General features: G+C 44.1%; 1 protein-coding gene across 1 annotated transcript; it reads right to left on the bottom strand.

Moving 5' to 3' along the window:
• Positions 1 to 31,801: 31,801 nt before the first annotated feature.
• Positions 31,802 to 107,492, bottom strand: LOC311220774 (microtubule-associated protein 1B-like; the record flags this gene model as incomplete). Its single annotated transcript, XM_084304358.1, has 7 exons — positions 31,802 to 31,957; positions 32,672 to 32,910; positions 37,217 to 43,481; positions 44,095 to 44,235; positions 54,834 to 54,916; positions 99,425 to 99,526; positions 107,321 to 107,492. The coding sequence occupies 7 exons, from the start codon at positions 107,490 to 107,492 to the stop codon at positions 31,802 to 31,804; spliced, it is 7,158 nt and encodes a 2,385-aa protein (XP_084160484.1).
• Positions 107,493 to 144,179: the final 36,687 nt, after the last annotated feature.

Below are 144,179 nucleotides of genomic sequence, written 5' to 3'. Positions count from 1 at the left end.
ATTGCAATCGCGAATAAATTACTACTTCACTGAGATCCTCGCCTGAGCCTAAGTTATTGGCTACGGAGTGTTTCTCACAATTTGGGGGCTCGTCCGGGATCCAGTCACCTACTGGGGAGCCCCACCGCCGCAGCAGCAGGAAGGCATGCCCCGCTGATTTCAGCGGTCCTGTGCATCGACGGTGGCGGTTCTGCGGAAAGCTGACAGAGGGCCCGAGACTGGTTAAAGAGGCAGGATCCGTGAAGTAGTGGGGAAAGGAAGAAGGTAGGCACTCCGGGTTTTTAAGAATCGATCCTGTAACTCTGTGCACAGACCAAGGTAAGAAATATTAAGTATTGCCTTGGGGGTCGGGTGATCTGGTGTATGGTAAGCCCTTGCACAGGGAAGTGCTGGCACTACACCAGGGGAATCTGGTGTACGGTAATCCTTGCATGGGGAAGTGCTTGGAAGTACACCAGGGAATCTGGTAAACTCAGGTGTGCGGTAACGCTGGCACGGGGAAGTGCTTGGCGGTACACCCCCATCTTTCAGTACGTTGGTGTGTGGTACACTGCAGAAGGGAAAATTCTGTAGCACATACTGGCGAGGGTTAGGAAAAATGGGAAAATATGAGTTCCAGGGGACAGGGAGATATCCCTGGGGGAGTGCCTACCAATAGTTCTTCCTGAAGAATGATAAGAAATTGGAAACATAATCCCAAAATTAGAGGGATTGTAAAAGAAAAATAATTAAAAAAAAAAAAAAAAAAGGTTAAATATTGTGTATCAGTCTGGACAAAAGAACCAATTAAGGAAACAGCAGTATTTTGGCCAAAATACGGGTCTGATGAAAATTCAGGCTTTAAATTTATGTGTAAACAATAAGATTCCTTTTTCAGAGAAGGAGCCAAGTTATGCTCCCTATAATCTTAATATTGAACTGGTGGCAGCAGCAGTCACTCCAGGAAGGGAGACAGGGACTGTAATTAACACTGTCCCTAAAGAAGGATCGTACTCTAGGCTCTGGCAAGAATTAGAACAAGGTAGAAGATATATTGAGAATTTTGCCTTCCCTGATACTAACAGTACTAACACTAACTGTGTATCCTCTTAGGTGAACTACCCCCTCCTCCTTACCAGCAGAGAGGTTAGGACTTTTAAGAAGGAGAGAAATTCTTTATTCGAGGACCCCAACAGCCTAGTTGAACAATTAGACCAGTTCCTACGACCTGATTTATACTCTTGGGGGAGGGAATTATGTCTATAAGTATGTTGTTTACAGGGAAAGAAATGTGAATGATCAGGAGGAGAGCTGCTATACAAAAATGGGAAAGAGCTCATCCTCCAGGACCAGGGGTAATACCGGCAGGGCAGAAATACCCACTTGCCAATCCCGGCTGGAATAATAATAGTGTGCAACACAGAAATCATATGAGAGACTTGGGGTCAGAATGAGAAAGTACTTGGGGATGAGACCTGATGACCCAGTATCCCAAGGGCTCTTGAAAGTTCATTGTGTGATTAAAGCCTTGCAAAATACGCAGAAAATGCTTCAGAAGGTGGGGGAATGTAGTGAACAGTCACTGGGGGACCCTCCTGCGGGAGGCCCTGGAGGTGTGTGTCTGGAGGGGAGATAAGAAGGAAAAAAAAAGAAAAAAAAAAGAGAGATCGAAACTAATGGTATTGACAGTACAGCGGGTAGTGAGGCAGAGGGTTGGAGAAAGATGAAGAAAATCTTCAGGGGGAGTCAGGGCCAGGATGGAAAGGAGAGGAAGAGAGATGAAGGAATGGCAGGCAAAGAAGGCTGCCTGTGTTGTGGCCCGAGTCCTAGCAGAGACAGGCTTTGATAAGATGTTTTAAGTGTGGCCAGGCTGGCCACTTCGAATAGGAATATCTGGAGTGGAAGGAGGAGGAAAGAAGGAAAATGGGATGAAATATGCTATATTGATATGTTGTTTCAGTATCTTGGAGGGAAAAGGTATGGAATTAAGTTGGACTCTGACTGAGCCTTTGGTGCTGGTATTAGAAAAGTACAGTCTGGAGAAAGATGAAGGAAGTGTTAAAAGGGTTGCTGAAGGTGTTAAAGGTGTGGCACGTAGTATTTAACAGAGCTGTTTGAAGTTGAATGAGCAGGGAAAGAGGATGTAGGCATTATCTAAGTAACAGTCTAGAAGTTTTGGTATATTTGCATATTTGCTGTTGTGTTTGGTCAGTTTCCCAAGCATCGGGGAGGGGGGAACAGCCTGCTCCACCAGCGGCCTCTCCAGCGGCCGCAGGGAGGCTTCGGCTCCAGCGCCTGGAGCGCCTCCTCCCCCTCCTTCTGCACTGACTTTGGTGTCTGCGGGGGGGTTTCTCGCTCTCCCAACTGCTGTTGAGCAGCAGGTTTTTGTTTGTTTCTTTGTTTGTTTGTTTTCGTGGATGTGCTCTCACAGAGGCACGGACTGTGTTGCTCATGGCTTGGCTCTGGGCAGCAGTGGGCCCCTTAGGGCCAGATGAAATTGTCCCTTATCTGCCACGGGGAGGCTTCCGGGTTTTTTTTCTCACGGGGGCTGCCACTGCAGTTTCCCACCCCCCTACTCACAGCCCCCGAACCTTGCCATCAAACCCAATACACTGGGGAACAGCTAGGTCATTACTGACCTGTAAAGTATCAGGGATTAAATTAACTAATGAAACCCTAAAAAGTGATGGGGCTGGGATAACAGTGCCACTTTGGGGGGGATACCAAGCTGAGACTAGGGGATAAAATGATCACTGGGTAATTATTGTATGTACCCAAGGCAAGGACTAATTTGTTGGGAAGGGATTTGATGATTAAATTGGGCATTCAAATAGTAAATTGTTAGACTGGAATAACAGTGTTATTAATGGAGTGCTCTCTGGCCCTGAGAGCAAACATACATGTATATTCACCTCTGACTGGAAAGACCCTGAAATGGGGGCGGAAGCAACAATATAGGTGGACAATTTTACCTCAGGGGTTTACAGGGCCACCTATCTATTTGGGTAAGTTCTAAAAAAAGATTTTGGAGCAATTACAACCTCCCAAGGAGGTATTAATGTTAACAAATATGTGGATCGTTTTCTATTGTCAGGACAGGAGAAAAGAGTTGTGAAGAAAGCTACTAACAAGCTATTCAACTTTCTGGGAAAGCAGGGCTTGGGAGTATTAAAAAAAAATAAATAAATAAATTACAATATGGAGAAAGAGAAGTCAGGTATTTAAGGCATCTAATGTCTGAAGGAAAACAGAATAAATGCAGAGAGGATTCAGGGAATTGTTGAAAATTAAGAAAGAACTAAAAAGTTTTAAAAGAAAGATTTTTTTAAGGAATCAGGAGCCATGAAGTCTGAAGGAAAATCGATACTCCCTGATGGGAGAGAAATGTTGAATAAAGTGATAATGAGGCAAATATTAACTGTTTTACATCAGAAGAGTCATTGGGAGGTGCAAGCAATGTGTGATGTTGTGCTAAGAAAGTATGTCTGTGTAGGAATATACACTTTAGGGAAGCACATATGTAGAGGATGTACCATATGTCAAAAGGTAAATAAAAAGGTGTTCTGTAACCCATCTAGAGGGGGACGGGAGCCAGGGGTTTGACCTTTCCAAAGTATACAGGTAAACTTTACTGAGTTACTTGTTTGTCCTAATTGACCACGTGACTAGATGGGTGTAAGCTTTACTGCAAGGGTTAAAGCAGGCCTTAGAGATTGAGTGGGATTTTCACAGCCCCTGGCACCCCTCCTCTTCTGGGAAGGTGGAGCGAATGAATCAGACATTAAAGAAGCAATTAACTAAACTAGTGTTAGAAACCCAACTTCCTTGGGTAAAATGCTTACTCCTACAGGTTTAAACAGCACCAAGAAAGGATATAGGAATTTCACTATATGAGATGCTGTTCAGATTGCCCTATCTGGGCAGAAGGGATGAGATACCACAATTCAAAATAAGAGAGTTTCCTTAAGAACTGTATTCTGGGGTTGTCTTCTTCTTTGTCATCTCTCAGGACCTGTGGGTTGTTGGCTCAAACCCCACCTTTGGAATTCCCCATTCACCACCATCACCCAGGAAACCGGGTCCTGATTCGGACCTGGAAAGAGTCAACTCCGGCCTGAATGAGAAGGACAATTACTGACCACTGAAACAGCCGTAAGAACTGCAGGAAAAGGTTGGACTCACTATACTCGAGTGAAGGCATCCATCGACGCTAAGTACCTGGGAAGCTGTTCCTACAAAAGACTTGTTGGAAGTTGAAATTGAAGAGAAAAATCTCATAGTGGACTCTGAGCAGGATAAGAGCTTACAATTGTAAACTAACCTTTTATTTTCACAGGTAACTAACGAGTGTGACTTGTGATTGAGAGAAAGGACAGACCTATAGCGAATTGCAGTGCTCCCAAGGGGGGGTTGTTATAGTAGTAGTGTACATCTTATTTTTTTTTTTGTATCGATAATTATTTGGAAACCTAAGGTTTAAAAATAATGACAGGGAAAAATTGATTACTAATTTTGTTTTTAGTGATTCTAGGCCTCAGAGAAGGCCTCGGTCAATTGGTAACTTGGAAAAGGCATGACCAGATAATAGCAAAAACGGGATACCCCATCAAAATATGGGTGACTGTGATGGAGGGTTATGTACCACAAGCCGTCACGTTTGATGCTTGTGAGGTGTTAGCTTGTGGAGATTTAAATGCCCAATGACAATTCAGCAGAGAGAACAAATAACTGGGAGAGACACAACAGCCAGATTGAGAATAGCTGTATGGAAACAATCCTCTATTGCCATCAGAGAAAGGGAGAAACTCAAGGAGAAAACAGGAGAGTAAACAGGAGGCCCTCTGAAATGTGGCAGTTCAAACATTTGAGATTCAAACAGGGTATGGGGATGTGAATGCCTGGATAGAATGGGTCAAATATACTGTCCAGAGTCTCAACCGTAGCTACTGCTATGCTTGTGCCTTGGGATGACCGATTGCCCAGATAGTGCCCTTCCCATGGGGGTGGACCAAAGACTCCCAAGGGATGCGATGTATGATTGTATTGTACCAAGAAAAGACTGCCTGGGGAAATGAGGCCTGTAAGTCTCTCTTTGCTGTTTCTTGCATGATAGCAATATCACGGTTCCCCCTGCATTCTCTACAGCTATAGGTAACCATACAGCTTGCCTCTCACGGCAGGGTGTGAGTGCTACCTGGCATCTGGGAGAATTTGCCTTGTGCTACCAAGGACTTGATGGGAAACTGCTCAAGACTAGAGATCCCCAGGGCAGATCTCTGGTGGTACAGTGGAGGGAAGATCTTACGGTCCACCCTACCATCTAATTGGGAAGGCACTTGTGCACTTGTTCAATCAGCTATACCCTTCACCCTGGCATTTGAAAGAGAAACATCACAAATACCCAGAAGAAGTAAAGGAGGCTTAGGAATATCATTTGATGATAGAGTATACATAGATTCTATTGGGGTACCTAGAGGAGTTCCGGATGAACATAAAGCCAGAAATTAAATTGCTGCAGGGTTTGAGTTACTGTTCTGGTGGGTAACAATCAATAAAAATGTGGATTGGATTAATTATTTCTATTATAATCAGCAGAGATTCATCAATTATACCAAGGATGCGATGAGAGGAATCGCTGAACAACTAGATGCCATCAGCAAAATGGCTTGGGAAAACAGGATAGCATTAGATATGATGCTCGTGGAGAAGGGTGGTGTATGCGTGATGCTGGGCAACCGTTGTACTTTTATCCGTAACAATACTGCCCCGGATGGCACAGTAACAAGAGCATTGCAAGGGCTTACCACCCTTGCCAATGAATTGGCAGAAAATTCGGGAGCAGACACTTCCATCACAGGATGGTTGAAATCTTGGTTTGGTAAATGGAAAGGGATGGTAATGTCCATATTTACATCCTTGATTGTAGTAGCAGGAGTTTCGATAGCTATTGGCTGTTGCATTATCCCCTGTGTAAGGGGACTTGTCCAGCGGTTAATTGAAACCACATTATTGAAACAAATGACCATAGATCCACCACCCTACTCAGATAAAATGATATTAGAGGAAATGGAGAGCAAAGAAAGTGAAGAAAAGGAAGATATTTACCAAATTACACTTAAAATAAATAAATAAATAAAAATAAAAAGAGTTTTTGCAAAAATCAACAGTTTATAAAAAAAGAAAAGGGGGGAATTGTGGGAATAGAAATGTTGTTTTTGCAGAGTTACATTGTTTAGAAGGAGGGAATGTGGTACTGAGATATGCTTACAGTGATAAGAAAGCTTAGCAGGCGACCTTGTAAAATGCAGACAATCAGACTCCTTAGGACAATTAGGTGAAAATCATGGTGTCAAGTCAAGTCAGATAAGTGAAGAAACATTACCACTTCAAGCAGTAAAAATGTCAAAAGAAATTTGAAATTTAACAGGCCGGCGACTGAAGGCCATGCATTGTTTGTGAAGCATCAGATAGATTGTGAATCTGGATTACCCACTCAGTGGGGAAACAGGGGAGGGTCCTGCCATCAAAAGGTATATAAACTGTGTTTTGGAACTAGTAGATGCGCTCTCTCCTGCTTGTGGGGCGCCCGCCATTGCAATCGCGAATAAATTACTACTTCACTGAGATCCTCGCCTGAGCCTAAGTTATTGGCTACGGAGTGTTTCTCACATGGGGAAGGCACTCTAGGCTACTCCTGTCTCAGGCAAAGGCAAACCTTGGGATTGCTTTTGCTTAGGGACCTGGATACACTTGGTGGGTAATGCAGAAGAATGGGGAAATCGGATATGTACCTGAAGAGGATTTGACTTGGGAAGAGAATAGTATATGATTTGAACTGTATGATGTTAATTGCTATATAATACTGTATGTCATCACTACTATGATGGCTATATGTCCTATTAATGGTATCACACTAACAGTCATGTAGATAACAATGAATGAATGTTAATAGAATTGGACAAGCATAGCTGTGTGATGTAGCCAGAACAGGCTTCAGCATGCGACGATCCAACATCACACACCATCTGATCTGCCCTGTGTAGTGGGTTTACGTGGCAAGGTTTTGGTAGCAGGGAGCCATAGGGGTGGTTTCTGTGAGAAAGATCTAGAAGCTGCCCCATGTTTGGGAAGGGCCCCATTGTTTTCCAGATCCGAGCCAATAAGCGATGTTGTTTTGCGCCTCTGTGAGAGCATATTTAAGACAGGGAAAAAACGCTGCGCCACACAGCAGCCGGGAGAATCAAGGGAGTGAGAGAACAGCCTTGCACCAAGGTCAGTGTAGAAGGAGGGGGAGAGGTGCTCCAGGCGCCGGAGCAGAAGTCCCCTGCGGCCTGTGGTGAGGACCATGGTGAAGCAGGATGTCCCCCTGCAGCCCATGGAGTACCACGGTGGAGCAGGGTTCCACGCTGCAGCCCGTGGAGGAGACCACGGTGGAGCAGGTGGCCCTGCACTGACGGAGGCTGCCGCCTGTGGAAGACCCCTGCCGGAGCAGATTCCGGGCCGGACCTGTAGCCCGTGGAGAAGAGCCCACGCAGGAGCAGGTGACCCGGCAGGAGCTGCTGCCCGTAGGGGAGCCAGGTTGGAGCAGTTTTCTCCTGAGGGATGGACCCCGTGGTACGGACCCATATCTGGAGCAGTTCTGGAAGAGCTGCTGCCTGTGGGAAGCCCACGCCGGATCAGTTCATCAAGGACTGCATCCCGTGGGTGGGACCCCACAGCACAGGGGACGAGAGTGACCGAGAAGGAGCGGCAGAGAAGAAGTGCTGTAGACTGACCATAACCCCCCTTCCCCCGTTCCCCTGCGCCGCTCGGGGGGAGGAGGTGGAAAAGGGTGGATGGGGGGGGAAGGTGTTTTTGTTTTTTTTTCCTTTGTTTTCTCACTTCTCTCGCTTGTTAGTTGTAGGCAATAAATCTTACTATCTCCTTATGCCGAGTCTGTTTTGCCCGTTACAATAATTATTGCGTGATTTTCTCGTCCTTATCTCAATCCTTGAGCCCTTTTCACATATTTTCTCCCCATTCCTCTTTGAGGAGGGGGAGTGAGAGAGCGGCTGTGGTGGAGCTCGGCTGCCCACTCGAGCGGAACCACGACACCCTGAAAGATTGTTGAGACATATGGAGCCCAAAGTCAGTCATGGACTACACAAACTCAGTGGGCATTTTATATACATATATGAAAATTGGTGATTAATTATCATAATATTATAATGGAAACTGTGGGACCCGAGCATGGCATAAATGGTATGGAATAAGGGGTGGATATTGTTCTGGTTTCAGCTAGGATAGAGTTAATTTTCCTCCTAGTAGCTGGGAGGGTGCTGTGTTTGGGATTTAGGATGAGAATAATGCTGATAACACACTGATGTTTTCGTTGTTGCAGAGCAGTGCTTACACTAAGCCAAGGACTTTTCAGCTTCTTGCTCTGTCCTGCCAGTGGGCAGGCTGGGGGTGCATGCTGCCCTGGTGATGTTTCCTCCCCACCTCTTGCCCACCCCCAGCCTGCTGGCTCTTGGGGGGGTTAGAGGGAGTCCTGATGCTGTGCCAGTATTGCTCAGCAGTATACACAACACTGGTGTGATACCAATGCTGTTCTAGCTACAGGTGAAGAGCACAGCACTGTATGAGCTGATACAGGGAAAGTTAACTCCATCCCAGCCAGATCCTGTACACCTGGAGACACAGCAGAAGTTCCCTGTTCAACCATGTGGGTCTTCTTCCCTGCCAGCTCATCTTACGGCACACTGGGACAGACTGCCTCTGGGCCTTTAAGACTTCCTTCTTGAGGAGCGTCCAGCTTTCCTTGACCCCTCTGCCCTTCAGGACTATTCCAAAGGGACCCCCCCCCACCAGTGTCCTGAACAATCAAAGTCTGCCCTCCAGAAGTCCAAGGTAGCAGTTTTACTGACCCCCCTTCCTGACTTCCCCAAGAATAGAGAACTCTACCATTTTGTGGTCACTCTGCCCAAGACAGCTCCCGACCACCACATCTCCCACCAGTCCTTCTCTGTTCGTGAACAGTAAGTCTAGCAGGGCACCCCCTCCAGTAGACTCACTAACCAGCTGCGTCAGGAAGCTATCTTCCATACTCTCCAGGAACCTCCTAGACTGCTTCCTCTGGGCTGTATTGTATTTCCAGCATACGTCCGGGAAGATAAAGTCCCTGTCCTGGTTTTGGCTAGGATAGAGTTAATTTTCCTCCTAGTAGCTGAGAGGGTGCTGTGTTTGGGATTTAGGATGAGAATAATGTTGATATCACACTGATGTTTTCATTGTTGCAGAGCAGTGCTTACACTAAGCCAAGGACTTTTCAGCTTCTCACACTGTCCTGCAAGCAGGCAGGCTGGGGGTGCAGCAGGAGCTGGGAGGGGACAGACCCAGGACAGCTGACTCAAACTGGACAAAGGGGTATTCCATACCATCTGACGTCATGCTGAACAATTAATATGGGCGGACTGGCCAGGGTGGGGGGGACCGGCTGCTCGGGGATAGGCTGGGCATCGGTCAGTGGGAGGGTGCGCGAACGGCTGTGTGCTGCTTAGCTGCCGGCCGGGTTAAACCACAACAGTCCCCCATGAGAACAAGCACCGGCAATTGTATGACTTCTGCCAGCTGCTTATAGAACGCCTCATCCTTCTCTTCATCCTGGTTTGGTGGTCTATAAAAGATCCCCACCAGAATGTCTGCCTTGTTGGCCTTCCCCCTGATCCTTATCCATAGGGACTTGACCTTATCATTCCCAGCCCCGAGCTCAACAACATCAAAACACTCTCTAATATAGAGAGCCACGCTACCGCCCCTTCTTTGTTGCCTGTCCCTTCTGGAGTGCTTGTAGCCATCCATTGCAGCACTCCAGTTGTGGGAGTGGTCACATTTCAGTGAAGGCAACTAAGTTGTAGTTTGCCTGCCGCGCAATGGCTTCCAGCTCCTCCTGTTTGTTGTCCATGCTGAGTGCATTAGCGTAGATACACTTCAACTGAGCCATTGCCTTCACCCCCAACCCTGGCATTGCTCCCCCAGGCTCATCTCTATCAAGCCTCATTTCATCCCTGTCCCCCTTCATACCTAGTTGTAACTTTTAGCCCTCTTTAGCTTTTAAGCCCTCTCAACGAGCCCCAGCAGCTCCTGGGCTGGGATCCCTTTCCCCCTTTGAGATAGGGGGGACCCTTCTGCAGCCATCAGGCCAGGTGTCAAGTAAACCACCCCATGGTCAAAAAAAAAACACAACAAAATTCCTGCAGTGGCACCAGCCTCTCAGCCATGTGTTGATCAGCTGGTTTTTCTGGGTCCTCTCAGTATCCCTCTCTGCCATTGAAGGGATAGAGGAAAACACCACCTGTGCTCCCACTCCATCCAGTAACCACCCCAATGCCCTGAAGTCCCTTTTGATAGCCTTCAGGCTTCTCTCAGTGATTTCATTGCTGCCAGCCTGAATTATCTCTAAGGGGTAATAATGGGAGGAGCGAACCAGGCCAGGAAGTTTCCTGGTAATGTCCCTGACCCAGGCCCCAGGGAGGCAGCAGACTTCCCTATGGATAGGGTCAGGCCGACATATGGGGCCCCCTGTTCCCCTCAGAAGGGAGTTGCCTACAACAGCTACCCTTCTTTCCTTCTTGGTGGAGGCAGTCTTGAGGCATGGAGTAAAATTCCTTGCCCTAGACAACCTCATGGGTGGTCCTTCCACCACATCCTCACCTACCCATTCCTCAAGCTCCAGAGCCTCAAACCTATTGTGTAAGGATACCTGTCATCTTAAGAGAAGGTTCAGTGGTGAAGAAATTTCCAGGGTGAAATATGACAGTTAGGCATTGAATCTGTTCCCTGATAGTCTCCTTGGCAACATAGCCTGCAACTTTAGGTATTGGTAGCCCTCGGTCTAACTGATAACCGAGTCATGTCCTCTGGGTGAACTTTGCTCATTACAATCTCATTATAATGCCAAAACACATTTCCATCCCAAAAGCTACTCACCTCCAAGGTGCGACCACCCCTCACTGAGCATGGGCTCTGAATTTCTCTGAGCCTATACCTTTAAACAAATGCGAGAAAAATTTATACCAATCAACAAAGACACGTATGACTGAAGTCACTCAAGCTCCACACAAAAGTAAGAAAATAGTATAAAAATGGCTCAAGAGAAGGAAAATGTAGGGGAAGACACCATCACAGATAAGTTGTAAGGACATCGCTGACTTCGGGGATCAGTTGATGGGCTGAACCTCTCTTCCCCCCCCCACAGGGACTCCTATTGGGTAAGATTTGAACTCTCGGTTATACCGAGTGCTTCCTCGGGAAACCTAACATTCTCTATAGAGTTGTTTCATAAGTTAGTACATGTGTAGTTGGTTGTGTTTTTCATATTCTGGGTATTTGTGTGAGAAACAAAGTTGTGTTTTTGCAGTAGAGAATTACTTTTCTGTATTCCAAGGTAGTTGTGTAGTCATAATAACGAGAAATGCTAAGTAGATAAGTGGACAGTAGAAGGCCTCACTGTTCCAAAATAAGGTAGAAGCTTGAGAGAAACAGGATGAGCATTATGAGAACAGCAAAACAAAGATCACGAGTTCTCAAAACATGAGAAAGGCAAAATTAAAGGGTTGAAAAAAAGAAAAATTGTACATATATGGTAAAGAGGAGCATCGAGTAGCTTGTGAACCTGTAGTACTCAGACAATGAGGAAACAGGGGAGGTGATCAGGCATCGGGTAATAGGGAATAAAAGGTTATGATTTGTTTACTAAAATGTGCTCCTGATTGACAGGACGCCCGCCATTGCAATCACGAATAAAATAGCTTCACAGAAGATCCTGTCTGAAGAAAATTATTAGAGATTTTTCTCACAATTTGGGGGCTCGTCTGGAATCTTGTCGCCTGCCGAAGATCTCTTGCCACCACAGACAGGAAGGTGCACCCCGCTGATTTCAGTGGTGCCATCGGGGGTGGTGGGTCATCTCGGTATGGCCGGCAAAGGACTGAGACTGTTAATCTGAAGACAGACTCTGCGAAGCACTGGGGAGAAGGGAGGTCAGCACAGACATACAGAGACACAGCCCAGATATAGTTCAGCCCAGATCGGGAACAGGCACGGGGATTACTGCTGATAACCCAGACTGGGAAGCCATGCACGGACCGAGGTAAGGGAAACTTTACCATATCTTGCCTCGGGTTGGGTTTCGGGAGACTTGTGTGGAGTGTGAATGAGATGCACTTTTAGTGCGAAGCGAGTGTGGAGTCCCGATCCGTGAGGTTCTGTAGTCCCATGAGGGGACGAACAAAGTCCCCTCGGCTGGAGAGAGACAAAGCGAAAGAGAGACAAGTGAAAGAGAGTCTCGGGGGGGTTGGGCCCTTAGGTGTACGGTACCCCGAGCACGGTGAATTGAGGTGCTCAGCAGTACACCCCACCTCTGTCCTAATCCTAGGTGAAGGCGTGTGGTACCCTGTGGGTGGTAAAGTCCACAGCAGCACGTCTGGAAGAGATGGGGATTAAGGGTTCCAAGAGTCAGCAGTGTGGGGTTAGAGACCCCGGCATTGTGCCTAAAGATAGCCCTTTGGAGAGAATGATAAGGTTTTGGAAAAACAAGCCAAAAGCTAGGGAAAAGGATTAAAAAATATGAAAAAATATTTAAAAATGGTTTGACGTTGTGTAATTGTCTGGGGGGGAAATGTCAATCTTGGGTATGTTATTCACTGGAGAAGAATGTTTAGGAGGGGAATGATTTGCCAGGCAGCTATGCAAGAATGGGAAAGAACTAACCCCCCCCCTCCCCCGACTGAGAGTAATTCCGATAGAGCAGAAATATCTGCTTATCCATCTGAAATAGTAACATCCCACAACATAGAAATCCTATGAGAGACTCGGGGTCAGAATTAGAAAGTACTCGGGGATGAATCCTGAGGACTCGGTAGCCTAAAGGCTCTTTAAAGTTCATTTTGTGATTAAAGTCTGGCCAGATATACAGAAAAAGTTCCAGAAGGTGAGAGGATGGAGTGAACAGTGCAGGTAGTATGAAGGTGTATGCCAGGAGGGGAGATGAGAAGGAGAAGCAGAGAGCAAAATAAATGGTATTCACAGCATACTGGGTAGTGAGGCAAAGGGGGAGATCCTGGAGGGCCCAGGATGGAAAGGAGAGGAAGAGAGATGGAGGAATAGCAGACAAGGAAAACTACCTGTGTTGCAGCCTAAATCCTAGCAGGGACAGGCTTTGAGAAGATGTTTTAAGTGTGGCCAGGCCGGCCACTTCAAATAGGAATATCCAGAGCGGAAGAAGGAGAGACTGCTGTTATAAATTCAGAATAAGGGAGTTGGGGCTTCTCAGAAAGCTAGTTCCCTGATAAATGAAAAAGTGTACCTCAAGGGTTCCTCAAGTGTACCTCAGTGGGGATTATATGACAATTACTGTTGCGGGCAAAACAGACTTAGCATAGGAAGATTAATAAAATTGATTACCTATTGCTGACGGTCTGGAGCGGTGAGAAACAAAGAAACAAGCTGGGGGCACCTTCCCCCATCCACTGACTTCCACCTCGTCCCTGCTCTGAGTGGCACGGGGGGGGAGTGGGGGCTGCAGTGGAAAGGTAGTGGGTTTACGTGGCAAGGTTTCGGTAGCAGGGGGCCATAGGGGTGGTTTCTGTGAGAAGGATCTAGAAGCTGCCCCATGTTTGGTAAGGGCCCCACTGCTGAACAGAGCCGAGCCAATAAGTGATGTTGTTTTGCACCTCTGTGAGAGCATATTTAAGACAGGGGAGGGGAAAAAAACAAAAAACAAAAAAACAATGCTGCCACACAGCACCTGGGAGAGTGAGAGGAGTGAGGAACAGCCTTGCAGGCGCCAAGGTCAGTGAAGAAGGAGGGGGAGAGGTGCTCCAGGCGCTGGAGCAGAAGTCCCCTGCAGCCTGCGGTGAGGACCATGGCGAAGCAGGATGTCCCCCTGCAGCCCATGGAGTACCACGGTGGAGCAGGGTTCCACGCTGCAGCCCGTGGAGGAGACCACGGTGGAGCAGGTGGCCCTGCACTGACGGAGGCTGCCGCCTGTGGAAGACCCCTGCCGGAGCAGATTCTGGGCCAGACCTGTAGCCCGTGGAGAGGAGACCACGCAGGAGCAGGTGACCTGGCAGGAGCTGCTGCCCGTGGGGGATCCAGGTTGGAGCAGTTTGCTCCTGAGGGATGGACCCCATGGTACGGACCCATATCTGGAGCAGCTCTGGAAGAGCTGCTGCCTGTGGGAGGCCCATGCCAGATCAGTTCATCAAGGACTGTATCCCGTGGGAGGGACCCCACAGCACAGGGGACGAGAGTGATCGAGAAGAAGCGGCAGAGAAGAAGCTCTGTAGACTGACCATAACCCCCCTTCCCCCGTTCCCCTGCGCTGCTCGGGGGGAGGAGGTGGAAGAGGGTGGATGGGGGGAAAGGTGCTTTTGGTTTCTTTCCTTTGTTTCTCACTTCTCTAGCTTGTTAGTAATAAGCAATAAATCTTACTATCTCCCTATGCCGAGTCTGTTTTGCCCGTTACAATAATTACTGCGTGATCTTCTCGTCCTTATCTCAACCCTTGAGCCCTTTTCATCATATTTTCTCCCCATTCCTCTTTGAGGAGGGGGAGTGAGAGAGCGGCTGTGGTGAAGCTCGGCTGCCCACTCGAGCGGAACCACGACACACCTCCAAAGGAGGTTTTACTGTTACAATATGTGGATGATCTTTTATTGTCAGGACAGGAGAAAACAGTTGTGAAGGAAGCCACCAACAAGCTATTTGACTTTCTGGGAAAACAGGGCTTGAAAGTATTGGAAAATAAATTAAAATTAGTAGAAAGAGTAGTCAAATAGTTATGGCATCTAGTGTCTGAGAGGGAATGAAGAATAAATCCAGAGAGGATTCAGGGAATTGTTGAGCTACCCCTACCCAAAACTAAAAAGAACTAAAAAGTTTTAAGAGAAAGAGGTTTTTAAGGAATTAGGAGTCACAAAGTCCAAAGGAAAACAGATACTCCCTGAGGGGAGAGAAATGCTGAATAAAGTGCTAATGAGGCAAATATTAACTGTTTTACATCAAGAGGGTCATTGGGGAATTCAAGCAACATGTGATGCTGTGCTATGGAAATATGTATGTGTAGGAATATATATATTCTGGCTGAACAAGTACGCAAGAGTTGTGTAGTATGTCAAAAGGTAAATAGGAAAGTTATCTGCAGTCAGCCCAAAGGGGGGTGAGAACCAGGAATTCAACCCTTCCAAAATGTACAGGTAGATTTTACAGAACTCCTTCAAGTAGGTAGATTTAAATACTTATTAGTCTTGGTAGATCATTTATCAGGGTGAGTGGAAGCTTTCCCTTCAGTATATGCTACTGCGAACACAGTAACTAAAGTAATTTTAGAACAAATAACTCCCAGGTATGGAATTGTTGAAAATATTGACTCTGATCAAAGAAATCACTTTATGTCAGAAATATTGCAAGGGCTAATGTGGACTCTAGGAATCAAGTGGAAATTTCACACTCCTTGGCATCCTTCCTCTTCTGGAAGGGTGGAGAGGATCAGACAGTAAGGAAGCAATTAACTAAGTTCTGGAAACTCAGCTTCCCCAAACGAAGTGCTTACCTTTGGCACTTCTCCGAATTCAAACTGCACCAAGAAAAGATGTGGGAGTTTCACCATATGAAATATTATTTGGATTGCTGTACATGGACAAAGGGAATTAATTACCTCAATTTGAGACAAAAGATGCTTTTCTTAAGAACTATATACTCAGGCTGTCGTCTTCTTTCTCATCTCTCAGGACCCGTGGACTGTTAGCTCAAACCCCACTCCTGGAAGCCCTGATCCATCCATTCCAAGCAGGAGATTGGGATCTGATGCGAACGTGGAGAGAATTGAAACTGCAACCTGAGTGGGAAGGACTGTTCCAAGTGCTCCTGACTACTGAGACGACAGGAAGAACGGCTGAGAAAGGGTGGACTCATACCTGGGTAAAAGCATCACTTAACCCTGATACCAGAGAGACTACATTAGCAAAGACTTTTAAGGGTAAAACTGTTAAAACTATCTACTGTAAACCTTTAACTTCTCCTTAGAATTCTTAATGAATTAATGAGTAAAAGGGATTGAATCACGGAATTGGAGTGTTTCCAGGGAACACTTCCTGGAAGTGGGAGAAGGGGAGGTGTTTAATCCCCACCAGAAGAATCCTTATTAGTTTGTGATTTTTATTGTTTATCTTAAATATTATTTCTTAATTATTATAGGGGTGTATACATACATAGAAATGATGTATTTTAAGTTTATCTTAGTAATACCTATTCTCAGTGGATTAGTGATCCTCAGATGGGATCCACCCGAGGATACTGAGAGAACTGGCAGAGGAGATGGCCAAGCCGCTTTCCATCATTTATCAACAGTCCTGGCTATCGGGGGAGGTCCCAGTCGACTGGTGGCTAGCAAATGTGACGCCCATCTACAAGAAGAGCCGGAGGGCAGACCCGGGAAACTATAGGCCTGTCAGTTTGACCTCAGTGCCAGGGAAACTCATGGAGCAGATTATCTTGAGTGTCATCACGCGGCACTTACAGGGCAAGCAGGCGATCAGGCCCAGTCAGCATGGGTTTATGAAAGGCAGGTCCTGCTTGACGAACCTGATCTCCTTCTATGACAAAGTGATGCGCTTGGTGGATGAGGGAAAGGCTGTGGATGTGGTCTACCTTGACTTCAGCAAGGCTTTTGACACCGTTTCCCACAGCATTCTCCTCAAGAAACTGGCTGCTCGTGGCTTGGACTGGCGTATGCTTTGTTTGGTTAAAAACTGTCTGGATAGCAGGGCCCAAAGAGTCGTGGTGAATGGAGTCAAATCCAGTTGGAGGCCGGTCACTAGTGGCATTCCCCAGAGCTCGGTACTGGGGCCAGTCCTCCTTAATATCTTTATTGATGATCTGGATGAGGGGATCGAGTTCACCCTCAGTAAGTTTGCAGATGACACCAAGTTAGGTGCATGTGTCGATCTGCTCGAGGGTAGGAAGGTTCTGCAGGAGGATCTGGATAGGCTGGACCGATGGGCTGAGGCCAGCTGTATGAAGTCAAAAAGGCCGAGTGCCGCGTCCTGCACCTGGGGCGCAATAACCCCAAGCAGAGCTACAGGCTGGGGGAAGAGTGGTTAGAAAGCTGCCTGGCGGAGAAGGACCTGGGAGTATTGGTGGATAGCCAGCTGAATATGAACCAGCAGTGTGCTCAGGTGGCCAAGAAGGCCAACAGCATCCTGGCTTGTATCAGAAGCAGTGTGGCCAGCAGGGCTAGGGCTAGGTGCTCGAGCGAGTCTAGAGAAGGGCGACAAAGCTGGTGAGGGGTCTGGAGAACAAGTCCTGCGAGGAGCGGCTGAGGGAGCTGGGATTGTTCAGCCTGGAGAAGAGGAGGCTCAGGGGCGACCTTATTGCTCTTTATAAGTACATTAAAGGAGGCTGTAGTGAGGTGGGGGTTGGTCTATTCTCCCACGTGCCTGGTGACAGGACAAGGGGGAACGGGCTAAAGTTGCACCTGGGGTGTTTTAGGTTGGATATTAGGAAGAACTTCTTTACTGAGAGGGTTGTTAGGCATTGGAACGGGCTGCCCAGGGAAGTGGTGGAGTCACCATCCCTGGAGGTCTTTAAAAGACGTTTAGATGTTGAACTTAGTGATATGGTTTAGTGGAGGACTTGTTAGTGTTAGGTCAGAGGTTGGACTCATTGATCTTGAGATCTCTTCCAACCTAGACAATTCTGTCATTCTGTGATTCTGTGATAGGATGGAGGGAAAAGTCAGCATTTCCAATTAATCCAGAACATCTCTTGAATTCGATCTCAAAATAATTGTTGGATTTGCACCCAGATGCCTAGAAAGACTGAAGAGGCCTTGTCCCTGATTGCTATTTCCAGCAGCAACTGTGTCTGGATTCTCTAGATTTCTAAAAACGACAGATCATACTCAATCCCGGGAAGGAATCGATTTTGAAGTTGGGCTGACTTTAGTAAAAGTCAGAGGAAAATTAGTAGTAAAATCAGAGCCAAAGAGAACAAGAATATATCTCCTGTTCATATACTGCACTTGCAACGGTAGTGGAATCCAGTGCTCCTGATAAATGGGTTCCCTCTTGGCTTTGCTTAAGGAAAAATATATCCAGTAGTCAGTCAACAGCATCGATCTGTTCGATTAATTCAGCTGCAAGTTATTGTTATCTAGCATTAAAATTTTCTACCAATAGGCAAGAAGACAAGCCTTGTCTTGAAGAAAGCAGCCTTTTTGTCACTTTTTTAAACAGTTTTTGCAAAGAACATTGAAGTATTTTGAGGAGCAATTGGAGACAAAGAGTTTGCTCAGTGAGTGAGTGACTGTCTTTAATTATTGGAATCCTTCTTTGAGTAGGAGACCAAACATTCCTTATCCATCCTAAGATAACCTAATATTCCCAATATCTAAGATTTCTCTCATTTCTGAGAGAACTACCTAGTACCCCAACCGGTTGCTGCAGAGCTATCAGGTTCCTGGCAGCAGTCTTTGCTTTCTCATTTGATGCCTAATTGTTGCTGTAGGCAGACACATTTGTTTCTGTTCTCTGCCACTTCTATTCTTTCATTGACCTGGGTCATTTATAATCCCCATGGTGCATAAAGCTAAAATCCTAGAAGCTTTGTCCACCACTATTTGGCAGCATTGTAAATTCAGTGAGATGATGGCAAGCAAAGGTGGTAAATCTGAACTGGCACATCTGGAATTATGCTTTGCAGACAGGTAAATGTATCTTTATGACCCTCCTGCAAGTAAAGATGTCCTGTAATTACAGAAAGGAAAAAAAAAAAAAGAGTGTTTAGAGAGCAGGGCAATTTCATATCTGGGTGGGAAGAAAGGGAAGAGTAATGGCTGTTAACCAGAGGGCCCTGCACTGTCTGTAGTCAGGAGAACTGCCTTGTTCAATAGCATTGCTGCAGTCATACATAATTTTCAGTAACAATTCATATACCTGAAGTCACCATCTCCCACAAGAATCACCCTTTCAGCCTTGAAATGAGAGGTATCAGAGACAGCTAGAAGATGGCAGCACTCATCAACATAGAAATCTTCATATGCCTCTTTATGTCTTAAATTGTTTTGCCCTTAAAGCCTTTTAATATAAATTAAATTGTGTTTTCCATTATTTTCAAGGTAAGCACTTGTAGTTTCAAGGTAGCACTTATTAATGCTCCATATAAACAAAACTTGGGATCTTCCTCCAAAATGCTCACACTTCAGATTGGCTTCCTGAAATGCATATTTTAGTCTTGTTTAGAAATATTTCCATATATTGGTTTTGTAGATTAGAAATCTAAATACACTGATCTCTGAACAACTACTTGCACAATTAATTTTATCTTTAGAGCCCATCTTGTAGGTGTTAAAGGATTTTAACCCCATAAAATAGAGATAAGGAAACAATTTCCAAGGTCATACAGAAACCTGAAGGTTTAGAAGCCAAGTAGAGTGCTTTAGTTATCATAGAATCATAGAATCATAGAATATCCTGAGTTGGAAGGGACCCTTAAGGATCATCAAGTCCAACTCTTGACACCGCACAGGTCTACCCAAAAGTTCAGACCATGTGCCTAAGTTCACAGTCCAATCTCTTCTTAAATTCAGACAGGCTCGGTGCAGTGACCACTTCCCTGGGGAGCCTGTTCCAGTGTGCAACCACCCTCTCTGTGAAGAACCCCCTCCTGACGTCCAGCCTAAATTTCCCCTGCCTCAGCTTAACCCCGTTCCCGCGGGTCCTGTCACTAGTGTTAATGGAGAAAAGGTCTCCTGCCTCTCGACACCCCCTTACGAGGAAGTTGTAGACTGTGATGAGGTCTCCCCTCAGCCTCCTCTTCTCCAGGCTGAACAGACCCAGTTACATAATCCTTTTTTTTTCTGCTGGGTACATCACAATATTGTACATTATAAAATACCAAATACTTAAAAAGCTATATATAATGGATTATTTTTTAGGACTCCCTAAGTCACCTTTAACTACTTTCCACAGCTGAAGTTCTTCTATAAACCATGTGCATGGCTAATAAGATATCTATATCATTCAACAAATAATAATTTTATCAATCCAGACATTGAAACTCTAGGTACAAAGGGCAATAGAAAACAGAAAACAGCACCCACTGAAGTTAGTGAGAAATTTGGCCAGGACTATCTAACAAAAGCAAATCAGTTTTGTCTTTTCCTTTCTTATTTTTTATACTTCATAAACTTGATACAGACAGGTGGGACAATGTAAGATTCTCTGTAAGCAGTTGTCTTGAGTTACACATTTCAATTATAAGTAAATCTTAAAAACCCGTTAACAGCAAATTAGGAAGTTAATGATTCATATGCTATGGTCAGCCCCATATCTTTAGGCTGTAATCCTCTCATTGTCTCATCATAACCTCTCTCCTGCCCTTAAATCTTAAATGCATAGTAAATAGCAAGGGAAGCTCTAGGTTATGCTACAGAACTGTTCCACTGATTTGGAGTTTTGGTTTTAAGCTGCACAGCACATAAACGTACTGCATATAAGTTAGCAGCCAACACGCACCATGATGGGAGGCTGCAGTGATGCAGAGTTGACTCATCAGTCCTGAAGATCACTGAAAGTCCTTGTCCGAACCTGCATTTGGAAGCATTAATAACCAGGGAAAAGAAAAGAGAACTGCACAACATCAGACCTCTTCCAGAAACAATCTTCTCTGCCTAGAAAGAAATTTCTTCTCTTACCACCAGAAAATATCTCAGACCCAGAAACTAAAATAATCATGAGCAGAGCAGTCCATTTCCCAGTGTAATTTCTTCTGCAATAGTTACAGCAGTGTGATATTTTAACTTGGCTGAGTTATTCAGAAAAGGAATCTCACTTTTACATCCCAAATTGGTATAACTGTCAAATAGCCAAAAAAAATCTTATTTGGAAAAAAAAAAAAAAAAAAAACCAAAAAACAAACCTGTGTGGCTCATTACCTCACACACCAGTGTTTATCAAGCAGTACCTTATATCATAATTCACAGGAATGGTTAGAAGTATAATTGTTCTTTTGTTATACTGAATGCCTGATATATTCACAACATTATAAGCCAAACCAGTTACTAGGCTGTTAAAGATGCTAAGCAAATTTGTGCATCAAAGGAAAAATGCTTGGGACTTTTTCCAGGGGCAGCTTTTTTTTTTGCTTTTTTTTTTTTTTTTTCTGTTTTAAAAGAAGCATCGGATTTATTGCAATGATTTTGTATAACAGCACGGTTGTGCCAATCTGTATTAAACAACATAGTGCCTAACTCAATTTCAAGTGAACTACATAGGAAAACTGCCACTGAGCTCAATGAGGACTGGAGGAGTTTCTCTGATTATAAATATCTGATACTGAAAACAAGACAAAAAACATCAGCATTATGTTTCTCCTTAATGGAATTTAAGTAAGTAGCCAAGATCCTTCCTGTATTTAAAATAAAATAAAATAAAATAAAATAAAATAAAATAAAATAAAATAAAATAAAATAAAATAAAATAAAATAAAATAAAATAAATAAAATACCTTTTAAATGTACTTTATCTCCCTTCTAATATTGTCATTGCTAAAACTTCCTTTTAACATCGTTTCATCTTGCATCTCTAACTAGATAAATGTTCAACAAACTCACAGGAATTCCACTGAAATACTCAGTACACATAAAGCTAGTTACCTTAAAATGAAGGAAAGAAAAGGCTCACCCAATCATGGAAAGGAAAAACATTTATGAGCTCAAATATGAGCTCCGTCTTGGGTTCTGTCTCTTTAAGCTAAATCTTATTGATTTCTCCTAAACTGTTATTTAGGAACCTCTAATCACCCTTTATGCCTCAAAGATATGAATCAGAAAACACTTAATATTTTCACCCCATGGGAAGAGTTGTACAACTTTGGTCTGGTCCTTTGTGAAATTGTTAGAAAGCTTTAGCATACCATGATTACTTAAACTTTAAGGTCTATTCTTCCCTTTATGTACATGCCTAACACCTATTAATGCCAATGAGAGTTGTATCCATACAACAATGAAAGATAAAATTTGTCATTGTTTAAGATGCAGTGATCGCCCCTGTGCTGCTTTAGGAAAAATCTCAAGGATATTGCAAGTACTATAGAGAGTTAATCTTATTACACACTACTAATAGCATTTGTGGCAGTGTTTGCTTCTTATTCATCTGATGCCCTGTAACTGGAAAGCTGCTTCCATAACATGCACAGACCAGTCTCTGCTTAGGGGATTAATCCATAAGCTGCTATGATTCTATTCTCCTAACACTTTCTCCCCCACTGAGAACATATGTTTTTGTTTACAGTTTGGATATTTGTAATTGAACAATAATGCTTTTTAAATTATTTTAAATACACGTACTTTAAACATTATTTATTTAGAAGAATCATGGATTCAAATACAGATATGTTTATTTAGGAATGAATATATTGCAATGCTTTTCAACAGCTAGTCTTCTTAAGTTACCATATGGTCAGCTTTACCTAATACTTTCCAAAAGTAAAATTGCTGCAGGGCTGATTAAGTACTCTTTAAGATAGCAATCAGAGAAAATAAAGACATCTATAAAAGAGAAATGAGTGCACTGAATACCATATGAGAGTCTCCTTTACTGGTCATCGTTGTCTTGTCTACAGAGGCTATCTATACTATTTAATATATATGGAGATATTTTTAACTAAGTTAACTTAGTGCACACTGATTAAATCAACAGAATCATGCTGACTTACATCAGCTAGTGTCCTAGCCCACAAATCACAGGTTTCCCATAGACTTGAACAGAAAGGCCACCAATCATTAAGGAATCATTTGCAGGCACCAACTGAGTAATTAAAGCAGGTTTCATTATACAAATTTCATCATGCTGTGAAAAAAAAAAAAAAAAATCTATTGGCAACCCCTGTCCCAGACAGACCCAGTACAGTTTTAAAAGTTGTGTTGTATATATATTCCATCTGGGGATTTCATGATTCGCACTGATAATTTATCTGAAGTGGTAGCTCTTATACAGTCCTTGATAGATCCCAGAGATGCAAAGGTTCTGTTTAAACTAGGGGACTTAGAACAGTCTGGATTTTTAAAGAGAGGCAGTCCACATTCTCATTTATAGAGATGGTCCCTTCATGCCTCTGTCTCTCCTAGGCAGGCTACAGGCCTTGATATTATCTCTGTGCACTGACTGCCCCTGAAAACATACATGCTCCAAGAATCCTCACCTCTGGAGGATCTTAGCTGTAGCCCCAAAAGTCATATTGTTGAAAGTATCTTCATGATGAGTTTCCCCAAATAAAACAATTGGGGAATACAAGAGCCAGAATGAAAAATAAATAAATAAATAAATAAATAAATAAATAAATAAATAAATAAAAGGGGGAAAAAATAAGAAAGAAAAAAAAAAAAAACAGACCTTGTGAGTTTTTTAAAATGCGATATGCTTCAGATATCCAGAATATCCAGAAAAGAGAGGAAAAATATTTCAGCTCTCATGTGAATGAGAACAAGGGAGAAAGGTAAATACAGTAGACAGTATATATATAAGTATAAATCACTTATCAAAACCCAACAGCTTAATTTTGATCTAGCAAGCCTCAAAACTTTCTGCAAGTTTTACTTGCCCTAAATTTTGCAGAATCTAGAGCAAAAATGGGATTTTTTTATTGCATTTGGAAGAGGATATTCATAAGCTTTAATAGTGTGCCCTTGGACAGGCACACACAAAAGGAGGCCCATTCCAAGATACCTTGAAGAAGCCCACTGGAACAATCAAGAGAAAAAACATTTTCCTGATTCAGATAAGATGGTGTAATGCTAGAACAGTATTGATATCGCACCAATGTTTTGTCTATTGCTGAGCAATGCTGGCATAGCATCAAGACTCTGTCTCCAACCACCCCACTCCCCAAAGCCAGTAAGCTGGGGATGGCCAAGAGCTGGGGAAGGGACGTCACCAGTGCAGCTGACCTAAACTGACCAAAGGAATATTCCATACCATATGATGTCACACTCAGCAATAAAAGCTGAGGAAGGGGAATGAGAAGGGGGAGGGAGGGCTCTCATTATGAAAACATCTGTCTTCCTGAGCAACTGCTATACATATTGAGGTCCTGCTACCCAAGACATGTCCAAACAGTGCTTGCTGATGGGAAGTAGAGAATCTTTTCTCCCTTTGCTTCCATGTGGCCTTTGCTTGGTTTTTGTTTGTTTGTTTGATTTTTATTTTTTATTTTCCTTTAATTAAAGTGTGCATATATCAACCTGTGAGCCCTTTTTTCATCATATTTTTTCCTCCTGTCCTTTTGTGGAGGGGGAGTGAGACAGCAGTGTGGTGGAGTTTAGCTAGCCATCAGTGTGAAACCACCACAATGGGTCAGAGACGGACTTTCCAATGCTTTAAGTAATGACCAACAGTGTAGAAATAAAACAGATTTAGATTTCAAAACAGTCTCTTCCACCCTCACTTGCATCCCTTATTTTCCAGTTTGAAGGCCTCAGCAAGTTTTCGGGATTTCCAACAATTCTTCCTTGCCCTGTTTTCCCTTATATTATGAGACAGTACGTGCATTTTTGTTTTTTACTTAAAAGACAACAAAGCATGGGCTTAAATCCAATCAGATTCTAAGCACAGATATTGTCAGGTATAAATATTAGACCCCAAGAATAATATATGTTCAACAGTAAAACCCTCATAATGATAATTACAATTGAAGGAAATATTTTCTCTTTCATATGCAAAAGAATAAAAATAAATAAATTAAAGAATCCCAAGAAAATTGGCACATTTATTACAAACTGTCCTTGACTTGCTTACTATAAAATAAAAATAGACATTCTTTGGCACATCTCTCACTGCATATAAATTTAATCAATTTGCTGTTAGCAAATATTAAATCACAGAATCACAGAATTTCTAGGTTGGAAGAGACCTCAAGATCATCGAGTCCAACCTCTGACCTAACGCTAACAGTCCCCACTAAACCATATCCCTAAGCTCTACATCTAAACATCTTTTAAAGACTTCCAGGGATGGTGACTCCACCACTTCCCTGGGCAGCCTGTTCCAATGTCTAACAACCCTTTCGGTAAAGAAGTTCTTCCTAACATCCAACCTAAAATCTAGATATGCAGCTGTAAACATCTCTCCTGTTCCCTCGGGTGGCATGTGGACTTATATTTTATATTATATATATTATCTATAGTATATATTTAATATATATTAATATATATTTTACATATATATTTTATTTTATATTTTATAGATGTACCATCAAGCCACAGCATGTTTGCTGTTATTTGAGACTGATTGAGAGAGCTTTAAACCAGGATCAATGGGGGAGGGGAATACCATTGGGAACACTGAGGTTAAAGCAAGGGATGTGTATGGCACTGTCTGAGGGTGGCAATATACACTGCTCCAGGGAGCACTGCGGATTCAGGAGTACATCTGAAATGCCTGTATATCAATGCACACAGTATAGGGAACAAACGGGATGAACTGGAAGCTTTGGACCTTTCCCAGAGGTAGATCATTGGTATTAGTGAGACTTGCTGGGACAAGTCTCTTCAGTTTACATGGCAAGGACTTGGTAGCAGAGGGGCTGCAGGGGCAGCCTCTGTGAGAAGAGTCCAGAAGCTGCCCATGTAAGACAAGATGTTACATAAGATCCAGTTTCATGGATACAAAAGGGACATGCCACTCAAAAGAGGAGTGGCCAGCAGGTCGAGGGGCCTCTACTCTGCCCTTGTGAGGCCCCACCTAGGGTACTGCATCCAGGTCTGGAGCCCCCAGCACAAGAAGGATGTTGATCTGTTAGAACAGGTACAGAGGAGGGCCACAAAGATGATCAGAGGGCTGGATCACCTCTCCTATGAAGAAAGGCTGAGAGAGCTGAGGCTGTTCAGCCTGGAGAAGGCTCTGGGGTGATCTCATTACAGCTTTTCAGTACTTAATGGAGGCTTATAAAAAAGATGAAGAGTGACTCTTTGCTCAACCAGACAAGGACAGGACAAGGGGGAATGGTTTTAAATTAAAAGAGAGGAGATTTAGATTAGAAGTTAGGAGGAAATTCTTCACTCGGAGGGTGGTGAGGCACTGGAACAGGTTGCCCAGAAAGGTTGTGGATGCCCCGTCCCTGGAGGTGTTCAAGACCAGGTTAGATGAGGCCCTGAGCAACCTGATCTAGTGGGTGGCATCCCTGCCTATGGCAGGGGGGTTGGGACCAGATGATCTTTAAGGTCCCTTACAACCCAAGTCGTTCTGATTCTATGCCACTGTCCAGAGCCGAGAAAATAAACAACACTGGTTGCGTCTTTGTGAGAGCATATTTAAGAAAGGGAAAAATTGAGCAACAGAATCTGGGAGAGAGAGGAGTAAGAAACAACCTTGCAGACATCAAGGTCAGTGAAGAAGGAGGGGGAGGAGGTGCTCCAGGCTCCAGAGCAGATTTCCATGCTGCAGCCCATAGAGGAGCCTGTGGTGAAGCATGTGGATCTGACCTGAAGGAGGCTGTGGCCCATGGAGAGCCCCCGCCAGAGCAGACTCCGGGCCAGACCGGCAGCCCGTGGAGAGAAGCCCACACAGGAGTAGATGATCTGGCAGGAGCTGCCATCCCTGGGGGACCCAGGTTGGAGCAGTTTGCTCCTAAAGGATGGACCCCATTGTGCAGATCCGTCTTTGGAGTAGTTCTTGAAGTGCTGCTGTCTGTGGGAAGCCCACGCAGGATCAGTTCAGGAAGGACTGAATCCTGTGTGAGGGACCCCACATTGTAGCAATGGAAGAGAGTGACCATGAAGCAGGAGCGGAGACAAAGTGTTATGGACTGACCGCAACCCCCATTCCCCTGTGCAGCTCGGGGGTTGGACGTAGAAGGGGCTGGATGAGGGAGAAGGTGTTTTTAGTTTGTTTTTAGTTTCTCACTGTTCTAGTTTGTTAGTAATAGGCAATAAATTATATTAATCTCCCTGGTGCTGAGTTCATTTGCCCATGACAATAACTGTTGAGTGATCTCCCTGTCCTTATCTCAACCCTTGAGCCTTTTTCTTCTGAGCATGAAAGTACAGTTTTGTCTTGTCTCCCTGCTTCTCCCAGATACTCCATGCTAGCTGACCCCATCTCCTCTCACCAGGATTACAGGGCAACAGTGGTTGTGAAGGGTCCATGTTCTCTGGAGACAAGCAATGCACTCTTGTTAACTTGCAACTCCCTGGTGTGGAACAGATCTCTTTTCAAACCAGGATGGGCTCAGTTTAATGTAGCTTTATTGGGTATCATCTCTGACACAGCCACTTGAATGCATACTTACTGAAAAGTAGGTGTTTTCTCATGCTAGTGAGGAATACAGAAATGAGAACATCAAAAAGAAGACACATCATGGTACATCATAGTAATGTTTTACACCATAAGAAATAAAAGTAATCTTCATTTATTTTCTATTTTCTAAATAGAGTTTGGTTCTTATCTAGTGTTTAAATAGTCACTGACCTTTTGAGAAAAGTTCTGTATAGTAGGTAGTCATTACTGAAGGAAAGGGAAAACTTACAAATACATGCATACACAAGGACAAGAAACAGGTCAACACCACTTTACCACTTTTGTATTTTATTGTGGAACTGAGTTTGTTTCCTTTACATCAAATATCCTCAGTGGAAGAGCAGATATTGCACACAAATATAATAAAAGCACTACATATTACTTTCACTGGAAACTACTTTTCTATGGTAGATATGACTGGATAGAATATAAGTGATTCAGGATTATAAGACATAATACCATACACAGCTGCAGACCTACACAAACACCGTTCAGAACAAGAGAGAGGAAGTGTGTGAAGTGCTTCTCAGACAGCAACAAGACTCTTCCTTTCCATAGCTTAGAAAATAATGGCCACATGCAAATGCATGAAAACATATTTCAGATTTTTTCTTTTTCATTTGTGATTACAGCTCGGTCTTGAACAGATAGCTCCCACCATCTAGTGCAGAGAAGCTTTTTATTTTTTTCCTTCCTTTTTTCTCCTTTCAGTATTTTTTGTTGGTTTATTTATTTATTTATTTATTTTAGTCACAATAAACAGACTTTTTTTTTTTAATTTTTAAACAGCAAACATTTTTAAACCAGGTGAACAATATAACCGCATTCTAAGAAATGCTTACCCCAGTTGCTTTTAGTGTTTTGTTCAATTATGTGAAGATGAAAGCTTACAGTTTCTTTCAAGTGCAAACATTATACTTTTTCCTTTTCTAATAAGCCCAGACCAGCAAAATTACTATTTGTCTCAAAACATCATTATTGAACAAGAACCTCTGGCAACAGATGAACAAAGTGAAGCATATGACAAAAATGTCCCAAATGCACATTAAGTGCTCTGTGGAGCTGACTTGCTTGCAGTGGGAGGGATTAGTAAATGAGTACCAGAACTGTCCTAAAATGCATAAGCTATTGTAGACAATTAAAAATAATTATATACACAGTTACCTCCATTCACCACAGTATGTAAGATAATTTTAAAAAATCAAAAATGAATTCTATAAAAGATGGGGTGAAAAGTTGAGGTCAATGAAGTTAGGCCCACCACAGGACTTGGAAAAGGCATGCAAGAGAGACCCTGTCCAAGTTTAGGAGTGGAAGGTGATCTCTAAAGTTAATTCTTCATTTAATTTTATGAAAGAGTATAGTAATAGCATAAAGATCATGACTGGGCATGCTATTATGTATAATACCATGATTTAAATTGAGCGTCCTTTGCACTCAAATACTGATTTTTTATAATTAATCAATAACAAACCATGCTCCTAGAAATCTATGCTGATCAACAGCACTCATCGTTAATGTACACAGTACATTTTGATGACTGCTACTAAGTTAATCGTGTAGTATTATAACTAGCACAGTTAGATTAGTTCCACAGGCAGGAAAGACATTAAGGGTAAAAGAAGCTAATGGAGGAGTTCATCACTGTGTTACACCCAGACACAGTTGCCATTTAAAAGGGAATAGATGGAATAGGCATTACAATACCTCAGAAGAGCCAGACTGTTTTTTTAATATTATTGTAGTAGCAAAAAACGAATGTACATTTTAAGATCGGTTTTAACTACTTTTTTTTTTTTTTAAAGTAAAACAAATGCTTGAGTCATCACAAACTTACTTGGGGAGATTTAAGGCTTGATTCTAATTTAATTTACAGTAGGACCAAATGACTGTAACTTCTCTGATTGCAGTGAAATTTTTCCTGATTCACATTGGCATAAATTAGATTAGTCTCTGAACCACTGCTGTACTTAAAACAGATTTTCTATCAAAGCAGAGGTATAAAACATTTCAGATATTGTCAGAAAATCTGTTCCTACCCCCTCAAAAAGTTTGAAATCTTACCTATGTAAGAAAGTAGACAAAACAGAAAGAATTGCAGAAATATAGCTTTGAAGTCTACGTATTACAAAGGCAATTTTAAGTTAATGATTATGAGCCCAGAAAAAATGCTTAATTTCACAATACATTTCCATCTGTCTTCTGTGCCATAGTCATTCTGAGTTATTCTTTACAACTTAAAAGCTTAATAAAGCAGTATTGCTAGAGACAACAAAAAAAAAGATAATGTTAAAAATAAATTGAAAATCCCAACACCTGATAAACAGTAATTTACAGTATTAAATAGGCCTCAAGAGCCCACATTTAAAGGGTTGTAAAGCAGTATATATTAAAAAAAAAAAAATTAGGAGTGCAAACATATGCCTATTAAATAAAAATATCCTAAAGAATGTAAATTTGAAATAAATTATAAGTAAATAAAATAAAATGAGGTCATAGTCCACTACACTGTGAAACTTAATACCAGCCATAAGGGTGAATCATACAGGCCAGCACATATCTCCATTTTGGAGGCTTTTGTACATTCTTCAAATTCCAGTTCACAAACCTTCTACGATGTAACAATATGTTTTTATTGGGGTAAAACTTCTGAGATTAAAAAAATCCAGACTATTTTAAATCATGGAACTGTTCTATATGCTGTTTCCTCTGCAAGCAGTCTTAAGAAGGTAAGGAAGGGGGGAAAGGAAAGGAAAGGAAAGGAAAGGAAAGGAAAGGAAAGGAAAGGAAAGGAAAGGAAAGGAAAGGAAAGGAAAGGAAAGGAAAGGAAAGGAAAGGAAAGGAAAGGAAAGGAAAGACTTGTTTTAGTTTATTGTATCTTTTTTCAAGATCTTGTGAGGGTTGAGAATGTAGGCTACACCCTTGTAAATATTAGGCAATCAACATTTCAAATCCCATTTTCTGTTATCATCAATAGGTTAATTTTACCACCAGGGTGCCCCCCACTGCAAGGTATTGGTAGTTGACTATTTTCAATAAATTTTACCTCAATATCCATTCTTACTAGAACCTTAAACAAATTATTCATTTATCTTACAAAACTACTAAGAAAAATTTGCCTTTACCTGATTTTTTTCTTTGCATTTTCCTGTAAATTAAGACTTTTGTTAAAAGTTCATCTATTAAAAGTTCATGCAGCACTAAAAGAAAGGTTTCTGTACATTTATTCAGATAAACCCAACACATCCATTCACTCTTAAATTAAACAAATAAAACAAGGTAAAACCAAGGAAGGTTTAATACTGTACAGACTTGCAGGTAACCTTTTTCATCATCCTGAATGTTTTGCTAAGTTTTGCAACTCTCATAGTGGACACCACTTCAATCTTGCTTCCACAATACAAAAGAAACTTTGTAAAAAATGCTTGTCTTGCCTTGTTGAGCTGTCCAGGTGCATCAATGAAGTGCACACATAACTAACATATGTAATTCATAGCACCAAGCTGTTTGACTAGTCAGATAGGTTTCTAGTACCATACATGCACAATCACACTTTACTGGTGTAACTATGATCCTACACAGATGTTTTATAAATTTGATGTCTCAACAGTAAAAAAATAAGTGCAAGTTTCTTTATACATTGAAGTCACGTTCTAAGGCAAATTGTATACTGTATGTACTTCTAACTGCTTTGGTATTTTACTTCAGTCAATCAACAGTTGACATGACTGTTTAAGCATATGGACTGGTCAGTTCTGAGTGGCGTAAGTGTATTTTCACTGGGAGCATGCCTTAGACATGTTCTGCATGTTGAAAGGAAGGTTTTAAATTTCTGAATGGGGTTCAGACTATGTGTATATTTGGCCTGTGATTGTTATGGTATGTCAGTATGCAGAGTTCAAATTAAAGTGGAAAACTGCTAATGAGAGTTTAGGTTGTACATCACTTCCCAACCACATTCTGCCGCTTCTTATTTTCCAGCTAACAATTCTGTAAAGTAAGGACTTCCTTTGCTATAGCTCAGAATGATACAAATTTAAAACTGTCTTTTCATGTGAGAGCATAAGCAAACTGCAGCAAGCGATACATCTGTTGCCATGAGACTAACGCAGATCTAATTTTTTATTACTTTCTCCTCCTAACCCTCTCTCTTTTTCTCTCTCTTTGTGTTTCTTTAGAAGGCAAATGCCTCTACCTGACGGAAGTCAGTTGGAGTTGCTAGTGCATGCTTTCCAAACATTCAGAGGAGATGAAACTGGATCTGTATTGTCACAGTACTATGAATCCTACTGTGGGAATACTGTCATTTCCCTTAGTAATTATCAAAGACTGAAAAATATTAGTGACTTACATCATTGTGACACAGTAAAGCATTTGGCAGGTATATAGTTCAGCAGCTAAAATAGGTGGGTTGAATTTTTATAAAAGGTGTTTTCAAACTGAAGAATTTCTGGAAACAAAGTTTAATGTTGTGGTACGTGGTCTCATTCTTACAGTTCAATTTTGCATGCGGGAAAAGATTCATCTTGCATGACAACAGTGCTGCTGCTTGCCAAAACCATGATGTTGAGGTCCTGCTGTTTCTCATGGGTCTCTTGGTACCATTCCCTCATCACTTCTGAGTCATGGGTTGGGATTAAGGTCACCTGCAACACAAAACAGGATAACTCCTCAGGAATTGGCAACAGAAACAACTGATAAGAAAAATGTCTGTTAGAAGTCCTGGCCAACAAACATTTTTCCCTTTTGGAAAGAGTGGCTCTTTATGCAATAAATACTTAGGTAAATGAATGGATAAAAGGAAATAAGTAAATATGTAAATAAGATGAAATGACTGTAAAGAAGCAGTTTTGGTTCTATAAGCTGCTGAGATGCAGCTTTCCAGAGAAGTAGCAGGTTGTTGTCTGTACTGATAGCTCTTCAGATTATGGCCAAATATTTTGTTTATTTATTTACCATATTGGAAAGGTACAAGAAGTTTCCAAGTGTATGTGATTACTATACAAAGCATGAAATATTCACTTTTCTTTCCTACTTACAAACTGCAAGTTTCCAAACTTGGATCATATATGGTATAGCAATAGTGTGAAACAGCTAAATGGCCCTGTAAACCATGAGTTCCAAATTGTTTTATTCTCGAGGGACAGGTCAGATGGTCCAGAAATGGGGGAGTGGCTGAGTATGGTGCATCTCTGTGCTTGACTTGGGTGTCCTCTCACATTATTGGCAAAATGAGGTGCCCTGGCTGGAAATCCCATGTCCCGAGCAGTCACCATCCACTCCAACAATGCTTTGGCTTCCCATAGTTGCTTCCCGGAGAAGTTTAAAGTTCCAGGTAGAAACACTAGTGAAGAGCTTACCTGCATGTTACTCTCCCACTGGGCTTTGCCCTCCAGCAGGGAGTCCAGAACAGTCCTGCTTGGTTCCTCGGCTGTAGAATCATTCCCGCTCACCACATAGTAGGATGACCGCACCCTCTTGAAAAACTCAATGTCGACATTCTTGCTATTGCTGTGGTTGGGAATATACACCAGATCCAAATACACTGGAGGTCCTGGAGGCACCACCGTAGATTTTGCCAACTTAGTATTCCCAGATCCTTTGGAAATAAAACAACAAAAGAATATATTACAGGCTGGTTAAAAACATGCATTTACTAATTATGTTATAATTGCTGAGGTGATATTCCTTAAAACAGCTGCTGTTTGTTAAGCATTACATAGCTACAGCTGTACTTCTGTGTCCTTTGAAACAGTTATGGCGTTACCCTCCTAATGACACTTTCCAGATCTGTTGTATCCCAGTTACAACTGTACTAAGAGGAAAAAATAATAAATGTAACTAACTATATAATACAATAAAAGCTCACTACCACATAAACAACAATTGACTAAACCTTTCCCAGTAATATGCTATTATTATCCAACAATTACAATTGCAGGCCCGTGAATACTGAATTACCATTCAGTAAATTAAGGTAAAGTAAGTAAAATTTATGGACACCCTTCTGAGAGTGCAAGAGCTCTCCATCCCCCAGCAAAAGAAATCAAGCAGAGGAGGCAGGCAACTGGCATGGCTGAGCACGGACCTTCAGCTTAAACTGAGGGAAAAGAGGGAAATGTACAGGAAATGGAAGCAGGGTTGCGTAGCCTGGGAGGAATACAGGGGTGTTGTCTGGATGTGTAGAGATGGGATCAGGAAAGCCAAAGCACAGATGGAGCTGAACTCAGCAAGGGGTGTGAAGAACAACAAGAAGGGGTTCTACAGATACATAGGCAGGAGGAGACAGGCCAAGGAGAGTGTTCCCCCTCTGATAAACGAGATGGGAGAACTGGCTTTCTTAGACATGGAAAAAGCTGAGGTACTCAGTAAGTGCTTTGCCTCAGTCTTCACTGGTGGTCAAGTTTCCTATGTCTGTCAGGACCCTGAACCTCGAGGAGAGGGTGAGAGGAGCGGATTCCGTCCCACTGTGACAGTGGAACAAGTCCGGCCTAATGAAATTGGATGTGTCCATGGGGCCAGATGTTATACATCCCAGGGTGCTGAGAGAGATGGATGGTGTGGTTGCCAAGCCGCTCTCCATCATATTTGAAAAATCATGTCTGTCGGGTGAAGTCTCTGGTGACTGGAAAAAGGGAAACGTTACTCCCGTTTTTAAAAAAGGGAGAAAGGAAGACCCAGGGAACTACAGGCAGGTGGGCCTCACCTCTGTGCCTGGGAAGATCATGGAGCAGATCCTCCTGGAAGACATGTTAAGGCATGCACAAGATAAAGAGGTGATTCGAGACAGCCAGCACGGCTTCACCAAAGGCAGATCTTGCCTAACCAATCTGGTGGCCTTCTATGATGGAGTGATGGCATCGGTAGACAAAGGAAGGGTGATGGATATCATCTACCTGGACTTGAGCAAAGCCTTTGATATGGTCCCTCACCATTCTTCTCTCTAAATTGGAGAGGTATGGATTTGAAGAATGGACTGTTAGGTGGATAAAGAATTGGTTGGTTGGTCGCAGCCAAAGGGTTGTGGTCAACGGTTCTATGTCTGGGTGGAGGCCAGTCACAAGTGGTGTCCCTCAGGGGTTGGTCTTGGGACTGGTACTCTTCAGCATCTTTATCAACGACATAGATGACAGAATCAAGTGCACTCTCAGCAAGTTTGCAGATGACACCAAGCTGAGCGGTGCAGTCGATACAATAGAGGGAAGGGATGCCATCCAGAGGGACCTAGACAGGCTGGAGAAGTGGGCCCATGAGAACCTAATGAGGTTCAACAAGGCCAAGTGCAAGGTTTTGCACTTGGGCTGGGGCAATCCCAGGTATTTATATAGACCGGGCAAAGAAGAACTTGAGAGTAGTCTGCAGAGAAGGACTTGATGGACTTCCTTCTGGACGAGAAGTTGGACATGAGCTAGCAGTGCATGCTTGCAGCCCGGAAGGACATCTGTGTCCTGAGCTGCATTAAAAAAGGGGTGGCCAGCAGGAAGAGGGAGGTGATTGTCCCCCTCTACTCTGCCCTTGTGAAACCCCACCTGGAACACTGCGTGCAGGCCTGGGGCCCCCAGCACAAGAAGGATGTGGAGCTCTTGGAACGGGTCCAGAGGAGGGCCACTAAGATGATCAGAGGGCTGGAGCACCTCCCCTATGAAGAAAGGTTGAGGAAACTGGGCTTGTTCAGCTTGGAGAAGAGAAGGCTCCAGGAAGACCTCATTGCAGCCTTCCAGTACTTGAAGGGAGTGTATAATCAGGAGGGGGAATGCCTGTTTACATCTGTTGATAGTGATAGGACAAGGGGGAATGGTTTTAAACTAAGATAGGGGACATTTAGGTTAGATATTAGGAAAAAGTTTTTCACTCTGAGGGCGGTGAGGCACTGGAACAGGTTGCCCAGGGAGGCTGTGGATGCCCCATCCCTGGAGGCATTCAAGGCCAGGCTGGATGCGGCTCTGGGCAGCCTGCTCTAGTGGCTGGCAACCCTGCCCAGAGCAGGGGGGTTGAAACTAGATGATCTTTAAGGTCCTTTTCAACCCAGGCCGTTCTATGATTCTATTTTTCAAGTTAAGAATCACAGCTTTCCAAAGTCTTGGGTATGCATGATTATAAAACTTAGGATCACACAGGAAGTCATGCAGATTTTAAACAGTCTTGAGATTTGGGGTATCAGCACAACAGCTTTGATATTTTCAGGCTGTCTTACAGCATCAGGAAGCTACTAAATGAGAGCAGAAAGAGGGGCAAAAAGGAACTTGGGAGGACAGTGAAATTTCCTAATTCAATTACTTCAGGGAACTAAGAACAAGTATTTGTTTGCCTGCTAGTTCCTTATTTGCATACACAAATTAGCCACATCACAAAAAGTAAGGGGAAGAGTGTTTTTGCTGTTATACATAGTGTAGTACCTGTTCTAAGAGCTTCAGTCAAAAGGAAGTTCAAAGTTTAAACACTAGCACTAAAAATATTTCATAAAAGTTGCTTTTGTCACACATTGAATCACAGGGTGACCTGACAATCAAGATTCAATCAGTAATTGTATTTAGATGATCACCATTTATGTTTTATTAGCCTCTCCATGAAGTTACAGAGTATGAAGTTTGGTAAACTAAATTATCTGAGCAATACACTTTATTAAGGGTTACATATTGAAAGGCCAGGAAAGTCCATTACAATTGTCTAACATGACCTGATGATATTCATCAGAGAGCAATATGCCAAATAAGCATCATAATATGATAAGTTTTCCTGAATTAGATCATTTTAACTAATGCATATTTTACAAAATCTTTGATCATCTGTGATAAAAAGTCTGTAATAGACCTTTTGAACTGTGAATACCAACACTGGATAAAGTATTAGACATTATATTTTACACCTAAATGTCAATATCAAATAAAGCCTTGTCTTCAGCTCTAGTGTATGTCTGAGAAGTATGCTTCAAGGAAGAAGAATCTAATATAGAGATAAAGTGTTGGAGAAATGTACAGCATGAGGAACTATACCACTACTTTGAAAAGCATCTATTAACAGAGACCTGCAAATGATGGTATATGAAAGGAACAGAAGACCACAGAAAATGGGGAAGCTACAGACAGATGAATGCTGGTTTGCTTGTACTGAATCCTAGACTTGCGTCTTGTAAAAAGCTTTCAATAGAATATCAGTCCTGATGACAACAGCAAAATCAAAGTATCCTCAAAATGCTCTGTAACAAGATCTGCCAGAAACAACATATTAGCACAATGCCTCCTTCAGTGATATAATTCATATTTTATTACTACTTATAGACTACACAACAGTCATTCAAAATAACATTAACTTTCCATATATTTAGCCATCACTGACAGCATAAGACTTTAACCAGATTATGTGATGTACATGCTTAGCTCACTGAAAGTTCTCATACTGCTGTTATTTTTAAAATACTCTTTAAAAAGAATCCAGCAAAGTAATAAACACATCCAATGTCCTATATCACCTTTGCCTCTCACAAAATTAAAATGAATTGGTTTGAATGGTTTATGTTAGGAGCATTATGCCTACATGATTCTTACAATGAATAAAGTGGGTCACTTTACTACTAATTTCACTTCACCTACAAAAGCAATACTTTTAATTCTATTAGTTGGCTAACTAATTTAGACAGCTAGTATTAATCTTTTTATACTTGATGTACTCACTCTAATTCTTTACATCTGAGCAAACTGATGCATCTAGTTTCCCAGATCGCAAAAGTTAATTCAGCATATTTCATTCATTTAAATGCAGCCTTTACACTCTGGATTTATTTTTAAAGCATGGACTTTCTTTGGGTGTTTGCTGTAAATTGCATTCTCAACTGATATAAGGACAACCTAACTTCACGTAAACAACTAAGAAAATCTTAACACTAGGGAGATCCTATCTGCCTTTACCTGTGGTTGCAGTCTTTGTTGACTTGGATGCTGTTGTATTTGTTGCATTCTTGGTATCCTTATCTTTCTCTTCCACTTGGGACTTTACATCTGGATTAGAGATATTTTTGGTTCTCTTCTCCACGAACTCCTTTTTTGGAGAATCTGTTTGGGAATTTTTGTCTAAAGAATCTCTTACATCTGGTTTTGGTGAAGCCGCTTGCTTTGATTTACCATCACTTTTTTTAACAGAAGAAGACAACTTGGTCTTAGTGCCCTGCTTTTTTGTTTTTGTCTTTTCTTTGAGGTCCTTCTTCAAAGTTTTACCCAAATTCTGATCGACTGGCAAAGCCTCTGGATCAACCATGGAGACATCAGGGTGCCTAGGGGAAGGGCTGTGATCCTGAATTGGGACAGGTGGTGGGTCAATGTGTTTGTATGCAATTGTCTTGTCTGTTGGAATGGTTTCTGATTCATCTTCTGAGTCAATGTTAGCATCTGCAGTGATGGAAGGACATTCCTCAGTCTCAGGGGGAACATCTGAATCAGTCTGAGATGGGGCAGAATCGCTCACTGATGTGGGAGGGGTTTCATCACACTGACGCTCTTGCTGCTTTCCCCCAGAAGGTGGATGGGCTCCCCCAGACTGAGTTAATGGCTTTTCTTGATCTTGAAACTGTTCCATTGCAAACCACTCAAGGGGATTTGGGTTGATAAATGAAGGTGAAAGTTCAGTTTTAGGATGTTTATATTCACAGGAGGACACAAGACATAAATCAACATCCTGACAAGATTCTGCTAATGATTTTCCTGGAGTAAGATGTGCACTTGCTTCATAGCAATAGCTACTAACTTCAGGTGAGCTGGTGGCTTTCCCAGTTATTTCATAGGAGTAAGCCATGGTCTCTGGTGACTTGGTGGTTCTCCCAGTTGTCTCATAGCAGTAGCTAATGGCTTCTGGTGACTTAGTGGTTTTCCCTGTTGTCTCATAGGAAGAATCCATAGCATCAAGTGATCTGTTAGCTTTCCTAATTCTCTCATAGGAAATATCTATGGCCCCAGGTGATCTGGTGGTTTTCCCTGTTGTCTCATAGGAATAATCTGTGGCCTGAGATGATCTAGTAGATTTTCCAACTGCCTCATAGGAGTAGCTAATATCCTCTGGTGACCTAGTAGTTTTCTCTGTGGCCTCATAAGAATAACTAAGCTCTTCTGGTGACCTACTGCTTATCGGTGAATCTATTATTTCTGGGTTGAATAAAAGTTCTGGGCTGTGCTTTGTTAGAGGTTCCCGTAATATGACAGCCTGTTTACCAAATGCTTTGTCAGAGGACACTTGCAGTGACAATGAAGATGTGTAACTATCTGAAACTACTTCTGTGATTACAGGATGTGAATCTGGAAAACTAGGAGAGTATAGAGAAGAAGATTCCCTTGGAGTTAGTGGAGATGGGTCAGACTTTGGAAACAGCCTTTCTCCTAGGCTCAATACCTTTTCTGAGGTAAAAGAAGAATGTAGTGACATATCTCTGGGTGAAACAGCACCTGAAAAAGTTTCCTCTAGCAGTGGTGAAGTTACCTGGGAAGGTGTATGAGCTGATGAAGTTGAAGATGAAGCTTCAGTTTGAGAAACTGAAATAATTTCTGAAATATCCTTCTCCTGAGAGTAAGATGTCTGCTCCACAGGGGAAATCTGTGCAAAAGTTGCCTCCTGTATATCTGAAGGGCTATAATCTACTTCTGTTGGTCCATTTACAGATATATGGTGTATACTTATGCCTACAGTAGGATATTCTGGAGATTGCCTACTAAAGTCCATTTCTAAAGACTGCTCAGGGGACTCCTGACCAAATTCTACTGACTGATCAGGAGATCTGTGATCATGCATAAGGGTTTTTGATTTTGCGGTTTTAGGTGAGAAATCTGGTGGAGAAATCGACATAGGCCTTGGGCACTCCTCCTTAGATGGAGACATTTCTGTTTCCTGAAACGTTGTTGGTGTTTGTACAACTGACACTGAAAAGGAATCGTCAACTTCTGTAGAGTGGGGGGATCCAACCTCAGCATGCAAAGAAGGAGATACATCATCAGTAGTTGGTTCTGGAAATGAACTAGTAGCAACAGATGCTGTAGAGACAGAAGCTACTCCTTCTATATGGGAATAGGTGTCTTCTGCTATGACCTCATCAACAGGAGTTGCAGATTTGTCAGAAACAGTGCCTTCAGAAATTGACATTTTGGTGTCTTCTTTTAAAGAACTGAACTGACTGATATCTATTTGAGTAGGTGAGAGATCACCTGTTAACTTCTGGTCATCCAAGACCAATGAGGACTGAGAGTTGCTGGGTTCTGTATCCTCCACTTTCCTTTCTAGGCTGAAGCTTTCCTTAATTACCATAAACTCCATGCTTTTTTCATCTTTCTTTTCTTGGCAAAGGCCCACAGAGCTGCCTTCAGAAGCTGGGCTCATCTGAACAGGTGTTTTTTCTTTTTCAGGTATTCCCTTAGAGGGACTTCCATAATCTCTGGTGGGACACTTTACATCATCACTCAAAAATGTATCGTAAGTGGTCTCTGAACCTATCAGTGGTGGACTCCGTAGAGGCGAGAGAACCTTTTCAATAGGAGATTCTGAATCTGGCACAGGTTCATCCATAGGGCTTATTATGGGTTTTGAAGACTCGTCTATGACTTTACTGAATTCAAAGCTAACTGGAGCTTCTGTTGACTTTTCACTGGTTTCAGAGGGAAGCTGACTGGATTTTTCATCAGTGGGAGACTGATAATAAGGTGTGTGGCCAGCACTACCAGCAGCAGACTGTGAGGGAGATACTACTTCTAATGTTATATCTTCAAGGCTTGCACAGTGCTCTTTGGCAACTTCTTGATGTACATCAGGCAATATAGCAATGGGGACATTCTCAGCCAAGACCTTGATCTCATTGGGAGTAAGTGAAAAGTTCACACTACGTTCACTCAGTGGTGTTTTGACAACTGGTGATAGAGGAGACAAATTCTCAGATGGACTCTTGGCTGGACTACATTTTCCACCAACATTTTCTGAACAGGTTTCTTTGATTTCTAATTTAGTAGTGCCTTGGGTTTCATTTTCTTTTTGCCAGTATACATCCTGGAATGCAGATTTGCAGAATTTGTCTTCCTCTAATGAAGAAGGTGGCAAGATGGTAGAAGCTGAGGCATTATAGTCTCTACCTTCTGTGGCCTCTGTTTTGGTTCCTTCAGATATTCCATTAAAAGCATCCGGAAGTGTAGAAAGCTTAAGTCTACCAAAGTCTTGAGAGTACAGTGATGTCTCATACTTGGTGATGTTCGCATACTCCTGATAAGTTGAGTCACTTTCCTCATTATTAGTTTCATTACTCATGACATCCCGGGGTGTAGACATTTCATCCATTGAAGTTGGTTTACTGGGTATTTCGGTAGTAGACTGTGTATAATCCAAAATAGCAGTGAATTCCTCAGGTTGATCTCTATTTTCTTCATCAGAAACAATAGCTTCACTTTCTGAATTACCTGGTAATGTCTCATCATGGATTGGTGAGGCCAGTTCAACTGCTGGAGACTGAGGCTCTGAGCATTTTGTTGGTGTAATTATGAGTAGGCCATATTTATCTTCAACTTCACCAGCTTCTGCAGCTTTGTCTACAACAGCCATCACATAATCTTCTTTAGCTTCTATTTTTTCAGTATCCTCTTTATCTTCTGTTTTGTCTTCCTCCTCTTCCTCAGTTTCTTTAGTTTCTGCCTTTTCTACTGTTTCTTCATATTGTTCACCTGATGCCTCATAATCTGCCTTTTCAATATATTTTTCATCTTTAATGCTAGCATCTGCTTTGACCATTATTTCTTCTGAACTCTCTTCCATTATTCTTGCTTCTTCCATGTATAGTTTTGTGGTGTCCAATGATGTCTTTTCTTCCTCATCTTCACCTTGTTCTTCAGCATCTTCTGTCTCTGCCTTTTCCTCATAATTTTCCACTTCAGATGATTCTGCCAAGCCAGTTCCCTCATCTTTAAATTTTTCATTGTCATCAACCCTGTGCTTTTCCACTGGTTCCAATTCTTCAGGTGTCTGTTCACACTCACCCTCAGCCTCTGTGGTTGTTATACCTTCATCAGAGGACTCTGAAGGTCCTTCATTTTCTAATTTTTCTTTTTGGGAATCAAAGGCCTCTTTTTGTTCTTTGCCAGTGAGTTTCAGTTCATCCTCTATGAATGCAACCTGAGGTTTTGTTTCTTTTATTGTTTCTACTTCTTCAGCTTTTAATTCTTCAAAATCCTTTGTTAAATCCTCTGGTGAAGACATAAGGGATCTTTCCACTTCAAGTTCTTTTCCACTACCTGTAATTTCTGCAGCTGCTACAGCTGTTACAGTTGTGGCAGCAGTTCCAACTGCTACAAGGGCAACTTGTGCTCCACTGAATTTGATCTCCTTCTTCACAGTCTTAATTTTTCCTTTTTCCTTTGGCTTTCCAGCAGGTACTGCTTCCTTTTTAACAGGGTCCTCCTTCTTTTGTGATTTAGGCTTTGCTGCTAGCTTTTTGGCTTCAGTTGAAGGACCAGTTGTCTTCTTTGCTTCTTTAGAAACCTTTTTGATATCCTTTTTGGCTTCTTTTTCTTCCTTGTTAAGTTCCTTCTTCGCTTCTTTTTTAGCTTCCTTTGGTGGAGCATCTTTCTTTACTTCCTTCTTACTTTCCTTCTCTTCCTTTTTCACATCTTTTTTAACTTCTTTCTTGATCTCTTCTTTTTTGTGTTTTTCCTCTTTTTTGATAAGTATTTTCTCCTCTTTTTTAGAAATCTCTTTCTTTGTTTTTTCCTTTTCCTCTTTCTTTTCTTCAGGTTTTTTTTTGACTTCCTTTTTCACTGTCTTCTCCTTTGCCACTTTTGATTTTACATCTGTAACTTGTTTTTCAGGAGTTTCAGATTTCACTATTTGCTCTTCTTTGCTTGTTCCATCTTTTTCTGTCACTATAGGTTTGGTCTCTGTTTTGGCTGGTTTCTCTTTTTTAACTGGAACTTTTTCTTTGCTTTCTAATTTCTGAGTATTTTCCAGTGCTGGACTAGGCTTTGCAGGCTCCCGTGTTTCTTCTTTAGATTCTTTTCTGACTATCTTGATTGGTGGTGTCTTTGCAGCAGGCTTGAGATTCTCTTTGCTGTCTGTTCGTTGTTTCACCTTTTCTTGTTTCACAGCCAGACTAGCAATGTTTACAGTTCGGTCTTTTTGTGTAACTATTGGTTGTTTAAGGAAATCTAAGTGTTTGAGTTTTTCTAATCCTTCTAGAATATTATATTGGGTGCTGTTTCCAGGAAATAGAACTCGGATTATTTTTTCTGTAGGATTAGCTGGATGCCACACAATCAGGGATGAGACAGAGGTGAAATAGGATAATGGAATGTCTAGTTCTTGGCCATTTGGTAGCAGAAATTCAGCTTTATCTTTGCTAGTACCACTCCACCGTTGCATAAAATATTGCATCTCTTTGCTATTTTTGACAGGATTGAGCACATACATCTCAAGTTTGCCAACCCCCATTTTCTGAAATAAAATGATGGGGTCAATGGTATTTCCTACATTTCTGAAAAGAGGTTCTGGTTTCATAGACAGTTTATTTAAATACCGGAGAGTAAAACAAGCTTCTTCTATACTACTTTTTATTCTAAAGTTAGGATTCAGGTTCTTCAGGTTCTCAGGTACATTAAGAAATAAAACTCCTAAATCAGGTGAGATCAGATTTTTCATCCAGTCACTGTTGGTAGTAGACCCTTGGGACTGTTCCTCTTCTAATTCGGCTATCTTTCGCTGAAGCATGCTATTGATTCCTGGCAAGTTATCATCTCCGATGTGAGTGAGCAGAATGGAATCTACCCGGTCCAAATGTCGGATAAGTTTCCAAAAGCAAGATTTTCTTTCAGATCCTCCATTGATAAGCATGTTGAATCCATTCACTGAAAACAATGCAGAGTCCCCTCTTCCACCTGGGAAAATATAACAGCAGGGTTTGGAGAGTTTCAAAAAGCCTCCTGAGGTTGGGGGTTCCAAAATGTCAAAGGGTGATGGTACTTCTACAGATTCTGACAGATACTCTGTGAATTCAGAGAGTCCTTCCATTTCAGGCAATATGGAAGCTGAGTTGAGTTTAATATTAATAAAGTCTTGAAGGTTGTGTCGGTCAAGGTTAGAATTTTTCCAGTCCCCTTCCTCAGGACAGAAAAGAGTTAAGCTGGCTTTATTAGCAGGGTGGGTGGTGCTCAATAATTCACCAATCTAGGGTTTTAAAACAAAAACACAAGAAGATGCATGTAGATTCATTTTTAATAATTAATACCATAACACAGCATTTTCCAAGGTTCCCCCTTCCCTCTTTCACTCTTTATAGGAGGATAGTACAAGTTTGTATATTCAGAGGGGATGAGGGCTATGAAGCTAATGCTGCCAGAGCTGCCACTATCTCTGCCATAGGCTCAAGAGTCTCTGTGCTGCCTCAGTCCATCCAGAAGAGCTGTCCAAATATCTAAGGGAAACAGCACATCTTCTTAACAGGCACAGAGTATCTGCAGCCTGGAGGAGGTCAGCATCCTCCCAGGGGCAGTTGCCTTCCCCACCCCTCCTCACATGGGCTTCAGTTCTTTCTGTTTTCTGTTTCTCAAAGTCATAATCTTAATTCCCCAAATTAAAATGTATTTTTTTTTTGTTAAGCATTTTATATCAAAGCTAAAGTAAATTAAATACGTTTTGAAAGAAACCCTCTATTAAAGAGTAAAGAGCATCAGCGTAAAGCTATCAGTGCTAATTCTAACTTAACAGAAGGCCATTTTTAGTCTTCTAGAAACTTGTGCCATCACATAACAATGTATGGAAGACACTTTTCTGAACACACCTCTTGATCCGTGAATATCTCAATGAAGTTTTGGAAGGAAAAGGACCCTGACTGAAGAATGAGTTCTCCTGTGTTTTCAAAGCACTGTCCACTTAGTACAAGGAGTTTGTGTCTTGCAGCATCTGTGATCATTAAACGCACCTAGAATGAAGGAGATAAGTACATCAATAATGGGAGTTAGCATGCGGTTCTATATTTCTCTGAGAACATGCAGTTTACCTTGCCTAATTTAAAACATATTTTGCACCAGTCTCCCAGGACTGTTGAAATATTATCAAGTTACAAGGAGCAAAAGGGAAAAAAGGAGGCACAAGAAGAGTTTAGAGAGAAGACCTAATGAATAAAAAACACATGGATAAAAGAACAAGGAGCAGAAGAGAATAAAATTTGAATGAAAAAATAATATTTTCATGAACAAATGCATTTCTTATGTAACTTGGTGAATTTTAATAGTACTGTATCAGGACAGTCTTGGCCAACTGTTTCACACATGATAATGAGGAACAACTACATGTGTCAGACAGTTTTTGGAAGGTCGTTCTTTATTTTCCAATATACAGCATGACTTTCCATTCAGTTGCAAAAGCATCACTGGAAATTAACAGCCACAAATCACAATTCTGCTTCACCATAAACATAAACTTGAACTTCAGGCACTCAGATACAGTCACATGAATCATTTACATTTCATGATATCACTAAGTATGGGCACTATAACTTCTTAAAGTGTAGCAGCCAAAGACCTTTTCAAAAAACATTAGAAAATTATGTGGATGCCTAATGCCTCAAAGTAGTTTGCTACCGAGAAATAACCTTCTTCTGCATTTTAAAATCTCAACTATTTTAAAGTAGATTCTTGTTACTTGATCGTCACTGCAGCTAGTAATAATTCCTGTTTCCACCCAGGGGGAGACTTACTTGTACGCTAAGAAAAATCCATATATTCAGTATACTTCTATTGGCTAAATTCAACTTAAATTGAAGAACAAAACTAAACAAAACTTTTGTAAGACTATGCACAGTTGAGTAAACACTCTGAAAATATTTCAAAAGCCTTGTCCAACATTGAAAAATCAATTTTCATAGAATCACAGAATCACAGAATTGTTGGAAGAGACCTCAAGATCATTGAGTCCAACCTCTGACCTAACACTAACAAGTCCTCCACTAAACCATATCGTTAAGTTCAACATATAAACGTCTTTTAAAGACCTCCAGGGATGGTGATCACACCACTTCCCTGGGCAGCCCATTCCAATGCCTAACAACTCTTTCAGTACAGAAGTTCTTCCTAATAACCAACCTAAACCTCCCCTAGCGCAACTTTAGACTGTTCCCCCTCGTCCTGTCACCAGGCACGTGGGAGAATAGACCAACCCCCACCTCCCTATAGCCTCCTTTAAGGTACCTGTACAGTGCGATAAGGTTGCCCCTGAGCCTCCTCTTCTCAGGCAGAACTAACCCAGCTTCCTCAGCCGCTCCTCGCAGGACTTGTTCTCCAGACCCCTCACCAGCTTCATTGCCCTTCTCTGGACTCGCTCGAGCACCTCCATGTCCTTCTTGTAGTGAGGGGCCCAAAACTGAACACAGTACTTGAGGTGCGGCGTCACCAGAGCCGAGTACAGGGGGACAATCACTTCCCTAGCCCTGCTGGCCACACTGCTTCTGATACAAGCCAGGATGCTGTTGGCCTTCTTGGCCACCTGAGCACACTGCTGGCTCATATTCAGCCGACTATCCACCAATACTCCCAGGTCCTTCTCTGCCAGGCAGCTTTCCAACCACTCATCCCCCAGCCTGTAGCTCTGCTTGGGGTTATTGCGCCCCAGGTGCAGGACCCGGCACTTGGCCTTGTTGAACTTCATACAGGTGGCCTCAGCCCAATGGTCCAGCCTATCCAGATACTCCTGCAGAGCCTTCCTACCCTCGAGCAGATCGACACATGCACCTAACTTGGTGTCATCTGCAAACTTACTGAGGGTGAACTCGATCCCCTCATCCAGATCATCAATAAAGATATTAAGGAGGACTGGCCCCAGTACCGAGCCCTGGGGAATGCCACTAGTGACCGGCCTCCAACTGGATTTGACTGCATTCACCACGACTCTTTGGGCCCGGCTATCCAGACAGTTTTTAACCAAACAAAGCATACGCCAGTCCAAGCCACGAGCAGCCAGTTTCTTGAGGAGAATGCTGTGGGAAACGGTGTCAAAAGCCTTGCTGAAGTCAAGGTAGACCACATCCACAGCCTTTCCCTCATCCACCAAGCGCGTCACTTTGTCATAGAAGGAGATCAGGTTCGTCAAGCAGGACCTGCCTTTCATAAACCCTCCCCCAATAGCCAGGATTGTTGATAAATGATGGAAAGTGGCTTGGCCAGCTCCTCTGCCAGTTCTCTCAATATCCTCGGGTGGATCCCATCTGGCCCCATCGACTTGCACAAATCCAAGTGCCGTAGCAGGTCACCAACTATTTCCTCATGGATAGTAAGGGCCACATTCTGCTCCCCATCCCCTTCCACCAGCTCAGGGTACTGGGTATCCAGAGAGCAACTGGTTTTGCCGCTAAAGACTGAGGCAAAGAAGGCATTAAGCACCTCAGCCTTTTCCTCATCTCGTCACTAAGTTTCCCCCCGCATCCAGTAAAGGATGGAGATTCTCCTTAGTCCTCCGTTTTACGTTGATGTATTTGTAAAAACACTTTTTGTTATCCTTAACAGCAGTAGCCAGACTGAGCTCCAGATGAGCTTTGGCCTTTCTAATTTTGTCCCTGCACAGCCTCGCAACATCCTTATAGTCCTCCTCAGTGGCCCGCCCTCTTTTCCAAAGATTATAAACCCTCTTTTTTCTCCTAAGCTCAAGCCACAGCTCTCTGTTCAGCCAGGCCAGTCTTCTTCCCTGCCAGCTCGTCTTTGGGCACATGGGGACGATCTGCTCCTGAGCCTTTCAAATTTCCTTCTTGAAGAGTGCCCGGCCTTCCTGGACTCTGCCCTTCAGAACCGCCTCCCAAGGGACTCTGCCAACCAGTGTCCTGAACAGTTCAAAGTCAGCCCTCCAGAAGTCCAATACAGCGGTTTTACTGGTCCCCTTCCTGGCTTCTCCTAGAATGAAGAACTCTGCCATTTCATGGTCACTCTGCCCAAGACAGCTTCTAACCACCACATCTCCCACCAGTCCTTCTCTGTTTGTGAAGAGAAGGTCTATTGGGGCACCCCCTCCAGTAGGCTCACTAACCAGCTGCGTCAGGAAGCTATCTTCCGTACTCTCCAGGAACCTCCTAGACTGCTTTCTCTGGGCTGTGTTGTGCTTCCAGGATATGTCAGGGAAGTTGAAGTCCCCCACGAGAACAAGCGCTGAAGATTTCGCAGTTTCTGTCAGCTGCCTGTAGAACTCATCTGTCTCCTCATCCTGGTTCGGCGGTCTATAACAGACCCCCACCAGGATGCTTCCCTTGTTGGCCTTCCCGCCGATACTAATCCATAGGGACTCAACCTTACAATTCCCAGCCTCGAGTTCCACAACATCAAAACACTCTCTAATATAGAGAGCCACACCACCACCCCTTCTGTGCTGCCTGTCCCTTCTGAAGAGCCTATAGCCAGACTTTGCAGCACTGCAGTCATGAGAGTGGTCCCACCATGTCTCCGTGATGGCAACCAAGTTGTAGCCTGCCTGCCGCATGATGGCTTCCAGCTCCTCCTGTTTGTTACCCATGCTGCGTGCATTAGTGTAGATGCACTTCAGCCAGGCCATTGCCTTCTCCCCTGGCCTTGCCATTGTTACTCCTGGCACAGCTCCAACAAGCCTTGTTTCAGCCCCGTCCCCCTTCTTACCTAGTTTAAAGCCCTCTCAATGAGCCCCCCCAGCTCCTGGGCTAGGATCCGTTTTCCCCTTAGAGATAGGGACCCATCTGCGGCCATCAGGCCGGGTGCCGAGTAAAGCGCCCCATGGTCCAAAAAAACAAATTTTCTGTGCTGGCACCAGCCTCTGAGCCACGTGTTTATCAGGTGGGCTTTCCGTGCTCTCTCTGTACCCCTCCCTGCCACCGTAGGGATAGACGAAAACACCACCTGTACTCCCGCTCCTTCCACTAACCGTCCCAGTCCCCTAAAGTCCCGTTTGATAGTCTTCAGGCTTCTCTCTTCAGTGTCATCACTGCCAGACTGGACTATCAAAAGAGGATAATAGTCAGAGGGGCGAACCAGGTTGGGAAGCTTTCTGGCAATGTCCCTGACCCTGGCCTCAGGGAGGCAGCAGACTTCCCTATGGGTAGGGTCAGGCCGACAAATAGGGACCTCTGTTCCCCTGAGAAGGGAGTCGCCTACAACAATCACCCTTCTTTCTGTCTTGGTGGAGGCAGTCCTGAGGCATGGAGCAGACTTCCTCGCCCTAGGCATGCTCCTGGGTAGACTTTCTACCTCATCCTCACCTACCTGTCTCTCAAGCTCCAGGGCCTCAAATCTGTTGTGTAAGGGCACCTGGGAAGGTGGGGCCGGTAGGGGGGGCATCGCCTTCGATGTCAAGCAGGGACCTGTCTCCATTCCTCCTCAACTCCTAGGTCCCCTCCCTCTGCCTGACAGCAACAGGGAAGGGGGTCCACCCCCATTTGGGGTGTCTCGCATCCATTGTGAAATGGCAGTGGCGCCCGATTTAAATGGCCCGCTGCTGATGCTGCTGGCTCTGCCTATGCCTCGTCAGCCTCCCTCGGGAGGGCTGCCGGGTCCTGGCGGCTCCCTCAAGTGGGCTTGATGCCAGAAAAAAAGCCCTGCCTGTCCCCCACTCTGCTGCAGAACGCGTCTGCCCCTCGGCTGATCACCTTGGCAAGTGGCGATTTTGATTATTTTGATTTGATAATTTTGATTAAGGTAAGGTACAAATCTCAAGTGTAGCATTCCTCTGTTCAAGAAGAATTAAGTTAAACCAGAATGGTGATTTCAGAATAAGGCTATCCATGTATTAACTCAATGAGAAGAGTCCATCCGGAACAACTCCACGTGTAGATATTGCATTCAAGATCCATCTCCATGAAGGTGACATAATCACCTCATCTCTCCTAACAATCCATCATTTCAAATTTATATATTTATTGTTAAGCAATCAGTTGTTCTAAATAATTCCTTCTCATACCAGGGAGGCTACACGAGGAAGATTTGACTTAAATCTCTGCTGAAAAAATAATTTTTTCAGTACAAGTAGAAAACAGCCTCTGAAGAGTACGTATCTGAAAGAAGATCCCAACTCTACCACATCTTCATTGTTATTTTATTTAAAAAGTTATCTTCACTTTCAGCAGCTTAAAGTTAAGCTCGGCACCTGGCGAGCAGTCTCTTAGGCCTTAAAGAGCCATGTGGGACCACAGTCAGAAACATGTGGTTTGCCAGATAGTGAGGGAGCTGTGGGCTCGTTTACTGATCCGACTGCTTCACCATCAGCCCCCCTGCCGCTACTGCCATCGCAGGCCTTTGCTGTTACGCCCCCTGTTGACCTGGATGTGCCTTTTGACCCAGGCCCTATTGGCCTTGAAAAGGAGACTGATATGTTTTTCTTGGATCCGGGAAGGTTAGGATACATAAGGCCCGAAGACTGAGTTGCTTGACAACTTAAAGCAAGATATATTGTTCATGAGGAATGGAAAATGGAGACTGTTGTTTTTAATCAAGAAAAGGAATGGAAAATGGAGACTGTTAAGTCATGGAACATAAAGGATTTTTTGTTATCTTTTCTGATTGTACATATGTATAGGCGTACTCGAGTTTAGTATTTAAAAGCAATGTTCTGTATATTTAGAATGTTTGCTGTTCGTATGTGCGTGTTGGTGGAGCGTAGACTCCACCAGGTTCAGGTGATGCAGAGCTCATTCTGTGGCCTAAGGTTTCACTAAATTTACTCTACTAATGTGAAACAATAGCTACCTGAATTCTTTACATACTAGCAGCTTGTTTCCCTTTCTAGTTTTTGTAAGTAGGAGAAAGATTAATCAGTACAGCAGGGCGGTGGGGTAAGTATCCAACCATCCTGATAGGGAATTTCTCACAATGTCCTGGTATTAAATAATATTAGGGAAAGGCTGAAAGGGGAGTTTTAACACCATAGTTTTAATTAACCTGGTTCATTTGGTATGTCTGGGCACGTGGGATTTACATAGGATGCTACCTGGCTTGAGAGTGCTCCCATGATGCATGATGGGGAGCACGTGTGTGCCATGCAGGACAGTGCTGCTGCTGGTGGGGAGTGGGGGACAACCCCTGTTATTTGCTAATTTCACAAATTGTGTTTGACAGTGTGGGAATAGAAATGTTGTTTTTGCAGAGTTACATTGTTTAGAAGGAAGGAATGTGGTACTGAGATATGCTTACAGTGATAAGAAAGCTTAGCAGGCGACCTTGTAAAATGCAGACAACCAGTCTCCTTAGGACAATTAGGTGAAAATCGCGGTGTTAAGTCAAGTCAGATAAGTGAAGAAACATTACCACTTCAAGCAGTAAAAATGTCAAAAGAAATTTGAAATTTAACAGGCTGGCTACTGAAGGCCATGCATTGTTTGTGAAGCATCAGATAGATTGTGAACCTGGATTACCCACTCAGTGGGGAAACAGGGGAGGGTCCTGCCATCAAAAAGTATATAAACTGTGTTTTGGAACTAGTAGATGCACTCTCTGCTGCTTGTGGGGCGCCCGCCATTGCAATCGCGAATAAATTACTACTTCACTGAGGTCCTCGCCTGAGCCTAAGTTATTGGCTACGGAGTGTTTCTCACAATTTGGGGGCTCGTCCGGGATCCAGTCACCTACTGGGGAGCTCCACCGCCGCAGCAGCAGGAAGGCATGCCTTGCTGATTTCAGAGGTCCTGTGCATCGACAGTGGCGGTTCTGCGGAAAGCTGACAGAGGGCCCGAGACTGGTTAAAGAGGCAGGATCCGTGAAGTAGTGGGGAAGGGAAGAAGGTAGGCACTCTGGGTTTTTAAGAATCGATCCTGTAACTCTGTGCACAGACCAAGGTAAGAAATATTAAGTATTGCCTTGGGGGTCGGGTGAGACTCTGTGTGATGTGCGAGTGAGACATACTTCTGTATGACGCAAGTGTGGAGTCCTGATCCGCGGTTCTGTGGCTCCGTGATGGGCGTGGCCGGAGACGGACGAAGCGTGAGATAAAGGAGAGAAAGGAAGAGTCTCGGGAAATTTGGTGTATGGTAAGCCCTCGCACAGGGAAGTGCTGGCACTACACCAGGGAAATTTGGTGTACGGTAACCCTTGTGTGATAAATTAGTAGAGGGTTTGTTCATTGTCCTTGAGAATTCAAAGAATCTACTGAGGAGATAAGGTTTCACAACTCACGGCATTGTGACATGGGGACAAATGGGGAAGGGGGGTTGGGTAAACATCCTTGTTAACACAAAGATTCTGTAAGATACCACCCACCCACCGCAAGACATCCTGTTTTGCCCCCACCTGAACACAAGCACAACACGTGATCACCGGAGGAAGAATAACGACCCCCAAACAACAGACTGCGCAGCCTCAGAACAAGTCTCGACAAGTCGACAAGTCGACAGGTCTCGACAAGCTGGAACTTGAATGCTATAAAACAGCAACACTGGAAAGGGAAGTTGCGTGTCGTGGTGGAGCGGAGACTCCCCAGCCGCCCAGGACTGTTTTGATTGTGTCTGCTTACTTGATTAATAAAATAATTTCAATTGACCAGTAAATTGTGTGGTCTAATTTATAACACTTGCATGGGGGAGTGCTTGGAAGTACACCAGGGAATTTTGTAAACTCATAGGTGTGCGGTAACCCTTGCACAGGGAAGTGCTTGGCAGTACACCCCCATTTTTCAGAATCGGAATGTTAGTGTGTGGTACACTGCAGAAGGGAAAATTCTGTAGCACATACTGGCGAGGGTTAGGAAAAATGGGAAAATATGAGTTCCAGGGGACAGGGAGATATCCCTGGGGGAGTGCCTACCAATAGTTCTTCCTGAAGAATGATAAGAAATTGGAAACATAATCCCAAAATTAGAGGGATTGTAAAAGAAAAATAATTAAAAAAAAAAAAAAAAAAAGGTTAAATATTGTGTATCAGTCTGGACAAAAGAACCAATTAAGGAAACAGCAGTATTTTGGCCAAAATACGGGTCTGATGAAAATTCAGGCTTTAAATTTATGTGTAAACAATAAGATTCCTTTTTCAGAGAAGGAGCCAAGTTATGCTCCCTATAATCTTAATATTGAACTGGTGGCAGCAGCAGTCACTCCAGGAAGGGAGACAGGGACTGTAATTAACACTGTCCCTAAAGAAGGATCGTACTCTAGGCTCTGGCAAGAATTAGAACAAGGTAGAAGATATATTGAGAATTTTGCCTTCCCTGATACTAACAGTACTAACACTAACTGTGTATCCTCTTAGGTGAACTAACCCCCTCCTTACCATCGGAGAGGTTAGGACTTTTAAGAAGGAGAGGAAGTCTTTATTCGAGGACCCCAACAGCCTAGCTGAACAATTAGACCAATTCCTACAACCTTATTTATACTCTTGGGGAAGGGAATTATGTCTATAAGTATGTTGTTTACAGGGAAAGAAATGGGAATGATCAGGAGGAGAGCTGCTATACAAGAATGGTGTTATAAATGAGACTTCATTTATAACATTATAGTTTGGGGCAAGCAACTAGAACAAATCAATAAGAACATTTTAGGCTCTAGACCTTTTATTAGCCTCCCAAGGGGAAGTATGCACTTTAATAAATATTAGTTGCTGTATGTATATAAATGAGGCAGGATGAATTGAGACTGATCTCAGAAAATATCTGGAAAAGATCAAGATCTTACATAATGTAGTTCAAGGTGACACCTCGTGGGGTTTTCGAGATTTATGGAAGAAAATGACTTCTTGGTTACTGAACCTTTCTTAGCTTAAGCAGTTACTTGTAGGAATATTGATCTTGCTTTTATTAGTATTCTTAACCTGTGTATTGGTACAGTATGTATTTTGGTGCTGTATAAAAGGCCTAGATGATTATGAAACCTGGAAGTGTAACCAAATCAAGCACCAAGTAAAAACTGGTAAGAATTTTATGAAAACTTTGAATCAAGGAGTGCTATAAGCAAAAGAATTTGCTTAAGATAAAGAATAGGGGGGACTTGAGACAGGGAACAAGGTAAAGGATGTTGATTCCATAGGTCTTAGCTAAGGCAATTATATGTTAACGACCCCTAAGTTAAGGGAGTAAAAGAGTGTATGCATAGATAATGGCACCAGCAAGAACTGGCTTGGACTGCTGAAGTCTGTCAAAGAAAGGAAAGGTCAGAAGTTTAGCAGCGAGGAAGACTTCTGGCCTTCATCAGAAGACCACCAGAGTATCTCGGATGACCACCCAAGGACTCTAGTACACATGCGAACAGGGGCAGGAACCCATGTTAATGATTCTTCAGAGACCTGATGAATATGCAAGACACTTACGGGAAATTAAATGAATATGTATTTATCCCACTAATAAGCACACTGCACATCCTTGGTGTGTGTATTTGGCGGAGCGATCCCCACACACACACGGTGCCATAATAAAGAATACCTGCTTAATAACTTTGGTTATTGAGTTTTCACTGCATCACTAGTGAATTAATGAGGATTTGACAATTCTCTTCTGGGGCACTCTCCAAAGTCTATTGATCGTTTCACGTACATTTTGAAGGACACATCACATAGATGTAATTCTTCTCAAAGATCTCAATTTGACTCAGGGCAACCAGTTTTTTTTCAAGCTCTTTTTCATGTGCAAAATAGGCATTCAGAGCTACCAGGCAATGGATGAGCAGAAGAAAAGCAGAAGAAAAGCAGATGCAGTTTCAGCACAGATGCCTCCACTTCAGCAAAAGGAAATTTGGTGCATTATGAGGAAAGGAGCACTGAGATCAGAGGTGTGTTTCTATCCTACACCGCTGACATTTTACCAGGAGTCTGGGAAACCAGGAAGAAAAAAATCAAGGGATGGCTGATGATTTTGATGATATTTGCTCCTAACGTGCCTTTTCATCCATAGTTAGGCCCTGCTCTCATCCTGTCCACTTAATGCAGCTCCTGTTGATATTGAGTCAGAAGGACATATGGTTTTCTCCCTGGTAGAGTAATAGAACCAAATCTGAAATATTTTATGAACAGATGAGCCAAACCTTTACTATGTTTAGTTAGATAGAAGGAAGTCTAGAAACTCTGTATCTCTAGCGTCACCTTACCCACTAGTCAGCCTTATCTATAAGACCATACAGAACTCTGTCCCAGGATGGGGGAGGAGGTCAAGATAACCCAGGCCTGGAGGATGTGTCTGAAAAAGAATAGGTGAGGAACTCATGGTATGCATAGGTCCTTTGATATGTAAATGACTTATCTTAGTATGCATGCCTAAATTGACTATCGATGACCACCAGAAGACCCAGAAAGACCACCAGTAGAAACAAATGCACATGCATCCGGTACATTTACATATTTTAATGAGTAGGGAAACGGTATGAATATGTTAATTCTTTCTTGGAAATCTAATGAATATGTGTATTCTGTTTGTATATAACCCCCGTAGCTTGAACAATTCAGCACGCACACTAGGTGGAGCGATCCCCTGTGTGTCTGGCGCAGCAATTAAAGAATGCCTGCTTTCTAAAACTCCAAATTGAGTCTTAAGAGAACTTCTTTGATCGACTTTTACAGTAACAGTATGGTCCATGCAATGAAATATTTCTGACTGACTTACCTCAGTACTAACTGCTTCATCTGAGGGATTGATCAGGACTACAGTTTCTAAGACATTACTTGTATGGTGAAGAATTTTCTGACCTGCAAGCACAGAGAGAAAAAAAATAAAAGAAAATTTAAATTAAACCAGCCATCCAGCATGGTTTAAAACAGCACTTTCCATGAGCTAGCTATATGTCCCACCATTCAGTAGCTCTCTGGTAACCAAGAGCATCACACACTGGCCACAGCAGCTGAACTGGCTCATGTCTTCAGAAATATGTTATCATGTTGTCCTGTAATGGAACAAACTCTCCCTTGGAAAAGAAGAGGTATTGTCTATGTTTAAATAAACGTCCCTATAATCAAGTATCATTTATGTAGTACAGGACCAAAAAGAATGTTTATCATTTAACCTAAGCTCCCTTTGATCTGGGACAAAATACTCCTTCTGTAAGAAACAATAGAAAGTTGGCAAGAGAAAGTAGCCTTAAATTGTCCTTAGGTGACATGTGACCATATATGGATTAAAAAGGGTTAGGGTACTTCATCAGAAAAGACCACCAAAGACCACCAAGGACCCCCAAAGAAAGGAAGACATGCACAGAAGGTCCTGAAAAGGAGCCAAGAAGTATGACGATACATTTAATCAAGAAACTGGCATTAGGTGTGTGAAATGTGTTCATCTGATTCGTGTCAATATGGAACAATGCTAGGGCCGCATGATATGATGAAATGTGACCTTCGGTCTTACATATCCTTGTGTAACCACAAGTCTAAGAAAAACAGAGTGGTTAATATATATAGTTCTTGTATCTTGCAAAGGAATGGTCTAGCAATTCATGTCAATAGGGGATTTGAAGGGTTAACATTGATGCCCAGGCCTGAGACTAGGAATCACAGAATCACAGAATTTCTAGGTTGGAAGAGACCTCAAGGTCATCGAGTCCAACCTCTGACCTAACGCTAACAGTCCTCCACTAAACCATATCCCTAAGCTCTACATCTAAACATCTTTTAAACACCTCCAGGGATGGTGACTCCACCACTTCCCTGGGCAGCCTGTTCCAATGTTTAACAACCCTTTCGGTAAATAAGTTCTTCCTAACATCCAAACTAAAACTCCCCTGGCGCAACTTTTTCCCATTCCCCCTCGAAGGAGATAAGAGAAAGAAGGGTTTTGAGATAACTGCTGACTATTGCACAAGACACTGCACAAGTCTCTGACATCTGGCCCAGAGACTACCAAATGAGGAGAGAGATAAGCTGAAGGACAACTGAAGAACAAAGCCTGGGAGAAAGACTACAAGCCTTCAGCACAAGACCCCCAGAGGGACCACCGGAGACTGATACGTATGCGCCAGTGGGAGGGTTCGGATTCCAGGAACTAATTATAATAACCTTGCCTTTTCTAAGTAGTAATGAATATGTATTAGACTAGGAGCATAAAACCCAGCCGCCTGATGTAATAGGTGTGCGTCTTGGTGGAGCAGAGATTCCTGGCGCACCCAGCGCTGTTTGCTTGCCTCTATTTGTTTAATAAATTGTAAACTTTAATTGCAATCCTATTTGGGACTCAGTCATTTATTACAGGTGTGCTTGACTTGTGGAAAATCCAACGAGCACCCAGGCCTAAATAAGAGCAATAGCTCTCCTGAGTGTGTGAGAATTGGATTATTGCACACTGGGGAAAGGATCTGCTTTTTCATACAACAGCCCTAGGGGCCAGAAACTCCAGAAATTCAAGGCAATTAAAAAAAAAAACAAAAAAAAACTAGCAATAGCAATGGGCCCTGCCTCTTCTCCCTGACAGGAGGACTCCCTGTTACTCACCTTGGTCTCACTGAGCTGGTGTGGATCAGGGACTAGAGTAACTGTCACCAGCTGAGCGTATGGCCCTGTATTTTTATGGACTTATCTACACCACAGATATACCTGAGATTACACAGTCCTGTAACATGAACAGGTGGTTTTAAATAAGGTTTTCCAGGAACTATTAGCAGCTTAGCCACAGCAGCTGGAAAGCCAGCACGGGCTGCAAACTTCCCCTACAAGAAGCAAAGTGAATACTTGCAACATACACCTGCACTGCAAATTGTGAGAAACACTCTGTAGCCAATAACTTAGGCTCAGGCGAGGACCTCAGTGAAGTAGTAATTTATTCGTGATTGCAATGGCGGGCGCCCCACAAGCAGCAGAGAGTGCATCTACTAGTTCCAAAACACAGTTTATATACTTTTTGATGACAGGACCCTCCCCTGTTTCCCCACTGAGTGGGTAATCCAGGTTCACAATCTATCTGATGCTTCACAAACAATGCATGGCCTTCAGTAGCCAGCCTGTTAAATTTCAAATTTCTTTTGACATTTTTACTGCTTGAAGTGGTAATGTTTCTTCACTTATCTGACTTGACTTAACACCGCGATTTTCACCTAATTGTCCTAAGGAGACTGGTTGTCTGCATTTTACAAGGTCGCCTGCTAAGCTTTCTTATCACTGTAAGCATATCTCAGTACCACATTCCTTCCTTCTAAACAATGTAACTCTGCAAAAACAACATTTCTATTCCCACACTGTCAAACACAATTTGTGAAATTAGCAAATAACAGGGGTTGTCCCCCACTCCCCACCAGCAGCAGCACTGTCCTGCATGGCACACACGTGCTCCCCATCATGCATCATGGGAGCACTCTCAAGCCAGGTAGCATCCTATGTAAATCCCACGTGCCCAGACATACCAAATGAACCAGGTTAATTAAAACTATGGTGTTAAAACTCCCCTTTCAGCCTTTCCCTAATATTATTTAATACCAGGACATTGTGAGAAATTCCCTATCAGGATGGTTGGATACTTACCCCACCGCCCTGCTGTACTGATTAATCTTTCTCCTACTTACAAAAACTAGAAAGGGAAACAAGCTGCTAGTATGTAAAGAATTCAGGTAGCTATTGTTTCACATTAGTAGAGTAAATTTAGTGAAACCTTAGGCCACAGAATGAGCTCTGCATCACCTGAACCTGGTGGAGTCTACGCTCCACCAACACGCACATACGAACAGCAAACATTCTAAATATACAGAACATTGCTTTTAAATACTAAACTCGAGTACGCCTATACATATGTACAATCAGAAAAGATAACAAAAAATCCTTTATGTTCCATGACTTAACAGTCTCCATTTTCCATTCCTTTTCTTGATTAAAAACAACAGTCTCCATTTTCCATTCCTCATGAACAATATATCTTGCTTTAAGTTGTCAAGCAACTCAGTCTTCGGGCCTTATGTATCCTAACCTTCCCGGATCCAAGAAAAACATATCAGTCTCCTTTTCAAGGCCAATAGGGCCTGGGTCAAAAGGCACGTCCAGGTCAACAGGGGGCGTAACAGCAAAGGCCTGCGATGGCAGTAGCGGCAGGGGGGCTGATGGTGAAGCAGTCGGATCAGTAAACGAGCCCTACACCATCGGCTCCCCCACTACTACTGCCATCGCAGGCCTTTTCTGTTACGCCCCCTGGTGACCTGGACGTGCCTTTTGACCCAGGCCTATTGGCCTTGAAAAGGAGATGGATATGCTTTTCTTCGATCTGGGAAGAACGGGATGCATAAGGCCTGAAGACCGAATTGCTTAACAACTTAAAGCAAGATGTATTGTTCCCACGACTAGCCCTGGAATTCTCCTGTGTTTGTAATCAAGAAAAGGAATGAAAAATGGAGACTGTTAAGTCATGGAACTTAAAGGATTGTTTGTTACCTTTCCTGATTGTATAGGCATACTTGGGTTTAGTATGTAAAAGCAATGTTCTGTATATTTAGAAAGTTTGCTGTTTGTGTGTGCATGTTGGTGGAGCGTAGACTCCCCGCACACCCAGAGCTGTTGACTTGCCTTTTATACCTTTTATAAATATTTTTTATAAGTATTACTAAATTCAGATTGCGTTGAGACTTCATTTATAACACTGATACATGGGTACCATTACATTCTTGGTGCTTTAATTAAGATTCGACTCTTTGAGTGAACTCTGGATGCCTGGGGAGATCCATTCTGCTAGGGGAAACAACGCGATCCCCTAACAAACTGTAAAAAGCAATGATAGGCAACAAGAGTGAACAGACATGCAAAATACATCTAGCTCCTGGATGAATAATATGCAAGCAATTTTAGTGCAGCCTCACAGCCCATTGGCTTTCATACTTTGTGTATTTAGTAATGGTATTCATCTGACTGGGATTTGATGCAAGAAAAACACAACACTACTCTTGACTTTTTTTTTCTCACAGTAATTGGCAACTCTTTATCAGCATGTCTTTCTGTGAGAACTGCAGTAAGATTAATTATCAGCTGTGTTGTCATTGAGAAACTGGTAATTAGTCTGAAAACCAGAATAGCTTTCCCTTCCACGTAAACTGCATTCCTGAAAAAAACAAGAGCAGTGTCAAGGCAGTCTGAGTGGGTGGGTAGCCAGCCTTTCCCACACAGCCCCTGCCTGCACCCCTCCTGCACTCCTCCTCCTCCTTGTCCTGCCTGCACCTATCCTCCTTGCCTTGAGCTCACTGAGCTCAAATTTCAATGCATCATTTCTTGTTGCTCTGGGGAAGCTCTGCATATATAAACACATGCTTATATAAGCATATAAGCTTATAATCAAATGACAGAAAGTAAATAAGAAGGGGGGAAAAAAAGAATATTCTCAAAATGTGAGATGGGGTTGCTGTCTATTGTCTTGTGTGTGACAGTGCCTAGAGACTTGGGGCTAATGATCTAATTCATTTAAAGAAAGCTAGTTTTCTTAACATCTGTTCTTTTTGGTGTACTTATTTGAAAGCAGATAGACTGTATATTGTGAAAGGGAAAGAGGGCAGGTCTCCCTCTGTAGCATCCAGTTCTGGCATTAGCCTTTGTAATTAATTTTATTTTAGTAGCTCTTCTTCCTTGCCTAACAGGAACGCATACATAAGGTTACATTCAGTAAAACATCCAATTGCTCTGTTAATAGAAGATCCCCATGATCTGACAATTTAGTTATCCTGCAAATGCCCTGTGGGGGTGGTTACAGCAATGGAAGCAAAATAACTGGCAGAGCAGGGGCAAACCCATCTGGGCTGCTGCATTGTGGCAAGATATTGCTGCCCGGGTAGAGAACCTGGTTGTAAAGGTACACCATGTAGATGCTTGCATACCTGAGAGTCGAGCCACTGAAGAACATCAAAACAACCAGCAGGTGGATCAGGCTGCTAAGATTGAAGTAGCTCAGGTGGACCTGGACTGCCAACATAAAGGTGAATTATTTATAGCCCGATGGGCCCATGACACCTCAGGCCATCAAGGCAGAGATGCAACATACAGATGGACTCATGATCGAGGGGTGGACCTTACCATGCACACTATTGCACAGGTTAATCATGATTGTGAAATGTGCTGCAATCGAGCAAGCCAAGACGTTAAAGCCTCTTTGGTATGGAGCACGATGGCTGAAATGTAAATATGGGGAGGCCTGGCAGATTGATTACATCACACTCCCTCAAACTCGCAATGGCAAGCGCCACGTACTTACAATGGTGGAAGCAACCACTGGATGGCTGGAAACATATCCTGTGCCCCATGCCACTGCCCTGAATACTATCCTGGGCCTTGAAAAGCAAGTCCTATGGCGACGTGGCACCCCAGAAAGAATTGAGTCAGACAATGAGATTCATTTCCGAAACAACCTTATGGACACTTGGGCCAAAGAGCATGGTATTGAGTGGGTGTATCACATCCCCTATTATGCACCAGCCTCCGGGAAAGTCGAGCAATGCAATGGATTGTTAAAGGCTACACTGAAGGCAATGGGTGCTAGGACATTCAAAAACTGGGACACACATTTGGCAAAGACCACCTGGTTAGTCGACGCTAGGGGATCTGACAATCGAGCTTGACCTGCCCAATCAAAACTGTTATATACTGTAAAAGGGGATAAAGTTCCTCTAGTGCACGTAAAAAACATGCTGGGGAAGGCACTCTAGGCTACTCCTGTCTCAGGCAAAGGCAAACCTTGGGATTGCTTTTGCTTAGGGACCTGGATACACTTGGTGGGTAATGCAGAAGAATGGGGAAATCGGATATGTACCTGAAGAGGATTTGACTTGGGAAGAGAATAGTATATGATTTGAACTGTATGATGTTAATTGCTATATAATACTGTATGTCATCACTACTATGATGGCTATATGTCCTATTAATGGTATCACACTAACAGTCATGTAGATAACAATGAATGAATGTTAATAGAATTGGACAAGCATAGCTGTGTGATGCAGCCAGAACAGGCTTCAGCATGCGACGATCCAACATCACACACCATCTGATCTGCCCTGAAAGATTGTTGAGACATATGGAGCCCAAAGTCAGTCATGGACTACACAAACTCAGTGGACATTTTATATACATATATGAAAATTGGTGATTAATTTTCATAATATTATAATGGAAACTGTGGGACCCGAGCATGGCATAAATGGTATGGAATAAGGGGTGGATATTGTTCTGGTTTCAGCTAGGATAGAGTTAATTTTCCTCCTAGTAGCTGGGAGGGTGCTGTGTTTGGGATTTAGGATGAGAATAATGCTGATAACACACTGATGTTTTCGTTGTTGCAGAGCAGTGCTTACACTAAGCCAAGGACTTTTCAGCTTCTTGCTCTGTCCTGCCAGTGGGCAGGCTGGGGGTGCATGCTGCCCTGGTGATGTTCCCTCCCCACCTCTTGCCCACCCCCAGCCTGCTGGCTCTTGGGGGGGTTAGAGGGAGTCCTGATGCTGTGCCAGTATTGCTCAGCAGTATACACAACACTGGTGTGATACCAATGCTGTTCTAGCTACAGGTGAAGAGCACAGCACTGTATGAGCTGATACAGGGAAAGTTAACTCCATCCCAGCCAGATCCTGTACACCTGGAGACACAGCAGAAGTTCCCTGTTCAACCATGTGGGTCTTCTTCCCTGCCAGCTCATCTTACGGCACACTGGGACAGACTGCCTCTGGGCCTTTAAGACTTCCTTCTTGAGGAGCGTCCAGCTTTCCTTGACCCCTCTGCCCTTCAGGACTATTCCAAAGGGACCCCCCCCCACCAGTGTCCTGAACAATCAAAGTCTGCCCTCCAGAAGTCCAAGGTAGCAGTTTTACTGACCCCCCTTCCTGACTTCCCCAAGAATAGAGAACTCTACCATTTTGTGGTCACTCTGCCCAAGACAGCTCCCGACCACCACATCTCCCACCAGTCCTTCTCTGTTCGTGAACAGTAAGTCTAGCAGGGCACCCCCTCCAGTAGACTCACTAACCAGCTGCGTCAGGAAGCTATCTTCCATACTCTCCAGGAACCTCCTAGACTGCTTCCTCTGGGCTGTATTGTATTTCCAGCATACGTCCGGGAAGATAAAGTCCCTGTCCTGGTTTTGGCTAGGATAGAGTTAATTTTCCTCCTAGTAGCTGAGAGGGTGCTGTGTTTGGGATTTAGGATGAGAATAATGTTGATATCACACTGATGTTTTCATTGTTGCAGAGCAGTGCTTACACTAAGCCAAGGACTTTTCAGCTTCTCACACTGTCCTGCAAGCAGGCAGGCTGGGGGTGCAGCAGGAGCTGGGAGGGGACAGACCCAGGACAGCTGACTCAAACTGGACAAAGGGGTATTCCATACCATCTGACGTCATGCTGAACAATTAATATGGGCGGACTGGCCAGGGTGGGGGGGACCGGCTGCTCGGGGATAGGCTGGGCATCGGTCAGTGGGAGGGTGCGCGAACGGCTGTGTGCTGCTTAGCTGCCGGCCGGGTTAAACCACAACAGTCCCCCATGAGAACAAGCACCGGCAATTGTATGACTTCTGCCAGCTGCTTATAGAACGCCTCATCCTTCTCTTCATCCTGGTTTGGTGGTCTATAAAAGATCCCCACCAGAATGTCTGCCTTGTTGGCCTTCCCCCTGATCCTTATCCATAGGGACTTGACCTTATCATTCCCAGCCCCGAGCTCAACAACATCAAAACACTCTCTAATATAGAGAGCCACGCTACCGCCCCTTCTTTGTTGCCTGTCCCTTCTGGAGTGCTTGTAGCCATCCATTGCAGCACTCCAGTTGTGGGAGTGGTCACATTTCAGTGAAGGCAACTAAGTTGTAGTTTGCCTGCCGCGCAATGGCTTCCAGCTCCTCCTGTTTGTTGTCCATGCTGAGTGCATTAGCGTAGATACACTTCAACTGAGCCATTGCCTTCACCCCCAACCCTGGCATTGCTCCCCCAGGCTCATCTCTATCAAGCCTCATTTCATCCCTGTCCCCCTTCATACCTAGTTGTAACTTTTAGCCCTCTTTAGCTTTTAAGCCCTCTCAACGAGCCCCAGCAGCTCCTGGGCTGGGATCCCTTTCCCCCTTTGAGATAGGGGGGACCCTTCTGCAGCCATCAGGCCAGGTGTCAAGTAAACCACCCCATGGTCAAAAAAAAAACACAACAAAATTCCTGCAGTGGCACCAGCCTCTCAGCCATGTGTTGATCAGCTGGTTTTTCTGGGTCCTCTCAGTATCCCTCTCTGCCATTGAAGGGATAGAGGAAAACACCACCTGTGCTCCCACTCCATCCAGTAACCACCCCAATGCCCTGAAGTCCCTTTTGATAGCCTTCAGGCTTCTCTCAGTGATTTCATTGCTGCCAGCCTGAATTATCTCTAAGGGGTAATAATGGGAGGAGCGAACCAGGCCAGGAAGTTTCCTGGTAATGTCCCTGACCCAGGCCCCAGGGAGGCAGCAGACTTCCCTATGGATAGGGTCAGGCCGACATATGGGGCCCCCTGTTCCCCTCAGAAGGGAGTTGCCTACAACAGCTACCCTTCTTTCCTTCTTGGTGGAGGCAGTCTTGAGGCATGGAGTAAAATTCCTTGCCCTAGACAACCTCATGGGTGGTCCTTCCACCACATCCTCACCTACCCATTCCTCAAGCTCCAGAGCCTCAAACCTATTGTGTAAGGATACCTGTCATCTTAAGAGAAGGTTCAGTGGTGAAGAAATTTCCAGGGTGAAATATGACAGTTAGGCATTGAATCTGTTCCCTGATAGTCTCCTTGGCAACATAGCCTGCAACTTTAGGTATTGGTAGCCCTCGGTCTAACTGATAACCGAGTCATGTCCTCTGGGTGAACTTTGCTCATTACAATCTCATTATAATGCCAAAACACATTTCCATCCCAAAAGCTACTCACCTCCAAGGTGCGACCACCCCTCACTGAGCATGGGCTCTGAATTTCTCTGAGCCTATACCTTTAAACAAATGCGAGAAAAATTTATACCAATCAACAAAGACACGTATGACTGAAGTCACTCAAGCTCCACACAAAAGTAAGAAAATAGTATAAAAATGGCTCAAGAGAAGGAAAATGTAGGGGAAGACACCATCACAGATAAGTTGTAAGGACATCGCTGACTTCGGGGATCAGTTGATGGGCTGAACCTCTCTTCCCCCCCCCACAGGGACTCCTATTGGGTAAGATTTGAACTCTCGGTTATACCGAGTGCTTCCTCGGGAAACCTAACATTCTCTATAGAGTTGTTTCATAAGTTAGTACATGTGTAGTTGGTTGTGTTTTTCATATTCTGGGTATTTGTGTGAGAAACAAAGTTGTGTTTTTGCAGTAGAGAATTACTTTTCTGTATTCCAAGGTAGTTGTGTAGTCATAATAACGAGAAATGCTAAGTAGATAAGTGGACAGTAGAAGGCCTCACTGTTCCAAAATAAGGTAGAAGCTTGAGAGAAACAGGATGAGCATTATGAGAACAGCAAAACAAAGATCACGAGTTCTCAAAACATGAGAAAGGCAAAATTAAAGGGTTGAAAAAAAGAAAAATTGTACATATATGGTAAAGAGGAGCATCGAGTAGCTTGTGAACCTGTAGTACTCAGACAATGAGGAAACAGGGGAGGTGATCAGGCATCGGGTAATAGGGAATAAAAGGTTATGATTTGTTTACTAAAATGTGCTCCTGATTGACAGGACGCCCGCCATTGCAATCACGAATAAAATAGCTTCACAGAAGATCCTGTCTGAAGAAAATTATTAGAGATTTTTCTCACAATTTGGGGGCTCGTCTGGAATCTTGTCGCCTGCCGAAGATCTCTTGCCACCACAGACAGGAAGGTGCACCCCGCTGATTTCAGTGGTGCCATCGGGGGTGGTGGGTCATCTCGGTATGGCCGGCAAAGGACTGAGACTGTTAATCTGAAGACAGACTCTGCGAAGCACTGGGGAGAAGGGAGGTCAGCACAGACATACAGAGACACAGCCCAGATATAGTTCAGCCCAGATCGGGAACAGGCACGGGGATTACTGCTGATAACCCAGACTGGGAAGCCATGCACGGACCGAGGTAAGGGAAACTTTACCATATCTTGCCTCGGGTTGGGTTTCGGGAGACTTGTGTGGAGTGTGAATGAGATGCACTTTTAGTGCGAAGCGAGTGTGGAGTCCCGATCCGTGAGGTTCTGTAGTCCCATGAGGGGACGAACAAAGTCCCCTCGGCTGGAGAGAGACAAAGCGAAAGAGAGACAAGTGAAAGAGAGTCTCGGGGGGGTTGGGCCCTTAGGTGTACGGTACCCCGAGCACGGTGAATTGAGGTGCTCAGCAGTACACCCCACCTCTGTCCTAATCCTAGGTGAAGGCGTGTGGTACCCTGTGGGTGGTAAAGTCCACAGCAGCACGTCTGGAAGAGATGGGGATTAAGGGTTCCAAGAGTCAGCAGTGTGGGGTTAGAGACCCCGGCATTGTGCCTAAAGATAGCCCTTTGGAGAGAATGATAAGGTTTTGGAAAAACAAGCCAAAAGCTAGGGAAAAGGATTAAAAAATATGAAAAAATATTTAAAAATGGTTTGACGTTGTGTAATTGTCTGGCCTAAAAAGCTAATAAAAGGAACTTCAGTATTTTGGCTAAAATACGGGTCCGATGAAAATTCAGGCTTGAAATTTATACGTAAACAATAAGGTTCCATTTTCAGAGGAGGAATCAAGTTATGCTCCCTATAATCCTAATATTGCACCGGAGGCAGCAGCAACTGCTCCAGGAGGGGAGACAGGGACTGCAATTGACGCTGTCCCTGGAGAAGTTGCCGGGGAGCGCAGAGCGGCAGGAGTGGAGGCGGGGGGTCCCGGTAGGGCCGTGCAGGGCCAGTGCCACTCCCCCCTTACCAGCAGAAAGGTTAGGAGTTTTAAGAAGGAAATGAAGTCTTTAATTGAGGGACTAGCAGAGCAGTCAAATCCATTTCTAAGGCCTAATTTGTATTCCTGGGGGGGAAATGTCAATCTTGGGTATGTTATTCACTGGAGAAGAATGTTTAGGAGGGGAATGATTTGCCAGGCAGCTATGCAAGAATGGGAACGAACTAACCCCCCCCCTCCCCCGACTGAGAGTAATTCCGATAGAGCAGAAATATCTGCTTATCCATCTGAAATAGTAACATCCCACAACATAGAAATCCTATGAGAGACTCGGGGTCAGAATTAGAAAGTACTCGGGGATGAATCCTGAGGACTCGGTAGCCTAAAGGCTCTTTAAAGTTCATTTTGTGATTAAAGTCTGGCCAGATATACAGAAAAAGTTCCAGAAGGTGAGAGGATGGAGTGAACAGTGCAGGTAGTATGAAGGTGTATGCCAGGAGGGGAGATGAGAAGGAGAAGCAGAGAGCAAAATAAATGGTATTCACAGCATACTGGGTAGTGAGGCAAAGGGGGAGATCCTGGAGGGCCCAGGATGGAAAGGAGAGGAAGAGAGATGGAGGAATAGCAGACAAGGAAAACTACCTGTGTTGCAGCCTAAATCCTAGCAGGGACAGGCTTTGAGAAGATGTTTTAAGTGTGGACAGGCCGGCCACTTCAAATAGGAATATCCAGAGCGGAAGAAGGAGAGACTGCTGTTATAAATTCAGAATAAGGGAGTTGGGGCTTCTCAGAAAGCTAGTTCCCTGATAAATGAAAAAGTGTACCTCAAGGGTTCCTCAAGTGTACCTCAGTGGGGATTATATGACAATTACTGTTGCGGGCAAAACAGACTTAGCATAGGAAGATTAATAAAATTGATTACCTATTGCTGACGGTCTGGAGCGGTGAGAAACAAAGAAACAAGCTGGGGGCACCTTCCCCCATCCACTGACTTCCACCTCGTCCCTGCTCTGAGTGGCACGGGGGGGGAGTGGGGGCTGCAGTGGAAAGGTAGTGGGTTTACGTGGCAAGGTTTCGGTAGCAGGGGGCCATAGGGGTGGTTTCTGTGAGAAGGATCTAGAAGCTGCCCCATGTTTGGTAAGGGCCCCACTGCTGAACAGAGCCGAGCCAATAAGTGATGTTGTTTTGCACCTCTGTGAGAGCATATTTAAGACAGGGGAGGGGAAAAAAAAAAAAAAACAAAAAAACAATGCTGCCACACAGCACCTGGGAGAGTGAGAGGAGTGAGGAACAGCCTTGCAGGCGCCAAGGTCAGTGAAGAAGGAGGGGGAGAGGTGCTCCAGGCGCCGGAGCAGAAGTCCCCTGCAGCCTGCGGTGAGGACCATGGCGAAGCAGGATGTCCCCCTGCAGCCCATGGAGTACCACGGTGGAGCAGGGTTCCACGCTGCAGCCCGTGGAGGAGACCACGGTGGAGCAGGTGGCCCTGCACTGACGGAGGCTGCCGCCTGTGGAAGACCCCTGCCGGAGCAGATTCTGGGCCAGACCTGTAGCCCGTGGAGAGGAGACCACGCAGGAGCAGGTGACCTGGCAGGAGCTGCTGCCCATGGGGGATCCAGGTTGGAGCAGTTTGCTCCTGAGGGATGGACCCCGTGGTACGGACCCATATCTGGAGCAGTTCTGGAAGAGCTGCTGCCTGTGGGAGGCCCATGCCAGATCAGTTCATCAAGGACTGTATCCCGTGGGAGGGACCCCACAGCACAGGGGACGAGAGTGATCGAGAAGAAGCGGCAGAGAAGAAGCTCTGTAGACTGACCATAACCCCCCTTCCCCCGTTCCCCTGCGCTGCTCGGGGGGAGGAGGTGGAAGAGGGTGGATGGGGGGAAAGGTGCTTTTGGTTTCTTTCCTTTGTTTCTCACTTCTCTAGCTTGTTAGTAATAAGCAATAAATCTTACTATCTCCCTATGCCGAGTCTGTTTTGCCCGTTACAATAATTACTGCGTGATCTTCTCGTCCTTATCTCAACCCTTGAGCCCTTTTCATCATATTTTCTCCCCATTCCTCTTTGAGGAGGGGGAGTGAGAGAGCGGCTGTGGTGAAGCTCGGCTGCCCACTCGAGCGGAACCACGACACACCTCCAAAGGAGGTTTTACTGTTACAATATGTGGATGATCTTTTATTGTCAGGACAGGAGAAAACAGTTGTGAAGGAAGCCACCAACAAGCTATTTGACTTTCTGGGAAAACAGGGCTTGAAAGTATTGGAAAATAAATTAAAATTAGTAGAAAGAGTAGTCAAATAGTTATGGCATCTAGTGTCTGAGAGGGAATGAAGAATAAATCCAGAGAGGATTCAGGGAATTGTTGAGCTACCCCTACCCAAAACTAAAAAGAACTAAAAAGTTTTAAGAGAAAGAGGTTTTTAAGGAATTAGGAGTCACAAAGTCCAAAGGAAAACAGATACTCCCTGAGGGGAGAGAAATGCTGAATAAAGTGCTAATGAGGCAAATATTAACTGTTTTACATCAAGAGGGTCATTGGGGAATTCAAGCAACGTGTGATGCTGTGCTATGGAAATATGTATGTGTAGGAATATATATATTCTGGCTGAACAAGTACGCAAGAGTTGTGTAGTATGTCAAAAGGTAAATAGGAAAGTTATCTGCAGTCAGCCCAAAGGGGGGTGAGAACCAGGAATTCAACCCTTCCAAAATGTACAGGTAGATTTTACAGAACTCCTTCAAGTAGGTAGATTTAAATACTTATTAGTCTTGGTAGATCATTTATCAGGGTGAGTGGAAGCTTTCCCTTCAGTATCTGCTACTGCGAACACAGTAACTAAAGTAATTTTAGAACAAATAACTCCCAGGTATGGAATTGTTGAAAATATTGACTCTGATCAAAGAAATCACTTTATGTCAGAAATATTGCAAGGGCTAATGTGGACTCTAGGAATCAAGTGGAAATTTCACACTCCTTGGCATCCTTCCTCTTCTGGAAGGGTGGAGAGGATCAGACAGTAAGGAAGCAATTAACTAAGTTCTGGAAACTCAGCTTCCCCAAACGAAGTGCTTACCTTTGGCACTTCTCCGAATTCAAACTGCACCAAGAAAAGATGTGGGAGTTTCACCATATGAAATATTATTTGGATTGCTGTACATGGACAAAGGGAATTAATTACCTCAATTTGAGACAAAAGATGCTTTTCTTAAGAACTATATACTCAGGCTGTCGTCTTCTTTCTCATCTCTCAGGACCCGTGGACTGTTAGCTCAAACCCCACTCCTGGAAGCCCTGATCCATCCATTCCAAGCAGGAGATTGGGATCTGATGCGAACGTGGAGAGAATTGAAACTGCAACCTGAGTGGGAAGGACTGTTCCAAGTGCTCCTGACTACTGAGACGACAGGAAGAACGGCTGAGAAAGGGTGGACTCATACCTGGGTAAAAGCATCACTTAACCCTGATACCAGAGAGACTACATTAGCAAAGACTTTTAAGGGTAAAACTGTTAAAACTATCTACTGTAAACCTTTAACTTCTCCTTAGAATTCTTAATGAATTAATGAGTAAAAAGGATTGAATCACAGAATTGGAGTGTTTCCAGGGAAAACGTCCTGGAAGTGGGAGAAGGGGAGGTGTTTAATCCCCACCAGAAGAATCCTTATTAGTTTGTGATTTTTATTGTTTATCTTAAATATTATTTCTTAATTATTATAAGGGTGTATATATACATAGAAATGATGTATTTTAAGTTTATCTTAGTAATACCTATTCTCAGTGGATTAGTGATCCTCAGATGGGATCCACCCGAGGATACTGAGAGAACTGGCAGAGGAGATGGCCAAGCCGCTTTCCATCATTTATCAGCAGTCCTGGCTATCGGGGGAGGTCCCAGTCGACTGGTGGCTAGCAAATGTGACGCCCATCTACAAGAAGAGCCGGAGGACAGACCCGGGAAACTATAGGCCTGTCAGTTTGAACTCAGTGCCAGGGAAACTCATGGAGCAGATTACCTTGAGTGTCATCACACGGCACTTACAGGGCAAGCAGGCGATCAGGCCCAGTCAGCATGGGTTTATGAAAGGCAGGTCCTGCTTGACGAACCTGATCTCCTTCTATGACAAAGTGATGCGCTTGGTGGATGAGGGAAAGGCTGTGGATGTGGTCTACCTTGACTTCAGCAAGGCTTTTGACACCGTTTCCCACAGCATTCTCCTCAAGAAACTGGCTGCTCGTGGCTTGGACTGGCGTATGCTTTGTTTGGTTAAAAACTGTCTGGATAGCAGGGCCCAAAGAGTCGTGGTGAATGGAGTCAAATCCAGTTGGAGGCCGGTCACTAGTGGCATTCCCCAGAGCTCGGTACTGGGGCCAGTCCTCCTTAATATCTTTATTGATGATCTGGATGAGGGGATCGAGTTCACCCTCAGTAAGTTTGCAGATGACACCAAGTTAGGTGCATGTGTCGATCTGCTCGAGGGTAGGAAGGTTCTGCAGGAGGATCTGGATAGGCTGGACCGATGGGCTGAGGCCAGCTGTATGAAGTCAAAAAGGCCGAGTGCCGCGTCCTGCACCTGGGGCGCAATAACCCCAAGCAGAGCTACAGGCTGGGGGAAGAGTGGTTAGAAAGCTGCCTGGCGGAGAAGGACCTGGGAGTATTGGTGGATAGCCAGCTGAATATGAACCAGCAGTGTGCTCAGGTGGCCAAGAAGGCCAACAGCATCCTGGCTTGTATCAGAAGCAGTGTGGCCAGCAGGGCTAGGGCTAGGTGCTCGAGCGAGTCTAGAGAAGGGCGACAAAGCTGGTGAGGGGTCTGGAGAACAAGTCCTGCGAGGAGCGGCTGAGGGAGCTGGGATTGTTCAGCCTGGAGAAGAGGAGGCTCAGGGGCGACCTTATTGCTCTTTATAAGTACATTAAAGGAGGCTGTAGTGAGGTGGGGGTTGGTCTATTCTCCCACGTGCCTGGTGACAGGACAAGGGGGAACGGGCTAAAGTTGCACCTGGGGTGTTTTAGGTTGGATATTAGGAAGAACTTCTTTACTGAGAGGGTTGTTAGGCATTGGAACGGGCTGCCCAGGGAAGTGGTGGAGTCACCATCCCTGGAGGTCTTTAAAAGACGTTTAGATGTTGAACTTAGTGATATGGTTTAGTGGAGGACTTGTTAGTGTTAGGTCAGAGGTTGGACTCATTGATCTTGAGATCTCTTCCAACCTAGACAATTCTGTCATTCTGTGATTCTGTGATAGGATGGAGGGAAAAGTCAGCATTTCCAATTAATCCAGAACATCTCTTGAATTCGATCTCAAAATAATTGTTGGATTTGCACCCAGATGCCTAGAAAGACTGAAGAGGCCTTGTCCCTGATTGCTATTTCCAGCAGCAACTGTGTCTGGATTCTCTAGATTTCTAAAAACGACAGATCATACTCAATCCCGGGAAGGAATCGATTTTGAAGTTGGGCTGACTTTAGTAAAAGTCAGAGGAAAATTAGTAGTAAAATCAGAGCCAAAGAGAACAAGAATATATCTCCTGTTCATATACTGCACTTGCAACAGTAGTGGAATCCAGTGCTCCTGATAAATGGGTTCCCTCTTGGCTTTGCTTAAGGAAAAATATATCCAGTAGTCAGTCAACAGCATCGATCTGTTCGATTAATTCAGCTGCAAGTTATTGTTATCTAGCATTAAAATTTTCTACCAATAGGCAAGAAGACAAGCCTTGTCTTGAAGAAAGCAGCCTTTTTGTCACTTTTTTAAACAGTTTTTGCAAAGAACATTGAAGTATTTTGAGGAGCAATTGGAGACAAAGAGTTTGCTCAGTGAGTGAGTGACTGTCTTTAATTATTGGAATCCTTCTTTGAGTAGGAGACCAAACATTCCTTATCCATCCTAAGATAACCTAATATTCCCAATATCTAAGATTTCTCTCATTTCTGAGAGAACTACCTAGTACCCCAACCGGTTGCTGCAGAGCTATCAGGTTCCTGGCAGCAGTCTTTGCTTTCTCATTTGATGCCTAATTGTTGCTGTAGGCAGACACATTTGTTTCTGTTCTCTGCCACTTCTATTCTTTCATTGACCTGGGTCATTTATAATCCCCATGGTGCATAAAGCTAAAATCCTAGAAGCTTTGTCCACCACTATTTGGCAGCATTGTAAATTCAGTGAGATGATGGCAAGCAAAGGTGGTAAATCTGAACTGGCACATCTGGAATTATGCTTTGCAGACAGGTAAATGTATCTTTATGACCCTCCTGCAAGTAAAGATGTCCTGTAATTACAGAAAGGAAAAAAAAAAAAAGAGTGTTTAGAGAGCAGGGCAATTTCATATCTGGGTGGGAAGAAAGGGAAGAGTAATGGCTGTTAACCAGAGGGCCCTGCACTGTCTGTAGTCAGGAGAACTGCCTTGTTCAATAGCATTGCTGCAGTCATACATAATTTTCAGTAACAATTCATATACCTGAAGTCACCATCTCCCACAAGAATCACCCTTTCAGCCTTGAAATGAGAGGTATCAGAGACAGCTAGAAGATGGCAGCACTCATCAACATAGAAATCTTCATATGCCTCTTTATGTCTTAAATTGTTTTGCCCTTAAAGCCTTTTAATATAAATTAAATTGTGTTTTCCATTATTTTCAAGGTAAGCACTTGTAGTTTCAAGGTAGCACTTATTAATGCTCCATATAAACAAAACTTGGGATCTTCCTCCAAAATGCTCACACTTCAGATTGGCTTCCTGAAATGCATATTTTAGTCTTGTTTAGAAATATTTCCATATATTGGTTTTGTAGATTAGAAATCTAAATACACTGATCTCTGAACAACTACTTGCACAATTAATTTTATCTTTAGAGCCCATCTTGTAGGTGTTAAAGGATTTTAACCCCATAAAATAGAGATAAGGAAACAATTTCCAAGGTCATACAGAAACCTGAAGGTTTAGAAGCCAAGTAGAGTGCTTTAGTTATCATAGAATCATAGAATCATAGAATATCCTGAGTTGGAAGGGACCCTTAAGGATCATCAAGTCCAACTCTTGACACCGCACAGGTCTACCCAAAAGTTCAGACCATGTGCCTAAGTTCACAGTCCAATCTCTTCTTAAATTCAGACAGGCTCGGTGCAGTGACCACTTCCCTGGGGAGCCTGTTCCAGTGTGCAACCACCCTCTCTGTGAAGAACCCCCTCCTGACGTCCAGCCTAAATTTCCCCTGCCTCAGCTTAACCCCGTTCCCGCGGGTCCTGTCACTAGTGTTAATGGAGAAAAGGTCTCCTGCCTCTCGACACCCCCTTACGAGGAAGTTGTAGACTGTGATGAGGTCTCCCCTCAGCCTCCTCTTCTCCAGGCTGAACAGACCCAGTTACATAATCCTTTTTTTTTCTGCTGGGTACATCACAATATTGTACATTATAAAATACCAAATACTTAAAAAGCTATATATAATGGATTATTTTTTAGGACTCCCTAAGTCACCTTTAACTACTTTCCACAGCTGAAGTTCTTCTATAAACCATGTGCATGGCTAATAAGATATCTATATCATTCAACAAATAATAATTTTATCAATCCAGACATTGAAACTCTAGGTACAAAGGGCAATAGAAAACAGAAAACAGCACCCACTGAAGTTAGTGAGAAATTTGGCCAGGACTATCTAACAAAAGCAAATCAGTTTTGTCTTTTCCTTTCTTATTTTTTATACTTCATAAACTTGATACAGACAGGTGGGACAATGTAAGATTCTCTGTAAGCAGTTGTCTTGAGTTACACATTTCAATTATAAGTAAATCTTAAAAACCCGTTAACAGCAAATTAGGAAGTTAATGATTCATATGCTATGGTCAGCCCCATATCTTTAGGCTGTAATCCTCTCATTGTCTCATCATAACCTCTCTCCTGCCCTTAAATCTTAAATGCATAGTAAATAGCAAGGGAAGCTCTAGGTTATGCTACAGAACTGTTCCACTGATTTGGAGTTTTGGTTTTAAGCTGCACAGCACATAAACGTACTGCATATAAGTTAGCAGCCAACACGCACCATGATGGGAGGCTGCAGTGATGCAGAGTTGACTCATCAGTCCTGAAGATCACTGAAAGTCCTTGTCCGAACCTGCATTTGGAAGCATTAATAACCAGGGAAAAGAAAAGAGAACTGCACAACATCAGACCTCTTCCAGAAACAATCTTCTCTGCCTAGAAAGAAATTTCTTCTCTTACCACCAGAAAATATCTCAGACCCAGAAACTAAAATAATCATGAGCAGAGCAGTCCATTTCCCAGTGTAATTTCTTCTGCAATAGTTACAGCAGTGTGATATTTTAACTTGGCTGAGTTATTCAGAAAAGGAATCTCACTTTTACATCCCAAATTGGTATAACTGTCAAATAGCCAAAAAAAATCTTATTTGGAAAAAAAAAAAAAAAAAAAAAAAAACAAACCTGTGTGGCTCATTACCTCACACACCAGTGTTTATCAAGCAGTACCTTATATCATAATTCACAGGAATGGTTAGAAGTATAATTGTTCTTTTGTTATACTGAATGCCTGATATATTCACAACATTATAAGCCAAACCAGTTACTAGACTGTTAAAGATGCTAAGCAAATTTGTGCATCAAAGGAAAAATGCTTGGGACTTTTTCCAGGGGCAGCTTTTTTTTTTGCTTTTTTTTTTTTTTTTCTGTTTTAAAAGAAGCATCGGATTTATTGCAATGATTTTGTATAACAGCACGGTTGTGCCAATCTGTATTAAACAACATAGTGCCTAACTCAATTTCAAGTGAACTACATAGGAAAACTGCCACTGAGCTCAATGAGGACTGGAGGAGTTTCTCTGATTATAAATATCTGATACTGAAAACAAGACAAAAAACATCAGCATTATGTTTCTCCTTAATGGAATTTAAGTAAGTAGCCAAGATCCTTCCTGTATTTAAAATAAAATAAAATAAAATAAAATAAAATAAAATAAAATAAAATAAAATAAATAAAATACCTTTTAAATGTACTTTATCTCCCTTCTAATATTGTCATTGCTAAAACTTCCTTTTAACATCGTTTCATCTTGCATCTCTAACTAGATAAATGTTCAACAAACTCACAGGAATTCCACTGAAATACTCAGTACACATAAAGCTAGTTACCTTAAAATGAAGGAAAGAAAAGGCTCACCCAATCATGGAAAGGAAAAACATTTATGAGCTCAAATATGAGCTCCGTCTTGGGTTCTGTCTCTTTAAGCTAAATCTTATTGATTTCTCCTAAACTGTTATTTAGGAACCTCTAATCACCCTTTATGCCTCAAAGATATGAATCAGAAAACACTTAATATTTTCACCCCATGGGAAGAGTTGTACAACTTTGGTCTGGTCCTTTGTGAAATTGTTAGAAAGCTTTAGCATACCATGATTACTTAAACTTTAAGGTCTATTCTTCCCTTTATGTACATGCCTAACACCTATTAATGCCAATGAGAGTTGTATCCATACAACAATGAAAGATAAAATTTGTCATTGTTTAAGATGCAGTGATCGCCCCTGTGCTGCTTTAGGAAAAATCTCAAGGATATTGCAAGTACTATAGAGAGTTAATCTTATTACACACTACTAATAGCATTTGTGGCAGTGTTTGCTTCTTATTCATCTGATGCCCTGTAACTGGAAAGCTGCTTCCATAACATGCACAGACCAGTCTCTGCTTAGGGGATTAATCCATAAGCTGCTATGATTCTGTTCTCCTAACACTTTCTCCCCCACTGAGAACATATGTTTTTGTTTACAGTTTGGATATTTGTAATTGAACAATAATGCTTTTTAAATTATTTTAAATACACGTACTTTAAACATTATTTATTTAGAAGAATCATGGATTCAAATACAGATATGTTTATTTAGGAATGAATATATTGCAATGCTTTTCAACAGCTAGTCTTCTTAAGTTACCATATGGTCAGCTTTACCTAATACTTTCCAAAAGTAAAATTGCTGCAGGGCTGATTAAGTACTCTTTAAGATAGCAATCAGAGAAAATAAAGACATCTATAAAAGAGAAATGAGTGCACTGAATACCATATGAGAGTCTCCTTTACTGGTCATCGTTGTCTTGTCTACAGAGGCTATCTATACTATTTAATATATATGGAGATATTTTTAACTAAGTTAACTTAGTGCACACTGATTAAATCAACAGAATCATGCTGACTTACATCAGCTAGTGTCCTAGCCCACAAATCACAGGTTTCCCATAGACTTGAACAGAAAGGCCACCAATCATTAAGGAATCATTTGCAGGCACCAACTGAGTAATTAAAGCAGGTTTCATTATACAAATTTCATCATGCTGTGAAAAAAAAAAAAAAAAATCTATTGGCAACCCCTGTCCCAGACAGACCCAGTACAGTTTTAAAAGTTGTGTTGTATATATATTCCATCTGGGGATTTCATGATTCGCACTGATAATTTATCTGAAGTGGTAGCTCTTATACAGTCCTTGATAGATCCCAGAGATGCAAAGGTTCTGTTTAAACTAGGGGACTTAGAACAGTCTGGATTTTTAAAGAGAGGCAGTCCACATTCTCATTTATAGAGATGGTCCCTTCATGCCTCTGTCTCTCCTAGGCAGGCTACAGGCCTTGATATTATCTCTGTGCACTGACTGCCCCTGAAAACATACATGCTCCAAGAATCCTCACCTCTGGAGGATCTTAGCTGTAGCCCCAAAAGTCATATTGTTGAAAGTATCTTCATGATGAGTTTCCCCAAATAAAACAATTGGGGAATACAAGAGCCAGAATGAAAAATAAATAAATAAATAAATAAATAAATAAATAAATAAATAAATAAAAGGGGGAAAAAATAAGAAAGAAAAAAAAAAAAAACAGACCTTGTGAGTTTTTTAAAATGCGATATGCTTCAGATATCCAGAATATCCAGAAAAGAGAGGAAAAATATTTCAGCTCTCATGTGAATGAGAACAAGGGAGAAAGGTAAATACAGTAGACAGTATATATATAAGTATAAATCACTTATCAAAACCCAACAGCTTAATTTTGATCTAGCAAGCCTCAAAACTTTCTGCAAGTTTTACTTGCCCTAAATTTTGCAGAATCTAGAGCAAAAATGGGATTTTTTTATTGCATTTGGAAGAGGATATTCATAAGCTTTAATAGTGTGCCCTTGGACAGGCACACACAAAAGGAGGCCCATTCCAAGATACCTTGAAGAAGCCCACTGGAACAATCAAGAGAAAAAACATTTTCCTGATTCAGATAAGATGGTGTAATGCTAGAACAGTATTGATATCGCACCAATGTTTTGTCTATTGCTGAGCAATGCTGGCATAGCATCAAGACTCTGTCTCCAATCACCCCACTCCCCAAAGCCAGTAAGCTGGGGATGGCCAAGAGCTGGGGAAGGGACGTCACCAGTGCAGCTGACCTAAACTGACCAAAGGAATATTCCATACCATATGATGTCACACTCAGCAATAAAAGCTGAGGAAGGGGAATGAGAAGGGGGAGGGAGGGCTCTCATTATGAAAACATCTGTCTTCCTGAGCAACTGCTATACATATTGAGGTCCTGCTACCCAAGACATGTCCAAACAGTGCTTGCTGATGGGAAGTAGAGAATCTTTTCTCCCTTTGCTTCCATGTGGCCTTTGCTTGGTTTTTGTTTGTTTGTTTGATTTTTATTTTTTATTTTCCTTTAATTAAAGTGTGCATATATCAACCTGTGAGCCCTTTTTTCATCATATTTTTTCCTCCTGTCCTTTTGTGGAGGGGGAGTGAGACAGCAGTGTGGTGGAGTTTAGCTAGCCATCAGTGTGAAACCACCACAATGGGTCAGAGACGGACTTTCCAATGCTTTAAGTAATGACCAACAGTGTAGAAATAAAACAGATTTAGATTTCAAAACAGTCTCTTCCACCCTCACTTGCATCCCTTATTTTCCAGTTTGAAGGCCTCAGCAAGTTTTCGGGATTTCCAACAATTCTTCCTTGCCCTGTTTTCCCTTATATTATGAGACAGTACGTGCATTTTTGTTTTTTACTTAAAAGACAACAAAGCATGGGCTTAAATCCAATCAGATTCTAAGCACAGATATTGTCAGGTATAAATATTAGACCCCAAGAATAATATATGTTCAACAGTAAAACCCTCATAATGATAATTACAATTGAAGGAAATATTTTCTCTTTCATATGCAAAAGAATAAAAATAAATAAATTAAAGAATCCCAAGAAAATTGGCACATTTATTACAAACTGTCCTTGACTTGCTTACTATAAAATAAAAATAGACATTCTTTGGCACATCTCTCACTGCATATAAATTTAATCAATTTGCTGTTAGCAAATATTAAATCACAGAATCACAGAATTTCTAGGTTGGAAGAGACCTCAAGATCATCGAGTCCAACCTCTGACCTAACGCTAACAGTCCCCACTAAACCATATCCCTAAGCTCTACATCTAAACATCTTTTAAAGACTTCCAGGGATGGTGACTCCACCACTTCCCTGGGCAGCCTGTTCCAATGTCTAACAACCCTTTCGGTAAAGAAGTTCTTCCTAACATCCAACCTAAAATCTAGATATGCAGCTGTAAACATCTCTCCTGTTCCCTCGGGTGGCATGTGGACTTATATTTTATATTATATATATTATCTATAGTATATATTTAATATATATTAATATATATTTTACATATATATTTTATTTTATATTTTATAGATGTACCATCAAGCCACAGCATGTTTGCTGTTATTTGAGACTGATTGAGAGAGCTTTAAACCAGGATCAATGGGGGAGGGGAATACCATTGGGAACACTGAGGTTAAAGCAAGGGATGTGTATGGCACTGTCTGAGGGTGGCAATATACACTGCTCCAGGGAGCACTGCGGATTCAGGAGTACATCTGAAATGCCTGTATATCAATGCACACAGTATAGGGAACAAACGGGATGAACTGGAAGCTTTGGACCTTTCCCAGAGGTAGATCATTGGTATTAGTGAGACTTGCTGGGACAAGTCTCTTCAGTTTACATGGCAAGGACTTGGTAGCAGAGGGGCTGCAGGGGCAGCCTCTGTGAGAAGAGTCCAGAAGCTGCCCATGTAAGACAAGATGTTACATAAGATCCAGTTTCATGGATACAAAAGGGACATGCCACTCAAAAGAGGAGTGGCCAGCAGGTCGAGGGGCCTCTACTCTGCCCTTGTGAGGCCCCACCTAGGGTACTGCATCCAGGTCTGGAGCCCCCAGCACAAGAAGGATGTTGATCTGTTAGAACAGGTACAGAGGAGGGCCACAAAGATGATCAGAGGGCTGGATCACCTCTCCTATGAAGAAAGGCTGAGAGAGCTGAGGCTGTTCAGCCTGGAGAAGGCTCTGGGGTGATCTCATTACAGCTTTTCAGTACTTAATGGAGGCTTATAAAAAAGATGAAGAGTGACTCTTTGCTCAACCAGACAAGGACAGGACAAGGGGGAATGGTTTTAAATTAAAAGAGAGGAGATTTAGATTAGAAGTTAGGAGGAAATTCTTCACTCGGAGGGTGGTGAGGCACTGGAACAGGTTGCCCAGAAAGGTTGTGGATGCCCCATCCCTGGAGGTGTTCAAGACCAGGTTAGATGAGGCCCTGAGCAACCTGATCTAGTGGGTGGCATCCCTGCCTATGGCAGGGGGGTTGGGACCAGATGATCTTTAAGGTCCCTTACAACCCAAGTCGTTCTGATTCTATGCCACTGTCCAGAGCCGAGAAAATAAACAACACTGGTTGCGTCTTTGTGAGAGCATATTTAAGAAAGGGAAAAATTGAGCAACAGAATCTGGGAGAGAGAGGAGTAAGAAACAACCTTGCAGACATCAAGGTCAGTGAAGAAGGAGGGGGAGGAGGTGCTCCAGGCTCCAGAGCAGATTTCCATGCTGCAGCCCATAGAGGAGCCTGTGGTGAAGCATGTGGATCTGACCTGAAGGAGGCTGTGGCCCATGGAGAGCCCCCGCCAGAGCAGACTCCGGGCCAGACTGGCAGCCCGTGGAGAGAAGCCCACACAGGAGTAGATGATCTGGCAGGAGCTGCCATCCCTGGGGGACCCAGGTTGGAGCAGTTTGCTCCTAAAGGATGGACCCCATTGTGCGGATCCGTCTTTGGAGTAGTTCTTGAAGTGCTGCTGTCTGTGGGAAGCCCACGCAGGATCAGTTCAGGAAGGACTGAATCCTGTGTGAGGGATGCCACATTGTAGCAATGGAAGAGAGTGACCATGAAGCAGGAGCACCTCTCCCCCTCCTTCTTCACTGACCTTGGCGCCTGCAAGGCTGTTCCTCACTCCTCTCACTCTCCCAGGTGCTGTGTGGCGCAGCTTTTTTTTTTTTCCCTGTCTTAAATATGCTCTCATCGAGGTGCAAAAGAACATCGCTTATTGGCTCAGCTCTGGTCAGCAGTGGGGCCCTTACCAAACATGGGGCAGCTTCTAGATCCTTGTCACAGAAGCCACCCCTATGGCCCCATTACCAAAACCTTGCCACGTAAACCCATGGGCAGTATCGGCACATCAAACCACAGCTGCTACTACTACTTATGACCTAATTAAGTACCCGTGCCTCAGATGTGCAGATCATCCTCCCTCACCCCTCTCCCTGAATAAACTGTGGAAAGGGAAGAATTTGTATGCATGTCCCTGAAAATGTCAAGTGTATGCTGACTGGTAAACAATGCTTTTCTGATGATACTTTTTAAATGGAACTGAATTTTTACACTGTGTTCAATATGAAAATTGTGGGGGCAGCAAAAGGAATATAAGATTTGATACATTTAACTTATATCTGAAAAAGCCTTTATCTAAGGAAAAAAATGAACAAGGCATTTTAACAGAACATGAATTTTAAGCATGTAAGCATTCCTGTGCAAGATTAGTAGCAGCATATATGTTCTCCCGCTTGGGGACTTATTCCCTCTTTCTGCATTTTATTACTTTGTTAACAAATGCAGATTTTTTTCATAATTAAACCAGCCATTTAAAGTTCTGAAGTATGTGATTATGTCAAGATTTTCTGCATTTTCTCCCTAATTATCAGGTTAGTATAATAGTAGAAGGGAGCTGTTAGCAAAGGAATAAGATAACGAAAAAACAACAACAAAGAAATAAACACAATACTGAATTAACTCTACCTTCGAATGTTAGTACACTGAGAACTGGTCTGAACAGGTTGTCTGGCCATTGAAGAGCCACTCACCTAGTAACATTTTAAAAAGTATAAACTTTCTAAGTATTCTCCTATAGTACTGATTAACTTGAAAATGGTGTTTGAAGAGCACATGTAAAATGGAGTATGTACTGCACTGATTTTTTTTTTTCATGACAACACAAAAGCAATTTCTATGTCTGAATTCGAGTATTGGCTATTAATAATTATTTCCTCCAGGGAAAAAAAATCTATATTTAGAAACAGCAATATTTCCCTTGGGCTGATATAAGGGAAATAACAGGCCTTCAATGATTCCCTAAGTATATTAAAAGATAAATCTTTCAAAATTAGGTGGAGAATACTGGGAAAGAACCCTTACTAGCTACTGGAGCTCTGTGCTTAATTTCGCATTATTATTTTTGTTTAAATGAGAAAAATAATCCAGCAAAAATTAAATGAGAAATTTTCACATGAATGCCTCTGGGCATTATTAAGATTCATAGTATTAAATGTCATTCGGGGCCGGTCCTCTTTAATATCTTCATTGATGATCTGGACGAGGGCATCGAGTGCACCCTCAGTAAGTTTGCAGATGACACCAAGTTAGGTGCGTGTGTCGATCTGCTCGAGGGTAGGAAAGCTCTGCAGGAGGATCTGGATAGGCTGCACCGATGGGCTGAGGTCAACTGCATGAAGTTCAACAAGGCCAAGTGCCGGGTCCTGCACCTGGGGCGCAATAACCCCAAGCAGAGCTACAGGCTGGGAGAGGAATGGTTGGAGAGCTGCCAGGCAGAGAAGGACCTGGGAGTGATGGTGGATAGTCAGCTGAATATGAGCCAGCAGTGTGCTCAGGTGGCCAAGAAGGCCAACGGCATCCTGGCTTGTATCAGGAACAGCGTGACCAGCAGGGCGAGGGAGGTGATCGTCCCCCTGTACTCAGCTCTGGTGAGGCCGCACCTCGAGTACTGTGTTCAGTTTTGGGCCCCTCGCTACAAGAAGGACATCGAGGTGCTTGAGCGGGTGCAGAGAAGGGCGACGAAGCTGGTGAGGGGCCTGGAGAACAAGTCCTACGAGGAGCGGCTGAGGGAGCTGGGCTTGTTCAGCCTGGAGAAGAGGAGGCTCAGGGGTGACCTTATCGCTCTTTTTAGGTACCTCAAGGGAGGCTGTAGCGAGGTGGGGGTTGGCCTGTTCTCCCACGTGCCTGGTGACAGGACGAGGGGGAATGGGCTTAAGTTGAGCCAGGGGAGTTTTAGGTTAGATGTTAGGAAGAATTTCTTCACTGAAAGGGTTGTTAGACATTGGAACAGGCTGCCCAGGGAAGTGGTGGAGTCACCATCCCTGGAAGTCTTCAAAAGACGTTTAGATGTAGAGCTTAGGGATATGGTTTAGTGGAGGGCTGTTAGCGTTAGGTTGGAGGTTGGACTCGATGACCTTGAGGTCTCTTCCAACCTAGAAATTCTGTGATTCTGTGATTCTGTGATTCTGCTTCATAAGAAATGGATCTGAACAAGGTAGTAAATACCTACTACCTTTATAATGGAGACAATATTTTGCATTACCAGTGTTTCTGAAACAGGATGACTGAACTGATATTTTCCCTAAATACATAGCCACAACTTCAATGCTCCATCATTTTCCAGTGGCAGCATCCATACTCCTATACTTTAGCAGCAGGTAAAATAACCCTGATTAAATTAATCAGTGTCTTCAGCTACTGTGTGTGCTTATTATAAACCCTCTAACATTGTATTTTCTGAAGATATATCCTTAAGTGCAATAATTTTAGGAGTTGTTTCATTAGCAAGTATGTTTATTAACAGTACGCAAGCATCACTATTATAGCCAAGTATTACTAAGTATCACTAGAAGTGGCAACAGCAGCAATTGCTGTGTGCTGAGAAGAGCGCGAGGCTTGCAAAGTCCCATGGGTTGTCTGAGGGGATTTCTGGACCCTGACACCCTCGGGCCGTGTGTGATGTCTGTGTGGAGGTGCTGGCTGACAGACAACTGGTCTCATGGGAGGGCTGAGCAAGAGTTGGGCAGTGCTGGCTGACTGTGTAGCCAGTTCAAAGTACAGGCAACCATATATATCTTACCCCTAGGGAGCACCAGTGACTAGGAGCACCACAAACATGGCATGCAAACAGGAATATGGCAGTTTGTGTGAGAAAGGTGGTGTACTCTGCCAGTAGGTGGGCTACCATCTCCCCCTCTCACCAGCAGGCTTAGACTGAAGCCTTGAAGGTCTCTCTGGACTCCTGTAGTTTGTGTGAACCTACCAAGCACTTTGAGATCTCCAAGGAATTATCAGGGCTGATTAGGCAGTGCTCTGAGATCCTTGGAAGAATAGCAGTTGAGATCAGGCAAGTGCTATGCTCTGCAGCAGCCAGAAACCATCTCCCTAGCCAGGCTAGCCTGGGATGAGTGGAGGTGGCCATCCAGACAGAGCTTCCTGTTAGGGAGGCTGCTGTCCATGTGGATGGCTGCAACATCTGCAGCTCACACTCCTGGGTAAAGGAGGATGGGAGCTCCACCTGTACAAGGCGTGCACTGGTGGAGTCACTCAGGCAGCAGGTGGAAGAACTACAGGAGGAAGTCAGCAGGTTACAATGCATTAAAGAAGGAGAATAAGAAATAGAGTATTACTTGAGGCGTTGCACAGAGAATTACTAGGGCCCTGTCACACTGACCTCCAAGGAGTAGCAGACAAAAAACATCAACAAGACACAGATAGCACCTTAGAAAAGGAGGTGTCACGGTCTCTTGTAACTCGTGGCAACAGGATGATGATTCCCCTGTTTCCTCACAAGTACCAACCAGCAACAAATATGAAGCTTTGGCAGTGGATGAAATCAAAGAGCAAGACTCACAGGGTGAAACAGCATCAGCTATGCATGCTAAAAGTAACAGAAGGAAATGGCGAGTACTGGTAGGGGGTGACTCCCTACTGAGAGGCACTGAGGTGCCCATCTGCTGACTTGATATTCAGTTAGGGAAAGTCTGCTACTTGCCAGGAGCCAAGGTCTGGGATGCTGCAGGGAGACTGCCACAAGTGGTAAAAAGCACAGACTACTATCCCTACTTCTTTTCCATGCGGGCACCAACAATATGGTGCAGCATATCCTGAGAAAAATCAAGTAGGACTTCAGGGTCCTAAGGGCACAAGTGAAGGGGATGGGGGCCCAGGTGGTGGCCTTCTCCATCTTGCCAGTCAGAGACAGGGTCATGGGCAGAAGTTGACACATCATGCAGATTAACACCTGGCTATGTGGCTGGTGTCATCGACAGGGCTTTTATGATCATAGAAAGTACTATGACAAATACAGATTACTGGGGAGAACTGGTATCCACCTATATAGGAAACGAAGGAGAATCTTCACTGGCAGGTTGGCTTTGGCTGCATCATGCTTTAAACTAACAAACCTAGGCGATAGGGCCCTAAACCATGACACTCATGAGCAACAGGGAGGAAGACTGAACCTACCAGAGTAGTGAGGAATGCTCCCCAACTCTCCAAAAAGGTTCTGTCAAAAAATTTAGACAGTTGAAGGTCCAAATGAAATGCCTCTATGCAAACAGATATAGCATGAGTAACAAACAAGAGGAGCTGGTACCACCACCCATCTTGTAGTCCCAAACCTGGGAAAAAAAAACAAGAAAGCCTTGAAGAAAATAGGGAGGCCTGTAGCTTGTGTAGTCTTTCTATTGCTTGTGTAGTCTTTTAGCTGAAAGAGAGAGACAGGTAGCCTTGGGCTAGCAGAAGCAAGGAAGATAAGGGATAAAAGGTAAAAAACAAGAAGGAGAAAAACAGCTTCAGACTGACCCATGGCAACCTTTTGCTCATTAATGCTCATTAACATATTTAAATTCACACCAATCAAAATTGTAATATATGCTAATGTGGGATTTGGTGTGTCATGTCTGTCGTCGTTCCCCCCCCGCTGTTCCTTTGTAATGCGCAAACTCAGTAGAGATAAATTAGGTGAGCTGTAATAGCCAATCAAAAGTAGCCAAAGAGATAGTTTTCATAAGTTTTCTGTGTATAAATTATTGTGATTTGAGTCAGAGGTGTGCTTGCTTTGCAAAAGATTGCCAAACACCTGACTCTGCAGAGTTATATAATTATTTAATTAAAAGACCTTCATGTGGATTCTGACTCTGTGTACTTATTGTCGCGGCACACTGGGCACAAACCTACGGACAACAATCTGGAAAACTACAACTTGATTACTATCACAGAAAATTGATGGGATGAATCACACAAATGGAGTGCTGCAATTGGTGGCTATAAGCTGTTCAGAAGGAACAGGCAAGGAATGAAAGGTGGGGAGTTTGCCCTCTGTAAAAACAAACAAACAAACAAAAAAAAACAGGATTGCAGGATTGATTGCACGGAGCCATCTTTGAATAACAGCAATGCACAGGTCAAGAGCTTGTGGACGAAGCCAACAAAGTAAACTTTGTGGTTGGTTTCTACTAGAGGCCACCTGATCAAGGAAAGGATGTTGAAGAGTTCTTTCTTACACTACTTTCTTACTTCCACTGGAACAGGCTGCCCAGGGAAGTGGTGGAGTCACCATCCCTGGAAGTCTTCAAAAGACGTTTAGATGTAGAGCTTAGGGATATGGTTTAGTGGAGGGCTGTTAGCGTTAGGTTGGAGGTTGGACTCGATGACCTTGAGGTCTCTTCCAACCTAGAAAATTCTGTGATTCTGTGACAGGAAGCGTCACAATCACAGGCCCTGATCCTGCTAGGGGCCTTCAACGACCTGGACATCTGCTAGAAGAGTGGCACAACAAACTGCAATTGTTCCAAGAAACTACTGGAGTGCAATGAGGAGAACTTCCTAGTACAGGTGATAGAGAGCCCAAGCAGAGGAGTGGCATTACTGGATGTGTTGCTGACCAATGCAGAAGGAAGAACTTATCAGAAAGGCCAAGTCTGGAGTTAGCCTGTGCTGCAGTGATCATGCCCTGGTAGAATTTTCAGTCTTGAGGGGTACAGAATGGAGAAAAAGTAGAGTTAAGACCCTAAACTTCAGAAAAGCAAACGTGGTTGTTCAGAGCAGTAGTGCATGGGATCCCTTGGGAAACTGCCACAGATATAAAGGAATAAATGAGAGATGGGAGATATTTACTATCATTTTTCTTAGGGCACAAGTGCTCTCAATCCCGACACACAAGAAGTTGGGCAGAGGAGGCAGGAGACCAGTTTGTCTAAGTTATGAGCTCTTAGCCAAAAAAAAAAAAAAAAAAAAGCATAGGCAGTGGAGGCAGGGATACGCATCCTGGGAAGATTATAGGGGTATGTCCTGGGAGTGCGAGTAGGGGATCAGGAAAGCCAAGGCACAGCTGGAGCTGAACTTCTCTAGAGATGTAAAAAATAACAAAAGGTTTCTTCAACCACACAGGACAGCAAAACAGCAAAGGAAAATAAAAGAAACTGTACCACCCCCCACCCCACCCCATGAGCAAAACAGGTAGTTTTAGTTTGCTTTTAGTTTCTCACTGTTCTAGTCTGCTAGTGATCGTCAATAAATTATATTAATCTCTCTACACTCAGTCTGTTTTGCCCGTGATGGTAATTAATGAGTGATCTCCTTGTCCCTATCTCAACCCATGAGCTTTTTTCATTGTATTTTCTCTACCTGTTCCTTTGAGGAGGGGAGAACCATTGAACTAACCATCAGTGTGAAAACACCACATCTTTGTACTTTGGGAACCATCTATTAACAGTTATACTTTTTACCTTTACTCCTCTGAATGCCCAACTGTAGAGGATACAGGGAATGACACCTTCCCCTTCTCATTCAGGCCATTGACTCTGGCAATTCCAGAGTCACAGCTCATTACACTGTACTGGGGCCTGGACTGAGCATATCAAGCAATAGCTAGCATCCTCAAGGGGAAGAGGTCTCTGGATTTGTGCAGAGATTTGTGCAGGTCTACCTGGAGGTGTGCAAAGCATTTGACACTGTCCCACACAACATCCTTGTCTCTCAATTGCAGAGACATGGATTTGACAGATGGACTATGTGGTAGATAAGGAATTGGTTGGATGGTCAAACTCAAAGAGTTGCAATCAACAGCTCAATGTCCAGGTGGAGATCAGTAATGAGTGGTGTTCCTCAGGGGTGAGTATTGGGACTGGCGCTGTTTAACATCTTTGTTGGCGACATGGACAGTGGGATTGACTGCACCCGCATCAAGTTTGCGGATGACACCAAGCTGTGTGGTGCAGTCAACATGCTGGAGGGGGAAGGAATGCCATCCAGAGAGACCTTGACATGCTCAAGAGGTGGGCCTGTGTGAACCTCTTGAAGTTCAACAAGGTCAAGTGCAAGGTCCTGCACCTGGGTCTGGGCAATCCCAAACATGAATACAGGTATGTCGATTGAGTGGATACAAAGCAGTCCAGCAGAGAAGGACTTGGGGGTATTAGTTAGTGAAAAGCTTGACATGAGCCAGCAATGGGTGCTTGCAGCCCAAAAAGCCAATAGTATTCTGCGCTGCATGAGAAGAACCAGCCAGAAGGCTGAGAGAGGTGATTTTCCCTCCTCTGCTCTGCTCTCATGAGACCCCATCTGGAATACTGTGTTCAGCTCTGGGGCCCAGAGCACAAGAATGACATGGACTTGTTGGAGGGAGTCCAGAGGAGGGCCATGAAGATCATCAGAGGAATGGAGCAACCCTCCTACAAAGACAGGCTGAGGAAGTTGGGGTTGTTCAGCCTGGAGAAGAGAAGATTCCAGGGAGACCTTATAGCAGCCTTTAGTACTTAAAGGGGGCCTACAGGAAAGATGGAGAGAGACTCTTTATCAGGGAGTATAGTGACAGGACAAGGGGCAATGTCTTTAAACTAAAAGCAAATATATTTAGATTAGACATTAGGAAGAAATTCTTTACTATGAGGGTGGTGAGGCACTGGAACTGGTTGCCCAGAGAAGTTGTGGGTGCCCCATCCCTGCAAGTGTTCAAGGCCAGGTTGGATGGGACTTTGGGCAACCTGGTCTAGTGGAAGGTGTCCCTGTCCATGGCAGGAGGGTTGAAACTAGATAATTTTTAAGGTCTCTTCCAACCCAAACCATTCTATGATCAACATGGTTTATCAAAAGCATTTTTCATGCATAAGAAAAGAAAATTACTTAAACAATAAAGTATCTGAGATCTACATCAGGTTGATCTATGTGATATATTTCATTAACATCATTCAAAACAAATGTATAAAAAACAAAAGACTATTTCAAGCTTTTATATATAAGAAGATGTCTTATATAAGACAAGAAATTTCTTATATAAGAAATATAAGAAGAATGGTATTCTATAATACAATTATTGAAAAAATAAACAAAGATTTAAACTTCTTTGGAAATTTAAAATGTACAAATAACTAATTAGTATTTTAAAATATTTAAATCTTCCACTTTAATAACTTTTTAGAATCTGAGCTATGCTGCTACTAATAACTTTAAAAATTCAATAGCACTAGACAAATAATTGAGTAATGCCACTAAATTAGTAGCTTGCTACAAGCATTAAATCCTATCCTTAGATACTCTTGAAGACATTGCCTTCTATTATCTATTTGAAGTATTGTTCATATAGAAAGCAACTTTGCATTCTCTTTTTCAGCTTGTCTAAACTCCATGCAGGTTCTAGAAGACTGAGAAAGCTTCAAGACAGAGCCTGAGGTTATGAAAGCATGCTGGATGGACATAATATCCATGCCAAGAAGTATGCTGGATGTTTCAAAGCCTCAAGATCAAAATCAAAACCCCTTCAGTTCGTCTCTCTTTTTAGGGGACTGTCAGACTTTATCCCATATTTATTTCCCTCAAGTTCAACAATGGTGCCAGAAACAAAACAAAACAAAACAAAACAAAACAAAAAAGTGATTTGAACATAGAAAGATGAAAGCAAGTTTTCCCTTTTCCTTCTGTTAATATTTTTTCTAGTCTATCATGTCTGTCCTGTATAGCCAGGCACAGTTGGCCATGATGGCCATTTCCTCACACTTAGGGTGATCCTAGAAACTTCAGTCCTTTCCTGACAGTCTTTTGGAATGACTCATCCAAGAGTGCTGCTCTTAATGGATACAGAAACAAATATTAAGAGACAAACCTTTCTAGAAGTATGTACTGGCTCCATCCATTTCTAGAAGTGTGTGCTGGCTGGGATGGAGTTAGCTTTCTTCACAACAGCCAGTAAGATGCTTGTATTTTGGATTTGTGCATAGAACAATGTTTATAATACACCAATGCTTTGACTATTGCTGAACAATGTTTGCACAGCATCAAGACTTTCTTCCCCCCGTCCCCCGTCCCCCGTCCCCCAGTGAGTAGGATGGGGATGAGCAAGAATTTGGGGGGAAACAAAGCTGGAAGCTGGGCCAGCTGACTGGCCAAAGGGATATTTCATACCATATACAATGCTCAGCAATAAAAGCTGGGGTAGAGGGAGAAGGTTTGGTTTTTGGTTTCCAAGGCAGCTGTTGTTCATAGTCTACCTGGGCATTGGTCTGCCTTTGTGAGGTGGTGAGTGATTTCTTTTACTTCACTTGTTAGTTTTTCTTCCTTCCTTCACCTATTAAACTGTCTTTATCTTGACCCACAAGCTTTCTTGGTTTTGCTCTTTATAGTCTCTCCCGAAGGGAGGCTGGCAGGGGAGGAAGTGAGCAGCTCTCTGTGTGCTTGGCTGTTGGCCAGGTTCACCCCAAGATAAAGAGCTTACAAGAACTTGTAAAGCCTATTTGTGACGCAGGACTTGGAAGCCAAAGCCAGGATCCGTCTTTTTGCCAGAATAGCTGCCATAAAATAGGAACAGATTCTAAAAGCTGCCTAGCTTGACGGGGGAGTTGACTTGCAGGTAACAATCTCTATAGTCCATTAGAGTCACTGAAAGATTACACAGACAAAGATTATACCACTAATGCATGCAAATACAGGACATCAGGAGTATTGGCTTTTCCTCTTGACTCTAGAAACAGTTTACAACTAGTGTCTACAAGCCAAACATACCCATCATGTCTTTTTGGGAGGACGATATGGGTGTTTGATGCAATTGCATGGGTCTGTTACAGAACAGCTTTCTATTTGTGACTACTTCTAACTAAAGTGCATGTCTTCACTACTGTAGTGGGTTTACATGGCAAGGTTTTGGAAGCAGGGTGGCTTCTGTGAGAAGAATCTAAAGCTGTCCCATGTTAGGTAAGGGCCCCACTGCTGACCAGAGCCAAGTCAATAAGTGATGTTGTTTGCGCCTCTGTGAGAGCATATTTAAGAAAGGGGAAAAAAAAAATGCTGCCTCACAACAGCTGGGAGAGTGAGAGGAGTGAGAAACAATCTTGCAGGCACCAAGGTCAGTGAAGAAGGAGGAGGAGGAGAGGTGCTCCAGGTGCCGGAGCAGAAGTTCCCCTGCAGCCTGTGGTGAGGACCACGGTGAAGCAGGATGTCTTCCTGCAGCCCATGGAGTACCACGGTGGAGTAGGGGTCCAAGCTGCAGCCCATGGAGGAGCCCACAGTGGAGCAGGTGGACCTGCACCGATGGAGGCTGCGGCCTGTGGAGGACCCCCATCGGAGCAGATTCTGGGCTGGACCTGTAGCCCGTGGGGAGGAGACCACACAGGAGCAGGTGACCTGGCAGGAGCTGCTGCCTGTGGGGGATCCAGGTTGGAGCAGTTTTCTCCTGAGGGATGGACCCCGTGGTATGGACCCATATCTGGAGCAGTTCTTGAAGAGCTGCTGCCTGTGGGAAGCCCATGCCAGATCAGTTCATTAAGGACTGCATCCCATGGGAGGGACCCCACACTGAAGCAGGGGAATAGAGTGACCGAGAAGGAACAGCAGAGACGAAGTGCTATAGACTGACCACAACCCACCTTCCCCCCTTCTCCTGTGCTGCTTGGGGGGAGGAGGTGGAAGAGGGTGGATGGAGGGAAGGCATTTTTGGTTTCTTTCCTTTGTTTCTCACTTCTCTAGCTTGTTAGTAATAGGCAATAAATCTTACTATCTCCCTACTCTGAGTCTGTTTTGCTTATCACGATAATTATTGTGCAATCTCCTCATCCTTATCTCAGCCCTTGAGCCCTTTGCATCGCATTTTCTCCCCCTTCCTCTCTGAGGAGGGGGAGTGAGAGAGCAGCCGTGGTAGAACTCGGCTGCCCACCCGAGTAAAACCACCACAGCTACCTACTCATACAGACTATGAGATACTAAGGGATACTCCCAGCAGTCTACAGACAAAAGCACCTGGATCCATGGCCAGCGTTAATGCAACTCTTGCAATGTTTTCTACATTTGTCTCTATATGGTACATGAAGGCTGGAGCTCTTCATGTTGATGTGAGGCTGATGGCAGCAGACATAGCAGTACTTCTCAAACTACATTTGGCAACAAAGACTAATACATGCTTCCCTTTTCATTTAGACTAGAGACAAGAAATATCTAAACTCTTTTTCCCAGTGAAGGCTGGGTCTGGTCCTACTACTGAACTCAATGGTAGGCAACTCACTGCAAATACAGAACCATTTTTATCTGAGAAGAAATATAAGTTAGCTTTCCTTGGCTGATGGGTAGGGCTCAAAGGGTTGTGGTAAATGGGGCCACATCAGGCCAGTGGGGTCCCCCAGGGCTCTATTTTAGGGCCAGTTCTTTTCTATGTTTTCATAAATGATTTGGATGGAGGACTAGAAGGTGTTTTGAACAAATTTGTTGATGACACAAAACTGGGAGGAGTTGTTGACTACGTCAAGGGTGGAAAGGCCTTGCAGAGAGATCTGGACAGATTGGAGAGCTGGGCGATCACGAACCCGCATGAAATTTAACAAGAGCAAGTGCTGGGTCCTGCATCTGGGACAGGGCAACCCTGGCTATACATACAGACTAGGCGTTGAGACACTGAAGAGCAGCCCCGAAGAGAGGGATCTGGGGGTTGTGATTGATAGCAAGCTGAATATGAGCCAGCAGTGTGCCCTGGCAGCCAGGAGGGCCAACCATATCCTAGGGTGCATCAAGCATGGCATTGCTAGTCAGTTGAGGGAAGTGATAGTCCTGCTCTACTCTGTGCTGCTGTGGCCTCACCTCGAGTACTGTGTGCAGTTCTGGGCACCACAGTACAAAAAGGATGTGAAACTATTGGAGAGCGTCCAGAGAAGGGCTACGAAGATGGTGAAGGGCCTAGAGGGGAAGACATATGAGGAGCAGCTGAGGTCACTAGGCCTGTTCAGCCTGGAAAAGAGAAGGCTGAGGGGAGACCTCATTGAGGTCTACAGCTTCCTCACAAGGGGGAGTGGAGGGGAAGGCACCAATCTATTCTCTTTAGTGACCAGTGATAGGACCCGCAGGAATGGTGTCAAGCTGCAATGGAAGGTTCAGGTTGGATATCAGGAAAAGGTTCTTCACTGAGAGGGTTGTCGCACACTGGAACAGGCTCCCCAGTGAAGTAGTCACGGCACCAAGCCTGTCAGAGTTTAAGAAGCATTTGGACTGTGCACTTTGTCACATGGTCTGAATTTTTGGGTAGACCTCTGTGGTGCCAGGATTTGGACTCAATGATCCTTGTGGGTCCTTTCCAACTCGGGATATTCTATGATTTCCTTTGAGAACATTCCTAAAAAAAGAGTAGAAATGGAAGTCAGTGACAGAATGATTGTCACATAAGTGATAAAATTTATTCACTGAAAGAAAAAAAAATCACTTATTAGCTCATCTCTGGCATTTTGGTTATTACTAAGAAAAGGAAGGCTTTGACAATTCATGGATCTTAACAGTCTTGCACTGTAATCCTCTCCTGAGACACCAAAATCCTAGCATTCCACACAAAAACAGCTTGCAAGTGGATGAGAGCACTGCGTGTGGCCTCCCTGTTGATTGCCTCTGCAAGGACACCCGCACTCCCTGGTCCCTGCACTGCTGGCAACTGGGTAGCACTGTCATTGCACCAGAGCAGCACAAATCAGCTCAATTCCCTATTCAAGTCCTACTCTGCCTCCGGTTTCTTTCTTCCAAGACACAAATATTTTAAAACTCAAAACAAGTCTGGGAGACAACTAAAATTAGCCTCTCCAAACATATGAGCTGAAATTACTCCATTTGACAGCTATTCCAGCTATCACAGTCTCTAATAGCTGTAGAATCATATTTATAGATTGTCCCTAAATGTGTATACCAAACTACTCAAGTTTTTAAGCTGAATTAATTCCTAAGAACTTAGTGACGGTGCTCAGATTCCAGCTAATTCACCCTTTGCTTTTACTCACATAGGACTATAAAATCTACTAGACAGATCTCACAGTAGAGACAAAAAGCCAGACTGATGATCTGTTACTCTGTTTTAGGTGGGTGTAAGCAAAACAGAAGTCTGGCCTTGACTTTTTTGTTTATTTCATTTTAAGTGATAGCTTTTGCTCAAATACCTGTCATCTTATTTGATGAGTTTTGATGACTTGTGGTTTCCAGGAAGACAGCGCTAAACTCCTGGTCTTTAGGATTTTTATCAGCAACACCACAATCTCACATTGCAAGCTACCAGGTGTGCTATTATCTGGGTACAGATCAGCTTTGACAAAGGTAATAGAACTACATTATCGTTTTGGCAAACAATGGAGTTGCAGGTATTGATGACCAAAATGCCCAGGCCCAAAAATTCTCAACAGGACAATAATAATCCTTAACTGCAACTTCTGAAATGGTAGTTTTCAAAATGAAAGCTGTAAGACTTTTGGGGCAATGACCATTTCACAGAACAACAGCCTAGGAAGCCTGAAGGAGTCAAGCCTGCTGATACAGGCAGCTGCCGTGGAGATACCAAACAACTCTTGCACTGACAACTTCCTCCCTGGCCACAGGAAGACTGGTGAAAGAGTCTTGGGCACAGGTAAAGGACTCTCTTAAGCCAGCGTGGTCACCAACAGTTGAATTGTGTTCAGTAGAAGACCTTCTGGTACTGTTGAGATAGTAAGTGTGTCTTCCATGGATACACGTACTTCGTGACAAGAGGACAAAGTACAAAAAAGCCACAGTGCATTGCTTGAGCAGTATTTCTTCCTAGAGACAAAGGTTAGGGGTAACTAGGTACTGATTAGATATCTAGATAAAATTGATTTTATTTAGACAAGGTCTTGAATACACACCAATGAACAAGTGCAAAATTCTAAAAAATTGATAGAATGTTTGAAAAACTTATGCCCTGACCCTGGCAATGCTGGAGAACTACAGCTTGCAGCACTGTGCTGGGGCCTGGCTTGCACCTATCAAACAGTGATTAACACTACTGAGTACCCTCAAGGGAAGGAGGAGGAGGTCGCTGAATCTGATGACCAGATAAGAAACACTGTGGCTAAACCAGAGGGCCAACCATCTATGGTATCAGTTGGACCCATAGCCAAGACAAAACAATGGAAACAGAATTCAGCTCATTTAGTAAGGGAAGTCCCAGGAGGGAGAACTGAAATAGGCAGGCAGCTCTAAAGCAGAGTCATCACAAAAACAGGAGGAAGAAGAGACAGAAATCAAAAATGAATCAGAAACCACCCGATCCCTATCCCTGAAAGAGTTGCGAGATATACAAAGGGATTTCAGCCATCACCCAGGTGAGCACATCCTCACCTGACTGCTTTGATGCTTGGATACTGGGGCAGGTAGCCAGGAACTAGAAGGCAAGGAAGCCAAGCAGCTGGGATCCCTCTCTAGAGAAAGGGTCATTGACAGAGAAAATGGGAGAGAGCCACAAGTTCTCAGCCTCTGGAAGCAACTCCTGTCAGGTGTGAAGGAAAAGTATCCCTTCAGGGAAGATATTGTATATCACCTAGGCAAGTGGACCACCATGGAGAAAGGTCTCCAGCACCTGAGGGAATTAGCTGTGCTGGAGATGGTCTATAGTGATGTGGACAATGACCAGACACCCAAAGATCCCAATAAAGCCCAGTGTATGCCGTTCATATGGCAGAAGTTTGTACAGGGTGCACCATCACCATCATCGCATGCCAGCACGCTGTCAGCTATAAATTCAAAAGATGGGATGGGACCAACAGTAGATATTGTATCCAGCCAGTTTCAGCAATATGAAGAAAATGTCTCTGCACCACTATGGACTTGCATCTCAGCTGTGGAGAAACTGTCCCAACAGGTCCACCACCTTGAAGAAAATATATCTTCCTCCTCACCCAGATGGAGCAATATTTCAGCCATTAAGAGTCAGCATTTTCCTGCTTGAGGGAGCAAGTACCCAGGATGCACAACACATGGCACCCTGTGGTTTTATCTGCGTAACCATGGGGAATATATGAGGAAGTGGGATGGAGAGCCTACCTCGACCCTAGCAGCTCGGGTACATGAACTGAAAGGAAATACAGCAGCCAAAAGGGGGTTTCCTAGGAAAATTACTGCTCTGTTTTTTGTTGGGCAGTCCCCCAGAGGGAGTAGAAAGGCTGATGTTACTCCTGACACTGATGAAGGGACCTCTGCTTTGCATTTGCAAGAATTAAGAGACAGATACTCCAACCAGGACTAGAGGGGCTCTGCCTCTGGACAGGCAGAGGAAAGGGACAATCGGATTTACTGGACTGTGTGGATCTGATGGCCTGGCACATCAGGCCCGCAAGAGTACAACACTCTAGTGGACACCGGCACACAGTGTACCCTAATGCCATCAGGCTACCAAGGGGCAGAAACCCTCTGTATTTCTGGAGTGACAGGGGATCCCAACACCTAACTGTATTGGAAACTGAAGTGAGTCTAACTGGGAATGAGTGGCAAAAGCACCCTATTGTGACTGGCCTGGAGGCTCCTTGCAACCTTGGCATAGACTACCTCAGGAGAGGATATTTCAAGGACCCAAAAAGGGTACCAGTGGGCTGTTGGCATAGCTGCCTTAAGTACAGAGAAGATTAAGCAGCTGTCTACCCTGCCTGACCTCTCAGAAGACCCCTCTGTTGTGGGGTTTGCTAAGGGTTGAAAAACAGCAGGTGCCAGTCGCTACCACAGTGTACTGGGTCTGGCTGGAATGTTAACTTTCCCGGCAGCAGCCCATACAGTGCTGTGCTCTGCACTTGTAGCTGGAACAACAGTGTTATCATACCAGTGTTGTGTCTACTGCTGAGCAGCAGTGGCATAGCATCGGGCCTCTCTCTAACCCCCCTAGGGGGTGGGCAAAAAGTGAGGAGAGAAACATCACTAGGGCAGCTGACCTAAACCAATCAAAGGGATATTCCATACCATGTGATGTCACACTCAGCAATAAAAGGTGGAAACAGGAAGAAGAGGGGAGGGGTGGGCTCTTGTTGGGAAAACATCAGTCCTCCTCCCAAACACCGGCTACGTGCGTTGAGGCCCTGCTTCAAGGACGTGGTCAATCATCGCTCATTTGTGGGAAGTAGAGAGTAATTTCTTTCCTCTGCACTTCCACATAGCCTTCATTTATTTTATTTGTTTGTTTTCCTCCCTTCTTTTTATTTTCTCTTTCCCCCTCCCTTTTCCCCTTTCCCTTTTTATTCCCTTTAGTTAAATTGTTTAGTTCATAATAATCTTTATTTAATTATTATTATTATATCCCTTTAATTAAATTATCCTTATCTCAACCCGTGAGTTGTTCTTTGCTTTACTTCTCCCCCTCCTCATCTAAAAGAGAGGGAGTGAGAGAGCGGTTGTGGGGTTTAGCTGCCCAGCACGGTAAAACCACCACACACAGCTGTGCACCGGCAGCAATATCACACCAACCGAGACTCCCTGATTCCCATCCATGAGCTGGTTCATCAGCTGGAAAGCCAAGGAGTGATCAGCAGGACTCACTCACCTTTTAATAATCCCATATGGCCAGTGAGAAAGTCTAATGATGAGTGGAGATTAACAGTGGACTATCGTGGCCTGAATGAAGTCACGCCACCGCTGACTGCTGCAGTGCCTGACATGCTAGAACTCCAGTACGAACTGGAATCGAAGGCAGCCAAGTGGTACACCACAATTGATATCGTTAATACATTTTTCTCCATCCTTTTAGAAGCAGCGTGCAGGGTAAAACCACCACAGCAGGGTAAAACCACCACAACACTGCAGGCATATGGTGTGGGGATAGATTTGACCCCATTTCCTCCAAGCTTCCTTTTTAAGAATGACTCATACCCTTCACATTGATACACGTACTGAGCTGGTGGTGCATAAATAAAGAGGCTTCAGTCAGTAGTCAAGCCTCACTACAGTAAGAGCTGTGCAGACACACTAAATTCCTCTGCCCTTCCTCATGAGTAAACTATCCCTATTTTTGTGTTACACAAAGAGTTCAGTCTCAGAAGACTGGAGAGAATAAAAAAAAAAAGCTGTTTAATTACATCCCATCTGACATGCCATACACTATCCTCTCACCTTGGATGAACACTTTCTGTAGAATTTGGGTAGCCTCTTATACAAGGAATTTCTGAATTTGAGACCATAAGGAAATATGTACTTCCAACCATCATTTTAGTATTTATGTTGCCAGTTTCATAGATTGAACACTCACCAAAATTCAACATTTGGGCATTGTAACAAATGAAACATTCTAAAATTTTATGAACATATGGCAACAACAACAAAAAGCTCTCCTTCACATCAAACAGTAGAGAAGACACAAAGGACCCTCATCAATTTTGGCAACTTATTGTTTAAAGATTGAGCAGTGCTGAAAAAACACATACTTTACTGGTTGACATAGAGATGTTGATTAATTCCAGTCGCATGCAATTAAGCTGTAATTCAACACAATGACAGGCTCAGACAGGTCTAGACAAACAAGAAAAACAACAAAAAATACAATTCCTAAAGGATTCTATAATATATCTATAGAAAAAAAAAAAAAAAGAAAAAAAAAAGAGAGGTGCATAATCTTTCATTTATCATATAAAAATAGAGTATTTAATTCATGCAATGCTATTCAATGCTATTAAGAGATAACACCTTAAAAAGACAGCAAAAATTATTAAACACACTAGAATATTTTGCTGAAGAAGCAGCATAGGATCTTTTTTCCCCCTGAAGTTTTAAAGATGAAGTTTTGTACATGTTAAAGATCTGTTGGTTTTCAAACCAGGGAAAAAATAGAGGCATATCTTTTCCTTAAATCTGGCCATATTTTACTCTTTATAGATATGGGCAGATATGACAAAGTCTGCTATAATCTATGCTGCAAAAGGAATAATTAGTTACATAAGACATTTTGGTACATTATACAAGACCATCAGGTCAATGCTGTCATGTTAGCAAGACATCACGATCTCTTTGTCAACAGTGTATAGTAACTGACACTAGGAATGTGATACAGTAGCATGATACAACATTTCATGGCCCTTTTCACCATACTTAAGAGATGTTGCTGAAGCTGGAATTTATAACGTTTATTAGTACTAGGTTGTACTGGTCAACGTGCACATGGCCACAATGATTTCACCAATGAAAGCAAACTGTACTCCTTTGAGAAGGCTATATATTTTTATATGAAAACCAAGATTAATTTTAACACAAATGCTGAATGAGCATGTGTGAAAGTAGTAAGATGTTAAAACTTACCAAACACTTCAGTCCCATGCAACCAGAACAAAATCAAGTTTTACAACTCAATTTTATTTTTTTTTATTTTTTATTTTTAATTTTATGAATCCTCTAAAGGAAGGACAGCCTTGAAAAGGAAGCAGATTTAGTCTCATGAGTCCTGTAAAATGTTAACTTTCTCATGAAAAACAAAGATCCTGTAAGCCAAGATAGACCCTTCACCCCTCAGCTTTTTATACCAAGAAAAAGTTCCAAGCCATTGAGGGAGAAACACAGCTTGAGCTACACTTGTACAACAGCCGTGACACCATTTCTGGCTCTGTCAAACTGTAGAGCTAAGCTTTCAGGTTATTTTTTGTATGTGCTCTACCTACCGCAATAAGGAACAGCTTAAGTCTCCAAGACTAATAGATTGACACTACATAAGCTGTTCGGTCAAAAAGTAAATTTCAGTTAATTTTAATGGTGCCCCAAAACTAAAATGTATTACTAAAGTAATCGTGATCATATACACATCACGCTAATGTAAAAAAAATGAATATTTTAAAGTTTCATTTAAGTGACAGCTTCAGTAAGTGACATTTACTTTTGTCAGAAAGTTAAGACAAATTTAAACCATATTTTAAAATAAAGGAAAAAAGTATTAATTGTAAAGAACCAGAGACAAAAATGGGCCATCAGATACCTAAGCATATTTATTAATTCTCCTCTCAAAAAAACTGATAAACTTCCAAAAACTCACCTTTAACTTCAGGAGAGAATCGAGCTGAATGGCGAGACACAAAAAGTTTCAGTTCTTGATCTAAATTGCACTCAATCAAGTTTGTGTCCCATGACCGGATTCCTAAAATTCAGAATACAAAACATCTAGCTTGACATATGAACATTAGAAGTTATAATTCACTATTACTAAATTTAAATTCTTGTTATTTACATATTTTTAAATTCCAAAAGCAGCCTCTCTTCCTTTCAAGCCACACAACCATCTTCTGCAAAGTGCTGAGTGCTCAGAAGCACTCTGGACAGGGATCAGTCAAAAGCAAGAAGAAATTTGCCTTTCCAAGAGGTAACAGTCCTTTAAGGTCCTGCATCCAAGTAGTGACATTATGAGAAGTTATTGATGTCCCTGAATTTACTTTAGAATAGCAATTTACAAAATTGTAGAGTGAATCACTCAGGCGATACTTTAGCCACATTCCACAGCCACTTTATTTGTCCCCCTGTGAAAAAAGAGCATCATCTAGCATGTTGTAAATTAATATTTAAATATGACGTATTAAAATGCTGACCTCTTCATTCAAAAGCTTTGAAGCATCCCATATTTTAAATTAAAATTTAAGTGATCTTTTATTTATTAAATATTAAAATCTAGTTTTGAGATTTAAAAATAGATCTTTTTGATCTTTTTCTTTAAAAATAAATAAATAAAAATAAATATCACATCTTTACTCCCTATAGCTTCCCCCCCAGCTACTTCAAAAGTAAGATACTTGACATATAATGTGAACATAAAAAGATATTTTGAAAGCAGACATTTTAAGGACTGAAATTTGACTGGGGAAAAAGAAAAAACTTCACAGCAGCCAAAAGATAAACATATAAATTCCTACCATAAGATTTGTATGAAAAAAATAAAAAATAATAATAAAAAAAAAACATAAAACCACCAACACTACTAATAGAAGAATATGTTTTAACATTTTTCTACAATTTTCTTGTTTAGCTTTGAAAAATAATGAGTAGTTGCACTAAAGGTAAGCCTAGGTACTGTTGTGATTTTGATTCCAACAGAATGTCATTAGGCTTATACAAATCAACTGGAAAATACGGAATGGAGTGCAGGTGACGAAGGATCTAGTGGCCCCTTCCCACATGCCCGAACATGTCTTTGCATTAAATTGTTGAGTTAAATCACTTTCTGATTTGGTACCTTTTTGGGGTGGAAGAAAAGCCTGAAGAGGCGCATGGCCAACCCCTTACCATGAGACTAGCACTACAGGCTGCTAACTTTCCTGTCAACACTACCTCTCATATTTTATTCTCTTTCAAGGCAGCAGAAATGTCAAGCCTCACTCTGGTAGAGGCCATGTTGTAGGGTTGAAGGATAAGGAGGAAAAAGAGGGGGAAGAGTAGATAAACCAGATCTGTACTGCTGATCTCCCATTGCAGCTCTGATGAGGTTCTCTATGCAGTTATGGATATCTGCATTTCAAGAGTCTGATCCTTCTTCTGAGATAACTCATTGAGCACTTTTCCTTGTCAGTAGGACAGTCAAGGTATGAACTAGTAGTGTATCCCTGTGAGAAGCATGTGCTATTAAGTAGTTGGTATTTTAAGCTTTACATAGATTTCAAAATACAGCATTGCCTGTATGTTTCTTTGAAGCTCTTCTAAAATATAACTGAACTATGATCATCTACTTCCACTTAATCACTTATGCATCATTGTTCAGAGGCATAAGCAACAAGTATCCTTCTGCAAGTCTCCCGATTTTCATTTCTCAGAAATCTCTTGGCCATATGGTATATTTGGTATTGACAGGCAAATACAACTCAGCAAGCTTTAATGTTTTCCAGGTGTTGGAATATTTGAAAAGAGGAAAGTAAAGACTATATAACACCATGCATGTACAGTGCATTTGAAAACTGATGAGTAAACTGATATTGATCATGAGGCTGATGTATATTGAATGAATGAGTGCTGAACTTCAAGAAGCTAGAAGACAACAGGTCACTAACAGCAAGCTTGGGAGGGGGGGGTGCTTCAAAGTTTTCTGGAAATCAATTAAGCAAAATTGACTATAATTCAGCAATACTGTTAATGATGAGCCTGTCCACCATCCCTAACCACAGGGTCACAGAATTGTAGGGGTTGGAAGGAACCTCTGAAGATCAAGTCCGAGACCCCTGATAAAAGCAGGTTCCCTACAGTAGGTTGAGCAGGAAAGCATCCAGGCAGGTCTTGAGACCAGATCTCCAGAGAAGGAGACTCCCCAACCTCTCTGAGCTGCCTGTTCCAGCGCTCTGTGACCCTCACTGTAAAGAAGTTCTTACACATTTGTGTGGAACTTCCTGTATTCCCATTTTTAGCCATTGCCCCTTGTCCTATTGCACACCACTGAAAAGAGCCTGGCCCCCATCCATTTTCCTCCTGCATTTTAGATATTTATAAATGTTGATCAGATCCCCTCTGTCTTCTCTTCTCCTGGCTGAGCAGACCCAGGTCTCTCAGCCTTTCCTCGTATGGAAGATGTTCCAGGCCCTTAATCATCTTTGTGGTTCTCCTCTGGACTCTCTCTAGATCTCTTTTTCGAACTGGAGAGTCCAGAACCAGACACAGTATTCCAGATGTGGCCTCACCAGATCAGAATAGAAGGGGAGGATCACCTCCATTAACCTGCTGGCCTTGACCTTTTTAATGCATCCCAGGATGCCATTGGCCTTCTTGGCCACAAGGGCACACTGCTGTTGTCCACCAGGACCCCTAGGTCCTTCTCTGCAGAGCTCCCCTCCAGCAGGTCAGCCCTTAACCTGTACTAATGCCTGCAGTTATTCCTCCCCAGGTGCAAGACTCTACACTTACTCTTGTTTAACCTCATCAGGTTCCTCTCTGCTCAACTCTCCAGCCTGTCTAGGTTTCACTGAATGGCAGCGCAGCCTTCTGGTGCACCACTCCTCCCAGTTTTGTATCATCAGCAAACTTGCTGAGGGTGGACTCTATCACTTCGTCCAGGTAACTGATGAAGATGTTGAACAAAACTGGACCCAGTAACAACCCCTAGGGAACATCACTAGCTACAGGCCTCCAACTAGACTCCGCACCACTGATCACAATCCTATGAGCTCTGCCAGTCAGCCAGTTCTCAATCCACCTCACTGTCCACTCTTCCATCCCATACTTCCTGAGCTTCATTAAAAGGATATTTTGGGAGACATTGTGAAAAGCCTTGCTGAAGGCCATGTGGACAACATCTACTGCTCTCCCCTCATCTACCCAGCCAGTGATGACATCACAGAAGGCTACTAGATTGGTCGAGCATGATTTCCCCTTGGTGAACCTATGTTAACTATTCCTGATAACCTTCTTCTCTTCAAATTGCTTGGAGATGGTATCCAGAACAAGTTGTTCCATCACCTTTCCAGGGACCAGTGGTAAGGCTGACTGGCCTGTAGTTGCCTGGGTCTTCCTTCTTGCCCTTTTTGAAGACTGGCATGACATTGGCTATCCTCCAGTCATCTGGTACCTCTTTCCATTCTCCATGACCTTTCAAAGATGATAGAGAGTGATTCAACAATCACATCTGTCAGCTCCCTAAGCACACATGGGTGCAGGGAACATGGATTTGTGTGCACTGATTTTGGCTAGATGCTCTCTGATCAGATCTTCCTCAACCAAGGGGAAGTCTTCCTTTCTCCAGACTCTCTCTTTTTCCTCCAGGGTCTGGGATTCCCAAGGGGCAGTCTTAGCAGTAAAGACTGAAGCAAAGAAGGCGTTCAGCATTTCCACCTTCTCAGTGTCCCCTGTTACAAGGGCACCCACCTCATTCAGTAGCGGACCCAAATTTTCCCTAGGCTTTTCTTTTTATGTTGATAGTAAAAGGAAGATTTTCTTGTTATCTTTGACCTCTTTTGCCAGATTTAATTCCAAATGGGCCTTAGCCTTCCTTGCCGCATCCCTATGGGTCCTGACAGCATTCCTGTATTCCTCCTAAGTGACCAGGCCTTTTTTCCACATTTCATAGACTTTCTTCTTTCCTTTGAGTTTATTCATGAGCACCTTGCTCATCCACACAGGCCCTTTGCTACCTTTCCCTGTTTTTTTGCTCTTAGGGATGCACCGATATGAGCTTGGAAGAAGCTGTGTTTAAGTGTCAACCAACTCTCTTGGGCCCCCTTACCTTCCAACACTCTAGCTAGGATACCTCCAAGTTGGTCCTTGAAGAGGTAGAAGTTGGCTCTCCTGAAGTCCAGGGTTGCAATCCTACTAACTGCTTTGCTTCTTCCACACAAGATCCTGAACTCTATTATCTCTGATCGCTGCATCCTAGGTTGCCCTCAACCAGCCCTTCCTTGTTAGTAAGAGCAAGGTCCAGCAGAACACCTCTCCTCATTAACTTTCTGATGCAGATGGTAGAGGAGCTATCTTCAATGCATTGCAGGAACCTCCTGGACCATGTGTGCCTGGAAGTGTTGCTTATTCAATAAATATCAGGATGATTGAAGTCCCCCATGAGAATCAGTGCTTGTGAACATGAAAGCTACTTCTAGCTGCCTGTAGAAAGCCTGTAGGTGGTCTGTAGTAAACACCCACAGCAGTGTCACCCATGTTAGCCTGCTCCTTAATTCTCACCCACAAGCTTTCCACTCATTCATTATTCACTTCCAGGTGGCGCTCGATACATTCCAGTTGCTCTCTCACATAAGGAGATGCTTCACCACCTCACCTCCCTGACCTGTCTTTCCTAAAAAGGACATAACCATCCATGACAGCATTCCAGTCATGTGAGCTGTCCCACCAAGTCTCCGTGATCACAGTGAGATCATGGCCCTGTGACCGCACACGGATCTCTAGTTCTTCCTATTTATTCTTCATGCTGCATACATTGGTATACAGGCACTTTAGGGAAGCAGGGGGTACAGGTATCCCTAGAGGGATGCAAGAGGATTTCTCATAGGTATACTCACTGTTGAGGTAGCTGGTCTTATGGCTTCTGTCATTGGAGGCAGCTAAGGAACATTTGTTGCTCATTAGGCTGGCCTGGCTCATTCCCCAGTCCATTGCAATGGCACAAGCATTGTTATTATGGACCCCACCCCCCAAGTCCTTCAGTTTAAAGCACACCTCACTAGGTTAGTCAGCTTGTAGCCAAAGACTGCCTCTGCTAGACCTTTGTCATGAATCCAGATTTGTGGTAGGGATAAAGTTCTGATTGATTAGGCATAGTCAAGCTGCTGAGCCAGTGTCCAAAATACACCACTCAATGTAAAATAAATACCTAAAAAAGCCTAGACATACCATGTGCATGGTAGTCCTAGAAGCTGAAATTGGGATTTAGATAGAATATCCCAAATCTGCAGCTGCATGATTCAGCATTCTGAATGCAAAAATTGTACATGTACATTATAATCTAGTATAATGTATTATATTCATTATATAACCAAATCATGTTTGGATAGAACGGAGATAACTCTGGAAGTAAAATTCAAGGTCAATCCAATGATGTACAGCATTAACAGGATGGAATTAACTACTGGAAGTATGACTGAGCTGGAGCTATTTCTTTCTGAAGTCTTAGGAGTGCAATGCCACTAGACACAGGACTAATCAGACAGCACACCCAGTAGCATCTGCTGAATCAGTGGAAAGATCTTGAAGCTTTCTTTTTACTCCTCCCTTATTTTTTGATGAATAGCAGATTGGAGGATTGCCCCTTTTGAAAAAAAAAAAAAAAAAAAAAAAAGTTATCCCAAATGTAATCATTTAGAAATGAAGCTTCAAGCCATTCCTGCTTCATGATATGACTCTGAATTCTACCAGGTTGTATAACGTCATGCCACTGTTGTGTTATCAGCAAATATTGTCTTTAACACATTGCTCTGTAGTTCAGTGCATGAATTCACACTTTTCAGTGATGACTTAAGAGATGTACAAGACATCAAGGCAATAATCAAGAACCCTAAACTCATTTAAGGCTCTGCTGAGAATAAAGCTTGAAAGAAGCTGTTTTGTTTGTTTGTTTTTTTTTTTTTTTTCCTTCCCCTAGACTACAGCATACTTGCCCAAAAGAAAGATTAGTCAAGTTCATATTTGCCTCACACAGATAGAGCTTCAGACTAGTATACTCATCCAGAGCAACACAATGCAAAATTTGATCAAGGTTTTTTCCTAGTGAGCAAAATCCCAATCAGACCATCTGACACCAGGAGCAGTGAGGTGACTTCTAATCCAAAATGATGAAAAAGCCAAAGCATTCCCTCTGAACATCTAAAACTGTAAGTGGGTATTATGCTTAGTGACTGTATAGTAGAAGCTTCAAGAAGAGACTGAAGGGCATTTCTTCAGAGGAAGGATGACATCAGATGTCTTGAGGGTAGAAGTTTTTTGCTCTATAAATTTTATTTAATTAAAATGCAGCCAAGTCATTTCTGACAGTCAAAACTTAGATAAAATTAGGAAAGTGCAATGCTGAAGAGGCTCTGAATGACAAAGCATCTACCTCAGTAATTCTCCCTAAAACACGATAGTCACAATAAAGATGAACAGGTCATAGTAACGCTAGTTATCTGTGATGAGGCAGCCCTTTACCACAAACAGAGAAGAAAAAGAAACAAGAGAAATAGCCAACTAAACCAACAATGTTTGAGAAAACAATAGAGACTATTCAAGTCTAACTAGACTGCTGAACCACACCCACATGACAAGGCTGCTACCAGTTCCCCCTTGCATGGTCTTTCTCCTCTCTAACAATGGCAGGTTTCTGATCTCTGCTTTCATCAGACCAGAACAAAATAGATATTACAAAATCATGTTTCAATTGAGCTTAAACTATAGGGTCCAGCAATAGCTTCCTTTGTGTTTCATACCGCTATTATGGCAACAGGGTTTTTTTCCCTTCTCCATGTGCACCGCTATCTATTTTATTAGAAACTACATCAATAACTTAAAAACTCTAGTTATTTCATTTGTCTCTTTCTTAAGACAGCAATACGTGAAGGTATCACAAATAAACATTGAGTCATAGCAGCCTGTAGCTGGACAATAATGAGGCTGAACACTCAGATATTAGCCTTGTTACCTACATGTTTTTATTTGTTTAAATATAGATACCAGTGTGTATTTAAAGCTTAGGTCCTGAAAAAAAGAAGAAAAAAAAAAAAAAGTAGCAAACAGAAAGTCTCATTGCTGAAAGTTAGACACAATAGGCACAGATGCATTCCTGCTCGGAGAAAATTTTGCTAGCCAGAGGAAAAAATCCCCGAATTCTGTCGGTTTGATTTAGCGGTGAAGGAGAACCGTTTGCTCGGGAGCCGAGGGGGAAAAAACAGAAAAACTGCCCTAACCCAAACGCGTTTTTCAGCGGCGGCGCGGGTGCCCTTTGTCCGCTCTGGGCTGCCATAGGGACCGCAGTGCGGACTGCACCACACCCACCCGTCGGTTTCTCCGAGCAGACGGAGTTGGCAAGCATCTGGTTCTTGCCGGAGCCCCAGCGCTTCCACCCCGACAATGGCGAGGAGGGGGCTCACCGACCTCGCCCGCCGCCAGCAAGCAGAACGGGGGTTGAGGAACGGCGCACGCTGAGACGACTGTGGATCTTTGTACGGCTGGCAGCGAGGAGCCGCCGCCGTAAGCCTCAGGGGGCTCACCCTGTAGCCTCTGACCGCCGCGCCCCGGCGCTCGTACGCGACCGGGCGGGAGGGGGAATAGGAGGGACGTGCAGTCAGGCGGGACGATAATCCCCTCATAAAATGATAAGTGAACAGATTTTGCAGCTCATGTTTGTGTTGTTCCTCCCCTAGCTCCCTACAACCAGCAAGGGGTCGACGGTAGATGTGAGTGGCCGCCCACGCTCCGCGACGCCCCGGCTCGCCCCGCGGTGCAGCCGCGCCTGCGGCTGTCCTGCACCTTGCCGCCGCCTCACCTCGCTCGATGTTGGCGATGGCCTGCCGCAGATGCTCCTCAGTCACCAGCTCGCCGATAACCACCAACAGGTAAAATTTGTTGTCTAGGAAGCGGTGCGAAAGGCTGGACGAGGTAGGGTTGGGGATGCTACAAGATGGCTCCGAGTCTGTTTCCACCACCACAGTGGCCATCGCGGTTGCCCGCTCCACCCCGGGACTCTGAGGGGAGGAGGGCCGCTCGGTGATAGATCCGCAAGTGGCAGGGACTGAGATCAACTGGAAGGGTGGTGACGCTTTTATACGGAGACAGTGCAGGGCAGGGACCTAGCAACTAGGAGGAGGAGGAGGAGGAAGGGGGGGAGCCGGCACATCCCTGCACTGCCACTGCCGCTTTTCCAGCATCCACAGCTGATGTCATCTGCAGTAAATCCTCCCTGCAGCAGCCCCTGGAAGCAGGAAGGATACGGGATGCGAACATTGCCCCGAGGGGGTACTGTGGGGACAGCCTTGGAGTGTGCCCTGGCCTGCAGCAGGACCTGTCTGGGACTGGGGGCAAGGGCCTCTTCCTTTGGCACCGTCTGCTTTGGTGCAGTTTCCACCTCCCTTTCTCCCCCTGTGCCCTTCAGGGTTCTCACCCTCCCAGTTTGGTCATTCCTTGTTGTTTGTTCCCTCTTGCTCTTACTCTGCTGGCTTAGCCATTCCTCACTCCCCAAGGCCTTCCTAAGATCTCAGCCTGTGGCTTGGCTGTCCTGGAAGCCTGGTGGCTATGCCATGAGGAGCCACAGGTGATCCCTGGCAGACCTCATTAGTTCATCTAATTAGTTTATCCTCCCCCTCTACTCTGCCTTGGTCAGGCCTCACCTGGAGTACTGTGTCCAGTTCTGGGCTCCCTGGTACAAGAAAGACAGGGATCTCCTGGAAAGAGTCCAGCGGAGGGCCACAAAGATGATACGGGGCCTGGAGCATCTTCCTTATGAGGAAAGGCTGAGAGACCTGGGTCTGTTCAGCCTGGAGAAAAGAAGACTGAGAGGGGATCTCATCCATGTGTATAAATACCTGAGGTGTGGGAGACAGAGGGATTTGGCCAACGTCTTCTCAGTGGTTTGTGGGGACAGGACAAGGGGCAATGGCCACAAAATGGAGCACAGGAAGTTCCGCACCAACACGTGAAAGAATTTCTTCACGGTGATGGTGATGGAGCACTGAAACAGGCTGCCCAGGGAGGTTGTGGAGTCTCCTTCTCTGGAGGTATTTAAGGCCTGTCTGGACGCCTACCTGGGCAGCCTGCTCTGAGGAACCTACTTTGGCAGGGGGGTTGGACCTGATGATCTTTCGAGGTCCCTTCCAACCCCTTTGATTCTGTGATCTGGAAAAGCTGGCATTGGGGCTCCAGCTGCACTCCTGACTGAATGAAAAAAGCAGCTCAGTTGTCTAAGGCCACGAGTCCAGTCTCCTGCATCTTACTGTAACACTGCCACAAAATTTGAGCCGTGTTTTTCCCCCCTCACAACTGGCAATCTAAATATTCTTCTTATTTTTTTTTTCTTTTGGAAGCAGGTTTTTACACGTATTCAAGGCCCATGGATATATTTGTCTCACCCTAGAAAAGCACTAGCTGATAAAATCCATAATTTTAAGGCTCCAAAAGTTCAAAGGGCTTTGAGTAACTAATTTTGATTAGGTTTGAGCAACTCTAGGGAGCAGTAGTATCAGAAAACATCTACAATTACAGAAACAAAGGCTGGATCCCTCTTGATTACCATGTAAATATTAGACATTGGCTTTCTGATACTCACTGAGACCCACTTGAGAGAAACCCAGTCACCTTCTAATTGTGCGTTATTTTCCCCTAAAATGGGATAGAGCAGTCTAAAATAAATCAGCCTCTATGAGATGTTCTTCTCACTTCACTGACAGGAACCAGGCACTGTTTTACATTTTGCATTTTGTTTATATGGCTAAAGTGATGTGGGAAAAATCTCACTGTGACCTAGATAACTTCTGGTCCGTGACTGAGATGACACTTCCTCTGTGTGCAGCTCCTTCCAGTACTGACTGTTCATATTCCCTGCCTACTTCTCAGAAACAGTACTTGCCTGGATGAACCAATGCATCAGTCCTATTTTCTCAGAATATATATGTTGTTTTAGGGCATAGTGAATTCATTCTAATTAATGTGTGTTTCAGGTACCTATAGCAGCTACTATTTTTAATATGAATAGTTCTACATAAATACAGCATTGAGAGCCTTGGCTAATGTGTGATGTGTTCGGATGTTGCATTCAAAGGAGACTATTCTGAGCTGCCATTACAGCAGCTCAGATTGTAAGCTGTGGGCAAGCATTTTTACAGCCATGTCAGATGGCTAAGATGATGCAAAGATAAAGAGCAACAGTGCTCATTCTTCACTAGAGCTGACACTGCTGATAGAACAAATGCAATTGTATAGATGCAGAAGAGCTAGTAGCAGTTCTAAAGTTGGCAAGGTATTCATGGGTAGAGAATGTTGTTCTTAGGGTACCCCCATTTGTCTGAGCCCTTCTATGACTAGTGTTTTCTTGTTGAGCCTGGCAGTTTCCATGAGATAGCATATCTGGGCCCAAATTAATATGGGTGCACATGCTTATCTAGAAATAATGTCCTCTCCACTGTGGCTATGTCTTATGTGACCCCAACACTAATAGTCTGTATTCTTATTATAGATATCCTCAATACTTGCCACATGGTGCCCCTTAGAGGAAGCCAGCTTCTGGCTTCTCCAATTGCAATACATAGTTTTGGGATATGTATTTATTCCAATCACCAACAAGAGCATCCAGTCTCTGGAGTATGGAAGTGTACTGGGTCTGGCTGGGGTGGAGTTAATCTTCCCTGCAGCAGCCCATACAGTGTTGTGCTCTGCACTTGCAGCTAGAACAGCATTGGCATCACACCAGTGTTGTGTCTACTGCTGAGCAATACTGGCACAGCATCAGGACTCCCTCTAACCCCCCAGGAGCCAGCAGGCTGGGGGTGGGCAAGAGGTGAAGAAGGAACATCACCAGGGCAGCTGACCTAAACCAATCAAAGGGATATTCCATACCATGTGATGTCACACTCAGCAATAAAAGGTGGAAACAGGAAGGCGAGGGGAGGGGTGGGCTCTCATGAAAACGTCTGTCTTCCCAAGCAACATCTACATGCGTTGAGGCCCTGCTTCAAGGACATGGTCAAGTATCACTTGTTGGTGGGAAGTAGAGAGTAATTTCTTTCCTCTGCACTTCCATACAGCCTTTGCTTGTTGTTTTTTTTCCCCTTTAGTTAAATTTTTAAACTATTAATATTTTCCCCTTAATAATTATTTTTCCTTTAATTAAATTATCCCTATATCAACCCGTGAGTTGTTTCTTTCCTTTTCTTCTTCCCCTCCTCTTCTGAGGAGGAGAGTGAGAGAGTGGCTGTGGTGGAGTTCAGCTGCCTAGCAAGGTAAAACCACCACAGGAAGGAGCTTTCTAAGGGGACTTGCTAACTGGTTGCAAAATGGAGTGATAATGGTTCTTGGACATTAAGGTAAAACCATTACTTGCCTCACAAGCACAGCAGATTAAATGTGTTACTCTGAGAAATACATGCCAGTGCACAAAAGACATTATATATGCTTTTTAGCACTTTGTTATTTTAAGAAAAAATGAAAATATACATAACTGAAAAAATGTCCATGGATTTGAAGAGCAAAAGGCAAAATGGATATATTTTGTGTTGTGATTTAACCTGGCCAGCAGGTAAGCACCACACAGCATTCACTCCACCCTCCCCCCCAGGTGGGTTGGGGGAGAGAATCAGAAAAAAGTAAAAGCTTATGGGTTCAGATAAAGACAGTTTATTAGGAAAAAATAAAATAATGATAATAGTAATAATAGTGAACAAAACAAGTGATGCACAATGCAAACCCTGCTGCTAGGGGATGGGATGGGCATCAGTCAGTGGGCCCACCATCCGCTGACCAATGCCCATCCCATCCCTGAGCAGCAGTCCCCCCCAACCCTGGCCAGCCACCCCATATTAATTGCTCAGCGTGATGTCATATGGTATGGAATATCCCTTTGGCCAGTTTGGGTCAGCTGTCCTGGTTCTGTCCCCTCCCAGCTCCTTGTGCACCCCCAGCCTGCTCACTGGCAGGGTGGTATGAAAAGCTGAAAACTCCGTGACTTAGCATAAGCACTGCTTTGAAACAACTAAAACATTAGAGTGTTATCAACATTAGTTTCATCCTAAATCCAAAACACAGCACCATACCAGCTACTAGGAGGAAAATTAACTATTCTAGCCAAAAGCTGGACATTATGTCAAAGACGAAAATGCTTGCATGCAGGTAGGTAATACATATAAATATTTGAAATAGCCTCCTGAGGTAGTCCTCTATTTTATATTGTGTTGTAAAATAATATGCATCTAGAATAAAGTATAAAATGTGAACTGTTACAGTCAAACTGTATGATGATGGGACATATTTCACACATTAAAACCTTAAGGAACAAGAGGCTACATTTGGAAGAAAATGGTCTTGTACTAAATTCTTTAAGGGATGCAGACCTCTGCCCTCATGTATTCACAAGCATATGCCACTTCATCTGAGATAGAAGTCAAAGAAGAAAAGATGCTTTAACCTTATGGATGCATCTCTGAGAAAGCTGCAGGTTCTCAGCTCCATTGGTAGTATTCACACTGTAACTTGCCCTACTGGAATCTCACTTCAGTAGTTTTGTTTGTCATCATCTTTATGTATCTGGAAACCCATTTATAGGGTGAGCGAGTCCTGCTGATCACTCCTTGGCTTTCCAGCTGATGAACCAGCTCATGGATGGGAATCAGGGAGTCTCGGTTGGTGTGATATTGCTGCCAGTGCACAGCTGTGGTAGCGACTGGCACCTGCTGTTTTTCAACCCTCAGCAAACCCCGCAACAGAGGGGTCTTCTGAGAGACCAGGCAGGGTAGACAGCTGCTTAATCTTCTCTGTACTTAAGGCAGCTATGCCAACAGCCCACTGGTACCCTTTTTGGGTCCTTGAAATATCCTCTCCTGAGGTAGTCTATGCCAAGGTTGCAAGGAGCCTCCAGGCCAGTCACAATAGGGTGCTTTTGCCACTCATTCCCAGTTAGACTCACTTCAGTTTCCAATACAGTTAGGTGTTGGGATCCCCGTCGCTCCAGAGATACAGATGAGTTCTGACTCTTGGTAGCCTGATGGCATTAAGGTACACTGTGTGCTGGTGTCTGTTAGAGCATTCTACTCCTGCGGGTCCAATGTGCCAGGCCATCAGATCCACATAGTCCAGTAAATCCAGTTATCCCTTTCCTCTGCCTGTCCAGAGGCAGGGCCCCTCTAGTCCTGGTTGGAATATCCACTTGCTGTTTTTGGTGGTTTTACCCAGCTCAGCAGCTGAACTCCACCACAGCCACTCTTTCACTCCCCCGCTTCAAAGGGAAAGGGGGAGAAAATATGATGAAAAGGGCTCAAGGGTTGAGATAAGGACTGGGAGATCAATCAACAGTTATCGTCACAGGTAAAACAGACTCAGCATAGGGAGATTAACATAATTTATTGCCTATTACTAACAGACTAGAGCAGTGAGAAACTAAAAGCAAACTAAAAACACCTTCCCCCCCCCATCCACCCTCTTCTATATCCTCCTCCTGAGCGACACAGGGGAATGGGGGTTGCGGTCAGTCCGTAACACTTCATCTCCACCCCTGCTTCATGGTCACTGTCATCCCCTGTTTCAACGTGGAGTCCCTCACATGGGATACAGTCCTTTCTGAACTGCTCCTATGCGGGCTTCCTGCAGGCAGCAGCTCTTCAAGAACTACTCCAATATGTGTCTGTACCTTGGGGTCCGTCCTTTAGGAGTAAACTGCTCTAACATGGCTCCCCCATGGGCAGCAGCTCCTGCCAGGTCACCTGCTCCTGCGTGGTCCCCTCTCCACAGGCTACTGGTCCAGCCCTGATTCTGCTCTGGTGGGGGCTCTCCATGGGCAGCAGACTCCTTCTAGCCAGATCTACTTGCTCCACCATGGGCTCTTCCACAGGCTGCAGTATGGAAATCTGCTCCGCCATGGTACACCATGTGCTACAGGGGGACAACCTGCTCCACCATGGTCCTCTCCAAAGATCACAGGGGAACTTCAGCTCTGGCACCTGGAGCACCTCCTCCCCCTCCTTTTTCACTGACCTTGGTGTTTGTAGGGCTGTTTCTTACTTCTCTCTTCCAACTGCTGTTGCGCAGCAGTTTTTTCCCCTTTCTTAAATATGCTCTCACAGAGGCTCAAACAACATTACTTGTTGCCTCAGCTCTGGCCAGCAGTGGGCCCTTTTTGGAGCCGGCTGAAACTGGCCCTTATCTAACATGGGGCAGCTTCTGGACTCTTCACAGAGACTCTATCCCAGCCAAAACTAGGACACAACATTATCCACCAGTGCTGCAACCCTTTCATAGAGGGCCACCAAATTTGTCAGGCACAATTTTCCCTCAGTGAAGCCATGTTGGCTGTCACTAGTCACCTCCTTATTTTCCATGTGGCTTAGCATAGTTTTCAGGAGGATCTGCTCTGTGATCTTGCCAGGCACAGAGGTGAGACTGACTGGCCTGTAGTTCCCCGGGTCTTCCTTTTTCCCTTTTTAAAAATGGGGGATCTGTTCCCCTCTTCCAGACAGTGAGAACTTTACCAGACTGCCACAACTTCTCACATATGATGGACAGTATCTTAGCAACTTCATCAACCACTTCCCCCAGGACCCGCAGATATATCTCATCAGGTCCCATGGACTTGTGCACCTTCAGGTTCCCTAGATGGTCTCAAACCTCATCTTCTCCTATAGTGGGCAGTTCTTCATTCTCCCAGTCCCTGCCTTTGGATTCTGTGACTTGGGCTATATGTCTAGAGCACTTGCCAGTCAAAGTTGAGGCAAAAAAATTATTGAGTACCTCAGCCTTCTCCATGTCGCTTTTAGCTGGGTCTTCTTTAGGGGGAACAGGCTAAAGTTGTGCCAGGGGTTTTTTATGTTGGATATTAGGAAGAACTTCTTTACCGAAAGGGTTGTTAGGCATTGGAATGGGCTGCCCAGGGAAGTGGTGGAGTCACCATCCCTGGAGGTCTTTAAAAGACGTTTAGATGTAGAACTTAGTGATATGGTTTAGTGGAGGACTTGTTAGTGTTAGGTCAGAGGTTGGTCTTGATGATCTTGAGGTCTCTTCCAACCTAGACAATTCTGTGATTGTTTCACTCACTGTGGGGATACAGTTTCTTTTAACTTCCTTTGCTGTCCTTGGTTAGCAAAGAACCTATCCCTTTGGTTGGTTTAGGTCAGCTGCCTTGGTGATGTCCCCTCCCCACTTCTTGCCCACTCCCAGCCTACTGGCTTTTGGGTGGGTTTGGAGGGACTCTTGATGCTGTGCCAGTATTGCTCAGCAATAGGCAAAATACCAGTGTGAAACCAATGCTGTTCTAGCTACAAGTGCAGAACACAACACTATATGGGCTGCTGCAAGGAAATAAATCCATCCCAGCCAGACCCAGTACACTGGGCCATACCCTTATAATCTTCCCAGGATGAGTATCTCTGTCTCCACTGTTTATGCATTTTGGTTTTGTTTTCTAAAACTCCATGATTTCTAAACTCCTTGAGCCAAAGAGGTAAGGAGCCTAGGTGCGGTTGAATCCACTCCTAGTCCCAGAGTTGTTCAGCTGTTTATATCAAGGTTATATATGCACGATCAATCTAAGATATAATTTTAGTGAAGCTTACAAAGTTTAGCAAGCTATTAATCACTTACCGAGGATCTGTCGTGGAAAGGAATCTCTTGCAAGGAGTAAGTGTTCTCTGCAGCAAGTGTGACCTTGAGAGGCATCCCTACTTAAGGGGAGAACATGTAGCAGTCAGCTGCCATGCAGAAGAGCTTAAAGGGCCCTTGTCCTGCTCATTATTTATGGGGTAAGATAATAGATTAATAGTCATATTGGGTTTTTTTCTTGGCATGTGCTACATTGGCCTTCAGCTGCTGAGCAAGACATCTATCTGTCAGTTTCTCCAGCACCCAGTTTGAGCTGATATTTTTGTCCCTATATGCATGAGCAAGACTTTGGGTATAGCCAGTACACTGGTTCGCCTGAGTCCCCAAGCATTGGCTGCCCCCCTGGCCAACTCCCTCCAGTTTTCTTTTTCAGCATGGTGTCACAGGATATGGAATATTCCTTTTGTGAGTTTGTGTCAGCTGTCTGGGTTGTTTCCCCTCCCAGCTTCTTGTGTACCTGCCAGCCTTCTCACTAGCAGGCAGCATGGGAAACAAAAGAGTCCTTGACGTAATGCAAGCGCAATTCAGCAACAACTAAAACATCAGTGTGTTATCAACATTATTGTCCATTCAGTGGATAAGGAATTGACTTGAGGGTCATACCCAAAGAGTAGTGGTCAAGGGCTCTATATCCAGGTGGAGGCTTCTGATGAGTGGTGGCCCTTGGGGGTCTGTCCTAGGACTGGTATTGTTTAATATCTTTATCAACAACATAGACAATGGGATTGAGTGCACCCTCAGCAAGTTTGCAGATAACATCAAGCTGAGTGGTGCGGTTGATACCGAACAAGGAAGAACTGCCATTCAAAGGGACCTGGACAGGCTGGAGAAGTGGGCCCGCATGAACCTAATGAGGTTCAACAAGTCCAAGTGCAAGGTGCTGCACCTGGGCTGGAGCAATCCCAGACATGAGCATAGACTGGGTGAAGAATTCATTGAGAGCAGCTCTGCAGAAAAAGACTTGGGAGTTCTAGTGGATGAAAAGCTTGACATGAGCCAGCAGTGCATGCTTGCAGCCCAGAAGGCCAACTGCATCATGGGCTGCATCAAGAGAGGTGTGACCAGCAGGTCGAGGGAGGTAATTGTCCCCCTCTAGTCTGCCCTTGTGAGGCCCCACTTGGAGTACTGCATCCAGGTTTGGGATCCCCAGCACGAGAAGGATGTGGACCTGTTAGAGCGAGTCCAGAGGAGGGCTACAAAGATGATCAGAGGGCTGGAGCACCTCTCCTATGAAGAAAGGCTGAGAGATCTGAGCAAGTTCAGCCTGGAGAAGAGAAGGCTCTGGGGAGACCTCATTGTGGCCTTTCAATACTTAAAGGGGGTCTTATAAAAAAGATGGAGAAGGACTCTTTACTCAGGTAGATAATGACAGGACAAGGGGGAATGGCCTTAAACTAAAAGACAATAGTTTTAGACTAGACATTAGGAGGAAATTCTTCATTCAGAGGGTGGTGAGGTGCTGGAACAGGTTGCTCAGAGAAGTTGTAGATGCCCCATTCCACACTGGTGGTGTTCAAGGACAGTCTGGATGGAGCCTTGGCCAACCTGATCTAGTGGGTGACATCCCTGCCTATAGCAGGAGGGTTGGACTTAGATGATCTTTAAGGTCCCTTCCAACCCAAGCCATTCTGTGATTCTACGATTCTATGTTCAGCCTGAAGAAGAGAAGGTGCAGGGGTGACCTTATTGCAGCTTTTCAATAGTTAAAGGAGGCTTATAAAAAAGACATAGAACAACTTTTTGCTCAGGCATACAATGGCAGGACAAGGGGAAATAGTTTTAAACTAAAAGAGGGGATATTTAGATTAGAGGTTAGGAGGAAATTCTTCACTCAGAGGGTGGTGAGGCACTGGAACAGGTTGCCTAGAGAGGTTGTAGATGCCCCATCTCTGGAGGTGTTCAATACCAGGTTGGATGAAGCCCTGAGCAACCTGATCTAGTGGGTGGCATCCCTGCCCATGGCAGGGGAGTTGGAACTAGATGATCTTTAAGGTCCCTTCCAACCCGAGCCATTCTATGATTCTATGATCCTATATCAAAAAAATGAGCACCATACCAGCTACTAGGAAGAAAATTAACTCTATCCCAGCCAAAACCATGACATGTTTCATTCTACTTCTTTTTCAAGAACTCTAGATATCACCTAAAGATGTGTAGTATGTTAGAATGAAATGTGGCCTATTCCTATGGGAATATTTTGTGATTGATACTGCCTTTACAGGTTTTAGTTATTCTACTGAAGTGTCATTTAGCCATACTGCCATGATAATCCAGTTCTTTATTTCAGTTACAACAAAAGCTCATATTTTTCCTTAGAACTTGCTATGTTTACGGAATGAACAGGAGGCATGGTTAACTTCATGTTACATCTCTGAAAACAAAACACCAGAGCTGTTTGTTCAAACCATCTACATGAGTAACCATCTGCTTCTTCTCCATCATCTTGCACTTTCTATTATGGCTTAAGAGCAATGTTACTATCCATATAGTTTTGCAGCATCATTTTGGGTTGGTTTTGGCTTCCAGTTTGTTTCTGTCTAATTTTATCTGTGTATTCCATGCACTCCCAACAGGCTGATACAAAGTAAAGATGATTTAAGGATGTTTTTCCTCTGATATCTTCTTTCTTTCTACTTTATTTGCTCTTTAATTTAATGTCATTCCTAGTCATCAATATTATGCAGTAGGTTGAGATTTGCTGACTAAGAGTTACATTGTAGAATTTAGTCAATGGCCCGAGTAGACGGCATGCATCAGGGGTGCCTAGAGAGGGCAGCAAGCAGAGCATTTTGCTTAAGGGCCTCTATTTTTGGGAGTGGGTAGAGACCACCACCACAGTGCACTCTGATGTACAAGGGCTCACAGTCAGTGTTTGCCTTGCACCCATGGGGGTCTTTCCTGGTCCTGCCAAGGCAGCGCCCCAAGAGCCCTTGTGGAGCTGGAACCATACATTGGGAAAGGCAGGAGCCCTCCATGATTTCTGCCAAAGAATTGTCCCAGTTTTTGTCAGGTTCCAGTGTTTAGCAAATGTTGTATGACAACTTCTAATGCTAGAGTGCTCTCAACATATTTCTGAAATATGTAAAAGTTTTGTTCTTTTTCAGTATTGCAAATGCAGTAGAGTGACAATATTAAAGCCATTGCTGAAAAGTATGATTTCCAATACAAAAACATAGCTCCGCTACCAAGCAAATATCAAAATGCAGAAAAGAAGCATTATATTTGTGTTCTTTTCAAAGTATTTCATTCGGTTTTATCCAAGTGTCATGGTTTAACCTGGCCGGCAGCTAAACACCACGCAGCCGTTCGCTCACCCTCCTCCTCCCTCTCTGGGACAGGGGAGAGAAATGGAAAGTGAAGCCCGTGAGTTGAGATAAAGACAGTTTAATAAGACAGGAAAATAATAATAACAATAATAATAATAATAATAATACAATGGTGATAATAGTACTACTACTAATAATATGTACAAACAAGTGATGCACAATGCAATTGCTCACCACCTGCTGACCGATGCCCAGCCTAACCCCGAACAGTCTGGCCCCCCTCCCCCGGCTAGCCACCCCTATATATTGTTTAGCATGACATCAGATGGTATGGAATACCCCTTTGGCTAGTTTGGGTCACCTGTCCTGGGTCTGTCCCCTCCCAGCTCTTACTGCACCCCCAGCCTGCCTGTTGGCAGGACAGAGCAAAAGGCTGAGATGTCCTTGGCTTAGTATAAGCATTGCTCTGCAACAATTAAAACATCGGGGTGTTATCAGCACTCTTCTCATCCCAAGCCAAAACACAGCATTCTACCAGCTACTAGGAAGAAAATTCTGTTCTAACTGAAACCAGGACACCAAGATAGCATGAACTTTTTTTTTGAACCTCTGTTATGTTCGTTACAGCAAGTTTTTAAATTACAAATTTAAAAGGTTTAGTCTTCAAAACACAAGGAAGGCAAGGTTTATGTTAGCAAGATCTGACATATTTTACTATTATAACGTCATTATCTGGCACAATAATATGTATTTAAATGCCCACTGCTCTTTCTACTCCCAGTAATCCTGAAACTACAATTTTCTACATATAGGAATAATTTTGTCCAGTGCTGAAAGGCTGCTATTTCTGAGATAAAACACAACATGCTGCAGTTGTACTCAGTTTTTTGAAAGGAAGTGTGAAAAATATAACCCCTCCAAATAAATTCATTGAATTACATTGTGCAGTAGAATGTAATCCCCATTTTTGGGTGTATTGGGTTTTCGTGGCAAGGTTTTGGTATCAGGGGGCTGCAGGGGTGGCCTCTATGAGAAGAATCCAGAAGCTGTTCCATGTTAGATAAGGGCCAGTTTCAGCCGTCTTCAAAGGGACCCACCACTGCCCAGAGCCAAGCCAACCAAGCCAATAAGTAATGTTGTTTGCACCTCTGTGAGAGCATATTTAAGAAAGCATATTTAAGAAAGGGAAAAACAAACAAACAAACAAACAAACAAACAAATGTTGCACAAAAACAGCTGGGAGAGAGAGGAGTGAGAAACAATTTTGCAGAAACTAAGGTCACTGAAGAAGGAGGAGGTGCTCCAGGTGCCAGAGCTGAAGTTCCCCTGTGATCTTTGGAGAGGACCATGGTGGAGCAGGTTGTCCCCATGGTGTACCATGGCAGAGCAGATTTCCACGCTGCAGCCTGTGGAGGAGCCCACGGTGGAGCGGGTAGATCTGTCCTGAAGGTGGCTGCTGCTCATGGGGGACCCATGTTGGAGCAGTTTGCTTGTGACAGATGGACCCTGTGGTACGGACACATATCGGAGTAGTTCTTGAAGAGCTGCTGCCTGTGGGAAGCCTGCATAGGAGCAGTTCAGGAAGGACTGTACCCCGTGTGAGGGACCCCACACTCGAGCAGGGGAAGAGACTGACCATGAGGCAGGGGCGGAGATGAAGTTTTACAGACTGACTGCAACCCCCATCCCCCGTTCCCCTATGTCACTTGGGGGAAGGATGTAGAAGAGGGTGGATGGGGGGAAGATGTTTTTAGTTTGCTTTTTGTTTCTCATTGCTCTAGCTTGTTAGTAATAAGTAATAAATTATGTTAATCTCCCTATGCTGAGTCTGTTTTGCCTGTGACAATAACTGTTGAGTGATCTCCCAGTCCTTATCTCAACCCTTGAGCCCTTTTCATCATATTTTCTCCTCCTTTCCCTTTGAAGCGGGGGAGTGAAAGAGTGGCTGTGGTGGAGTTCAGCTGCCGAGCTGGGTAAAGCCACCACACTGGGTAATATGAAGGCCCTGGATTTTAGCAACACATGGTCAGAGTTGTGTTTTCACATTTTATTGAGAATATCACATTTATGCAAACCATAATATATCAACTCTGTAACAGGAAATAATTTTACTAAGAAATTACGGAAACAAGGTTATTTATTTGGACATCCTTACCACAAGGACTGCGTGTTTTCTATGGAGGTTTTACACTAAGTTAGTTTAGTCACAGCAGCTTTTGTCATTTAGAAAAGGCATCCAAACAATTCCTTATGACCCATGCACTATAAAATAGTTCGTTGTTATATTTCTGCATTCACACATTGTATTTTTAACATTAATATAATTGTAGATAAATCATTCAATGAAAAGTTTTGCTTATCCCCAGAGGAGTCTCTGATTACCTTTTCATTTTACAGCATCTTATAGCTCTAGGCTCAAGCCTCCAGTTTCACCATAACATTTTCTTCTCATTCAATTAGTGTCTCTGTGTGGGGAGTATTAAGCAGCCACCCATGGCCAATTTAATGGAAAATGTAATTAAGACCACAGTAGAAGGACCAGTAAAAGTCGTAAATTGAAGAAGAAAAGATTGGGAGACTGTTGAGGTATTCTTGAAACAGCAAGGAGGCCGTGACTTGCTGCAGCTGAGCAAACCAAGCTACCAGGACGACTATGAGAAGTTCCCATGACAGTGCTCCCACATCGCCCAATTGAGGAATTTAGAAAAATATTGTTGCCAGCAGCTGGCTTCAAGGACAGGATCTACGTAACTGCTAATCACAAGGGGGTTGTTTTCTTGCAGGTGGGGTTGTTTTCTTGCAGTTGTTTGTCTGAGTGCTTTTGACCAATAATCTTGTGTGACACACTATCCGCCCCTGTTAAGTTTGCTATAAAAGTCAGGCTATTCGGGTAATAAAGGGGAAGCATGATCTGACCATACTAGTGTCTGTCGTGTTTTCGGCCGTTCTTCCTGCAACATATGGCGCCCGAACAGGCTGAGAGCCGCAGACGCTGAGAGACACTGAGAGACCTGGCAGACGCGGAGATAGAGAGATCGCGGTGAGATGTGGAGATAGATACAGAGATCGCGGAGATAGATACAGAGATAGCGGTGAGACACAGGAACAGAGGAATAACGGTGAGACCCGGAAAAGTGACGTATTGCGGTGAGACGCGGGACATCTGGGGCCGAGTTGCTACAGGAGATCGGAGGCGTCAGTGGAAACAGCAGACGACCGCACCGTGTGGCAAGTTGGCACATAGCAGAGGGGTGGAGATCATGACCCTGCGGCTTGTCTGACATAACCACGAAGAAGGAAGCAGCTATCCAGCTTCTCTCTAGTATTCTCTCTAAGACAGGTGTATCTTGCAATGTAGAAAATAGATCAAATCCTTGGTGCACTGGGCTCAGAAGGAGGGTTGTCTGAAGGAAATCCTTCTAATGTTTAGCCCAGATGAGTGGCAGCACGTAGGAGATGGCTTATGGGATAAATCCATCTCAAGTGGAAAGCTAGATAAAGGTGTAAGTGGGACGTGGCACACAGTGATTAATGAACTGTGTGATATGAAAACCAAACAGCAGCTCGCTATGGCGGCGGTGCAAGCCTTGTCAGTACCGTCTGGGACTGACAGACCACGAAGTACAAAACCTGATGTCGTGGTTTAACACGGCTGGCAGCTAAACACCACGCAGCCGTTCGCTCACCCTCCCCCCTCCCTCTCTGGGACGGGGGAGAGAAATGGAAAGTGAAGCCCGTGAGTTGAGATAAAGACAGTTTAATAAGACAGGAAAATAATAATAATAATAATAATAATAATAATACAATGATGATAATAATACTACTACTAATAATATGTACAAACAAGTGATGCACAATGCAATTGCTCACCACCCACTGACCGATGCCCAGCTTAACCCCGAGCAGTCCGGCCCCCTCCCCCGGCTAGCCACCCCTATATATTGTTTAGCATGACGTCAGATGGTATGGAATACCCCTTTGGCTAGTTCGGGTCACCTGTCCTGGGTCTGTCCCCTCCCAGCTCTTACTGCACCCCCAGCCTGCCTGTTGGCAGGACAGAGCGAAAGGCTGAGATGTCCTTGGCTTGGTATAAGCACTGCTCTGCAACAATTAAAACATCGGGGTGTTATCAGCACTCTTCTCATCCTAAGTCAAAACACAGCATTCCACCAGCTACTAGGAAGAAAATTAATTCTGTTCTAACTGAAACCAGGACATCTATCCACCCCTTATTCCATACCATTTATGTCATGCTAACATGGTACAATTCAGTTCATGGGCTATTCTCACCCAGTATTAAATCTCCTTGAGGTACACACCGGATCTCTCCGTTCTTTTACATCACCCACCAAGTGTATCCAGGTCCCTGAGCGAAAACAATTCCACGAATGGGTTTGCCTTTTCCTGAGGCAGGAGTAGCCCAGACTGTTTTACCCAGCATATTTTTTACATGCACTACAGGAACTTTATCCCCATCTACAGTACGTAACAGGTTTGATTGGGCAGGTCCAGCTCGGTTGGCAGATCCCCTAGTATTGACTAGCCAGGTGGCCTTTGCCAAATGCGTATCCCAATTTTTGAATGTCCCAGCGCCCATTGCTTTCAATGTAGTCTTTAACAGTCCATTGTATCGTTCAACTTTCCCGGAGGCTGGTGCATGATAGGGGATGTGATACACCCACTCAATACCATGTTCTTTGGCCCAAGTGTCTATAAGGTTGTTTCGGAAATGAGTTCCATTGTCTGACTCTATTCTTTCTGGGGTACCATGTCGCCATAGGACTTGCTTTTCAAGGCCCAGGATAGTGTTCCGGGCGGTGGCATGAGGCACAGGATATGTTTCCAGCCATCCGGTGGTTGCTTCCACCATTGTAAGTACGTGGCGCTTGCCATTGCGAGTTTGAGGGAGTGTGATGTAATCAATCTGCCAGGCCTCTCCATATTTATATTTCAGCCATCGTCCTCCATACCAAAGAGGCTTTGACCGTTTGGCTTGCTTGATTGCAGCGCATGTTTCACAGTCATGAATAACCTGTGCTATAGCGTCCATGGTCAGGTCCACCCCTCGATCACGAGCCCATCTGTATGTTGCATCTCTACCTTGATGGCCTGAGGTGTCATGGGCCCATCGGGCTATAAATAATTCACCTTTATGCTGCCAATCCAGATCCACCTGAGCTACTTCAATCTTAGCAGCCTGATCCACCTGCTGGTTGTTCTGATGTTCTTCAGTAGCCCGATTCTTGGGCACATGAGCATCTACGTGACGTACTTTCACAGCCAGGTTCTCTACCCGAGCAGCAATATCTTGCCACAATGCAGCAGCCCAGATGGGTTTGCCCCTACGCTGCCAGTTGTTTTGCTTCCATTGCTGTAACCATCCCCACAGGGCATTTGCTACCATCCATGAATCGGTGTAGAGGTAGAGGACTGGCCATTTTTCTCGTTCAGCAATGTCTAAAGCCAGCTGAATGGCCTTCACTTCTGCAAACTGACTCGATTCACCTTCTCCCTCAGCAGCTTCTGCAACTCGTCGTGTAGGACTCCATACAGCAGCCTTCCATCTCCGATGCTTCCCCACAATACGACAGGACCCATCAGTGAACAGGGCATATTTCTTTTCATTTTCTGGTAACTGGTTGTACAGTGGGGCTTCTTCAGCACGACCCACCTCCTCCTCTGATGATATCCCAAAGTATTTACCTTCTGGCCAGTCCATAATCACTTCCAATATTCCTGGGCGACTGGGGTTTCCTATTCGAGCCCGCTGAGTAATCAGTGCAACCCACTTGCTCCATGTAGCATCAGTTGCATGATGCGTAGAAGAGACCCTTCCCTTGAACATCCAGCCTAGTACCGGCAATCGGGGTGCTAGGAGGAGCTGCGCTTCAGTACCGACCACCTCTGAAGCAGATCGAACTCCTTCATATGCTGCCAGTATCTCCTTTTCAGTTGGAGTATAGCGGGCCTCAGACCCTCTGTATCCCTGGCTCCAAAACCCCAGGGGCCGACCTCGAGTTTCCCCAGGTTCTTTCTGCCAGAGGCTCCAGGTGGGGCCGTTCTCCCCGGCTGCAGTGTAGAGCACATTCTTTACATCTGGTCCTGTTCGAACTGGCCCAAGGGCTACTGCATGGACTATTTCCTGCTTAATTTGTTCAAAGGCTTGTCGTTGTTCAGGGCCCCATTCAAACTCATTCTTCTTACGGGTTACTTGGTAGAGCGGGTTTACAATCAGACTGTAATTTGGGATGTGCATTCTCCAAAACCCCACAACACCTAGGAAAGTCTGTGTTTCTTTTTTGTTAGTTGGTGGAGACATAGCTGTTATTTTGTTGATCACATCCATTGGGATTTGACGACGTCCATCTTGCCATTTTATTCCTAAAAACTGGATCTCTCGTGCAGGTCCTTTGACTTTATTTTGTTTTATGGCAAAACCGGCTTTCAGAAGGATTTGGACTATTTTCTTCCCTTTCTCGAAAACTTCCTCTGCTGTGTCACCCCACACAATAATGTCATCGATGTACTGCAGGTGTTCAGGAGCTTCCCCCTGCTCTAGCGCAGACTGGATCAGTCCATGGCAAATGGTAGGGCTGTGTTTCCACCCCTGGGGCAGTCGATTCCAAGTATATTGGACTCCCCTCCAAGTGAAAGCAAACTGTGGCCTGCACTCTGCTGCTAGAGGGATGGAGAAAAATGCATTAGCGATATCAATTGTGGCGTACCACTTGGCTGCCTTCGATTCAAGTTCGTACTGAAGTTCCAGCATGTCCGGCACTGCAGCACTCAGTGGTGGCGTCACTTCGTTCAGGCCACGATAGTCCACTGTTAGTCTCCACTCGCCATTAGACTTTCGCACTGGCCATATGGGACTATTGAAAGGTGAATGAGTCTTGCTGATCACTCCTTGGCTCTCCAATTGACGAATTAGCTTATGGATGGGAATCAGGGAGTCCCGGTTAGTGCGATATTGCCGCCGGTGCACAGTTGTGGTAGCGATTGGCACTTGCTGTTCTTCGACCCTCAGCAACCCCACAACAGAGGGGTCCTCTGAGAGACCAGGCAAGGTAGATAATTGTTTAATGCCCTCTGTCTCTAAGGCAGCTATACCAAAAGCCCACTGGAACCCTTTTGGGTCCTTGCAATATCCTCTTCTGAGATAGTCTATGCCAAGGATACATGGAGCATCCGGGCCAGTCACGATACGGTGCTTTTCCCACTCATTCCCAGTCAGACTCACTTCAGCCTCCAATACAGTCAACTGCTGAGATCCCCCTGTCACTCCACAAATATAGATGGGCTCTGGTCCTTTATAGCTCGATGGCATTGTGCATTGTGCATAGTGCATTGTGCACCGGTGTCTACTAAAGCCTTATACTTCTGTGCGTCTGATGTGCCAGGCCATCGAATCCACACAGTCCAATAAACTCGATTATCCCTTTCCTCCCCCTGGCTGGAGGCAGGGCCTCCCTAATCCTGGTCGGAATCTTCTTCGTTTCTGTGTTTGAAGGACTGTCTGCTGGAAGTTGGAGCAGCAAACTTTTCAGAGAACCCCTTTTTCCTGATTGTTTTCTTTTGCAACTCACGTACCCGTGCCTCTAGGGTCGCGGTAGATTTTCCATCCCATTTTCTCATGTCCTCTCCATGGTCTCGTAAGTAAAACCACAGGGTAGCACGGGGTGAGTACCCACCATATCGTCTTCCTTGTGTGGATGAACGACTACCCCTGATAGCTGAGACACTGCTCTGTACAGGTACGGAGGAGAATAATCTCTCTTCAAGTTGGTGAACCTTTTCAGAAAGTTTCTCCACAGTGTTCTCTTTTGGTCGGTGGACACTGGTTGGTTCAGGTGGGGATGAAGATAGATTCTCTTTAAGTTGGTGGAACTCTTCAGAAAGTTTCTCCACAGCTGAGACGCAGGCCTGTAAGGAAGAGGAGAGACTTTCTTCGTACTGCCGGAGTTGTTTAGCCACTTCATCCACTGTGGGTTCCTCATCCTCTTTCCAGGCCATTATTGCCAATGAGCTGGCATATGATGATGGTGCACTCCGTACAAACTTCCGCCACATGGGTCGCGTACACCTGACTTCATCTGGATCTTTGGATGTTTGTCTGAGGTCTGGATCCTCATAAATCACTTCCCGTACGGCTAATTCCCTCAGATACTGGATTCCCTTCTCCATAGTGGTCCACTTGCCTGGTAGACATAAAAGTTCTTCCTTGAAGGGATACCTTTCCCTCACAGCTGAGAGGAGACGCCTCCAGAGGCTGTGAGATTGTGCTCCATCTGCAATTGCTTTGTCAATGCCTGCATCTCTAGCAAGGGATCCCAGTCGCTTGGCTTCCCTGCCGTCTAATTCCACACAATTGGCTCCAGAGTCCCAGCATCGGAGCAGCCAGGTGACAAGCTGCTCACCTATACAGCGACCAAAATCTTTTCGCACATCTCGTAACTCACGCTCGTTTAGGCTTCGGGTAGTTACTGTTGATTTTTCGGCATCCTCATCTTCCTCCTCCTGAACCCTTGATGGCCCAGCGTCGTCGTCGTCTCCATCGTCTCTATACCTAGATTTGGCAGAAGATTCTCTACGTTCTAAACGACCCGAATCTCTATACCATTTTTTCACCTTCTCTACAGGGGCAGCTTGCACTGCTACTGCTCGTTTCTCTGACCTTGTTACAGGGTCTGCCACAGAGGTTGGAATACCCTCTGCAGGGTCAACTTGCACTGCTACAGCTCGTTTCTCTGACCCAGCTACAGGAGCTGGAGCGGCTGCAGGAGCTGGAGCAGCTGCAGGAACCGGAGCTGGAGCAGCTGCAGGAGCTGGAACTGTTGCGGCTGCAGGAACCGGAGCTGGAGCGGCTGCAGGAACCGGAGCTGGAGCGGCTGCAGGAGCTGGAACTGGAGCGGCTGCAGGAACTGGAGCTGGAGCGGCTGCAGGAGCTGGAACTGGAGCGGCTGCAGGAGCTGGAGCTGGAGCGGCTGCAGGAACCGGAGCTGGAGCGGCTGCAGGAGCTGGGACTGGAGCGGCTGCAGGAGCTGGGACTGGAGCGGCTGCAGAGTCCACCGTAGGGGTCACAGTGACCGTTGGATCTGTCACGGGACTTGGAGTGGCCGCAGGGTCTGTCACTAAGTTGATAGCAGTATCCATGGCAGCTCGATAGGCATGAGCCAGGCCCCAGCATGTTACGATGATTTGTGTTACTTTGGAACTTCCCGAATCGCGACACCTTTTTTTCAAGCATTCTGCCAGTTTTTGAGGATTTTGCACTTGTTCAGGGGTGAATTTCCAAAACACTGGGGGTGCCAACTGGTCTAGATGCCTGCCCATATCCTCCCATACTCCCTGCCACCCACAACTATACTGCCTCCGGGCAGATCTCCGGATGAGCTTCCTAAGTAGTTGTTTAACTTTAAGCAGAACCTGAAGTGCATTCAGGAGGCAGAACAACAGGACTATGCTGGTCTGAGTATCCCAAGGATATTCAATATCTTGGAGAGCTATTGTAATAAACTCGGAGGATAAGAGGGTGGTGAAGGAGGAAGGGAGAGTGATCAAGGAGGGTACAGGGGTGGTGAAGGAGAAAGGGAGAGTGATCAAGTAAGAAAAATTATCTTCCCCTTTCCCCTCCACAGATTGACTCCCTAATGAAAAAAGGCAACAGATACAATTACTAATAGTTTCCAAAATACAGTTTCCAAAGTATAGAATCGAAGATGTTACTGAGTACAAATACCAGGTTAGAGTCATGGCCAGATATTTCATCATCTCATAAGCCACTGATACAACACACAGTACCATAATGGTCTGAAACCAGGGCCCGGAGAGGATAAACAACATGACAGAGAGCAAATACGGAAAATAACGTGCTATAATACTCAATTTGGAAAACAGGCGCAGCACAGTTGAGATTAAAGCAATCAGCATTATGACAAGTGACTATTAAGCAGGTCTAATACTTACACCAATTTTAGTTTAACACACTCTGGTCAGATCTGCCGTTATCTCAACCTTTCGAGCCCCACGTTGGGCGCCAAAAAGACTGTCGTGGTTTAACCCGGCTGGCAGCTAAACACCACGCAGCCGTTCGCTCACCCTCCCCCCTCCCTCTCTGGGACGGGGGAGAGAAATGGAAAGTGAAGCCCGTGAGTTGAGATAAAGACAGTTTAATAAGACAGGAAAATAATAATAATAATAATAATAATACAATGATGATAATAATACTACTACTAATAATATGTACAAACAAGTGATGCACAATGCAATTGCTCACCACCCGCTGACCGATGCCCAGCTTAACCCCGAGCAGTCCGGCCCCCTCCCCCGGCTAGCCACCCCTATATATTGTTTAGCATGACGTCAGATGGTATGGAATACCCCTTTGGCTAGTTCGGGTCACCTGTCCTGGGTCTGTCCCCTCCCAGCTCTTACTGCACCCCCAGCCTGCCTGTTGGCAGGACAGAGCGAAAGGCTGAGATGTCCTTGGCTTGGTATAAGCACTGCTCTGCAACAATTAAAACATCGGGGTGTTATCAGCACTCTTCTCATCCTAAGTCAAAACACAGCATTCCACCAGCTACTAGGAAGAAAATTAATTCTGTTCTAACTGAAACCAGGACACCTGAGACCTCAGGAATGCGGCTGACACGATCTTTTTCGTCGGTTCCTGCACCCACCCCGGTTCCAGGTATGACCTCTCCAATAAATCAATCAATGGCAGAAATAACTGAGGGACTATCGAAGCAGAGTGCTGATGGGGAGTGGGGGCTGCCCTCCCCACCCCCTGCGCCAGAAAATCTTGATAAAGCTGTGCTGCCAGCATCTGTGCCACTGTCAGGCAGCAATAAATCCACTCGGGATGCTTTGGCAATGAGAGGTGCAGCAGCAGCTTGCGAAAACCGACCTTCACTGGAGGAGTTGTTCCAAGAACTGCTAGTGGACTTCGAGAACTTAAAAATTATGGATTTGGAGGAGCCTCCTCTCTCGTCTGCCCCACCGGAGTCGACTCCATCATTGGAGTAGCTGTTCCAAGAACTGCTAGAGAAATTGGAGAACTTAAAAATTAAGGATTCGGAGGAGCTTCCTCTCTTGTCTGCCCCACCGAAGCCAACTCCCTCATTATCTATCGCTACAACACTGTCAGCACCAAGGAGGGACAGGTGCTCCGACGTCGTACATCATGCCATCATAGAAGGACATTGGCATGCTACATCCTTGGCCTGCCCTATTATTATCCACCCTGTGCAAGGCAGCGGGTTGTGGCAGTCGCATGATTGGAAGCTTTTACAACAAGCTCGAAAAATGGTTTTGGACTATGGATTACAATCCCAGGCGGCTCGACAGATAATTCAATAGCTTTTCCAGGCAGAACTAATGTGTCCACTTGACTGTCAAAACTTGACGCGCTTATTGTTAACTCCTTCCCCATTGTTATTGTTTGAAATGTAGATGTGGCCCTCATCATCCACGAAGAACTGGTTGGTGACCTGCTATGGCACTTGGATGTGCACAAGTTGATGGGGCCAGATGGGATCCACCCAAGGGTACTGAGAGAACTGGCAGAGGAGCTGGCCAAGCCACTATCCATCATTTATCAGCAGTCCTGGCTATCGGGGGAGGTCCCAGTTGACTGGCGGCTAGCAAATGTGACGCCCATCTACAAGAAGGGCCGGAGGGCAGACCCGGGAAACTACAGGCCTGTCAGTTTGACCTCAGTGCCAGGGAAGCACATGGAGCAGATCCTCTTGAGAGTCATCACGCAGCACTTGCAGGGCAAGCAGGCGATCAGGCCCAGTCAGCATGGGTTTATGAAAGGCAGGTCCTGCTTGACGAACCTGATCTCCTTCTATGACAAAGTGACACGCTGGGTGGATGAGGGAAAGGCTGTGGATGTGGTCTACCTTGACTTCAGCAAGGCTTTTGACACTGTTTCCCACAGCATTCTCCTCAAGAAACTGGCTGCTCTTGGCTTGGACTGGTGCATGCTTCGTTGGGTTAGAAACTGGCTGGATAGCTGGGCCTAAAGAGTCGTGGTGAATGGAGCCAAGTCCAGTTGGAGGCCAGTCACTAGTGGCGTCCCCAAGGGCTCGGTGCTGGGGCCGGTCCTCTTTAATATCTTCATCGATGATCTGGATGAGGGCATTGAGTGCACCCTCAGTAAGTTTGCAGATGACACCAAGCTATGCGCGTGTGTCAATCTGCTCGAGGGTAGGAAGGCTCTGCAGGAGGATCTGGATAGGCTGCACCGATGGGCTGAGGTCAACTGCATGAAGTTTAACAAGGCCAAGTGCCGGGTCCTGCACCTGGGGCGCAATAACCCCAAGCAGAGCTACAGGCTGGGAGATGAATGGTTGGAGAGCTGCCAGGCAGAGAAGGACCTGGGAGTGATGGTGGATAGTCGGCTGAATATGAGCCAGCAGTGTGCTCAGGTGGCCAAGAAGGCCAACGGCATCCTGGCTTGTATCAGGAACAGTGTGACCAGCAGGGCTAGGGAGGTGATCGTCCCCCTGTACTCGGCTCTGGTGAGGCCGCACCTCGAGTACTGTGTTCAGTTTTGGGCCCCTCGCTACAAGAAGGACATGGAGGTGCTTGAGCGAGTCCAGAGAAGGGCGACGAAGCTGGTGAGGGGCCTGGAGAACAAGTCCTACGAGGAGCAGCTGAGGGAGCTGGGCTTGTTCAGCCTGGAGAAAAGGAGGCTCAGGGGCGACCTTATTGCTCTTTACAGATACCTTAAAGGAGGCTGTCGTGAGGTGGGGGTTGGCCTGTTCTCCCACATGCCTGGTGACAGGACGAGGGGGAATGGGCTAAAGTTGTGCCAGGGGAGTTTTAGGTTGGATCTTAGGAAGAACTTCTTTACCGAAAGGGTTGTTAGACACTGGAACAGGCTGCTCAGGGAAGTGATGGAGTCACCATCCCTGGAAGTCTTTAGAAGACGTTTAGACGTAGAGCTTAGGGATATGGTTTAGTGGGGATTGTTAGCGTTAGGTAGAGGTTGGACTCGATGATCTTGAGGTCTCTTCCAACCTAGAAATTCTGTGATTCTGTGATTCTTTGAAAGGGAATGGTTGTGGTTAGCACAGGGGGAAGCGGGTCAACTGCGTCAACCGGGGGACCCTCTGTATGGGATTACTGCAGAGATGTTAAAGGGAACAGGTCCTTATCTCAGTACCCAGATTGAGTTGCAGTTCCTGTGATTATTCACCAAACAGCTGCACAGCTCGCACTGAGGGCTCTTCTTAGTCTCCTAGGGGAAAAGAAAGCACCTCCGTTAGCATCAGTACAACAGGCCCCTGGGGAACCATATGCTAAATTTATCGATCGGTTGTGGGCAGCAATTCCTGATCATCCTGATCTAACTGCGGAGTCTAAAAGCAGTATGTTTAAAACGCCTGCGTTTGACAATGCAAACCCAAAAACTCAAAACATCTTAGTTACACTGCCGAGAACCACACCGTTAGAGGACATGTTGGAAAGGGTACAGAGAGCTGATCAGTCCAGGCAACCAGATGTGGTGGCACAGGCTGTAAAGGACTGTCAGAGATTTGCTTTTACGGTACCATCCATTAACAAACAGGCCCTGGCAAAGCGCTATGAATGGCTAGTGCTTCTGCAGGGGATGAAGAATTCCCCTACATTATGTCAATTATATGTGGCCTGGGCATTACAACCAATTTGGACAGCATGTTGTGACGTAATTATTTACCATTATATGGATGACATTCGGGTCAGAATGCTTCCAGGATTCAGATTTAAAGTTTATTCAGGATACTTTGGAAGCAAAAGGGTTGAAGATAGCCCCAGAGAAGGTTCAACGGAAACAGCCATGGCTATACTTGGGATGGAACATATCAGACTCTACCATTCATCCACAGATAGTTGATATGACTACGGTGTTACATAATTTGACAGATGTACAAATGTTCCTGGGTAATATTCAGTGGGGTCACCACATTGTACGGATTACTAATGATGACTTAGCTATATTACTACCTTTATTGCGGGGCAGGAATGCAGAGCCGCAGATTACACTAACAAATGACCATGGGCAGGCTCTTTCACAAATAGCTTCTAAGGTTGCAGCTGGCACGGCTTCCAGATGTATAGCAGAAGGTGCACTCTTCTTACTGGTAAGCAATCGTGTCTCATCCGTTTGTCAGGCTATTCGGGTAATAAAGAGAGAGCATGATCTGACCATACTGGTGTCTCTCATGTTTTCAGCTGTCCTTCCTGCAACATACAACAGACTAGATTTTCCAAGTTGCCTTCCACATCCCCTGAGATAGCACCTGCAGATTTCCATGGACCTACTGACTACAATAAAAAAAGCCTGCTGCAATTAACAGGACTGTTTGTCCAAAGTAGCAGCATAGAATCATATAGCGGGATTGCTATAGTGTGCTGCTTTTTAACTTCTTTTCAGGCAATGCCAAGGTGTTCTGGCTCCAAGTCTGAAAGTTAATGGGATGCTCTTGTGAGTAAGCATTTTTCAGAGCGATCATACTATGAACAAGCATACTGAACTCCATGCCTTTGGGGAGAAATTGCAAGATTGCAAGTTTGCATGCAGACCCCTGCCTCCTTCTATCTCTCTCATTGTGTTACTATTGACTTAGCCTGACCATCCACTATTGATTGCACCAGCAACAAATGCACAAGGACTAGTCAGGGACATCTAACTTATTTCCAGCTTGGCTTTGCCTTCCTTTCTCACTGAGGGTAGCCACTAAAAGTTTTATTCCAGAAGAATTCTTTTCCAGTGACTTCCAGACAAATTTCCATTTAAAAGGGATTTTGGTTCCATTTTTTTTTTTTTTTTAGGTTGGTTGGTTGGTTGGTTTGCTTTGCTTTTTTTTTTTTTTTTGTTTTGTTTTGTTTTGTTTTCCTGAGCATGAACAGGAAAACATACACTAGAATATAATAAACACTGAAAGTCAAGCTGGATTATTTTGGGCTGATGCATCTACAGTGATATTTTGCACTGAGAATTTAATTAACAATTATTTTGATGGTAAGTAAATCAGAATAAAATCCATCTCTGTTGGGTCTGTTGGGATGGAGTCACCTTCCCTTGCAGCAGACCACACAGTACTGTGCTCTGCACTCGTAGGTGGAACAGCACTGAAATCACTCCAGTGTTGTGGAAGAAGGACATCGAGGTGCTCGAGCGAGTCCAGAGAAGGGCAACGAAGCTGGTGAGGGGTTTGGAGAACAAGTCTTACGAGGAGTGGCTGAGGGAGCTGGGTTTGTTCAGCCTGGAGAAAAGGAGGCTCAGGGACGACCTTATCGCTCTTCATAAGTACATTAAAGGAGGCTGTAGCGAGGTGGGGGTTGGTCTATTCTCCCACGTGCCTGGTGACAGGACAAGGGGGAACGGGCTAAAGTTGCACCTGGGGTGTTTTATGTTGGATATTAGGAAGAACTTCTTTACCGAAAGGGTTGTTAGGCATTGGAACGGGCTGCCCAGGGAAGTGGTGGAGTCACCATCCCTGGAGGTCTTTAAAAGACGTTTAGATGTAGAACTTAGTGATATGGTTTAGTGGAGGACTTGTTAGTGTTAGGTCAGAGGTTGGACTCGATGATCTTGAGGTCTCTTCCAACCTAGACAATTCTGTGATTCTGTGATTCTATGACCTCTGGGGTTCTGGAGCCGGGGCTATTGAGGATCAGAAGCCAATTACACACCAACTGAAAAGGAAATATTAACAGCATATGAGGGGATTCAAGCCACTTCAGAAGTTGTTGGTACAGAAGTACAACTCCTCTTGGCCCCACGGCTACCTGTGTTACATTGGATGTTCAAAGAGAAACTCCCCCCTACACACCATGCAACCGACGCTACGTGGAGTAAATGGGTAGCGTTAATTACACAGCGGGCTCGAATGGGGAAACCCAACCGCCCGGGAATCCTGGAAGAGATTATGGACTGGCCGGAGGGCAGGGATTTCGGAGTACCGACAGAAGAGGTAACTCGTGCTGAAGAAGCACCACCATACAATGAGTTGCCAGAAGACAGAAAGCAGTATGTGTTGTTTACTGACAGATCCTGCCGTGTGGTAGGGAGCCATTGGAAGTGGAAAGCTGCTGTGTGGAGTCCCACATGACGAGTTGTGGAGGCCATGGAAGGGGAAGGTGAGTCGAGTCAGTATGCAGAAGTGAAAGCTATACAACTGGCCCTAGAAATTGCCGAAAGAGAAAAATGGCTGGTACTGTATCTCTACACTGACTCATGGATGGTGGCAAATGCTCTGTGGGGGTGGCTGCAGCAATGGAAACAGAACAACTGGCAGCGCAGAGGTAAACCTGTCTGGGCTGCTACCCTGTGGCAAGATATTGCTGCCCGGGTAGAAAACCTGTCTGTAAAGGTACGTCATGTAGATGCCCATATGCCTAAGAATCGTGCTACCGAAGAACATCAGAACAACGAAGAAGTAGATCGAGCTTCGAAAATTGAAGTAGCACAGGTGGACCTGGACTGGGGACGTAAGGGTGAGCTGTTTGTAGCTCAATGGGCCCATGAAACATCAGGACATCTGGGGAGGGATGCCACATACAGATGGGCTCGTGATCGAGGGGTGGACCTGACCATTGAAGCCATTACACAGATCACCCATCAGTGTGAGACCTGTGCTGCAATCAAACGAGCCATGAGGGTAAAGTTTCCCTGGAACAGGGGGAGATGGCTTGGATTTTGAAATGATGAGGCCTGGCAAATTGACTATATCGGACCATTCCCACAAACCCGCCAAGGCAAACGTTACATACCTACCATGGTAGAAGCAACTACTGGGTGGCTGGAAACATATCCAGTAAAGCATGCCATGGCCCAAAACACTATCTTGGGCCTGGAAAGACAGGTGCTGTGGCGACATGGTACACTGGAGAGAATTGAGTCCAACAATGGGAGTCATTTCCGAAACAATTTGGTCACCTCCTGGGCCAAGAGCCATGGCATTGAGTGGGTGTATCACATCCCTTATCACCCACAAGCCTCTGGGAAGGTTGAGAGGTACAATGGACTGTTAAAAACTATGCTGCGAGCATTGGGTGCTGGGACGTGGAAACATTGGGATATAAATCTACCAGAGGCCACTTGGCTAGTTAACAACAGGGGGCCTGACAGCCGTCCTAGTCCTGCTGAAACAAAACCCCTACACACTGTGGGAGAAGCTAAAGTCCCTGTAGTGCATGTGGGAAAGTGGATGGGGAAGGCGGTGTGTGGGTTGCCTCTGCCAAAAGGCAAACCCACTCGTGGGATTGTCTTTGCCCAAGGACCAGGGTATACCTGGTGGGTAATGCAGAAGGATGGGGATATCAAGTGTGTGCCTCAAGGAGATTTAACACTGGGAGAAAATTAATCTGTCATCCAAGTTATGTGTTGTAGGAGGACACTGCAGAAGCAACAACAGGTAAACTTTGCAAGGAACCGGGCAGTGCAACAAGGACTTGAGCTAAGCTGGTACTGGTGTCGAGAAAACCAACTTCGCCTGCCCTGAGTGACCACTTTGACAGATGAAGCTGAAACCATCAACAGTTTTTATGAACATTTTGGGAAAAGACCTATGGAATGAAAAGAAGTACAGACGTATAAATACTTAAATGGACAGAGAACAAAGGTGATGAGAGCATCTATATACTAAACTGTGTGGTACCTGATTGTGACACAAATGTTATGAAATAAGGGGTGGAGGTTGTGTTGGGTCCGTCTGAGCTGGAGTCACCTTTTCCCTGCAGCAGCCCACACAGTGCTGTACTCTGCACTCGTAGCTGGAACAGCACTGATATCACTCCAGTGTTGTGTCTATTGCTGCGTAGTGCTGGCACAGCATCAGGACTCCTTCCAAGCCCCCAAGAGCCAGCAGGCTGGGGGTGGGCAAGTGATGGGGAGGGGACATCGCCAGGGCAGCTGACCTAAACCAACCAAAGGGATATTCCATAACACCTGATGTCACACTCAGCAATAAAAAGGGGGGCTCTCATGGGGGAGGGGGCTGTTCCTCCTGAACAACCACTACGCATTTTGAGGCCCTGCATCCCAGGACATGGCCGAACACCGCTTGTTGATGGGAAGTAGAGAATAATTTTTTTTCCCTCTCTCTGTGCTTCCGCACGGACTTATTGTTTATTTTGTTTCTTTTTCTCCCCATTCCCTTTCCCTTTAATTAAACCTTTCTCATCTCAAACCTCGAGTTCTCTGTGTTGTATTTTCTCCCCCTTCCTCTTTGAGGAGAGGGGGAGTGAGAGAGCGGTTGTGGTGGAGCTCAGCTGCCCACCTGAGTAAAACCACCACACCATCTCATCTTCCAAGATCTGAATTTGTTCTCTACTGCTAATGGCAGTTAAAAAATAGTAAAATCTTATTTTAGCAAGTAAAGTAAGCCAATATAATTCTGAAGGAATGAGAGGAGTCAATTTGCTAATGGAACCAATGTGTTTTATATTTGTCACAAATGCATTTATATTGAATCACATATTTGACCGTCATTATTCTCGTGTTTTCTCATTTATAAACAGCAGATAGTAATACTTGCTATTCTTTTGAAAGCTGTTTGAAATACATGATAAAAGGAGATGTACCAAGGATTAATAATTTTTCAAATTATTGGCCACATTTAGCCATGTTCTGCTAGAAGATATTCAGTTCTTAGCAAAAATAGAAGTATTTATTCTCTGCATTTTTGTTTACATTTATTTTCTTCCCCTCAATTTCCTACATGTATATTTGACTTTTAAGGATTTTTCTCCTAATGTTCCTCTATTATTTTCTTTACCTTAATCATTTATCTGCTTGATGTCATTGATTTAAAAAGCAGAGAGATGCTGTCACCATGTAAATTAGTTGAATGTGAGATTTCATAACATGAGAGAATTATCATTCTTGTTTGTTTTCCCTTTTGCTGTCTCTTAGCCTGAGACATCTCATCTGAGGTCTGCTCATCTACTCTCCAGATACACTTTTAGCATGCTGTGATAATACTAACAAAGGAAGTTGTGGTTTAACCCATCTGGCAGCTAAGCACCACGCAGCCATTCACTCACCCTCCCCTCACAGCGGGATGGGGGAGAAAATCAAGAAAAAAAGTAAAAGCTTATGTGTTGAGATAAAGACATTTTATTAGGAAGGAAAAGAAATAACGTGTAAAAAAGTAATAACGTGTAAAAAAAGTAATAACGTGTAAGTTGCCCCAAATAGCTTCTAATCTTCTTTTTTGAAATGCTTAATATATTTTCATTCAGTTGATTTAACCTGTCCTAAAAGGTTACATTTCCAGAAAATGGGATATACTTAATATGGACACTTTGTCCTCTTATGTAAGGTTTAATCAATTGTTGCCTTGGTTTTCAAATTTGTTTGTTCACCTCTCCAAGCCTTAGCTCACACTGGGTTGAATCTGGGGTCTAATGAAAGTCACCATAATAACTGCATCTTGTCTTCATTGCAGTCTTAATGACATAATGGTCTATCCTTGTATATTACTACTTATGCTGCATACATGTATATTGGATAATGACTACATAAGTATTTCCCAATGATAGCAATTACTAGTTAAGTTTGAAAACTGCACTGAACATTGGGAGCAGTTATTCTCTCTATGCAAGGCGCCAGACTTGGGTGTCCAGGTTAGGAAGGAAATCTGTCTGCTTCCTATATCGTTAGAAGAAGATGAGATGGTGTTCGGAGCAGGAGCCTAATCTGGGTGCTGTGAACAGCACTCTGCAAGAGTGCCCCTTTTCCTCCACTCATTGCAACGGGAACTGAGGAATCATAGAATCATAGAATGATTTAGGTTGGAAGGGATCTTAAAGATCATCTCGAGTACTGTGTTCAGTTTTGGGCCCCTCGCTACAAGAAGGACATCGAGGTGCTTGAGCGGGTCCAGAGAAGGGCGACGAAGCTGGTGAGGGGCCTGGAGAACAAGTCCTACGAGGAGCGGCTGAGGGAGCTGGGCTTGTTCAGCCTGGAGAAGAGGAGGCTCAGGGGTGACCTTATCGCTCTTTTTAGGTACCTCAAGGGAGGCTGTAGCGAGGTGGGGGTTGGCCTGTTCTCCCACGTGCCTGGTGACAGGACGAGGGGGAATGGGCTTAAGTTGAGCCAGGGGAGTTTTAGGTTAGATGTTAGGAAGAATTTCTTCACTGAAAGGGTTGTTAGACATTGGAACAGGCTGCCCAGGGAAGTGGTGGAGTCACCATCCCTGGAAGTCTTCAAAAGACGTTTAGATGTAGAGCTTAGGGATATGGTTTAGTGGAGGGCTGTTAGCGTTAGGTTGGAGGTTGGACTCGATGACCTTGAGGTCTCTTCCAACCTAGAAATTCTGTGATTCTGTGATTCTGTGATCTAATTCCACCACCCCCCTGTCGTGGGTATGGACACCTCCCACTAGACCAGGTTGCTCAAAGTCCTTGAATACTTCCAAGAATGTGGCATCCCCAGCTTCTCTGGGTAATCATTGCCTCACCACCCCTTTAAGTACTGAAAGCCTGATAAGGTGTAGTGGGTTTACGTGGCAAGGTTTCGGTAGCAGGGAGCCATAGGGGTGGTTTCTGTGAGAAAGATCTAGAAGCTGCCCCATGTTTGGGAAGGGCCCCATTGTTTTCCAGATCTGAGCCAATAAGCGATGTTGTTTTGCACCTCTGTGAGAGCATATTTAAGACAGGGAAAAAACGCTGCGCCAGACAGCAGCTGGGAGAGTCAAGGGAGTGAGAAACAGCCTGCAGGTGCCAAGGTCAGTGTAGAGGGAGGGGGAGAGGTGCTCCAGGCGCTGGAGCAGAAGTCCCCTGCGGCCTGTGGTGAGGACCATGGTGAAGCAGGATGTCCCCCTGCAGCCCATGGAGTACCACGGTGGAGCAGGGTTCCACGCTGCAGCCTGTGGAGGAGACCACGGTGGAGCAGGTGGCCCTGCACCGACGGAGGCTGCTGCCTGTGGAAGACCCCTGCCGGAGCAGATTCCGGGCCGGACCTGTAGCCCGTGGAGAGGAGACCACGCAGGAGCAGGTGACCCGGCAGGAGCTGCTGCCCGTAGGGGAGCCAGGTTGGAGCAGTTTTCTCCTGAGGGATGGACCCCGTGGTACGGACCCATATCTGGAGCAGTTCTGGAAGAGCTGCTGCCTGTGGGAAGCCCACGCCGGATCAGTTCATCAAGGACTGCATCCCGTGGGTGGGACCCCACAGCACAGGGGACGAGAGTGACTGAGAAGGAGCGGCAGAGAAGTGCTGTAGACTGACCATAACCCCCATTCCCCCGTTCCCCTGCGCCGCTCGGGGGGAGGAGGTGGAAGAGGGTGGATGGGGGGAAGGTGCTTTTGTTTTTTTTTTTCCTTTGTTTTCTCACTTCTCTCGCTTGTTAGTTGTAGGCAATAAATCTTACTATCTCCTTATGCCAAGTCTGTTTTGCCCGTTAAAATAATTATTGCGTGATTTTCTCGTCCTTATCTCAATCCTTGAGCCCTTTTCACATATTTTCTCCCCATTCCTCTTTGAGGAGGGGGAGTGAGAGAGCGGCTGTGGTGGAGCTCGTCTGCCCACTCGAGCGGAACCACGACAGGTATAAGGAATATGAACCTTTCAATTCAGGCCACTAGATTAAATGCCTAAAAATTAACTGTGGTAACTAAAGCTTATAATGGTAACATTTTATATTGTGTATGGAAAGTGACCAAGTTACCAATTTTGAATGAAGGCTAAAGTATTTCTGGGTGCTTAGCTGATGACAAGTCAAAAAGGCATTGGTTCATTGTTGGCATGTAAAGGTGGTATATGAAGCCCTGCTGAAGTGAATGAACACTTTGTCACTTCTTCAGTTGCTGAGTTTCATCTAAACTTAAATGTCCAAATAAAATGGTAGTTAAAGAAATGACTGGAGATGAAACTCTTGATTTTGCCTCTTGAAATATTCATTGATGGCCAAGATGACCAGAAGGAAAAATGATTGATGTATACTTTAAATGAAAGCAAGTTCATTTACTTTACCTTTTTTCCTCTGCCTCCATGTCATATTGGTAGATGCTAACCCATAACCTCATCCTATAATATTGATTCAGGTTTGTTCTCACTGAATGTCACCTGGTTTCCTAGCAACACACACATGCCACAACCATTTTGTAATGCAAACCATTCTATAAAAGGTGTGGTATATAAACTGAAAGTGAAACAGTGGTATATAAACTGAAATTTAATGAAATAGTAAAGTATATGAAATAGTAAAGTAAATGAAATGAAAAGGAAATGAAAAGAAATGAAATAGTAAAGTAAAAGCTTGTGGGTTGAGATAAAGACAGTTTAATAGGACAGAAAAGGAAGACAAATAATAATAATAATAATGATAACAGTAATGTGAGAAACAATCTGTAGCCAATAACACAGGTTCAGGCAAGGATCTCAGTGAGGTAGCATTTTTATTCGTGATTGTAATGGCAGGCATCCTGCAAGCAGGAGTGCACAGCAAAAGTATATCATAAGCTTATATTCCCTATTACCTGACACTTGATTCCTCCCATTTTCTCATTGGCTGAGTACTACAGGTTCACAACCTACTTGACGCACTTCTATGCCATATATGTACAATTTTATTTGACCAACCATTAATTTCTCCTTTTCCTTTTTTTTTTTTCCTTCTTCTCTCGTGACTAGAGGGCCTGTGATTTTTTGTTTTTACAGATTTTGCACTGCTCATCCTGTTTTCCCTAGATGTCCTCCTTATTTGGGACCTTCCCCTTATCTGCTTAACATGCTCCACACTGCTATGCCTCTGTTATGCCTTCCCAATCACTTTTGAATATGCAAGGTTAGTGGAATTTTCCACTGCAAAAACACAACTTTAATTCTCACAATTCCCCCCTCCTCTTCTTTTCTTACTCCTATTGTTGCTTTTGTACCTTTTTACATTCCCCACTCTTGAGTTTTTCCAACATTTCCCTGTTCCTTTTCACTAGAAGATTAGCTGGAGTCCTCTTAATTCTGTGTGTATGGGTCTGTGGTGTAATTGCCTGAAGTAACTAGGAAAATAAAACTAACATTCACATTTTAAAGAAAACGTACAGCATTGAAGAGGCTTTCAGGGTAGGGCATAGCTGCATTACCTGAGCGTTCCCTAGGCTTCCAACCTTAGATGCTATTGCGCTGGAGAAACCTGGTGTGCTAGCTCTAAGGAACAGTACGGAGCGTAGAGTGGAGTGGAGACACCACGGCTAGGCTCTGTGACCAGGTGGGGACACGACTGTTCTTCTGCACACAAAGACGGATAAGCTGCACTTTTTGCTACCCTGAGCCAAGGACCTGTCATGTTTTGACAAATGCTGTCCCCTAGTGTACTTTTGCTCATTATAATATCATTATAATACCAAAACACACCTCTATCCCAAAAGCTACCCGCCTCCAAGGTGCAACCACCCCTCACTGAGCATGCACGCTGAATTTCTCGGAGCCTATACCTTTAAACGAAAGTGAGAAAACTTTAAAACTTTTCACCAATCATAACTAAGATATGCTTGACTAGAGCCACTCAAGCTCCACCTAAAAGATAGAAAATAATATAAATTGGCCTAAGAGAGAGGGGATGTTAGGGAAGATACTATCCCGAGGGAATACAACATCCTTAGGACCCCCTGACTCCCGGGACCAGTCGACGGGCTGAGCTTCTCTTCCCCCCCCCCTCCCCCATTGGGACGCCTTTGGGTGAGATTTGAACACTTGGTTATAAAAATTTCTAGAATCTTTGATCCTTTTAACACGTTAATTTCTAGGCTGCCCACCTGTAACACCTGTGTATTTCATGCATGCTAGCTTGCTTTTGCAGACAATCACTATCGCCGGCAATCCAAAGAACCTGTGTACCTGTTGCTGTAATAAATCACACTTGATTGCATTGTTATAGCTCTCATTAAGCGCAACTAGGGTAAGGGTGGTTATATGTTATTGGTGAATCCGTGACCGTGATGGTTCAGTGTTCTGAATCCAACCAGACCCCAGACGGTTATTAGTGAGTATCCGACCGGACCCCTAATGGTTAATGCATTATTGGTGAAATCTGTGATTGTGATAGTTCAGTACCCTGAATCCGACCGGGCCCATAACGGTTAATCAGCTACACCCCTTAACGCGAAAGGGTCCCAAGGGGGCTTTGGCTTTGTATGTCTTCAATAATAGTTACATTTGGAATTATCGCCCCCAGGGCATAATCTCTCTTCCATCCTCGGGGCAACACATTCCTCGCTTTATTACCGCATAGCCAATATCAGCCCTTGCCGTTTGGGACTGGCCATCTGGTTACAGGATGATTCCATTGTTGTGTCTGATGTGCATTATACATATTAGCATTCCTGTAGCTACCATATTCGGTACCGTATGGATAATTTCCTATCTCACACGTAACATTTCTACACCTAGGATCAGTATTATTGTCCCGTGAATTTTCATCAGTATGGAGAATAATCAAGATACTAATATAAAAACCAGAATACCCTGGAAACACTCTAACTCTATATAATCCAACTCTTTTTCCCAATTACACGTGGTATTCATTAATTTTTCCTAAGGAAAAGTTAAATGTCAATTTACAACTATGATTCACACCTCCTCCTTATTTTTAATTTTAAAGGTTCGCCTATAGGAACAGTCTCTCAGGTCTCATACTTAGGAATTATCTATTCTAGAATTACCTTAGCTACCGTGTTCGCAGCAGCAGATACTGATGGGAAAGTTTCCACCCAGCCTGACAAATGATTGACCAAGACTAGTAACTATTAAATCTATGTACTCTAGGGAGTTCTGTAAAATCTACCTGTATGCTTTGGAAGGGTTGAATTCCTGGTTCTCGCCCCGCTTTGGACTGACTGCAGATAATTTTCCTATTTACCTTCTGACATCCTACACAACTCCTGCATACTTGCTTAGCCAGAATACAGATATTCCTACATATACATGTATATACATGTATTTCCCTAGCACAGCATTGGAGGTATGCCTCCAACCACCTGGGTTTCCTCGGGTCCTCCAGCGTTGCCCTCAGCCTTTCCCACATGTGTCCCGCACCATCAGGAGCCTGGAGGCGACAAAACATGGACTCCTCAATGCCAGGTGGAGATTAAACAAGGTGCTTCTTCCTCAGCCCCCCGAATCGAATACAAATAGAAAGCTCCAGCAGCCACAACACGCGAGGGAAGAAGCAACACCTGGACCTGGCCACCTCGGGACACCTGTAGCTGCAAACACCCAAACCCCAACAGCGAGCAAGGAGGTTGCAGCCAACAGAGAAGCAGAGATGAGAAAGCAGACACAGGAGTTAGGAACGTCGTTACTGTTTACCATCTGTTTTACTACTGTAAAACTTTTACCATCTGTTTTACTACTTGGCCAGCAGGTCAAGCGAGGTGATTCTCCACCTCTATCGAGACTCTTATGAGACCCCAATTGGAGTACTGGGTTCAGCTCTGGAGCCTCCAGCAAAAGAAGGACATGGAAGAATTAGAATGAAAACCAAGGATGGCCACAAAGATGATGAAGGGTCTGGAAAATCACTCCTAAAAAGACAGGCTTAGGGAGTTGGGGTTGTTCAGCCTGGAAAAGAGAAGGCTCCAGGGAAAACTTATAACAACTTTCCAATAACTAAAAAGGGCCTACAGGAAAGATAGAGATGGGGTGTAGTGATAGGACAAGAAGCAACAACTTTAAACTAAAAGAGTGTAGATTTAGAATGGATATAACAAAGAAATTCTTCGCTATTGTATTGGGTTTATGTGTCAAGGTTTTGGTAGTAGGGGGCTGCAGGACAGGCCTCTGTGAGAAGAATC

The sequence above is a fragment of the Netta rufina genome (assembly GCF_964035555.1).
Source record: "Netta rufina genome assembly, chromosome: W".
In the NCBI taxonomy this organism is placed as follows: domain Eukaryota; kingdom Metazoa; phylum Chordata; class Aves; order Anseriformes; family Anatidae; genus Netta; species Netta rufina.
Note: the sequence above shows the minus strand (reverse complement) of the source record. Positions and strands in the feature narration are given on the sequence as shown.